This window comes from Lynx rufus, unplaced genomic scaffold (genome assembly GCF_022079265.1).
Source record: "Lynx rufus isolate CCGP_SWC_20201006 ecotype Redwood Valley unplaced genomic scaffold, mLynRuf1.p SCAF_15, whole genome shotgun sequence".
Lineage (NCBI taxonomy): Eukaryota > Metazoa > Chordata > Mammalia > Carnivora > Felidae > Lynx > Lynx rufus.
In genome coordinates, this window is record NW_025814829.1 from 32,139,944 (window position 1) to 32,284,122 (window position 144,179).

Genomic DNA, 144,179 nt, shown 5'->3' on the forward strand with positions numbered 1-144,179 from the left:
TTTCCTCTATCTCTGTCCCTCCCCTGCTTGTGCTCTCTCTCTCTCTGTCTGTCTCTGTCTCTCTGTCAAAAACAAACATTAAAAGAAAAAAACAAGACATGCAAAATCTTAAAATTGAAAAAAAAAAAAAGAAAAAAACGCCTGGCCACAGGGCACTTCTGTTACAGTATGAGGCCAGGGCACTAATCACACAACACTGAAGTCAGTGTCAATGATGTGATGTGCTAGGTGCTACGTGACAGAAACGAAGTGTCTGAGAGTGGTCAGCTGGGGGTCCTGACTCCTGACCCCGTCTGCTTCCATGTGGGGGCAAAGATGGCTGAGATATGTATGAATAGACTTGTCATGCTGGTAAGTGTTTTGCTGGCCACAAGAAGTTGTGCATCTTGAGCACAGAGGGGGACCTTAGTTTGTGCCTGCCCCCTCTGCAGTCCCATTTTTGGGGACCGAGGGACTGTCTGGCCCCGGTGGCATGGACATGTGACATCTGCAGGGTCTGGTTATTTTCTAGATAAATACCACCAGGTGACAACACCAGAGGATTGTGAGAGACTCAGTTGGTCTCTGCAGGGAGTTGGGGGGGGGGTCACAAGGGTAGCACAGAGCAGTGCAACTGAAGAGGTGCCTCCTGGGATCACCAGGGGCACCTGGGACCTTTTGAGAGATGCAAATTCAGGCTCCACTGCAGATCTACAGAATCAGGAACTCTGGGGTGGGGTTCCCCGGCAGGTGCTGACGCTCCCGCAAGTTGAGAAACACTGGTATTGAGTACAAGCGTGGCTCTGGGGACAGATATGGTCCAGTTTGAGAACCGGCCTTCTGCTTACTGAGGTTGTGTTCTCTTATGTTTAATAAGGGCATTAAAAAAAGCACCTAACTTCTATCACCAACTTCTAAAGTTGTCAATAGTATGTTAGATAATGCATGTAAGTGCCTGGGATTCACTACAAATACAGTAAACGCTAGCTAGTTACTCTTTTGTTCTAATTATTATTCTCCTATCTGCTTATGGAGAACAGGCCTTCCTACCCAACACTTCAGAGCATTAGGAGATTGTTTGAAAACTTCAGTGTGACCCAAGCTCCCTTGCAAAATGGCAGCCTGGCTGGCTGGGTGCTCTCTGCTGCCCAGCAGAACCGGTGAGGCTGCCTCGCTCAGGGCCTTATAGCTCTGGGGGTTAATAGGCCAAGAGTTTTCAGGAATCTGGGCCTCAACTTGCTTCAGGAAGTATGGCTAAAGATAAGGTTACACATGCACACCATCATTGCACCACTAGACAATGTAAATCGGGTGCCCCTGCAAGATCTAAGGGAGGAAGACTGGTGGCATTTTGGGTAGGAGAAGGTGCTGAGAGGGGGAGCAGGGTGATAAATAGGTCTTGTGTGAGGGGATGGGGCTGGAAAGATATCCTAGGAGCCCGGGCACTCCAGGGCCACAGGGACCAGGGAAGGCGGGAGAATGGTCTCAGTGTTCCGGTTGCCTCATTGACTTCTGGATTAGGTCATCCCTTTGAGCACCTGTATTTGGGACACAGAGAGTAGGAGGTTGTTCAAAATTGTAACAAGTCTCAGTGCTTGAAACAGCTTCAACACGGCTGGGGACCACTGCCCTAAGCAGTTCAGAACGGCCAAGGGAAACTTGCACACGCGCTGAGCTCAGGCCCAGAAAGTGCATTTCCTGTCCCGCCCCTCTCCTCCACCAGGAAGTTTTAACTGAGTGATGCTGGTGGGGGTGGGGGGTGGGGGGGAACATGGCATTAAGACCCCCAGGCCTGATCACATGGTACAACCAGGCTGGAGACAGGCCAGCCTCTTCTTGCCCAGGAACCGAGGTAGGGCCCACACACTTCATCAGAGGACTGCTGCTTTTCCTCAGCTCTTTCCAAAGATTCCCTGGGAGGTAATTCAGTTGTGGGGCCAACATGTCAGGGTCATCCTGTCCCAGAAGAAGAACCATACATAGCCCAGCTTGAAGCCTATGGCTGCTAGGATGAGACCCTGTAGAGGCTGGGAGGTAGTGGTTTCCCCTGAGGTCAGAGGGCCTTGGTCGTGTCTGCACAAGTGACAGCTTCCTGTGCTGCTCTTGACTTAGATTTTCCTCTGCGATGGCTTCTGTGATCCACCCCAACCCCTGCATAGATAACCAGCAATCTTCCCCTGGGTGGCTCTCCTGGCTTCCCCTCTGGAGCTCCCAAGGTGGGGTGAGAGCACTAACACTCCAGGAAGAGCTATGCCTGGGCAGGGACAAATCAGAGAGAGAAAATAAAAGGTTATATATTCCTGCCAACCTTACATTCAGATATGAATTTTCCTCTGATCATCCTTATTTTTATCGTTTATATGTCTCTTTTATTATCCAGATTCTTAAAAACCATCTAAAATTATTTGTGAAAAAGACATTTCACATCTTCTTTGTGAAAAAGACATTTAAAGTGTTCTCCCACCCGTGCTCCTGAAGTCTGCCAATTATGTAGACTCTGATTATTTTGAATTTGTGGTCATTTATATACAGCAGGCTAGAATTTCTGAGTCTTTCTCCCTTCTTACCTCTAAGAGGGATGAAATGTAGGGAAGAAAATTAACCCCCCAAGTCAGGACACAGTCATGGCTAAGACACATGAAAAGGGATGGGGGGGTCTGTGCTGAGTTGACCATTGTGCCCACTCAGTCTCTTGATCCTCTCCCTTCCCTGTCCCTGCCCACGATTCCTGTTCCCTTCCCAAGAAAGAAGATCAGAGGCCACTTGAGGGGGAACCTTTCTCTCCCCCTTCTTCTTTGCTCCTCAGAGGTAAAGGAAGAGGCAAGGGAAGACGGTGCCCTTCCTTCTGTGAGTCCCACCCAGGCCCGTCACTGAATGTGGCTTCTTGGCACATCCACCTTCACGCACCCTTCTGACACCCTGTCTCCCCAGCCTGTCCCAGTCTCAGGTCATTCTGTGGCCCCTAAGCCTTCAGTTGTGGGCCTATAAATCCCCCCCAAACACTGGGACTCTGGTCTTCTGTATTATGTCTTCTGTCTGACCCCATCGCTCCAGCATCTAACTCTGTCTCCCCCTCTGAGCCCTGTGCGGACTGCCCATTGCTGCTGGTGATAAACCCTGAACCTGAATCTATAGCGGTGCATGCATCTTGTGTTGTCCTAGAAAGACTCGGGGCCTCAGGCTTTGTCTGTGTGATTTCTCTTCTGAGAGAAAGTATACAGCAGGTTGTAAAAGATCATGGACGCAGGAGCTCGCCCACCTGGGTTTGGACTGCCACTTACTGTGTGCCTTGGGCAAATCTCACCTGTCTTTGTCGTCGTTTTCATTGTGGTAAAACACACATTTATCATTTTAACCATATAATTTTTTTAATATTAATTTTTTAATGTTTATTTTTATTTTTGAGAGAAAGTAAGAGACAGAGCATGAGCGGGGGAGGGGCAGAGAGCGAGGGAGACAGAATCCGAAGTGGGCTCCCGGCTCTGAGCTGTCGGCACAGATCCCGACCCAGGGGGCTCGAACTCCTGAACCGCGAGATCATGAGCGGAGCCGAAGTTGGACCTTAACCAACTGAGCCACCCAGGCGTCCCTCATTTTAACCATTTTAAAGCATACAGTTCAGTGGCCTTAAATACATTCATATTGTGCAAATCACCACCACCCAGCCCCAGGACTAATCTTGCAAAACTGAAAGGAAATGAAAATTCTGATAACCTGGTATAACACGGATGACACTTGAAGACATTATACTAAGTGAAAGAAGTCTGTCACGGAAGGACAAATGCTCCCTCACTCCACTTACACGAAGTACCCGGAGTCGTCAAATTCATGGAGGCAGAAAGTGGAATGCTAGTTGCCTGGGGCTGGGCAGAGGGGGAAGTGAGCTATTGTCTAATGGAGACAGAGTTTCAGTTTTGCAAGATGAAGAGAGTTTTGGAGGTTGGACGCAGAGGCTTTATTGGACACTAATGAACTGTACACTTAAAAATGGCTAAGAAGGTAAATTTCGTGTTATATATGATTTACCACAATTTAAAATTTTTTAAAATAAAAGACCTGGAAACTCTGTACCCTCACCTGTCTTTGCCTCAGTTTACTTATTTGTAAAACAGGAATAATCATGCTACCCATCTCAGAGGTTGTTGTAAGGATTAGCTGGATGATGTGTGCAAAGGGTTCGCATCGGTGACTGGCCACCTGAGTGCCCCGTGTCAACTATTACTAGTGTTTCATGTTGAGCAGGGTGGGGAGGTGTAGATCATAGATCTATTTTTCAGAGAAAGGGGACAGGGGTGACAGGCAAGGGTGGGGGGGAGTGGGGGTAGGGGAGTCTATTCCGGGACCTTGGGAATCTGCCCTCCGAGCTGGAAGAATTCCTTGAGGCTTGCTGACCCGAACACCTGGGTCCCAACCATGCTCCTGAAGTCTGCCAATTATGCAGACTGACCACTTTGAGTTTGTGGTCATTTATATACAGCAGGCTAGAATTTCTGAGTCTTTGACTTCGCAAAAGGGTGAGCTGAACTCAGTTTTGGCATAAACCAGATTGGTTGAGGGCAGGGGAGATTTCTGAAAGCCTTAACAGAAGAAACCACCTCCCAGCCCTTCAGCAGGATTTCTGGGAATATGGTTGCAAACTCTCTTACCTTCCAGTTGAGTAGACCCTCAGAGCAATTTTATAAAACGTAGTCATGGAAAAAAAAATGTAGTTACATGTAAAAGGCAACTGTATTTAAAGGAAAAAATCACACCCTTGAAAATCTGGGAAGAATTGTCCTCTGTAATTGGGGTGTCACCACAGTGAAGCCTGGGTCCTGGACTCTCTCTTCCTCATGGAACTCCCTCCACGACTGCAGACAGCAATTGAGCAGAGCCCCTCCCTACCCCCACCCCAGTTCCTGTGGAAAGATCCAGCTGCAGATGGGAAGCAGACTAATGAAGCAAAAAAAGGAGATTACTCCAAGGGCTTTTACAGCATCTGTTGGACCAAATGTTTTCTGATGTTTGTACTCACTCTCTAGGGATCTCGCTCCAAGAACTCTAAATGACCTCATTCTCCCCCTAACTTTACCCTCAGGCCAGACCTCAGGCCTGCACGGACAGTTGCCTGATGGAGGGGCTGAGAAGTCAGGACAGGCAGCCTCCGGGTCATTGCATCCTGTCCTTGGGGTGTGTGTGTGTGTGTGTGTGTGTGGATGGGGGTGAGCTAGCATGGCCCCTGGGAGTGAGGCCTCAGCCTCCCCTTCCCTCCGCCCTCCATCACTGGCAGTGGCTGCAGCACTAATGCTGGGAATGCTGGAGATACTGGTTTTTCTTCGTTTCTGTTCTCTAGCTTTACTGAGGTTTAACTGACATACAACGCCCCACACATATTTCAGTTGTGCACTTTGAGACGTTTTGCCATATGCAAACACCCATGAAACCATTACTGGGAGATACATATCCATCCTCCCTCCCCTCCGCACCCCTGTACCCCTCCCAGGCAACCACTGGTCTGCTTTTTGTCACTACGCATTCATTTCATTTTATAGAATTTTATACAAACGGAAGGGTTCACTTTGTCTTCTTTGGTCCAGATTCTTTCCCTCGGCACAATTATTTTGAGATTCATCCGTTGTCCCATGTATCACCTGTTCATTTCTTTTTAATTCTGTAATTTGATTATCCATTCAAGTGTGGGTGGGCGTTTGTGTACAAGTCTTTGTGTGGACATATGCCTTCAGTTCTTCTGGGTAAATAGCTAGCTGTGGACTATCTGAGTCATATGATCAATGCATGTTTATTTAAGAAATTGCCTCACTGTTTGCCAGAGTGGTGGTTCCATTTGATGTTCCCACCGGCAGTGCAGGGGGGTTCCAGTGGCTCTGCGTTCTTGCCAGCGTTTGATATGGAAGGCCTTTCGTTTCAGCCATTCTTACACATGTTTAGTAGTATCTTGTGGTTTTGATCTGCATTTCCCTAACTAATGATGTGGAGCGTCTCTTCATGTGCCTGTTCGCCATCTGTGTACCTTCTCTGGTGGCATGTCTATTTGAATCTTTGCTGATTTTTAAAATTGGGTTGTTTTCGAATTATCGAGTTTTGAGAGTTTTAAAAAATATATAACTACGCACGAGTCCTTTATTAGGTGTATGCACCCTGGTCTGTGACTTGCCTTTTCATTCTCGGAACAGGGTCTTACGAAGAGCACGAGATTTCTACAAAGTCTAATTTATCAGTTTTTGTGGGTCATGTGTTGGCATCATGTCTAAGAAATCTTTGCTTAGGGTCGCCTGGGTGGCTCAGTCGGTTGAGCGTCGGACTTTGACTCAGGTCATGATCTCGCGGTTGGTGGGTTCAAGCCCTGTGTCGGGCTCTGTGCTGACAGCTAGGAGCCTGGAGCCTGCTTCGGATTCTGTGTCTCCCTCTCTCTCGACCCCTCCCCTGCTTGCGCCCTCTCTCTCTCTCAAAAATAAATAAACATTAAAAAAAAAAAAAAGAAATATTTGCTCAACAGAAGGTCACAAAGGTTTTGTCTTATGAGTTCTTCCAGTTTACAGATTTGGTTTTACATTTAGGTTTATGATCCATTTTGAGTTAATTTTCATATATGCTGAAAGGCATGAATCCAAGTTTATTTATTTGCATATGTATATCCAACTGTTCCAGCACCCTTTGTTGAAAAGACTAATTTTTTTCCACTGAATTACCTTTGCACTTTTGTAGAAAAAAAGTTATACATTTGTTTCCTTGGACTGCCTAACAAAATACCACAAACTTCGTGGCTTAAAACAACAGAAATTTATTCTCTCGCAGTTCTGGAGGCCCAAAGTCTGAAATCAAAGGGTTGGCAGGCAGCACTCCCTCCAGAGGCTGTAGTCGAGAATTCTCTCTTATCTCTTCCAACTTCTGGTGGCTCACACATTTCTTGGTTTGTGGCCGCATTACTCCAATCTCTGCCTCTGTCTTTACCCGGGCTTCACCTGGGGATCTCTCAGGATCTTCCCCTCTTTTCTTTTGTTTTTTTGAAGTAGGTCTCACACTCAGTTCATAGCTCAATGCAAGGCTCAAACTCACGACTGTGAGATCAAGACCTAAGCTGAGATCAAGAGTCAGACGCTTAACCGACTGAGCCACCCAGGCAACCCAGGGTCTTCCCCTCTTCTTATAAGGATACCTGTCATTGGATTTAGGACCTATCCCAAGTCCAGAATGTTCTCATCTTAAGATCTTTAACTTAATTACATCTTCCCAGACTCTTTTTCCAAATAAAATCACAACATAGGTTCCAGGTGGACATACACTTTGAGGGAGTGGGATACAAGTCAGCCTACTACATGCATCTACGAGTGGGTCTATTGGTCACTACAGCTTTACAGTAAGTCGTGAAATCAAGTAGTGTTAGTCCTCCAAATATGATCTTTTTCAAAGTTGTTTTGGCTATTCTAGTTTCTTTGTATTTCCACATGAATTTTAGAATCAGCATTCTACCAAAATGACTATTGGGATTTTTTTGAGATGTATTGAATCTATCTGAGGAGAATTAACATCTTAACAAATATTGTGTCTTCCAACCTCTAAATAAGTTTCTTCATTTATTTAGACCTTGTTTAATTTCTCTCATCAGTGTTTTGTAGTTTTCCATGCACATATCTTTCATATCGATTGCCATGTTTATCCTTTCTTCATATTTTTGATTCTATTAAAATGGGTATCGGTATTTTAATTTCAACTTTGATAGTACATTGCTAGAATATAGAAAAACAATTGATTTGAGGATATTTACCTGTATTTTGCGATGTTACTAACTCACATATTAGTTTCATGGCTTTTTTGTAGAGTCAATCAGATTTTCTTCATATTATCTGGAAACAAAGACAGTTTTACTTTTCCTTTCCAGTAGGGATTTCTTTTCTTTGCCTTATGTGGTGGCTGGAATCTCCAGCACAATAAACATGTTAAAAGTGGACATTCTGATGTGCACCTGACCTTAGGGAGAAGACATTCAGTCGTTTACTATTATATATGATGTTAATTGGGTGTAGAGTGACCAATCGTCCCAGTTTTCCTGAGACTGAGGAGTTTCCTGGACTGCACCACTTTCAGTGCTAAAACTAGGATAGTCCCAGGCAAACCAGGACACTTGTCACCCTAATTGTAGGTTCTGGGCCAGTTTCAGTGATTATTTTTTCTCCTCGTTATGGGCTGTATTTTCCTGTTTCTTTGCATGCCTAGTAATTTTTTATTGAATGCTAGACATTGTAAATTTTACTTTTCTGGGTACTAAATACTTTCATATTCTGATAAATATTGTTGAATTTGTTCCAGGATGCAGCAATTTTATCCTTTCATGGCTTTAAGATTTGTTAGGCAGGATGGGAGCAGTATTTAGTCTAAGGCTAATTATTTTCCACTACTGAAGTAAGATCCTTCTGAGTACTCTATCCATAAGTTATTAGTTTTTCTAGTCTTACTGGTGGGATTAGGGAGTGTTCCCAGCTCTGTGTGAGTTTTGAGTACTCTTCCCTACATCTGTTGGGTGATTCTTTCCCCCAGTTGGAAAGTTGGGGCTAGTTTCCCCACACACATATGTGAGTCAGTGCTCTGCTTAAAACTTGGAGATTCCTAGGGTCCTCTCTCCACGCAGCTCTCTCCTCATGGGTACTCTCTTGTGCGTACTGTAGCTGCCTGGGCCTCCCCAGACTTGCGGCTCCTTCTCCTCACTCACAAAATCTGCTGGGGTCCACCTCGGCTTCCCTTCCCTGCGTCATGGCTTAGAAATCCTCTCAAGGCAGTACACGGAGGCAATTGTAGGGCTTTCTTTGTTTGTTTCCACCTCTCAGGTGTCAGTGACCCTTGCTGCCTGATGTCCAGTGTCTTGGGAACCATCATTTCCTGCATCCCTCCATCAGGCTAGGAGTTCCCAGAAGGCAGGTTCTATGCTTGCTCCATCAGGCTGGGTGTGACTTGTGAGGAGGTGAGACCTGGGCCTCTCCCTTCCTCCTTATCCCTTCCTCAAAGCATGTTCTAACAGATACTTAAGTCCATAGCATTTCACTGCATGGATATTCCCCCCCGAGTATGTTTGTTTCCATATGACAGGGGTTAAACTGTGGTCCCTTGAGATTGCCCTTTCTTCTCTCAATGGTCCCTGAGACCACACATCCTCTAGGAAGTCTTCCTGGTTGGAGTAAGATGGATGACACATGTCCTGGCCACACTATTTGCCCAAGAGTTCATGAATCCCTTTCCCCTGGTTTGCCATTATCCCAAGGACTCCTAGAGTTACTGTTCCCAATCTTGGGTTTCCCCAGGAAGGTTTTAATCAACCTTACCAGTTCTGTGGGAACATATGGGGTTTACAGTTTGAATAACGTTGGGAAGTTTTGCTGGGCCTATCCCACTCATGGAGATTTGCAGAGCATAAGATTTTACAAGCCCTGATAAATATTATAGTAGAGAGACTTGTTTGCTTTGTTTACACATATTTTCTAAATGTGTTTGATTCCAGTAACTCTTATTTGAGCTCAGAATCTCTCTGGATTATTTATTGTTCTTAGGAAAACGCTTAAAGAAACACTAACCTAAATCATCATGAACAAATAAGGAGACTTCTCTTCTGTGCCTATCTCCTCCCAGAGACCACATCAGATGAATGTTTGTTGAACAAATGATTCAGAGAAAGACTTTGCAATCACTCTCAACAGCCCATTCTGACTTTATCTTTACAGATTGGGCTGGCTTTCCATGGGACTCTCATGAGCCTCGCTCACAACATCGTCAGTGGCCCCCCTCCTACCCCGTGTTCTTTTAACCTCACCTTAGTCATTTGCTCCTATTTGGAATTGGTTAGATGTAACATGAGCAAAGCCTGGGGACACAGACTTATAAGAATGCAGAGAAGAAGGGCAGGACCAGATTTTAGGGGGCACCCTTCACACTGAATTCTATGTGACAGGCACTCCCCAGAGTCATGCATCGTGCTAGCCCTGCAGAAGGGTTTGAAAGTAGACATTCTGTGGGCCTTCTCACTTCCAGATCTCTGATCATACCGTTGTTCTGCATGCAATGCTCTTCTGTACATTCTCTTGTCAAAATTCTACTCCAGTCCTAGCTAAGTGCCACCTCATTGAAACCATCCCAGGTTCCTCAGGGATGTTAGTGTCTTCTTTTTCTGTAGTCCCATGGTCTTATCAGAGTCTGCCTTTGAACATAATTAGTTGTGTCCAGGCCTTCCTCCCTGACAAGAATGTGCATGTCATGAAAACAGCGACTCTGTCTTACTCATTTCTGTATCCCTGGCTCTTAACACAGGGTCTGGTCTGGCAGAAGCTCATGGATCGTTTGAGGGGCAAGTGGATAAATGATCGGAGAGTTAGTGGAAGCTCCAAAGATCAGCCATCCTCTACCCTTCTGGGTAAGTCTTGGGTGTAACATACAAGAGTTCTTCAGGGACTCAGGGCGAGCTGAGAAGGAAAAAGGAGTTTGAGACGTTAAGTTACATGTATCAGTTCTGGACAAAGCCAGGGAAATGGTGAGACTCAGCTCAATGTCCAGCCTGCTGTATTGATGTTATCATGTTGCTGGACATTAAAACCTAGCAGATGAATGCTTGGTGTCTGCAATGAGGATCCCCCGCCCCAGCACACACAACTGGACACATTCATGTGTACACAGGGGCAACTTAGGCAAATACGGGAATTATCACATGTGGTCACATCTACATGCAGATATGCAGGTGTGCACTTGGAAGGCCGGGCATAGAGATGCATGAGGTATACAAGAACACACACACACACACACACACACACACACACAGGCTCAGCCATCTTTGAGAGCCCAGAAACACAGCAAGTGTGATAACAGGTATTCAAGGGTAGGGAAGTGAGAGCCCTGAGCAAACAGATGGGCTGTCTGCTGATAACCAAAGCCAAGGAAAACTTGGAAAGACTGAACATTGATCTCTTCCCCACCTTCCCTTCTTCTCTTCCAGAGAGTAGTCTGGGACTTAAGGCAACAAGCCAGCAAGATCCTTCCAGCATTGCCCCCCTGTGAACAACCACAGTGTCTGATACTCAGCAGCCGGAACCAGCAAGCATCCAACTAGCTTGGACCCTGCCTGGCACAGCTCTGCACCAGATGGCAGGGGGTGGCCTCTGGGAAGGGGGCAACTCCAGATAATCCCCTCCTCTGGGCTACCCGTCTGCAGTGATCTGGCTAGTTCCAGCCTCCAGCACAGTGCTTACACCCTGTCTGTATCTTGTTCCAGTTGCTGTCATTACAGTCACAGTGTGTGTGTGTGTGTGTGTGTGTGTGTGTGTGTGTGTGAGCACACACTGCTGGTGACCTCTGTCTGGTCAAGAACTCCCAAGGGCAGGGATCATGCCTTCCACAGTGAGGCTGAGCCTCTCTCTCTTGAGCAAAGACCATGGCTCCCTGGGCTCCTCCAGGGGGAACAGGGACTGCTTTCTCCTCACCTGCATATCCCCCCCCAAAGGCCCCAAATGAATGTAGTTTCTCAGTTGGGTTTCTATCTGTGGGCTGTTGCAGTCTCTCCCCTCCAGATCATTTGGGAAATCCTGGCTGCTGGAGGGCCCTAATGAGCCTCCAGACTTCAAGTTTCAATCTCTGGCAGGCTCAGAGGCCACAGGCCGGGGAAGTGATCACCTGCACAATCCCAGCTGTGAACACCCCAAGGGCAGAGTCCTCTTCGGTTTCTTGGCATATTTGACTCACTAGGGAGTTGTTGAGAACCTAAGATTTCCTCAATAATTTACATCCATGCTCCTCCCTTGACAGGATCACATGGCCTCGGACAAAGTCAGTGAACACTATCCTGGGAATCTGATCTCCTGGGTCCAATAACAACAACAAAAGGAGCAATGGCGAGGATTACTCTGAACTCTGGCCAGCACCTGGGAGGTCTGGACCCAGCTGGAGGCCAGTGACCTGATAGCGCCACTCAAGCTCAGCAATGGCCTTCTACTTGCTGGGAGGTGGAGGGTAATTGAGAGAAAGGCAGCCGAATGCTCTGGGAGTCTTAGGAAAAAGTGTTCGGCCCAACCTCACTAGCCTGTGGGGCTCCTGAATGTAAACTGAGTGTCTGCTGGGCATTCTTGTTCTTTGTCCTTCTACCTGTGCTCACGCCCATCCTCTACCCTGGTTCCATGTCTTGGTTCCCCTGCATCCTCACCCCTGTCTTCCCTGGCCTCACTCCCTCAACATATAAACACACTTAGAACTTTGGAATCTTCAAATAAATCTCCCCTTGTCCTTTCCAATCACCCTATTACCCTTCTTCCCTCTTTGGAAAAGCCACTGGAGACAGACCAAGGGCGTTCCTCACTGTTCACTGCCCACAACCCACTGGCCTCCTACACCTGTTCCACAGAAGCACCCCCTCTCCCCATGACTAACATACCCAAAGCCCCCACCCCCTGGCACCTGAATGTTCCACAGACAAGTTCTGAACTTGTTATTTGCTCATCAAAAGTTTTTTTTTAATACCTTCTCTGTGCCAGGAACTGAGGTATGATATGAATACGATTAGGGCCAAGAAGCTTACGATTTGACAGTAAGCAGAAATATGAACCAAGGATAACATATCTAATTGCTAAGGGATACTACTGAAATATGCCCAGAATGTTATGGGAACCCAAGGGAAGTGCATTGAACCAGGAGGGGAGGAGCAACTGGTCAGGGGAGACTTTCTGGGGGAATTGGGTTGGAACTGAGTTTTGAAGGATGTGTGGGAAGTGGGTAGCAGAAATTGGGATTTGGGCTATAGGAGTCTTTCACTTTTAAGTGACAGGACAGATTTAAGCAAACCAGGGACACCTGAGTGAAGCTGGCCTCAGAACTCACACAGCATTCAGACTTGCTGCTGTCCTTGCATCGGGTCTGTTGTTTCTTCCTCTGAGTTGAACTCATTCTCTCCTAATCAGTTCAGCTTCTTTCATGTTTCAGGGGTCAGTTGGCCACAGGAAGTTCCAGGCTTTTATCAACTCAGTTGGTTAGCCCCAGCATATATATATATATATATATATATATATATATATATATGTGTGTGTGTGTGTGTATGTATGTGTGTATATATATATATATATATATATATATATATTTTTTTTTTTATATTATATATATAAAATCCCAGAGGAGGGCTCTGATTGGCCCAGCTTGGGTCACGTGCCAATCCTAGGCCAATCACAGAGGTGTGGGATACTCTGCTTGACCAGACCCGGCTTCCCTACCCACTCTTGCCACCAGGGGGCGGGATGCTGTGATTGGCAGCTCCAACAGGGCCACATGGAATGAGTCAGGAGAGGTAACCCAAAGGAGAGGGTACTGAGAACACAAACAACAGATGTTCATGACAGAGTACTTTCTAGCCAGAGAGAATCACATGTACAAAACTATACAACAGCCATGGAATGTGTCTTGGAATAACTAAGAGTTTTATATAGCTTTGTCTAAGGAAGGACTTAAGGGAGTGACAAGAAATAAGCCTAGAGAAGAAAGAATTGGGAGGGCCATATGTGCTAAACAACAGAGTTTAAATATTATCCTAAAAGCTAGGGAGACTCTTCGGAAAATGTCATGTCAGATATTTGTATGATCAGATTTTTTATTTGAGAAGAAAAAACTCTTTTGTCCATAGACCTGTTCTTTTCCCTTCTTCTCTATTTCAGTCAATGACACCCCCATTCCGCTAGTTTCATGAGCCAGAAATCTGGGGCAACTTGGGGTCATCTTCCTCAACCAAGTGCTTCCTGGACCCTCTCCCCATTCGCCAATCCTTTCCTTTCTGTGACACTGCCTTAGTTCAGTCCTGGGTCTGTTCTTGCCAAGAATGCTCTGGGGGGTGGGGCGGGTTCCTGCTAATATAGACCAAGGAAGGAGGCTTCTAAGCCCCTGCCCAGGCTCGGCTAGACCTGGTTCTCTCTGCTTCCATGGCACTCATGCCTCTCCTTACCATTATCCCACTGCATTATAACTGTGTGCCGTCCTGCTCTGACCCTCGGCCGTGCACATATGCTCTGTGGATGCCTCAGAGCATGAGTCCTGTGTTTCATTTCTAACCCCGGCTGCATGGATAGTGTCCAATACACTTAGACACGGGGTAAATGTTTGTTGATTAATGAAAACACAAAGAAATAAATGAAGCTCACCTCCTGCCATCAACATAGGCAACTATAAACACATGGACAACTGAAAAAAGAAAAAGTTCTAATGCCTTGGTGAAGCCCTCTGAAACAAGGGTGTTTTCCTCATCAACTTTCAATGTTCACATGCTTTTCCTCTATCCTTGTAACCCCTCTTTTCAGTTTCCCTATGTCTAGGTCTCTACCTTATCTGGTCATCTATGATATGGAACTGAAATCTACACTGTGTGTGTGTGTGTGTGTGTGTGTGTGTGTGTGTGTATAAAATGCTTTTTGTTACCTATTTTGATTTTTTTAAAGTAAATAATGTCCATACTTGGGTACTTTGTGATAAGTATCACTTCTTGCAACACATTTCACATTTGATCATGTGAAGAGTCTGAGTTTACCCCTGGGATCTCTTTATTGAGGGTTAAATGACAAGGAAGGGGTCCTCTGTGTACCCCCCAGCTAAGGGCCCACAGCCAGTTCACACCAGTGTCAGGAAAGCATACAGAGCAGCCCTTCCCAGCCCTCCCAGAGCCTCTTTGACTCCTATTCATTTATTTATTTATTTATTTTGAGAGAGAGAAAGAGAGACAGAGAGATAGAGAGAGAAAGAGAAAGAGAGAGAAGCGGGGCTTGTGCTCACCTGAAGCAGGGCTCAAGCTCACCGGATGTGGGGCTCGAACTCACCAACTGTGAGGTGATGACTTGAGCCGAAGTCAGAAACACCCAGGTGCCCTCTTTGGCCCCTTTCTCTGTGCAGAACTCACCTTCTCCGGAAAGCTTCTCAGACGGAGCCTGCCCTGCTCCCGACACTCCTCTCTCTGGCCCAATCCCCATGACCCGTCTCTTCCGGGCTAGATCCACACGTGCCTGCCCGCTTGGGAAGCCAGTTGGCCTCGTGCTTCGGGAAGACTGCCAATCCTTGCTTTACACTTTGTCATCTTTCCTTCCTTCCATCCAGGAGCTTCCTGGGGGTGGAGAAACAGGCTGCTCCCATGTGCCCACCTCCCCCTCTCCTGGACTGTCTGGTTCCACCCTGGGCTCAGTCCCCCAACCTAATGGCTCACAGACAGTTGATGATCAGGCTCCCTCTTATTCTCCCCCAAGATTCTTCAGGAAGGTGACAGTAAGGCTGCAGTCTGACCTTTCATCTTAGCCCCGGGGACATCTGTATGTCCCTGTGTTTAGCTTCAGTTTTGGTCTCTTCCGGGCGGAGCGGAAAGGGTCCTGGGGCAGGAGTCAGCAGCTCTGACTTATGCTATCAGGCCTACCAGCAATTAGCTCTGTGACCTTGGGGGTCATTTATGCCCCCTTGCCAAAGCTTCCTCATTTATTGTTCACTTACCCTCTTGTCTTTTGTGAAGATCGAGTAACATCCGTGCATATAAAGTGCTGCATGAACTGTAATGTTCCTTTCAATGGCACGTATTACCAGTGTTATTTTAACCCTGGTTCCCTTGCCAGTGGAGCAGTAGATTATAAAGTGGCTTCAACTGTGAAGATATGCCTTGTCTCCCATGTCAAGCAGCCTGGAGGGAATCCCAAGATGCAGCAGCTCCATGGCTCTTGGGTTTCTTCTCACTGGGAGCTGCAGGTGCTGTAGACCTCAGCCTCTCACGCCAACAGCTGGGGCAGGAAGGTGTGGGCCATGGGGGGAGCTGGTGAGAAATGGGAACTGGCTATTATCCAGCTCAGGTACTGCCAGGTGGGACAGGACAGGCTCTGGAGGGGCCTCGTAGATGGGGAAGAGGGAACAGCCTCCCTTGTCTCTCTCTCTGTTTTTATCAAGAAGGACAATCTTTCCCAGAAGCCCCCAGTGGACTCCCCCTCAGATTCTATCGGCCAGCACTGGGTCATACTAATAAGCAGACCAGTGGTATAGATTAAGATTCTAAACCAATCATGGTTCGTCCATGGGGTCGGGAGAAGGGCCTCTCTGACACACAAGAAAAATTGGGGTTTAGCCAGCGTGCAGGTCGGGGACCCCCTCCTGCAGCCTCTGCCCCATCTCTCACTGCCTCATTCTAGGCTCTGCATATTAGACCTTGCCTTACTCTTTCTAGTTCCTGCTGTCCCTCCAAAGACATCTTGACATTTTTGTCCTCCTTTTCTGGGACTCAAAGTCCACTCCCTTCCCTCCTGACCCACAATATTTTCATACAACCCCATCCCCATAATGGTGACAATTACCTGTACTTCTAGCTACTAAGAAAGCTGAGTCTTTCTCTTCCTGCACCAACTTTCTTGGATGATCTGGAAAACATTTCAGGATCTTGACTGTGCCTCTAAGTTCACACTAGGCCTGATGGGTGGATGCGTGTTGTGGAATCAAGTCAGAAAGCCCTTTTTCCAGGAACAATCCCCAGCATTTACACAGCACAGGAGCATTTCGCACACCCTTGCCTAGACCCCTGTAATCCATCTTGACCCTCTTGAGAGACCAGGAGGCAGACAGGCCAGACCGGGGCAATAACTCCCTTTGTCAGATGAATCACACAGGGCTCTAGGAAATCAAGGCGCTTGCCTAAGGCCATGGAGCTCCTAGCAGTTGGGTCTGGAGGGGGAATTCCTGGCTCTGGCCCCTGACCGAGTGGCTCTTCCAGGGCACAACAACCCCAAGACAACTCACAACTGGCCTGTTTGGATTCCAGACAAGCAGGAATTTGCCAACCTCCCAAGTTCCAAATAACAAAGGCCCCTGTGTGTGCCAGGAAGAGAGCAGAGGAATTCGGTCTAATGGGATGTCAGGCACAGGGCAGCAAACAATGGTTATTACAAGTTACATTTACATAAGACTCTGTTGGTTTGAAAATTTTGCTCACAGACATTCCATCTGGTATCTCAGCGACCCTGTGAGGTGGATGTGGCAAGGCTGATTAGTGTTGTACATGTGGAAACTGAGGAAATGTGACCTCGCTGGCTAGAAAGAAGCTGAGCTGTGACCTTCCCCTGAGATTTCTATTTCCCAGGCCTGGATTCTGTCCCCTTGCAGACTAACATCGTAAACCTGCCCCTCAGCTCCCAGGTTCTGGGCTGGTCAAAATGTCAACTAGTTTCTCAGAACAATGCAGAAAGCAGCTAGGGCTTAGAAAGTGGTGTCAAAGCAAATGCGCCCAAGTGAAGAGGGTCTTAGGGTAGGAAGGGAGGGGGTGGCAAGAGGCTCAGAGCAGGCTGGCTGAGCCCAGGCCAGCCTCAGACCAGCAGCCAGGTGGAGCCCCAGAGAGCCTATATGCAGGAGTGGATTGAGAGCAGGGTGGCGAAATCTCCAGAGTTCTCAGGCCAGCAGGGAAGCTTTATTGGAGTCCTTCCCTGGGCTTTGTGGCTCCTGTCCCAACACCTGTAGGGATTAGCCACTCCCCTGGAGCCCTGCATCGTAGCCACAGTCAATCTCTATGATGCCCTCCAGGGAGTGTCAACATGCTGCTGTAGGGTGACAGAGCCTGGGTCCTTCCCTGTCCCTCAGCCCTTTGGCAGCCCATTTAGTAAGCACACTCAGTAAACAACAGCTGACTGGCCCTAGCCTGCTATCCCATCTCCTGTGCTCTGGAGCTGAGGAAGCAGGTTGCTCAAAGAACGAACAACAGCAGCCAGTGAGCAGACATAGAGATCCACAGGAGAACAATGGAAATGACATTTTGCCCACATATATTCTTGCCACCCCCTGCTCCCATTCTCCATTGAGAGCCGGCGGCTAGTGAAATCTGGTGGTTCCTGGACAGACGTGTTGGGTGTTCCTCCCTACATTCCCTTGGCCCACTGTCTTCAGCTGCCCTTGTGATGGGACTCACACTCACCTTGGGCACGTCCCAGCTCAAGCACACTCCCTGAATCTTTTTGCTTTTGGCCTTGGGGCTTCTCCAGGGCCAAGAAAGCCTCTCCCACCCACTTCAGGGACAGCCCAGAAATTTGGGGAAGTTAATGGCCACAGGGGCAGCCCCTAATCAAAGGGGGACAGGAGGTGGTGGGTGAATGCCCGGCTTCCTGCAGAACTGAGCTCTGGTTGCCTACAATGGCAGCAGCAACAATGCTCCCATATTCACATTTCCTTGTTCCTTTTTCTTTCCTCTAAATGCTGTCTGATCCCCGACTTATTCTGGGAATCATCTCCCAAATAAATCATCTGCACCCAAGTCCTTACCTCAGGCTTTGCTTTAGAGTGAACCAAACTAAGACACCTGTCACTTGGACAAGGTACATGATCATTTCTGCCTACCCGGCCTGTTGTATCTCCCAGCAGCCTTGCCCCCTCATAGGTGGGTTGGTGTGGTCTTACTAAGGGCAATAAAGAAGAGGCTACCACCTGGAGATCCATTTACATTCTGGTACCTGTTCCCTCTGCCACTGTTCCCTTCTCTGAGCAATTAAACAGAAGCCCCTGGAAAAAGAGTAAATCAGGGGCTCCTGGATGGCTCAGTTGGTTAAGCATCCAACTCTTGACTTGGGCTCAGGTCATGATCTCACGGTTCATGAGTTTAAGCCCCACATCAGGCTCTGTGTTGACAGCGTGGAGCCTGCTTGGGATTCTCTCTCTCCCCCTCTCTGCCTCTCCCCTGCTGGCTCTCTTTCTCTCTCTCTCTGTCTCACAAAATAAATAAACTTTTGAAAAAAAGAAAAGAAAAAGAAAAAGAGTAAATCACAGTGGCTAAGAGGACAAGACTCTGAGGCCAGACACCCTGCATCTGAATCCTGGCTCTGCCACCTTCAGCAATGTGATCTTGGGCAAGTCACCTAAACTCTATGTGTCATTTCATTTACATATCTGTAAAAGAAACCTCATAAGGTTGTTGTGAAAGTTAGCTACACGAGGTGTGTATAAAGTACTTAGAGTATTGCCTGGCACACTAGAAATGGTATTTGTGTTTGCTGCTCTTATCTCCTCTTCCATAAAAGTCCCTTGTGCAGTGGCTTGGGAGGAGGAACAGAGCTGGGACACTGAGGACCCTCAGGGGCCTGGCTCCTCCCCATTCCTCATTTCCTCCTTGGTGGTCCTCTTGGCGGGGCTGACTTCATAAACGTGTGACCTGCCCCTGTTTTAATGCTCTGCAGTTGCCATCTTGAAACTCTTAAACTTTTTGAACCAGGGGCTCTACATTTTCATTTTGCCCTGGAGTCCTACAAACTATGTAGCTGGTCCCGCCTTGTGGCTCAGATCTTGGAGAGAGGTCTCTGTGAGTGATGAGAGCAAAATAAACCCTGTCCTCTGGCCAAACTGAGTTCATGGCTTCTTGTCTCCTCTGAAGGCAGCGGAAGATGCAGGCACAGTGGAACTTTTATCAGAGTCCTTGTGACTGACAATGGCTCATGGTGGGGAAGGCCACAGGGACCAGCTGGTCCAACCCTCACCCAGAGTTGGGTTCCTCCACTCACCCTGGCACAGGCTCACCCAGCTTCTTTGTGAATTCTTTCAGCAACAAGAAAGGATCCGTTTCATTGTTGAATCTAATTGTAACTGCTTCTCATTCTGTGGAGTGTTTAAAGTTCTCTGAACCCTTTCACAAGGACTATCTCACTGGGTTGTCACCAACCCTCTGTGTGACAGGCGTTTTCTAAGGAAGAGAAATTGGGGAAATGATAATTTCCAGATTAGCAGCCCTGGCTGCCCCCATTCAGCCTCCCGCCTTCCTTCTATCAGTGATTGAAATCTCACTTCATCTAGGAAGTCTTTCAGCCTATCGAAAGAGAAAGAAGAACACCTTAATTATTTTTGTACTAAAATTATTTTTCACCTGAGCCATAGGTAATATATTGTAATATCTTTTTTTCACATGTGCTGTGCTTTGAATAACAGTCATGAGAATGGCATGAGTTAAGCAGCCTTTTGAGGAACTGAATCTTGTTTTAAATGTATTCGACTTTTGTTTAAAGATGGACAAAACAGGATCACAGAATCTCCCTCCCTTATTGCCCAAAAAAATAACGCAGAAATTGAAACACAAAACAAAAACACAACGACCTCAAACAGCCAAAGAGTCAATCACACAAGGTAGAACACACACTTTAAAAAGTGCCAGGCAAGGAATGAGATGGAAGCTTCTAGACCCATGTGGTTTTGTCCCGCCGCTGATTGTGGAAATATGTTGAATGAAGAGATCCAGAGCACTTCACCAGTGCCTTCCCATTTGGAGGGCAGCCACTAGAGGGGATGGGTAGGGCAAGGAATTGTCTGAGAGTGGAGGTCCCCAGTACCTGAGGCCTGAGTGGGCAGGAAGGGGTGTCCTCGGCTTGCTGTCTTCCCGGTAAGGTACAAGTGTTGACCAGACCCCACAGGAGGAGCAACTCAGGTAGAGAAAGCCTCACCATGAGGACCTGGCAGTTAGCACACACCTGTCCTACCAGATGTCTGTGACAGGGTGCTACAGGGGCTCCTGGAAGGATACACTTGTTGCTTCTCACTTGCTCAGTAGATTTACCACTTTCCTATTTCCCAAGCTTCTGGAAAAAAAAAAAAGAAAAAGAAAAAGAAAAAGAAAGTCTTGTCTGTTCATTTCCTTCTTGTCTGTAGTTTTCAGACTCTTTGTACCTATGTTCTACAGCCAACACTCCCACTCCTCACCACCCCAACCCAACCATGAATGCCTTCCAAATGGGAAACCCATGGGGCATTCTGCCTGGACTGGTTTCTCTGTGTTAGAATCTACTCCCATGGTTAGGTCACTACCAGTGGGGCTGGTAAGGTAGTCCTCTTGTCATTCCTTTCCTTCCTCTTTCAATAATGAGTAAGTCAGTCTGAGTCAGTGCTCATCCTGACACACCAGGTTTTCCCATCATTCAGACATAACTCCAGTTTATTCCAATTACTATGCCTGATCTTACATGGAACAGTGTCTGAAGGCTGAGCAACCAACTATTCCATTTCTCTGCCCTCAAGGAGACACTGACTCATAAATTCTACATTTATTAACTCATTCAATCCGTTGCCTTTTTAAGTAACCCTTTAGGAAACCAAAGCCAGCTTGCCTTCAGTATAGGTCAGCCTAGGACTGCTCTGAGCCCTGTCATGCCTGGGCAGGCACAGGTGCATCTCTATGAGTCATTGTTCATGCCAAGCTTCTCACCAGACAATGGCTTCTAAGTATTTCCAAATCTCCTCCAGGAGATCTGTTCTGTAATCGCACCTTTGCCCATCATCCTCTCTCTCTCTCTCATGGAATGACTGCTTCCTGGGGTTGATACCCTGAAGAAGTTCTTGGATGGTGGGCTGGACAGCCTGATGGGCATCAGGCTGGGGCTCTTAGAGAAAGATCAGGCTTTGAAACATCACCTTCTTATCACCTCCCACCCCCACCCCCAGTGGAGCTAGCCCTCAGACCCATGCCTGCCATCCCAGTTCCACATAGAGGATCCTCTGTTGTGTATCTGTCCCAGTTCCACGTAGAGGAAACTCTGTCGTCTACCATAATGCCTCAATAACCAAAAACAGCACTGATTCTAATATGCCCACTGTCTGCTGGTACCCAAATCCCTAAGGATTGAGTACATGGCACTTAGGACTGGAGGATAAAATGTCAATTATCAAGATATAAACTTCAGAGTCTTCTGCAACTAGAAAGGAAAACATTTTCAAAATTACTGTGGTTTCCTGAATCATCAGAATGCCTTCAGCACAGGCCTTTCTATTTTAGGATCATATGAAATATACATAGACAACTATGGGCTGGTGGATAGCTTCCAACTACTAGAAATTATATTTTCTTCCCTTTAGATAATTAGTTCAAGGTCTTCACCACAAGTGACATCATGTCTCAGAAGCAAAAAATAGGTCTCTACGAAGACTATGTAATGTCTTCTGTCGAGCAGATCGTATTTCCTCTTTATGCCCTACTCTCCTTACCTTCCTAATTTGCTCTCCGACCTCAAAGCTCTTTGTTGCTGTCGGGAGCCTTAAATAATGAGGTATATAGTCTGACTAGGTGAGGTTAGGAGCTTGGCCATGTTGACTGCGTTTCAGTTTATCGTGGAAACCCAAATGACCTAGGGCTCAGAAAACGGGATGGCGGGCATTACAGCCTATGTGATAGTGATAAAATTCTTAGGAGCCAAAACAGGTCATGTGGCCCACAGGCATAATTTCCATACTTTGTTAAACCCAATTGGGGTGAGATAAAACAGCTTCCATTACTGAGCATTTGATACAATGTGCTTCACGGAAAAGATCTCATGTAATACTGAAAAGAACTCTTTGAAAGTTTCCCATTTAACACGCGAGGAGAGTGAGGTTTAGAGGATAAGAAACATATCAAAGGGGTTACGATTTAAGCTCATGGGCTGAGTCCTGGGTGTTGCTGCCCTTCTGTGGGCTCTTCTTGGACAGGCCCTGGAACCCAGCAGCTGCCATGATGGAGGGACATTTGGGCACTAGAGGCAGTGGTGGCCCTGAGTGTATTACCTGCTGCTGGTGTCATACCCAGATTTCAGAAATGAAAGAAACTGTTATGAGATTGAAATCTGTCCCTACTTCAGTCTCAAGTCAGCCATTCTCTTTATCTTCTACTGTACAGGGCAGAGATAAAAACAAAATACATTTCATTTCCACCTCCAAAAAGTAAGAAGCATGGATTTCAGACTTTTTTAGTGGCTAATTGTATCTCTGCAACAGCTGAGGGAACAGTTATAAAAAATAATCTAGGACTTGGGAACTATTATGTTTAAAATCGAGGAAAAGGAAATTACAGAAGCTTTTGAATCTATTACCCCTTTAAGAAGTGTACTTAATCCTTTAGATTTAACTCTTATTTACTCAAAACAAAAACCCAAACAGAGGCAATCTGCTGTTTGGGGGAAATATTTGAATGGAAACCTGGTTTTAGTCCCTGTGATTCTGTTAAGTAGCCATTTGATGCAAGGGGCCCAATTGCACCAGAATGAAATCCACTGGCTCAAAAAAACAAGGTGATGTCTAAAGTTCCTGCTAGCTCTGAAATGCTAAGGGCCAATGAGTTATGCATCAATCAACGCTGAAAATAATATAAAGGTTACTCCCCAACGAAACCTCCATTCTTTGGATATGTGTCCTTTTGATTAATGTGATTTACATGAATGAGTGATGGACCAACGTATCTAATCCTCTTAAAGTACTCAGAAATTCAAAAAACTTCCGACTATTGAAATTATGGGCAAACTTGTTAAAGTGTGAGAATTCTAGACCCAGCTAGTGGTCTTTATTCCAATAGCTGAGGAATTGTTTACTGTGATAGCTGGACTTCAAAGATGGCTCCCAATGAACCATGACTCCTGGTATTTAGACCCTTTTGTAGACTCTCTCACATTGAATCTGGGTTGGCCCTGCGACTCACTTTGGGGTGCCTGGGTGGCTCAGTTGGTTAGGCACCCGACTTCGGCTCAGGTAATGATCTCGCAATCTGTGGGTTTGAGCCCCGCGTCGGGCTCTGTGCTGACAGCTCAGAGCCTGGAGCCTGCTTCAGATTCTGTGTCTCCCTCTCTCTCTGCCCCTCCCCCACTTGCACTTTGTCTCTCTCTCTCTCTTTCAAATATAAATAAACATTAAAAAAATAATTAATGTTTATTAACATTGGCCCTGTGACTCACTTTAACCAAAGTGACATTTTGCCAGTACTGGATCTAAGCCAAAGGAAGTCTTGGTTGGCTTCTACTTCTTGTGCTTTTTGGAGCCCCAAGGTACCATTGCTCCCACTGTCCCACACTAAACATGTCAGAGTTCAATATATCCAACACAGACAGGCCCAGATGCCTCATTTCCAATGCCATCCTTTGTCCTAACTGAAATGTGTACATTCGAAGGAAAGATAAAAGCCCTATTGTGGGCTCTAGATGCCTTGATTAAAAGAGGCTCCTTGTCACCAATATTTTGAATTGTCTCTTTGTTTAGCATCCTGGAGATGCCTAATGGCTCAGAGGCAGGCTTTTCTTCTGCCAAGAGGGCAGAGTATCTGAAATGGCAAGTGGGACCCTTCACAGGTGAACCCTGAGGACGCAGTCTTAGGACAGAGACCTTACAGGAGTGGATTTCCCGAACACTGCCGTGTTGGAGTACCCCCTGGGGTCCTCGTGGGTCAGTGGTGTGTGTACCTTGTTTAGAGAGCAGCCTTTGCACTCCCTGTCTTCTATCACTCCTGAGTTCCTCTTCCTAGTACTCTAACTCTTCTGATTTCTCCACTTCTAGGTGCCCTGATCCGGATACAGTGTTAACTGGTAAAAAACGGAAGACAAGACCCTTGTCAGGCAGTTTTGCATGAAAAATGAAACACAGGCCTGAAGATGCCACAATCGATAATCTGGGGAGGCCTCTCAGCCCCATGACACCACGAAGACGACAGCTATAATTGTGAGGATGGCCCAGGGTTCTCTCTTGGGCCCGGTAAATAAATGGTGAGAGCTTTACCACCATCTCTAGAGCGAATCTCACCCCTGAAAGTCAGAAAGTACTCCGAGGGGAGGCACCAGAAACCTTCCAGGGGAAAACTCGGAAATGACCTTTGTGATACGCTCATGTTGCCTAGCAAAAAACATTGTTCCAATCTCTTCCTTTGCAAAATGGGTTTGATCATACCTAATTAAGAGTATTTTTCTGATTATTAAAAGAACCTGTCTCACTTCTAGTGGCTAGCCAACCCTCCTCCCTTCGTGTGTGTTGCTTACATGTGATCTGGATTATTGACACTTCATGTTTCTCATGCCTCTAGGAGTTAATAAGAAGGTTATACAAGTCCTGAGAGGTAAAAATTTATTGATTTATATATCAGCATGTTATGATACGGTCACACCTGCTCATACAGCTGACTTTTTCTTATAGCCAAAAGAGGATGTTTTTCCTTTTAAAAATACATTTTTTCCAGCAGGAAGAAACATTTTAAAAACAAACATTTTCATATTAAGTGGAAATTTAAAACAATGGCTTCTTCCCCTCTGCCGCCCCCCCCCCCCCAAAACTCATGAGAAATAGGGCTGGTCAGCAATCTCTGAGTGCTTCAAATCTGCTTTCAGTCTTCTGCCCCCAATTTGTTCTTCATCTTGGACAGAAGCAACTTCTAGGGGGAAAAAATGCAACCTCAACTCAAAACAGCAGCCTGAATCCAAACAGAAGAGGTAGACTGAACTGCAACATTTTAACTTATTTGGTAGATTGTATATTTTTCATACATTTAAATTGTTTTCAGTGGGATCAAACATATTCTACAAACAAACACCTGAACAATAAAGGTTTTGAAGGTTAAAAACAAAATCTAAGAGACACTTCTATCGGTCTACTTAGCTTTGAGACTGGAAAGCATAGAACCAGCTTTAGAAAAATGCAAGCTTCCCATGCACTTCAGGAAAAAGTTTGCATTTGTCAAATTCTTCCAATCAAAAGCATGCTCTGTAGGACTGATGTTAATGCTTCACCTTTTAAAGCCCCTGCAAGGGTCAGTGATAGGAATTTCCTTAGAGCAGTGAGTAGCTCAACTGTGAGGAGTTTATTCAATACTAACAGTTAAACCAAAAGACAGGCCAGTGGTATGCTGGAGACAGCTCCTGCCGGCTCCTGCCGCTACAGCCGATTGTTAGATTTTAGTGTTTTGCCAGCAGTTGTTAAACAGCTGTTATTAAAATTATATAAGCCTATAATTGGTGCTGGAGCTCAAAGTGGTTCACCTAACGAGTGAAATTTGTACAAGGGTAAGAAATAGTTTCACAGATCACATATCAGATTGAGTGACAATCAATTTGAGAAGTAGGTGAATTAGGATGTTATTCCATTTTTCAAATCATAGGTAGGCTACAAGAGTTCGGCAAAATCAGTTAAAGCATCCTGGGAGAATCACTTGGCCATATGGAGCTGACAATAAAGTATATTTTATTATTTTCTGTTAATTGTGTTATATGTCCTTGCTATCAGGAAAATTTATAGCATATGTATGTATACTTTACATGCATCATTTTTTTTTTCCAGGAGAGCGGACTGGTGAACAGTTACCAAGATACCAACAATATACCAGTATCTCCACCATACCATGGGGAAAAATGGGGAAGGAGTGGAGGAAACAGGTTAAAACCAAAGAAGGAAGTACACCGTTTTTCATTTGGTTTTTCGGTTTGCCCTCAGCATCCAGCTGCCATGATGTGCTCTAAGTACATGTCCACAGATGTTAATGCCAAAGAATCTCCAGAAACACACAAACACCCCATCCCCACCACTAAGAAGTAAAAGCACTTTACTTGAAAAAAATCAACTTTATTTTTCTAGGTTAAAAAAAAATAGAACCAGCTATTCATTTTTGTTGTTGTTGTTGTCGAGAAAATGTTTCTTTTGGTGTTCACATCTAAATTTCTCAAAAGGTGATCTGGTTACTAAAATAATCCCGTATGCATTCATAACCCAGATCCACGTGTGACCAGCCCTTTACAAAAATTAATTACAGTTGCCACAGCCTTTACATTCATTCTTATAATACATTACAACATGCAGATACATGAAGAAAGAAAAACAGGTCAACAAGCAGAAGTAAACATATGGCATCAGGAAACTAAAATCCACCTGTATAAAATAAATACGACTTTGCAATAACTGTGACGAAAATGAAAGCACTTAATGTAACAATGGCAGGTCAATGTACAACTGTGTCATTACCCAGTCACCACAGAAGTTACTGTAAAATGCAGACTCCTCCCGTGGAAAGAACTTGTGCCTCAGTCATGTGTTCAACAGTTCTACACAATAAAAATAAAGCCATTTGAAATATGTGTGCACACTTTGCAACCAGAATACACTTAAAAACTTTTCACTCTTTCAACTGTTCTAAAAAGTATTAAATGTAAAAATCCTCAAATGGAAATTCTGCAGAAAAACCAATATTTTTCTTCCATATGGCTACAGTCACCCTCCCCAACAGTTCAGCACCCTCAGCTTATTCCCAGGGTCCGGTTCCTAATTGTTGAGGATCAATGCAAAATGATTGCAATAAAGCACCAACCAGTGACCGCTCCAGAGGACACCTGGCCCCTTTGTGATCTAGAAATGTCCAATTTAGGTGGTTTTGGTTCTAAACGTATTAGACTCCACCCCCTCATAAAATAAACCAGTATACCTGCTGCCCAGTGCCGCTTTTGACTTTGCCTTTCACATTAACAGACGTAAGGTTCACAGCAGTCCATGGCAAAAAATGAGACTAACCATTTTTATTCATCTTTATGGACCCAAGGGGACCTGCTCGTAATGGTAACTCTGGAGTGAAGTCCTTTGTAATGAAGAAAATGATGAACTCTTCCTAGTCAGCAGCGCAAATAAAATTTTCTTAAATATAAAAAGAATCCAATAAGACTGTCCATGATTAAAGACTACTTTCTATGATTATAACCAGGTCCTGCTAGTTCAGAAGAGTCTTTAGGGAAGTGATTGTCAAAAACATTACTAAAGACAAATCCACAAGAAGTGAATAACATGAGCAAAGAATGAAGAGGCATTCTTAACATCAATGCGAACGATATTAACACTAGGATGATGTGAGGTTTACATTGGGTGATTTAACATTTCATTTTCATAAAAGGCTTGAGTATAATCGCAATACTGCCAACTCCTGATTATTCAGGGATTCCTTTTCTAGCCCATGGATTACTTAGGCTTTTGTGTTCCCTCTTTTTGCAGCGGTCTTCCCAAATCTTTTCGCTACTCATTAACACAGTCAAAAATAAATGAGAGAAACTAATAAACAACTGAAATCTTTTTTTTTTCATTAACAAGCATCCCCAGAAGAAAAAAAAAGTTTGATGAGAAAAAAACTCAAACTCGTAAATACACACTAGATTTTTGGCTAACTATGACATATTATTGGATTAATTATCCAGTAACCTCTAGTTCCTTTATAGTGGGAAATTAACAGTTGATTGTAATATTAAAAACTACTTAATATTATGACAGATCTGAACTCAGAGCTATCTTTAAAAAATCTATTTAGATTCTCAACTTATTTGCCCACCCCAAAACATCATTTTCCATTCTATAGTTTTTCTTTACCTTCCACTGGTGCATAGCTTTCTCCATCGTATCTGTACATTTCAACACCAATAATGGTTTCTGAAGTTAAGAGTGAACTGCCAGTGTGGTCACTTCTGTATTCACTGCACCTGCTCTTGGCCCATGGCCAAGCAGGTGCTCCACTGCTGTGACTTGTTGAGACCAGGATCCAGTAGGGAGTTCTCAACCCTCTCTGCCACAGGAATCTAGGCAGATCAACTGAGATCAAGAAGTGCTGAGATTCTACAAGCTACTGGTATAAAACTGGCACAGTTTAATTTTTTCCCCCTTAACAAGACATACAGTCTCTAAACCTTTCACCTCACTTTGCGCAGAAAGTACAAACTGGGAATTTTTATTCAGTTCTGTACAGTGGCGTATTGCCGCTTCCCTGATTTGCCATATAAGAACACTGATTCTCTCTTCGCATTCCCTAGTGCGAGCAGGAGAACTCCAGTTACTGGTAAGGAGAGCACTATCGATGCTCTCAAATGAACGTATTTTGCAAACAGAAGAAAGAGAACACATTGATAAGCAATCAAAGAGGGATACACAGATCAACTACGGATCTATTTACAACCCACAGGTCTATTTTCAAAATGAACTCACGTATCTATTGGTATTTGTCACTCTAGAGTCTGTTGAAATGACTCTGCGCTTGAAAAGTAAAGCATCTTATAGAATAGTTGGTTTAATGTGTACAGTATATTAACAGTATCACGTTCCTTTGGAGCACAGTGATGGCGATAGTGGCTCTAAATTGCATCTATGTATGCACATATGCATTTCTCTCTCTCTCTCTCTCTTTTTTTTTTTTTTTTTTTTTTTTGGTAGAAGAACTGGCCACTCCTCCCTGTGGCTTGCTTTAGCAATGAGGAAAAGGTCTGTTTAGCTAGGACTGTGCATGCCATCCCTGACAGTGAGCAACTTATCCCCCAGATGGCTGACTAATCTCTCAAATGAACAATTTCAATTCATCCTGTAATCTAGCAGTGTTTGCTGGGCCTCAAACAGAAGCATCATTAAGCTTCTCTTTGGCTTCCTATTGTCATCCATGCCTCTTAATTGAGATTGATTTCACCTACTCACTGTCACTGTAAAGCACACAATAAAATGCCTGGATTTCAAAAAAAAAAAAAAATCGCATCTGATCACAAGCACTACCAAAGCAAACACATTAACACCGTCTTCCACATTTTACCAGCAGTGGCATAATATGCAATGAGGTATTTCATTAACACATTATTCTCTTTCATATATGCACAGAATTAACCTAAAGATGAAGCTGCTGTGGACTTTTATTTGGTGTTGCTTTACCTTCCCACATAACTGGGAGAAAATTCACATCTTTTCAGTTTCCTTTTTTGGTTTATTTAAAAATAGAAAACATTAGCCTTTATTTTTATTTTCTGGCCTACTTCTCAAAATTGCCATTTGAATGATTAGCGACAACACGGGAATCTACAATGCTCGTATCACAGAAAACTACCACTGACTTACTCAGATCTTAATAGTCCTACAGTCCCAAACTAAAACACACGCTCTGTCTCAACACTGGGAATGCACGGGAAGAGTCGATGCAGTCCCAGCACTTTGTGGGAAGAGTCTGGTTCTACTATGAGGTATAAATCACATGAACATAGTAGGAAAAAAATCTTCTCTAGAAATAGACACTTGACTTTATTCTCCTTAAAAGCAACTGGAAGAGACAGGGGAAGCCTTTTGTGCTGGTCTGAATCCTGGTCACACCACCCTGACATGGGCAGCAACGTGACGTGATGACAGAGTATAGGTTCAGGGGTGCCGTGTGACAGCTTGTCACCATTTTGAGCCCGTGTCTGGCTCTAGCTCCTATTTTTCTGATCGAACCCCTTTTTCACCTCAAATGGATCATTTAAATGCTTTACAACGTTGGTTTCAGCTGCCCCCGAGCAAACTTGGTGCTAATACCCCAAAACGGGAGACAAAAGCCTCGGAGCTGGACGGAAGCCTCTCCAGAGCGTCAGGGTCCAGGTACACGTGCAGAGACAACACAGCCTCTCGAGAATTCCACTCACGGATTAGGCTTACGTTTGTTTTCAGGCTATATTACTAATCCTCTGCTATATATGCATCTGATAAAAGTGCATTTTGTAAAAGACAATTATCAATCTATGATATGCCTTCTGTACAAAAAGAGAAATCAAGTGACCCCCTCATACAAGGGAAAGCACTGGCGCCTGTAAACACGATATTGGACTGAGCTAGCCTTTTTTAGAAACACATTCTAGTACCAGAATGTGTCCAGTGGACCCTGCTTTCCCCCCATGCGAATGCCTGACACTGGAGTGCCACTGCAAACCCCTGGGGAACAGCTCTTCAGAGGGTGCCAATGGCTCCCCTGCCTCGACGCTCCTGGGGACACGGCTAGGGTCGGTGGAAATGACGGTGCTCTGCAGCACTGCCCTAACAGACACTACGAGCTAAGAGGAACGGACACAACTTTCTGAGCTTGAACTAGATTACCAAGTACATCTAGTGGCAACAGCATTTCTCTCAGATAGTCTTCTAGGATGGTTTTATGATTTCCTCTTCTCCGAGTGGGATGTTCGTTTAAGTGTGTGGTAGAGTGTATCTTTTGAAAACGTGAAAAGTCCTTAAAACATATTAGCAGGTCATTATATTACTGATCCTCATTTTAGTAGAGTTTTAAAATATCCCGAAGGGGGATAAATATTAATCCATCCATTGAATTTCCTTTGCTTTTTTTTTTTTTTATATTCTGATTTGCACATGTAAAATAATGCACACTTATGAAAGTCTGAACTCCTCTGGTGACCTTGACAAGTCCCAGTCAATTCCTAAAACAGGCAATGGTAAAAATACTGAATGATCTTATACCACATATAGCCTGACAAAAATGCAAAGGACTGTATGAGAAATATCCACATATTGCTGAGGGTCATCTCCCTGGAAACAGCTTCCTTATGGCCCTTGGGAGGTGGAAAAGCCCCTAAAAGACAAGATAGAAATATTAATTTGTTTTACTGTGGTGGTAGGTCTCCCGAACAAAAGCTGAATATTAGTTTAACTAGAATTTCTGTTGTTGGTTTTTTAAAGCATTCTGCGACTTCCCTTTTTCCTGAAGAGAGATCTCATTTGAAATAACAATTTTCAAACTGCTGACCCCTTTCCTGCCTCTGAACATTTGCATTTATTTTCCCCACCTGATATGCTTCTCCTCATCTCAGTGAATAGCAGGTTTAACTGCATTCTTCCAATATCAGAAAAAACACCATCCATCTCCCTCCCCCGCCCCAAGGACATCACGCTCATCACTATGTTTATTTCCTTCTCGGCACTCTCCATGATCTGTAATGATCCAGATCTATCTTTTCTTTTTGCTACAGACTTGTTTATTGTCTGTCTCCTTCTGGAATATAAACTGCATGAGAGCAGGCACTCTGGCTGCCTTGTTTCCACTGGAACCCTACAGATCTCCATGGCAGCCAGAACACAGGATGTATCAAGTTGATATTAAATATTTTCTGAAATAACATAACTTACACTAATTCCTCTATTTACAAGTTAAATGTTTTTGCAAAAAGCGGTGGTAAATCACATATTATTTTCAAAAGGCAATATTATTTATGAAATATATGTTAATAATATAAAAAGAAACACAAAGTAAACAGATGTCTTTAAATTCTTTTCTGGAAGGGAAGGCTAGACTACTTCGGAGCAATAGTACCTAAGGTCATCTTGATAACACTTCAGCATTTCAAATAGTCTTTGTCCTTGCTGATAATCCCTTTGGGTAAGCTGATTCATGTGGGGATTTGCTTCTCACAAGCAATTTACAGAGAACACTTCCAAGTTGCAAGGTCTATTATACAAATAGCTTTCTTAAAAAAAAAGACTTCCATTATTGTTGCTGTAATTTTGCCTAAATATCATAAAGCAAGACATAAAGATTGAAAAAGAAGAGATACTCTCTTCTCTTAATCACCTTGTGCCTTCTTACACATCTATCCTGTTTTATCTCTAAAGAAATTTTGAGAGTAAGACCAAAGATTGTACGTGGTGCAGAAGGATGTCTTGTTCAATGGGTCTTACTAAGAATTCTAAAGACATGCACAGCGTCCAACCCCTGTCATAGAATATGTACTAGTCCACAGCCCCAGAGTCGGAATGTTAGGATCAGGAAGGAATCCTGTTGTGGGTAAAGTGAAAAAAAAAAAAACCCTAAACACAAAAACAAAGGCATTAACGGTAATTAACAGTATCAGCTTTTGCCCACCATCAGGCCTTTGACAGTCTGATTTAAGAGGAACATTAATTCTGAACCAAAAAAAACCTAAGTGGGAAGAATATAGCACTTTCTGTTCATCTAAAATCTCATAGCCATCATCAAACTTAAAACAACCTTCTCTTCCTTTTTATTCCCCTTCTTATTGTAAGTTCTAGAAATTAAGTGTACAATATACTTAGTTATTTGTGAAAGCACTTTGGTAATGTCTAGCATTCTACCAATTTTCTTCTTTCCTAAGTTCCTTTCTTTCTCCCTCTCTCCTCCTCCCTTCCCCTCCCTTCCTTTTACCGCATTGTAGTTTTCACAGAAGGTAGAGAATATTAAGTACAGATAAGGGACCTTACGATAAATTGACGTTTTTCTCCCAAGGAGAAAAGTGTAAGGTTGAGTATAAGAAAAGTATAAGTATAAAACTTAAAAAGTAAGATTTATCTAATATTTATTATCTAATACATATCTAATATGTAAAGAAAAGAATAACCACGCATAAAAATGCAGTTCAAAACGATCTCAAACGACTGCAAGATGATGGCATTATTTAAACAATCAAGTAAGTACAATTCCAAACCATAAATGTTATTTACTATTTCATAAAACAGCCGTGTAACTGTATATGTATATAGTCTTTTGTATACTGGTACCCTCCTGCATTAGTTCCATTTATATAGTTTACTCATCATTTGATCTGCATATTGCCTGATGAAGTAAAAGCCTGAATACATTTAACACTAACATTGTTCTTATGAATATTCTAAGCTGAAATTCTTAACTGTAGAAATCCTTTGATTCCTTTAGGGTATCTGAAGAATGGAAAAAATGGTTATCTCCCCCAAAGTACATCTTTGGAACTACCACTAACTTCAGAAACCTATGTAATAGGATACTCTGTACCTGTTTCATAAAAATGTGATAAGAGTTCCTCTTTTTCAATAAAACGTTGATAGAGCCAGTCAGAGAGGCCATCAGTCTCCAGGGGTACATCTTTAATTGGAAAGATCCTATGAAGAGTTAGAAAAAAAGCAAAAACTACTTTAATTCAGGAATCGAAATCATTCAGAAACACAACTTAGCTTTGGTCACTGAAATGCTGAAGAAAGTTATGGAATGGCCTTTGTTTTTGCCGCTTCTCAGATCATCTTGGTTTTTAAAATTTTGTTGATTACACAACAGATGTTCACTCATTCATTCATTCATTCATTCACTAGCCTATCATATGTTAGGTCCAGCACCAGAAGATGAAAAAATATTAGTAAGTTATCCAGTATCTATAAATAATTATTGAGAAATGCCTGTCTTCCTCTGTGGGTTTAAGAAGAAACGGTATTCAGAACAGATGAAGTTTTCAAGTGTAGCTATTTTAGGACACATTTAGAGCAGTCGGATGCTAGGCCGAATGCCGAATAATGCATCTTGGCCATGTTCTTTGGGAGGAGATGTCTGTGAACCAGACAGAATCTGCCTAAATTGGTGCCTTTTCACTAATTAGAGCACAGATACTGGTGTCCTGAGAAGGGCCACCTCTTACTGGAGCACAAATGTGAAGATTCTGTGAACGCGTCCCACCTCAACAGGAAACAGACTGGGATGACTAGTGACCTATAGCTGCTGGATGGGGGATCGAAAAGGGTAGCTGGGTAAATACTATACATTTGCTGACTCTGAAAAGTTTTTTTTTGTTTTGTTTTGTTTTGCTATTTCTTGGTAGGGGGTTCTTCTTTTAAATTTCTTCAAATTTTATTTATTGAGAGAGAGCGTGCATGTGTACACATGCAAGTGGGGTGGGGGAGGGAGGGAGGGAGGAAGGGAGGGAGGGAGAGAGAGAGAGAGAGAGAGAGAGAGAGAGAGAGAGAGAGAATCTCAAGCAGGCTCCAGGCTCAGCACAGAGCCCACGCAGGGCTGGATTCCATGACCCTGGATGATGACCTGAGCTGAGACCAAGAGTCAGACAGTGAACCAACGAGCCACACAGGGGCCCCTCTTTATTTTATTTTATTTTATTTTTTTAAATCAAAAGCATAAAGGTACCCAGTCTTAAAAGTCTGCAAAAAGTTTGTTTGTATGAAAAATAGCAGTCCCTGTCCCTCTGCCCTTTGTTTCTCTCTCCCCAGAGGAATCGATTTTTACCTCTTTTAACCAATTATCTTGATATTTATCACCATGTTTCTTCAGTTTGAGGGCCTATCTACTGACCTCCCCTATGGAAGATGAAGATCAAGCTCCTTTCTTTTCCCACCACACATTCATGTCCTTCCCATCTTCCCAGTGCAGTGTGAGTAATTTTAATTAGCACAGTATTAGAAGTTTACATTGTTATAATCAGGTACATATATTCAAAGCTAAACCATGTAGTAAATCAAGGCTACTATTCCTTTCCTGCTCAATTTTTGTTCTCCCTGAATTGAGCAATCATATTGTTTTCTCTGAATATGTAACTAATTCAGCCATCAGCTCTTGTCTGTCAATTCTCTAGGTCAGGTCTGCAAACTTTTTCTTTTTTTTTTTAAGTTTATTTATTTTGACAGAGAAAGAGAGCATGCGCATGCGTGCACAAGTGAAGGAGGGGCAGAGAGAGAAGGAGAAAGAGAGAATCCCAAGCAGGCTCTGCACTGTCAGCACAGAGCCCAATGCAGGGCTTGAACTCAAACCATGAGATCATGACCTGAGCTGAAACCAAGAGTCAGGCTCTTAAACTGACTGAACCATCCAGGTGCCCCTGCAAACTTTTCCTTAAACAGCCAGATAGAAAATATTTGGACTTTGCAGGCTATATGGTACCTGTTGCAACTATTCAACTCTGCTTTGTAGTGTGAACGTTGCCTTAGGCAATACAGAAACAAATGGGTATAGGGGTATAGTTATGATCAAATAAAATTTTATTTAAAAAACAGGCAGTGCAGGGTGCCTGGGTGGCTCAGTCAGTTAAGCGTCTGACTCTTGCTTTTGGCTCATGATCTCTCAGCTCATGGGTTCAAGCCCCGAGTCAGGCTCTGTGCTGTCTCTGTGCTTGGGATTCTCTCTCTCTCCTTCTCTCTGCCCCTCCCTGACTCATGCTGTCTCTGTCTCTCTCAAAATAAATAAACTTAAAAAAAAAATCAGTTTCAGGAAATCACAGTCTTGATTAAAAATTTTACTTTCAAAGCCAAAATATAGTTTTATTTACACAGAAAATAACTTTCCCAACCTTAGTCACCTTTCTGTTCCTCCAAGGATAGTACTATGTTGCTCTAAAGCAGTCATATAGAAGGGTTTTGGTCTATTAAATATTTTAATGGGGTAGGAGATTCTGAGGTCCAGAAACTTCAAGTTTCAGCTTGCTACTATAAAATCCCCTACCAGAATTAGATTTTCTTTTGCTTTGAAAGAACATTTCAGAGCATTTATTTTGCTTTGAACAAAAAGATGCATTAAAGAACGTTATAACTTTTAAAGAGGAAAAAATACTTGAAATACTTATGCCACATAAAATCATCCCATAGGCTTGTATTTCTTAGCCCTTTCAGTGCTTATACTGCTGAGTAATTGAAAGATCTCTTTCCAATTAAAATTTTTACTTCTGCACTCTCATGTTCTCATATGCCTCACTAAAGTAAGAGACTGAGACTTCAGGGCCGAGATCCCCTTCCACAAACGGTACAGCTTTTTTGTTTTGTTTTGTTTGTTTTTAATATATGGAGAATCTTTGTTCTTTGGGCCCAATTAAAATAATCCCAGAAGGTAGTGTGGCATAGTGACTAAGGGTATAGACTCTGGGATAGATGGCCGGGGGCTGAATTCTGGCTCAACAGCACTTGCCAGCTATGTGACCTAGGGAAAATTGCCTAACCTCTGTACGATCTGGTCCCTCCATCTGTAAAATGGGGTTAACAGTATTATTTACCTTACAAAGTTGTTACACATGCGCACTACTGGGCACAGGGGAGTGGCATAACTTGGTATTGGTACTGATGGTGGTGGGGTCATTAAAGGCCAGACCACTCATGGCAAGTAGCTGTGTTTTCCAGCTCTCTGGCTTCAGCAATAGTTGTAGTGATTAAACTGGACCCAAAGTTGCTATAAGAGTTTGACAGTTCGTGGCTATTTTCTTTTCTTTTCTTTTCTTTTTTAAAGTTTATTTGTTTTGAGGGAGATAGAAATAGCGCGAGTAGGGCAGGGGCAGAGAGAGGGGGGGAGAGAGAGAGAATCCTAAGCAGGCTCCATGCTGCCAGTGCAGAGCCCAATGCAGGGCCCAATCCCACGAACAGGAAAATCATGACCTGAGCTGAAACCAAGAGTTGGACACTTAACCAACCAAGCTACCCAGGCACCCCTCCATGACTATTTTTATACGCGTAATACTCTACACATTTTTCACACAGCGTAATACTCTATACATACAGTGTATGCGTGTGTGTTTCTATACCAGTGAGGCAATATGAAGTCAGCCTCAAGCCAGTCATGTAAAAACATAAATGTTGTTACCAAGTATTACAGAGGTGAATTCCTGACAGAGATTCTAAAGATTCTTTTAATATCAATAATGAAATAAATACTCAGAGGAGCAGAGACATGGAGATAAAATTTCAAATGAGGGGTCAGTTCCTTGGCTATTTAAACAAGTTTGTCTTTCCATTTCTTTAAAGGGTAACTCTCTACTCTTTGAATTATAAGAAATTCTCAAAGTAGAAATAATATTCCAAGAATTTTAATGTCTCCTCTTTTCCTCTCCCCATTAAAAAAAAAACTTTCTCTAAGATTTATTTATTTTTGAGAGAGACAGACAGACAGAGAACGAGCAGGGGAGAGGCAGAGAGAGACATACACACAGAATCTGAAGCAGGCTCCCCGCTCTGAGCTGTCAGCACAGAGCTCGACGCAGGGCTTGAACACACAAACTGCGAGATCGTGACCTGAGCCGAAGTCAGAAGCCTAACCGACTGAGCCACCCAGGCGTCCCTTCTTCTCCCCATTTTAACTAAGAATGCAGATCCCTATGGGGGAAAGTTACATAGGCTGTACAAGCTCCTCAGGCTGTTCTGATAGACTGACCCACCTGCAGTGGACATGGAATCCTACAGAATTTAGCCACTAGGCAAACATATTTCTATGGAAAAATGTTGGCAGTGTTCACCATACAATGCTAAACTCACATTGTCTCATCTGCTACATCTTTGTCCTTGGCTGCAAAAGGCCAAACTCCCCTGTCTCAAGCCACTATCTCTACTTAAAGTGGGTTTGAAAGGGAGATTTTTTTTTTTTTAAGTCAGTTTGTGAAGTAGCTTTTCCTAGCCTCTTGCCTTGTCTGAGAAGTCTCTTTAGGTACCTATTGTATGAAACAGCCATTTATATTATGAGGACTGAAGGTCTACATCCACCAAGCAAACTTACAACCTTAATTTGCAGGTAGGAAGAGGAATTAACACAAATAATGACTTTTTTTTTTTTTTTACCTTTTCTATATTTACACTGTTGATTCCTTTTTCTTGTCACTAGAGCTGGTAATACGCTAGTCAATACTGACAACACTGACTGGAGCTGGTAATAACGAGTTCCCTTGTCATTCATTTCTCCTCTTTCTTTAAAAAAAAAACTTTTTTAATGTTTATTTTTTGAGAGACTGAGACAGAGCATGAGTGGGGAGGGAACAGAGAAAGAGTCACAGATTCCGAGCTGTCAGCACAGAGCCTGATGTGGGTCTCAAACTCACAAACGGTAAGATCATGACCTGAGCTGAAGTCAGACGCTTACTCGAATGAGCCACCCAGGCACCTCTCATTTCTCATCTTTCATGGGGGAAACATTCAATAGTTTACCATTAAGTGTGACATTTACTGAAGATTTTTTTGTAGATACCATTAGTAAGATTAAAGAAATCCCCTTCTATTTCCAGTTTGCTAAAAGTGTTTTCTTTGTTATCATGAATGACAGTTAACACTTCATCAATTGTTTCCATCTATTGACATGTTTTTATAATTTCTTCCTTTATTCTGTTAATGTGATGAATTAAATTGTTTTTTGAATGGTTTTTTTTTTGACCAGTTTTGAATGTTAAACAAAACTTTCATTTGTGGAATATATGTTCTTGGTATGCAATCTGATATGTTTTTTATATATTGCTGGGTTAGTCTTAGATTTATAATCATGGAAGAAATTTGCCTGTAAATTTTCCTTTCTTATAATATCCTTGGTTCAGGTTTTGATATCAGAGTTATATTGGTTTCATAAAACAAGCCCAGAAGTATCCCCTTTTCTATGCTCTGGAAGAATTATATTAATGTCCTTTTTTGTCCTTTTAGTGACTATAGAATCTGTAGTAATGTCCACTTTTTCATTCCTGATATTGGCAATATGGGCCTTCTTTTTTTCTTGATCAGCCTTGCCAGGAGTCAATTTTATAGTGCTTAAAAAAAATTTTTTTAGTGTTATTCTTTCTACTGTATGTTTTCGATTTCAAGAAATTCTCCTATATTATTATTCCCTGCTTTCCACTATCGTTGTATTTAATTTGCTTTTCTCTTTCTAACTTTCCAAGATAGACATTTAAATCGCTGATTTTCATGTTTTTTTCTTTTCTAACAGAAGGTTTTTAAGGCTATAAATTTTCCTCTTGACACAGATTATGCTATATCCCATAAATTTTTATATTTTCCTTATCATTTCTGTTAAAAATATTTTGTTGTTGTTAAAATTATTTTCTCATTTAACTGTAGTCTCTTAATACACAGTAAACATTAATTATTTCCTAATAATAGACAGAGTCTCATCTTTTGTTATTCTTATTTTTTAACATTTATTTATTTTTGAGAGAGAGACACACACGGTTGCCTGAGCACAAGTTGGGGAGAGACAGGTAGAGCGGGAAACAGAGGGCTCCAATCTAACAGCAGAGAGCCCCATACAGGGCTCAACTCAGAACCATGAGATCATGACCTGAGCTAAATTCACACCCTTAACCGACTGAGCCACCCAGGCACCCCATCATCTTTTGTTATTCTAAACAATGTGGCAATGAAGAACATTATGCAAATGTCCATTCTTACGTGTACAAGTGCATCTACAGGGTAAAATTCCAAAATGAAATTGCTAAGTCATGGCTAAATGTATTAGTAATTTTGAAAAATGTGGCCAAATTGTCTTCATAAAGATTATATCAATTTATATTCCCACCAGCAATTTATGAGAATGCCTCTCATGGAAGGATTTTTAAACTGGAGAATAGCAAAAGTCAGAGGCTCTGCTTTGGAGGATAGCCAGCAATGTTTCACAACCGGGATATGCAAATTTGGGGACATATTCTTGGGGATCCATCTAGGAGTTCTCTTTAAGTATACAGAGCTCCTGTGTTTTCATTTCAATATTAATCTTAATAAAAATATTCTGAATTATACAGATAATCATCTTTTTACTAAGTACTGCCATTTGACTTCAGTGCCAATGTTTATAGTAACTTTGGCACAACACGGTACTACTTAAAAGGCCAAAAAAGTGAACGCGGGCATACTCAAGAGCAAAATCTATACTTTCACCTCTTAAAATCTGAGAGTTAGCTCTAACTCTCCCTGTGACTCGTAATATCCACTAAAATGAGACAAGAGATGAGTTCTGCCTCTTATAATGGCCGAGGAGTTCACAGGTACCAGTTATACATTCTGGACAGAACACCAAAAGTAATTAGTAGAGCGCACTGGAGAGTGACTAAAGACAGGCAGATATTGGAGGAGAGTCAACACGGGCAAGGCAGGAACGGTACTGGGCGAGTTTTCCATTTCTTCCAGCTTTTTACCTGAGGGAAATTCCCAGTTAGTGCCACACGGGGAGGCTTAAAATTTAGAGCGGGGAGTCACAACTTCAAGTCTCTGGATTAGCCCTGAGCTATGTATGTATGGGGCAGAGTCCAGGCAGAAGAAAGCCTCACAACTCCAGCCAGCACAGTTCCAGGTACAAGGAAGGTGTGCCCAGGGCCACGCGGGGAATTTAACCGTTCAGGAAAATGTAATCATTTGTTTCCTCCAAATTAGATACCCTTGAATATTTGGAATTTTAGGAAAGTTGGTTAACTTCATCCAGAAACTCCAGGAAGGTTTTAAAATTAAAAACTTAAATTTAAAAACTGGGTTTTATTTTTTAACTAAATGGCATTACAAATTACTGACTTTTTACTTTTAGATAATTTAATACTATCTTAACACAGTTTTGCAATATAAGGAACACTCTTTAAACTACTCACTTCTACCACACTGAATAGCAGCCAAATGGTTTGGGGAATTATTTGCATTACTTTTTGACTTATAAAAATATACTATTTCTGTAAATATAAAATCAGGCCTAATCAACCTAAGGAAAACATACCAAGAGCCATAGGGCTAAAGAACATCTTGAAATAGTATTTAAAACATCTTTAGGGGAACCTGGGTGGCTCAGTTGGTTAAGCATCCCACTTCAGCGCAGGTCATGATCTCACAGTTTGTGAGTTCAAGCTCCACATCGGGCTCTCTGCTATCAGTGTGGAGCCTGCTTCGGATCCTCTGTCTCCCTGTCTCTGCTCTTCCCCCGCTCATGTGCCCTTTCTGTCTCTCTCTCAAAAAATAAACATTTAAAAAAATTTTAAAAACCCCACCTTATAAGGAGAAAAGTGACTAAAAATATGGCTGAATTAAACAGAGGAGTTTGGATTTACCAACTGGACTCTTGAAAGAACTTGGTGACGCTGGGGAAGTATATATTGCTTTAAGTGGGGGTGAGTGTGGAAATGGGGCTGTGTTTTAACAGAAAACCTTCCCTACCATCTGCCTAGAACAGCTTGGACATTCTCTAGGCCTGAGGAGACAGCCAGAAGGGCAGACCAAATGCTCCCTCAAGAGCAATCTACTTTTATTACTCTGTTTGATCACCATGGGATTAAAATATTAAAACAACTAATCCCCTAATATGGCAAAGTATCAAATGCACTCAATACCAGTCCTCTTGGAATCAAATAAAAGGAGTTCTTGTGGGAAATAAATAAAGAAATAAATAACAGAAATAAATCTTTCCAATACCAGTAGCTATCCAAATTAGAAACTAGCTTCTAATTTTCAAGAAACAAAAATTCTAATCATCAGTAATCCAGAATGTGCTCTTAAAAAAAAAAGTTTATTTATTTATTTTGAGGGAAAGAATGAGCACACAATTGGGGCAGAGGGCAGAGGGGGAGAAATAGAATCCCAAGCAGGCTCCATGCCCAGTGCTGAGCCCAATGTGGGGCTCGAACTCACAAACCCATGAGATCATGACCTGAGCTGAAACCAAGAGTGCGATGCTTGACCAACCAAGCCACCCAAGCGCCCCCAGAACGTGCTCTTAAATAGAGTATTCTACCAAAATCCATTGAATCAGATTTAAGAGCACTAGATAAATTACACTTGCAAAAAAAGATATAAATAATGCTTAGCAGCTGGCACCTCTATATATTTGTTAGAACATTTGAATTTTCATGGTACCAAGAACCCAAAGTGGGAGCTAGCTAACAAACAACATGGCTAAATCCTCGATTCAGTTATGCCAACTCCAAGTAAGGGAGCTAATAAACACTGAGGAAGATTTTGAGATGCACAGTTCCTGCTTTCAAAAACCTAATAATCTAGCAGAGGGAAAAGTAAACAAATACTCTACTGCCAGAATATGGTCAATGTTGTATAAGGAATTTAAAGAACTTCTGTGTGACTTTAAAGGAAGGGGGTGTGTTGTCTACTTATAGCATAGGATACGTGGAAATGGCCTCACTTCAGTTGGCCTAAAAAAGTAATTAGGATTTAAAAAAATTTTTTAGTTGTTAACAAAGTAACAATATGCATATAGTTTTCAAGAGTCAGAGTACTACAAGGTTCACATGAAAAATAATAGGCCTATTTTTTCCCTACTGAGATGCCTGTTTCTCAGATACAGCCCTTTTCACTTTTCTTTTGCCATTTATCTCCATCTTGCTTATAAACATGCTGCTACCACTATTTCTAGATTATCCAACTTCAAATTTATTCACTGACTTCCTACCACTATTTCTAGATTATCCAACTTCAAATTTATTCACTGACTTCCTACTATGGAAGAAGGATTTGGCTCTCTTCCCCTTTGTCCTCTTCCCCTTCAGCTTCTTCCTCCTCTTCTCCTACACAGTTAATAATTCCTTCTCAGTGCCAACTCCGTCCCTTGTAACTATGCTTATTAGTTTACGTTCTATGTATTTTCTCATGTGTCTATGGCCTCTATTAGACTGTGCTGTCCTCATCGTTGCATACCTGGTGCGTAAATCAGTGCCCGATCCTTTGTGGGAACTCGAGCTTGCTGAACTGACTTAAAATGAAAGTAATCTGCCACTATAAAACTTATGAGGTGCCATGTGTAGACAGTCATCAGTACCACGGGTGTAGTTAAGTGACACCCACCAGGACGGGTGTGATAAGAATAACTCAGAAATGCAGAAACTGCTTGTCACCAAAAGCAGATTTATGGACAAGAACAGGCAACTGCCAAATTGAACATATCAGAGTATCTCCCAGCATTCAAGTTCCAGAAGTTTTGCTTTGAGCCACTGTCCTGAGGTAAGCTGCTCAAGCCTTCACCCTCAACATGCTAAAATGTAATATTTATAGCTTCCCCCTGAATCCACTAGCAACGTTAAAAAAAAAACCCTCAGTTATCTGAAAACAGAATTTAGTAACTCAGATATAAACTTGTACCCACTTTAATACATGGATAAACCAAGGCTCTAAGGCAGCAAATGTAGGGTCATATAGGAGAGAATTTCAAGTGACTTTAACTTTACGTAGAAGGAGAGAAGGCAAATAGCACATGGGCCACTGCTTCCTTTCATAGTCAGGAAAAATTCAGCCTGGGACCCCTTCTCCTTGAGCCCTGCTCCTTGTAATAATCAAAACTATAGCAAACCAATATGCCACGTGAGGGTATAAACAATGAAGTGGCATTGTTTAGAACTCAAATTTATTTATATCTTTATTCACGTTGTATCTTTTGAGACACAGTAAGATGCTTAATAAATGCTTGCTGAGTGAACTGAACTATCAAGTAAGCAAAACATGACACTGGTATATTTGCTTAAGAGGATCACACTATTACACTTTCCATGAGTCTAATAACTTAAAAATTTACTGTTAAGGCTATTTTTTTTAAGAGCAGTTTAAGGTTCACAGAAAAATTGAGGGGAAGGCACAGAGAATTCTCCCTGTCTCTCTAATGACTTTTTAAAACTTTTTTTTAAGCTTATTTATTTTGAAATAAAGAGGGGAGGGAGGGGCAGAGAGAGAGAGAGAGAGAGAGAGAGAGAGAGAGAGAGAATCCCACGCAGGCTCCACGCTGTCAACACAGAGCCCAATGCAGGGCTTAATCTCATAAACTGTGAGATCATGACCTGAGCCGAAACCAAGAGTTGGATGCTTAACCGACTGAGCCACCCAGGTGCCCTGACTTTTTAAAACTTTTAATCTTGAAATAATTTCACAAAAAAATTTGTAAAAATAGTACAAAGAATTCACATATATGCTTCATTCAGATTCCCCAAATATCAGTATTTCCCACATTTGCTTTATGTTAACATTCTTTCTCTCTATATATAGCTTTCTGACACATATACATATGAGTTTTCAACTTTAGAGAGTAAATTAGTGTCCCCTAAATACTTCCATCTGTATTTTCTAAATAAAAGGGCAGTCTCTTACGTAACCATAATGGAATGATCAAAATCAGGAGATTAACACTGATACAATATTATTATCTAATCTAAAATCTACAAACTTCATTCAAATCATGCCAATTATCCCACTAATGTTTATAACAAAACACAAATAAAAAGGAAAAAGGAAAAAGAAGGTATCATGCTGTAGGAAGAGGAACATAGCAGTAAAATAAGTAAAACAGACTTAAGATGGAACCAATATCAATAAAGGGAATATTTAATAAGAAAATACACTCCAAGTAAAAGGTAATGAGGCTTGAACTAGTCTGTGGTATTTAGATTAAAAAAAAAAATAGAAACATCGCAGAGGTTTCCTTCATAGGAATTGGTAGCTGAATTTGAGATGCAGAATTAAAAACTAGAAGGGTCAAAGAAATTCGAAATTTTCATTCTGGGTGAGGGCAGAATGATATCAGCATAAATCCCACTTAGACATCCAGGAGAAACAAGTTTGTGTGAAGGAAAGTGAGTTCAGTGTTAGAAATACCAGGCTTGCAGAAACAACAACTTGTTATCCCAGTAGGGAGAGTGAAATGAGGGTCTGGAACTTGGTAGAAGGGCTGAGAACTAGCAGTAAGACTCTAGAGGGGCTGTTTCTATTTACTCTACTATGAACTCAACCTCCACAGACAAAAGAGAGCTAAAAACAGGATCCTGGAGAAGTCTATATTTAAGCAATTTGTCACTGTGTGTGTGTGTGTGTGTGTGTGTGTGTGTGTGTGTGTGATCCTGCATTAAATGAGTGGTTAGACAAAAAGACCTAGCTAGCCCTGCCATTTCTCAGATTCAACTGACTTCAAGTAACTAAAAGATAGTGATCTTCAGTGAGAGTTATGCTTAACCATTATTCAATCAAAAATTAAATGCTAAGAATTTTTTTTTATTTTGGGAATATAATATTTCTAACAACACTAAATTAACTGTTAGAAAACAAAAATAGTTTCTGAATACCAGTGGCAGTCACTGTGCTTGATCCTGAAGAGACCAAAAAGTGACAAGGAGAGGGCGAACTCCACTGGGCCAGGGAGGTGGGGAGAGGGCTCTTCATTTCCAAAGCTCATCCTAGTTCTCCAAATCACATTATGTCCAGATTCACGTACTGAAAATAACTTAGTAAATTAGATTTATAGGTTTTGGTTTTTTATCTCGACTATGTCAACAGTACAAAATTTCTTCCGTGTATAACTTTTTATAAATATTTGCGAAGAAATTAAGTCTATCTTCTAAGTAGAGGATGAAGATTTTATCTCACTTGAAATGATGGTTCACCTCTTTCAAATTTCAACTTCATTACAGAAATACAGAATTCAACCCACAATTCAGTCAAAATTCAATTAAGACCAATGCCTCCGGCATCCTAAATGCTGCCAAAGTGTTTTCTTTTCTTAAAGGAAAGGGGGGAGGGGAAACCTGTGGGTACAGAAAAGAATGAACTTGTGGGTGGTGAACATTAATAAAAACAGCCAAGCAGAACTAAAAACTTGAAGATTGAATTTAATGTGTAACTTTCCATTTTCCAACTAGAAGTTCTGAACAGTGACTGAAGACAAAAATGTCCGTGCTTTTCCAGGGAGAGGCTAGGATACAGAGACAAAGCAACAGAAAACAAGAGGTGAGAAGAAAAGCAGACAGGAAGAAGAAGAGAATTATTAGACACAGCAGAAGTAGGGTGAAATGAACAATAATTCTAAGCAAGGATAGAGAAAACCCTAGCATAAAAAAAAAGTAGAGACAGGGGTGCCTGGGTGGCTCAGTTGGTTAAGCGTCTGACTTCATCTCAGGTTATGATCTCACAGTTTGTGAGTTGGAGCCCCGCGTCAGGCTCTCTGAAGCCTGAAGCCTAGAGCCTGCTTCAGATTCTGTGTCTCCCCCTCTTTTTGCCCCTCCCCAGATCACACTCTGTCTCTCTGTCAAATATAAATAAACATTAAGAAAAAATGTAAAAAAAAAAAAAAAAAAGAAAAAGAAAAACTAAAGACAAGACACTATTTCCTTCTGCTAGGAATAAAGAAAGCCTAATTTTAGCTCAAGAGGCACTCTTATCACCTCACTCCCAGATGGGTAATTTGGGGACTGGGGCAGAGGGTGGTAAACCTCTAAGGGTGCATCACTAGTACCTAAGTGTGTACCACTTAGGTGTGAACTACTTTAGACTTACAGTTACTGGGAAAAGGTGACCTGGAATTTGGTCCCCATTTTGTTAAATGACTGATTTTCACCATATTAATTTTATCCTACTTTCTTCCAACTTTTACACCAAAAATATATTATAGAAATTTAAGCCTCTTAAAGTTCACTTTTAAATTACGGATAAAGCACTAGAATATGAAAATCTAGACTATACAATTTGAGTATTTCAATATGACGGATTTAAAGGGGTAAAATCTATTTAGCATCTATTAAATTATATATATATGTTTTAACTTACTTAAATGTTTATTTATTTTTGAGAGAGAGAGGGAGAGACAGAGTGTGAGCGGGGGAAACACAGAAAAAGAGACACAAAAGCCAAAGCAGGGCTCAAACTCACAAACTGTGAGATCATGACCTGAGCCGAAGTCCGATGCTTAACTGACTGAGCCACCCAAGTGCCCCAAATGATATTTATTTTACATGTGAAATTATTAAATACTTATAACTACCTGATGAAAATGCATTTGTTGAAATTATGCAAAGGACTATTAGACCAAAATCCTAAATTCTACAGGCAATTTCTTTTTTTGATTAGGTTTTAAATTGAAGAATTAATACATTCACATTGTAAAAAAAAACTTCAAATACTATAATGAGAAGAAAGATCCCTCCCCACCAGAGGCGTTGTCTGTCCACAGTTGAATAGCAACTCTATGGTAGGTCACTATATGTGATATAAAACCAATGGTCTCAAACCACTTCATTTGTTGAATAGTCTGTTCATGTTCCTCTGATAAGTGATACTTACTAAATCATATAGAAGTTCCAAAATAAGTCTGGATTTTTAAATCTTTCCATTGATCTGGCCCTGCCCTCATAATTACATTAAACCCTGACATCTGGTAGGAAGTATTCCTCTGTTTCTTTCGTCTTTGAACTACCTTAGCTATGTTCCGTTATCTCTGCTCTCTCAAATGAACTTTAGAACAATCTTGTCAAGTTTCCAGAAAAACCCTCTTTTAACTGTAATTATGTTATATTTATTGATTAATTTGGGAGAACTGACATCTTTGTAATTTTGAGTCTTCCCCTCTATGAGCACAGTCTCTCTTTCCATTTATTCAGGTCTTTTATGTTCTTCAATGAAGTTTTATATTTTTTCTTCATGAAAAATAAACATTATATATTTTTTCATTAAGTTTTATTGCTAGGTACTTTATAGTTTTGCCTCTGGGAAGAGTATGTTTTTAAAAAATTGTATTTCCTATTTATTGCCAAGATAAGGGATACCAATGATTTTTCTGTAGTGATTTTATATGAAGATTACTGAACTCTATAAATAGATGGTCAACTCAGTCTCTTAGGTTTTCTATGTAGACTTTTGTGATGGTTAACTTTACATGTCAACTTGACCAGGATAAGGAATGCCCAGATAGCTGGTAAACATTATTTCTGGGTGTGTCTAGAAGAGATTAACATTTGAATCAGTAGATTTAGTAAAGAAGATTTGATTGATGCCCCCATCAATGCAGATGGGCATCACACAATCCGTTGAAGGTCTGAATAGAACAAAGTGGAAGAAGGGTGAGTCTGCTCTCTCTGCTTGAGCTTAGCTGTCTTTTCCCGACCTAGAGACATTAGTGGTCCTGCTTTTTGGGCTTTCAGACTCAGATAGGTACTTACACCATCAGCCTCTCCTGCCCTCCCTTTCGCAGACCTCGGGACTCAGACAGAATTTTCCACTTGCTTTGGTGGTTCTTCAGCTTGCAGACAACAGATTATGGGACTGCTCTGCCTCCACAATCATGAAAGCCAATTCCTAAATTGAACCTCATCTTACAGATCACTCTGTATATCCTCTTGGTTCTATTTCCCTGAAGAAACCCTGACTAAAACAACTACCAGTCATCCCAGTGGATGATATATAGTTCATTGCTCAATTAAGTTTAGAACATTTCCAACACCTTTATAGTTTGGGACACAGGGAAAAACGCTTTTTAATGGTTCACGAAATAATATAAGGCTATGAACCTTCATATAAGATCACTAGGAGGGTATTTTAGGCAAAATTGATACTTGTTATGTGTTACATGCCAGAAGAGGCCCCAATTCTAAAATGAAGTTCCTAACATCATGGGGTTAAAGGGATGGAATGAGGAAGTATCATTTTTTCCTGAAAGCATTGGATGTATTTGTTTTGAAGTTTTTTAGCTAATAAAAGCATTCAAAAATCATTTCTGACAACCAGACATTTTATGCATCCTGATGGAAGTAAGTATCACTATTTATGAAGCATTTCTTATCAAGCAAATTCAAACTTCAATCTGATGAAGTTTTAGTCCCTACCCCCCAATTAACAGGAAACAGAAGGGACAGAGAAATACACAGGATACAATCAGCAAAATAAAAATTGTAGCCAGCCTGCAGGGCAAATAATCTGGTACCCTCAAAAATAAACTACAAGGACAAGAAAAAAGAAAGAGAGGGGGAATCAGTAAATAAAAAGAAACATAAGAGATATATTGACCAATTATAATCTAATTGAATCCAAACTGTTTTTAAAAAATCACTTATGAGGGGCGCCTGGGTGGCTCAGTCGGTTGAGCATCCGACTTCGGCTCGGGTCATGATCTCACAGTCTGTGAGTTCGAGCCCCGTGTCGGGCTCTGTGCTGACAGCTCAGAGCCCGGAGCCTGTTTCAAATTCTGTGTCTCCCTCTCTCTCTGACCCTCCCCTGTTCATGCTCTGTCTCTCTCTGTCTCAAAAATAAATAAACGTTAAAATAAATATATATATAATCACTTATGAGATAATTCAGAAAAATTGACAATTGTCTAGATATCTGATGGTATTAAGGAACTGTTATTAACACTTTTAGGTATGATACTATGTAATGTTTTTTTACAAAAGAACTCTTATATTTTAGAGAATATGTAATGAAATATTTACAAATGAAATGATAGGATATTTGAGACTTGCTTCAAAATATTCCAGCGGGTTCTGGGAAATAGCATAGGGAAAACAACATTCCCCATAAGAGTAGGATAGGTACCTGGGCTGAATTTTTGGTTTGATATTTTCCATAAGAAAAGTTTTAGAGAGAAAAACTATTTCTGAAATTATAGCCTCTAAAACTTATAAAAACTTGTGATTTTTAAATTTTGTTGTTTTAGGAAGTAAGGAAAAAAACAGAAAGGAAAACCAGAATCACAAATATATTAGGTTTATGCATAAAATTACCAAAATAATATACTGTTTTTATATGTCGGTAATTTTTCTCATACACTTTTCCCTCATCTCTCTGACAATCACTTTCCCCATTCAGATGTAACTTTAATAATACTCTCCAAGCTAACATCAGAAATAACAGGTTAAAAATATCTACTATAAAAGGAATCTAAAACATGGGGTGGAGGGAGCTATATGTAAGTACTAATATATTCAGCATGGCATTATTAAAAGTCAAGAATAAAATCTGACAAGTCTATGACTAATAGGGAAATGGGTCATTAAATGTATATACTATGTAGGATTTTGGAAAGGCACTAAAAATGTAAAGACTTTATAACAATATTTTAAAATACTTACAAAATTTATAATCTTAACACCTAGTACATAGGAAGTATGGGTACAATGTTCATTAAAATGCTCTGTGGGAAAAAGTAGCATACAAATAACTTTTATGCCTATTACAGCCACAGCTACATTAAAAACATACATAAAAACAAATATTAAAGGGAAATATAAAAAGGGAATTTTATGGGAGCATGCTGGAACAGCATCTTCCCTCTGTGAAATATTTCCCATAGTTGCAAACTTTTATTTCTGAAAATAATTTTAATGTTTTACAAAGTACATAACAGAAGGCATCTAACAGCATTAGAGAAATGTACTCCTTTAACCCTCCCAATCTAAAATATTATCATTTCAACATGTCATCAACAAAAATCATTAATGAGATATTTCAGATTCCTTTTTCCTCCTAGTTGTTGAAATTCAGTGTGTATTTTACACTTAAAAAACATCTCAAATCAGACTAGCCACATTTTAGGGGCTCAACAGTCACACGTGGCTAGTGGCTGCTATAACTGGACAGTGCATGTCTAGACAGCATAAACTTTAGCCTTCGTACATTCATAAGTATTGCATTTCTACTGTATGCCAGCATTGCTCTGAGAATTGTGAAACAAGACAGATGAAGTATCTGCTCTCACGGGCGTTCAGTTCTAGACGTGAAAGACAGACAGCCATGAACAAACCAGTAAGATTTCTAACAGCGATTGAATGCTTAGATAAAGATGCTAGCTTCACCCTAATCTTTGTTTCATGGCAGTGGATTGTACTATCAGATTGCAGGATTATAACACTTACCTCATACGTATGAAACCTGAGGGCTAAATAATATATAACATTTCAAGTGTATCACATTTGAAAAAGTTAAAGGTGATGACTTTGACATATATACTGGAAGAGGTGATCTCTATACTGCTAATGAGATTGTAATCTGATGTCACCACTTTAAGAGCTATTTGGCTCTACCCAATAAAGGTAAAAATGTGCATACCCTACGATCTGGCACTTCTACCGCTGGGTGGAGACACACCCTACTTTAACTCTCACAAGTACATGCTTAGTGAAAGAGGTATAAAAATGTTCATTCAACATTGTTTATTATAGTAGCAAAAATACTGAAGAAACAAGTATCCAACAGTAGGAGAATGAATAGATGATGTGTGACAATCATATCATGGGAACAGAATAGCGTGTTAACAGTTCAAATAAATGAAAGGGAACCATAAGTGTAAAAACAAAAAGATCTAGGAAATAATACAGAGTGGAAAAAATACATGTTGTAAAATGATAAACTACATATGATTGTATACATTTTTAATAACATACAGAACATTATATGTTATAAATGTCTCTGTGTAATAACATTAGGACAGGAAGGTTACACACAAATTACGGTAGTGGCTTTGATAGTGGGAAAGAAGGGGTATGGAACTGGAAAGGGAAATAATGGCAAGATTTTGTTTTTAAGTAATCTTTACACACAGTGTGGAGCTTGAACTCACAGCCCTGAGATCAAGAGTTGCAGGCTCTACTGACTGAACCAGCCAGGCACCCCTAGTGAACATATTTTGTTAAAAAATATTAATTAGTCAAATAATCATTTTCTGAATGAATTCCCTCCCTCCAAAACCGAAAGTAAGTTCCTGCTCAAAGTCCTTAAATGGATGTCTTCTCCAAAGTAACCAAAATTCCAATCAAATAAGACGTGAAAGCAACACCTTTTAAAATTTTTAAAATAAAAATATAAACTACTTCTGCACAAGAGGATCATTTTCTCTAACTCAATGTCTTATTTTTGGAGTGAAGACATTTATATTAAGGATATAGATTACTTTTGCTTTTATCCTTATAACATTCTATCCCTGTAGTTAAAATCTAATCATGTTTAATTTTCCTATTAAGTTCTTAACGGCAGCACACTGTGCCAATTACTTCTTTAATAGGAATAAGCTGTCTTCCAGTGTGACAGTAATAACATAAAAGGGAAAGTGGGAGGAGAAAATGTTCCCTCAAATGTTTCTCATAATTAAGCCTTAGTTCCTTTTTTAAAACAAGCATTACTTTTGAAAAAGATCAATAATGTGGTTGTATGCATACTAATAAAAAATATTCCCCTGGTTAAATAATACATAATATTGGAAAGTAAAGAATAAGAAAGGACCTCTTTTCTCTTAAAATAATAAGTGGCTTAGATGGGGAAGGAACACTAATTTACTAACACTGGATTTGACAATAATCCATACACGTTATATACCTTAATAATGGCACTTTGCATTTGTAAGGTGCTTTACGGTTTTTAAAAAACTTTTTAATCAGTATATCATTTGGTGCTTAAACAATGCAGTCACTGAAGCTGGGGCAACCTCTAGCCAGTAAGGTCCTACGATGGTTTGCCTGAGGAGCTACGTGTGCATTGGGTTTAATTAGCAAAATGGTCTGGGTAATTAGTTACCACTTACTGCAAATTTTCTAAGGAATTAGCTCCAAACATTTGCCTTAAAAGTTTGACTTTTGACAGATAACAACACTATTTGTAAGATGGGATCTAACATATAACCATGTCACAAATTTTTACTTTCTCATTTATGTGGTATTTTAGGAAAGTATTTTATAACATATAGTAACATACATGTTTAGGGTTTGTCTCTTCCAGAAATCCTAAAAGTTTACATATAAACCCAAGAAGAAGTGAATGGACAATGTAGAAAACTGCTCTTGGGAAAAAAATAGTTTATTTCAGAACATTTAAAATAAGCTATTGCACTCTTATGCTTTTTCCTAAGCATCAATACAGAAACTTAAAACCTAGAAGAACGTTCTGCCGTACATTCTGGTAATCTAGATAGTCTTTTCTTATTTAAATAAAGACTAAATGTTTTCTAAGTATTTGGTTTTACTAATACATTATGACTGGAATCACTCTGAAGGAGAAAATGCCTTTTTTAAAAAAAGTTTTGGGGTGCCTGGGTGGCTCAGTTCGTTAAGCGGCCGACTTCGGCTCAGGTCATGATCTCGCGGTCAGTGAGTTCAAGCCCCGCGTCGGGCTCTGTGCTGACCGCTCAGAGCCTGGAGCCTGTTTCAGATTCTGTGTCTCCCTCTCTCTCTGCTCCTCCCCTGCTCATGCTCTGTCTCTCTCTGTCTCAAAAATAAATAAACGTTAAAAAAAAAAGTTTTATTTACTTAAGTAATCTCTAAATCAACATGGGGCTCAAACTCATGACCCTGAGATGCAGTCAAGTGCCCCTCTGACTGAACCAGCCATGCGACCCCCAAAATGCCTTTTTTTGCTCAGAAATCTCCCTACACCTGTATATTCCAATGAGGTATAGAAAAGGCAACAGAATTTACCTGGCAGCCTTGATAATAATTTCCAAGAAAAGAAATGTATCAAAGAAATAAAAAGTGGCCCAACTACTGATTAATGTTAAATAAATGATGACAATCAATGATGACAAGTAAATTCTGATGGTCAGGAATGTTACAGTGTTCTAAGACTACCCCAGTCACCCAGAGGCACAGATGTATCACACGGGAAAGGACAGTTGCTGTCCTCCATGAAATATACCTAAAATGTGGTAAAAGTACTTCATAAATACAGAAACTTATTACAGACTTAGTGGTTACTGATGGTTAAAGTTTTCCTTAACCTATTTATATTTTCAACTGGTAGTTTCTCTTGGAATTATGTTTCATTTAATTACTACCAACTCCAAATTTGCTTTGATTTGATCTAAAATGGTCTTTTAAGTGGTAGTCGTGTTGTAGGATTTATACATACAGTATTAGGTATTTTCATAACTTTCTACCAGCCGTATTATTTCTTTTAAAATAGAGCAATTAAAATACACTCAATACTCTAAGTGGCATCTGATAAATGCTGAGCAGAATGGAATAATTATTTTTGACTCTCACATGTATACCCTAGATCACACTGAAAAAAACTAGCAACGGTACCAACTTGCCCAGCTACACCATAATCTCAAGTAATCATTTCAATTAAATTCTCTAAGACTGATGTGGTGCTTTATTAAAAGAAAAAGTCAGGGGCGCCTGGGTGGCGCAGTCGGTTAAGCGTCCGACTTCAGCCAGGTCACGATCTCGCGGTCCGTGAGTTCGAGCCCCGCGTCGGGCTCTGGGCTGATGGCTCAGAGCCTGGAGCCTGTTTCCGATTCTGTGTCTCCCTCTCTCTCTGCCCCTCCCCCGTTCATGCTCTGTCTCTCTCTGTCCCAAAAATAAATAAACGTTGAAAAAAAAATAAATAAAAGAAAAAGTCAGCTGGAGCTAGGAAGAAAATAAATACTTTCTAAATGATACGAAACAAAATTGGCTTGTACATATGGCTTAATAGAAAAGTTCTGGAAAAATTATGCTAAATTTCAGGGAAAAAGTACATTCACTAATAATTTTAAAATCTGCCTATACAGTTTCCTGAGCACCTTTTCCATCTCTCAAGGCACCTGTTCCCTGCTTTAAGCAGTCAGCGCTGGTTAGTTTTTCTTGCCAACCACCCCACAGTAAAAGAGAAAGATTTAACCTCAGTTACTTACATTATTCACATTTGTATATACGTGATTTCCAATGTCGCATTTTAAGTCTCTTATTCTAACTGGAAACATCTCATCCTTGTTTAAAACTTTAAAAATATAACCAAACAACTGGAGTGTTGGAACAAAAACCAATCTTTCTGAGAACAGGAAAAAAAATGAGTAAGGAGTACCATGTTTGTTTAAATTTATTTTAATTTCTATGGTGTTATTCCCGCCAGGAAAATTCCATGATAAACAATAAACAGTTTATTTTAGAATTGAGAAAACTGGAGGCGGGGGGGACAACTCCCCCCCAAAACCCCAACCAAAACAAAAACCCAATCTTCCTTTCCCTATCTCCCAGGGTGTCCAGATGGCCTCGAACAATACAGGCGGAGACCTAGTCAACCCGTGGGTGATAGAGATTTGTCCCTGGCAGCTGCCACAGACATGGCCCACATCCCTTCTCACAAGCTTCTTGCAAATCTCAAAACTATCCTGATGCCAAGACACCTCACTCTTTCTTGCCCCTTTCACTTCCCCTCTCTTTCCCATCTGAACTTAAGTCCTTCCCTTTTCCTAACACTGGTTAGACAATAAATTTTTTTTATTAAATTTCTGTAAAGAACAGTGTATCTCTCAGGGTGTCTGGGTGGCTCAGTTGGTTAAGCATCTGACTTTGGCTCAGGTCATGATCTCACAGTTCGTGAGTTTTAGCCCCATGTCTGGCTCTGTGCTGACAGTGTGGTCATGTGCAGATAGCTCAAAGCCTGCTCCAGATTTTGTCTCCATTTCTCTCTGCCCCTCCCCAGCTCGCATACTGTCTCTCTCTGTCTCAAATATAAATAAACATAAAAAAAAAAAACAACCCAACAGTATATCTCTTTACCTGTCACGAGACTCCTAGGGTGTGTGTGTGTGTGTGTGTGTGTGTGTGTGTGTATAAATAAATAACTGGGCATGATGTGTATTGTAATTACTATTTCAGGATATGGTTCTGTATCATGATTTCATCTCTGCTAATCTAATATTTTAGAATTTTCTTTATTATTTCTATGTCGGTAATAAAATTTCTATAGTCAAATATACTTCTGAGAAGCTTCACTTTTATCAACAGAAGTATTTTTCTGTATCAAACTAACCATCCCACCTCTTCTATTTACTATTTGGTTTTGATCTCTAAATCAGGGGTCATTAATCTTTTTTTAAACCCTTAATCTAAATTAAATTTTTTTTTTCAACGTTTATTTATTTTTGGGACAGAGAGAGACAGAGCATGAACGGGCGAGGGGCAGAGAGAGAGGGAGACACAGAATCGGAAACAGGCTCCAGGCTCTGAGCCATCAGCCCAGAGCCCGACGCGGGGCTCGAACTCAAGGACCGCGAGATCATGACCTGGCTGAAGTCAGATGCTTAACCGACTGCGCCACCCAGGCGCCCCTTAAACCCTTAATCTATATTGAGACTAGATTGAAATCTGTGAAGCTTCTCTGCAGAAAACTGCATACATCTAGAACATTTTGTATAGAGAAGGAGTTGAAAAATTCAAAATTCTCTGAGGTCAGATGGTAGCTGCACTTGTGGTGAGGATAATGTAGAAAGAAGCTGGATCACCATGGTATATACTGGAAGCTAATGTAACACTGTATGTCTGTCAAGTATACTCAAAAAAATTTTTTTAATTAAAACAACATCTAGGGCGCCCGGGTGACTCAATTGGTTGGGTGTCCGAATTTTGGTTTCAGCTTAGGTCATGAACTCACAGTTCGAGTTTGAGCCCTGCGTCAGGCTCTGTGCTGACAGTGTGGAGCCTGCTTGGAATTCTCTCTCTCCCCCTCTCTCTGCCCCTCCCCCCTCACCTGATCTAACTGTCTCTCTCTCTCAAAATAAATAAATACAAAAAATTAAAACAACATCTGATTTTGAAGGCAAAAAAGAAAAATTCTCAGGTTCATCCATGAGAACCACAGTTAAGAACTCCTGCTTCAAGTGAATTTAAGGACCTTGCACTTACTTCTGGTAAAATAATTTTGCTAAATATTGACATTTCTTGAATTTCTAAGATCCCTTATTATTCCATTCATTTTTTAATCCATAAAATAAAATTGTTTTCTACTTATTGGTTAAAAAAGAAAGCAGGGTGAACTATAATAGAATGCCTCTGTAATTAATATTTTCTTCCTTGTCTCAGTTCCTTTTGGGTATGATGTGCTAGGAAGATCTACATATATCTGACTCAAATACAATCTACACATGTCCAGAACATACACCCAACAGTCATGTATTTTTGCTTGGGCATCAGAATTGAGCTTCATTTATAGATTACAATTTAAAAGTTTAGTGAAGGCTAGATAAGCCTCTTCTATATGAAAATAAAACCGTTCCTGGAGAAATTCTTTCAGGGCCTGGCACACTGCCTTATATATAGTAAGTGCTCCATAAGTAAAGTGGACAACACATGTGAAATGTAGTCAGTACAGTTCTCAAGAATTACTTCTTATCTTACACATGAACTTCATAATTTGGCAACGTAAGTCACACAGTGGACTCAACTATAATTTTATAGTCCTCTCTTACACACCAAAAACGCAAATTGTAACATTTAATTTTAAGTTTTAAAATTTTAGTTTCAAATTATTCCAAATTTGTACTTCTATGTGTAAAACTATGATGGTTTATATATATGAAAACATGTACCTATCTACTTGCAGTGAGTATGTAATTTGAGTAGTTTTCCGCTTGAATTGAGGGCTTTTGTGGCAATTGTGATCTTTCAGTGGACCAACTGCTCAGTTTGTAACTTAGCTGCCATGGGTTGAGTGAGATCTTTGGCCAGGAAATACAGTAAAGATAAATGGCTTATAAAGCGGTCAAATCTATCCAAGCCTCATCAGCATCATGCTTTGATATAAATACCTACACACATTTACATGATACTCTTTTTTAAAAAGCAATCTACTTTTAAAATCTCAAGAAGCTGCAATATTCAATAAATGTTTTTGCTGTTGTTTATGCAAATGAACATGTTAAAATGTTAAATATTAAAATACTAAAAATTTTAAAGTATAAGTTTCAGCTAAATTCTCAATTTAATCATTTGGAAAATCTTATGTGATTTAATGACTTAAAAACAAATTTCATTTCTATTCATACAAATCTACTTTGCCCAAATGAGTATATATTTATGTTTGATGTTTGCCCTTAATCACCCTTGCTCAGAGTGTCAGGCCATCAAGTAATCATAGTGCCTCTAGAATACCATTTTGAGAGACTTTTATCACTCAGTGAAAATAACTACTTCAAATGATATTTTCATATTAAAAATTCAGCATAAGAATGATTTTGAGCCAACTATTTTCACTATTGATTAAAAATTTAATTTTAAAACACTGCTTGAGATAATACTTTAAGTTGGATATATGCTGAGTACTAACACAAAACTCTTACCTGTAATGTACATGTGTGACTGTTGGTTTCCTGTATCCAAGGATCCAGGTTTGAATATCTATGGGTTCAGCTTTGGGATAAGCTATAGTTGTATCTATTATCCACTGGAGGCCTTTTGACTTGCTCTCTGAGGACAAAGCAAAAAAAAAAAACAAAAAAACAAAAAAACAAAAAAAAAACCACTTAAAATTGGATCAATTTTTACATTATTTACAGCAAATAATATAGTATAAATAAAGCATATTGATGTATCTTTTGCTTTAAGAAAACAGATGAACTTTGGTTGTTACTGTTTTATATGATATAAGGATGTATCATTTAGTGTATCATCTTCATTTAGGATGAAACCAAGCATTTCCTAATATATTATAAAATGGCTGAATCTCAAACAAATTAACAAATAACAGAGCACTATTATTTATTGGACATGCACCATTCAAGCATTCAATACAATTACTATCAAAGTCTAATTTATACTTTATCAGTCATAAGAACTGGCCTATCAAAAAGTCAGAAGCTAAGGTATCACACCACAAAAGTAAAAAAAAAAAAAAAAAAGTAAAAAAAAAATTAATAAATACTGGAATAAGGTCCCAAATTAAGCATTTTAGTGTCACACGATTGTCAGTTGCTGCTTTTATTTAACACAAACTCCTCCCATTTTAGCAGGAGTTCTATACAAATAAAGCAATAAAACTGTCCACCCTTTGGTAGGTACAACAGGTAACTGCTACTGTGAGAGGCAGTAAGAAAGTTCTGTTCACTTTGGTCCTCTGCATGCTGCTTTTATTCCCAGCATGGAGTTAGAGCAAGAATTGAGAGATGAATCTTCCCAGAGAGTACAGATAGCCAGACTTGTGTGATAGTCTGTCCTTTGTTTGAAGTATTTAAGAGATCTCTAAAAAAATAAAACTTAAACATAAGACTAAATGTGCAGTAAGAATTAATGATATTTTACTTGTGTATATCAAATAGCTAAAAGCTGACCTTTGAGTTAAAAAAATTTTTTTGATAATATTCTGAAGGGGAAAAATTCCCATAAAAATAGGTTTAAAAAAAAGAAAAGAAAGAAAAGAAAGGGCGCCTGGGTGGCTCTGTTGGTTGAGAATCCAATTCTTGATTTCAGGTCAGGTTATAATCTCATGGTCATGAGATCAAGGCCCATGTTGGGCTCCACTCTGAGCATGGGGCCTGATTGGGATTCTCTCTCCCCCTCTCTTTTCTGCCCCTTCTGTGCTCATGCTCTCCCTCCCTCTTTTTCAAAAAATAAACTATCAAAAAAAGGGTTTAAACAAAAATTAGGTAAAATAATAATAATGTTTAAGTAACCTATTGGTAAAGGAACAGAGTATTTATGTAAGGAAACACATTTTAACAAGTTACCAATGATTGTACATGCTGAAATGATTAGGAGTAAAGTATATACTGATGTCTGTAACTTACTTTGAGTGCATTAAAAAAAAGAAGATGGACTAATGGATGGATAGAAAGGTAGAAAAAGACAGGATAAAGTAAATATAGCAAAATGTTAATTATAGAATCTATTTGGCCAGCTAGTGGTATACGTGCTGCCGAAGCAAGCACTCAGCTAGTGGATATTAACTACAACATTCAGCTTTTATGGATGCTTAAAAAGTTTTATAACAAAATGGTTGGGAAAATCATCAGAGTTCAGTTTAATATATATTAAATCACACAAGAAACAAAAAAATACTAACCCTTAATCAGACACAACTTAATTTTGATATGTGTATGGATCACATATTAAAACAGATACAAAGGCCTGTTTTGTGTTTATATGGAACAAAACACTAAAGAGTGAATATGAATACTAAAGAAAATAAGACACAAAATACCAAAACATAGAGAAGAAAATGGTAAAATACAAGTAAAACTAGTTTTAGGGTATATAACTTTCTAGAATTTCTTATTTTTCCTAAACATCTAGAATAAAAATTTTAACTAAGGTAAGATAAATTATAAACTACTTTGCTTTGGTTATAAAAAGAAATTGTTTCTCTCCAAAAGAAAGAAAAATGTCTTCACTATTGTGTGATCAATATGACAATTGCCCCTACCTTTGAGATCTAGACACCACAGGGTATTATTGACTGGAGAAAACTACTGCAAAACAGCAGTCTTTACTAGTGCAACTAATTCTATTTGGAAGACCTTTGCCTTCAAGCCTTGGCTTGGCTGACATTGCCACAGTGGCTGTCTGAAGCTATTCTGAACTTTCCTTTTCTATTAAAAGATTATTTCAATTTGTCTTTTTAATAGATGATGAAAGATTAAGAGAGCTGACTGCCAAGCAGCTGCTTAAAAAAACACATGAATGGAAAACTCAGTGCAATCTTACAGGCATTATCTCTATGTCTGGTCCTAACCCTCATTTAAAAACACATATTTCTGAGGGTCAATCATTTCTATTTTTATTTTATCTGAAGAATATATTTTTTAAACAGTAAAACACTACTGAGGAAACAGGCCCGGTGAGTTTCTTTCAGTTTTTTAATTTATCATTTGTCACCAAATTTCACAGTATCTCAGATAAACTTGTTCAAAACAGTCTTCGTGTTACTGGCACAAATACCTTCTGCAAACCTTCACAATGCACCAGGCTATCTCCAAGACAGTTGCATCTTTGAGTGTGGTTTGCATTTTCCTGGCCATAAAAGTAATACATACTCATTATAAAAAAAATTCAGGGGGTGCCTGGGTGGCTCAGTCGGGTGAGCGTCAGACTTCGGCTCAGATCATGATCTCAGGGTTCCTGAGTTGGACTCTCCACCATCAGCACGGAACCAGCTTCAGATCCTCTGTCCCACTCTCTCTCTGCCCCTCCCCTGCTCTCTCTGTCTCTCTCTCAAAAATAAATAAACCTTAAAATTTTAATTTCAGAAAAGTATTAAGAAATGGGGGAAAATCATCCATAAAGTTATAGCTCTGAGAAGCAATCACTGATAACATCTGGAATCTCTCCTTGAGCTCATCTCCTACATTTGACACATTTGAGCTCATAACAGTTCCACTAGAGTTGTATGTCGCTCGCACTCCATTAACATGATACAGCATGAGCCTTTTCCAAAGCCATAAAACCCCTCTGTATACATCATTTGTAATGGCCGTGTGGTTATATTGTGTTGGTTGGATATTTGATATTACTTCTCTGTTCTCCCCTCTATTTCCAATTTTTTGCTATTAAAAATAATGCTGAGAAAAAATTAAAAATTAAAAATAAATATATAAAAATAATGCTGGGATAAACCCTTTTGCCGGTATTTCAGATTATTTCCTTTTGATAAGTATTATTTGTAGTGGAATGATGGGAGTCATTTGAAGGCTCTTCATAAACATTGTGAAACTGCATTAAGTTCATACTCTTAAAAACAAACCCTCAAAACTTTCTACATTTGATAAATGAACGAAATATACATTATTACTATTTCCATTTGTGTATCTATCATTAGGTTTTCAAATCAGTCATTTCTATTCCTGTACCTTTGCCCTAGCAATTCCATTCTAGGAATCTATACTACAGACTTCCACAAATATGTAAAGATATTTATATGAATGTTTACTGCAGAAGTGGGAATGACTAGAAGCATGGGTAAGCAGTGTAAGGAAAGACACCTTTGACTTTATGCATTTCTGGGTTATGTGAATAAATGATTATAAGCATGAACTCTGTAAATAGAAACATTAAAACATTAAATTTTCATCTTCTCCTTGAGTATTATTTCTATTTGATAAAAATTATAAAAAAGAACAATAATGTTATCTTCTGGAACTCCAGATAATCCCTGAGTTCCAACAAAAGAAAAAAAATGCTAAAAACCATCATACCTAATTCTTTAGCATCTCCTTCTGATGGACTTCCATTTTCCTGTCGTGCTACAAGTGCACTCAAAATAATGTTTGTTGCCCCGATCCTTGGCAGAGTGACATGTGTAAGAAATGGCAAGTTATTTTTCTTGGCAAATGCTTGACTTGTTTCTCGCCTCTTCCTGAGGAAGCCCCCTTCTGGAAACAAAACAATCCATTTTCGATCTCTGCTCCTATAGTTATTTTCTAGGTGCTTTTTGAGAAGAAGAAGCTGCTGGTCACGATGTGATTTTCCCTATGAAGGCAGATACATATAGAATAAGTAGATACACACTGGAAATTAAGATGCCATAAAATTAAATAGAAACAACAGTTTCTAAAGTATGGTGATGTCCCCCTCCTTCCCTCCCCTTCTGAGCACAGTGGTAAAATCAAGTGATTAGCGCTTATATTACGTTAGCACTCCAAAAGAAAAACACTGCTCTACTTGCTCCTGAGAGTTCACTCATTCATCAGATCAGTGACTATTTACAGAGCCCCTACTGCTCAGCAGGCACTGTACTGTCCCACACACTGGAGATAGAGAGGTAATGAGAGACCCTCACGGAACTGACTCAAATGGAAACGACAGAGAACTGCAAAGTGTAAACTCAGTTGGTGATGTGTTAGGAATAAAAAGAGTAAGAGGATAGAGAAGGTCGACAAGGTCAGGGTCAGCAGCCCCAAGGAGGCGAAACTGGAGCAAGGAGCTAGAGATGTGAGGGTCCCAGTCAAGTGGAGAGGAGAGGCAGAGTCTTCTAGGTGACAAGAGCAAACAGGACAAAGGCCCTGAGATGGGAAGGAGCTCTGCATGTTCAAAGAACAGTTCCAAGGCCAGTGTGGCTGATGGGTGAAGAGTGAGGAAGACAGAGGTAGGAGGGGAAATTGCGGAAAGGCTCCAGCGTGTGCTTTTATTCATCTCTCTGCTCAGAAGCACCAAGAGTGTTTCCAAAAGAAACCAGATAATTGCACAGCATATGAAAAACAAAAATGTTCTGCACATAAAATTGTCTGGAGTAAAGTATATGTGTTTTCTCACACCTACATTCATTCACAGAGCTTAGAAGTTTTTCTACATACTTCCAGCTTTGTGGTTTCCAGAAGGTTTCCAGAATTTGTGGTTCTCATATGAGGCTTAATCAGATTCATCAGTTATTCATTAAGTAATTATTATGTGCAAGGCTGAAGCTGCTAAATATATAAATACCAGAACAGTGAAGCATTACCATACATAAAAACTCCTGCATATCGTATTTCAGTTTTTGAGAAAATAAAGCGTGTGATCCTTAGCACACAGGGAGATACTATCATGTAGTGCTGACTGGATAAGAAGGTAGGATTCTTTCTCATACAGTGAACTATCCCTAATACTTCAGACCCACTCTCAATCTACCTTTCTCTAACAAACCCATATACATTCTTTACATTTGTGCCAAATATCATCTTCTACTCTACAGTTTTTCTGGATTCAAAAACATAAATAAATAAATAAATATTTTCCGTATTCATAAAAAGCTGATGGATTCACTTTTCCTACTACGAGTCACCAAAATATATCTATCTATCTATCTATCTATCTATCTATCTATCTATCTATCTATCTACCTGTCTACCTGTCTACCTACCTACCTACCTACCCTATCTATCTATCTATCTATCTATCTATCTACCTGTCTACCTGTCTACCTGTCTACCTACCTACCTACCTACCCTACCTACCTACTGGTAATTTAGATACCTTCTATATCATAGAACAATGACTTGTAAATAAAAGTAATAGTGAAAATACAGATGACGATAGGGGTAATTGTGATGAAAATGACAACGAAGGGGGCAGGCACTGTTCTGAGTGTATACTTAATTTAACCCCCACACCCACCCAGTGAGGGGAGTACCTATTATTCTCATCTGAAAAATGAGGAAACTGGAAATTTAAATAAGTTGCCTGATTCACATGGCTAAGAAGCAGAAGAGCTGGGAATGTGGCAGGTGCTTGATGAATCGTTACTAAGCATTGCACTGTTTAGATAGGAGGAGGAGGATAGAGATTAAAGTATTTGCAATGTCACCATTTCACTGCTTGAGCATACTCAAATTCAGATTGAAATAAATGTTTCAGAGAACAAAGATTCGGAGGAAGAGCTCCCTAAGATAGTGTAACTGGCTCTATCTATTATAATTGGTCTTGTTATGCCCATGTTTATAATAAATTGTCAGTTTAATCAGGCTATCACTGTTAAAAAAGAATACTCATTACTTACCTGTCTTATAAAGAAGTCTCCATGAATCAGAGAAACAATTCCAAAGTTTGTATACTTAAAAATATGGTCCATCAACCACATCATTTGAGCAACAACCTAAAATATATAAAAGCAAGAAATAATTATACGTTAAACAGAAGCAACCTGCTATAGTCTAGCCAGGTCTCTAATTTTTAAATATAATTATCCAACCACACTCTTAATTAACCTAAATATCTTAAATCTAGCGTTTATTTCTACAATTAAAGCACAAAGTCTCTATGAACAATTACTGGTATTGATTCCAAGTCCTGAAATCCCAAGTATGTTATTGTGCAACAAATAAATTTTTTTTTCTTTTCTATTATTATTATTATTATTATTATTATTATTAACGTTTATTTTTGATAGAACACAAGCAGGGGAGGAGAAGAGAGAGAGGGAGACACAGAATCTGAAGCAGGCTTTAGGCTCTGAGCTGTCAGCACAGAGCCCAACACGGAGCTCAAACCCACAGACCATGAGATCATGACCAAAGCTGAAGACAGTCGTCCAACTGACTGAGCCACCCAGGTGCCCCTTTTCTTTTCTTTTAGAGAGAGAGAGAGTGAGTGGGGAAGGGGGCAGAGGGAGAGAGAGAATCTTAAGCAGGCTCCACACTCAGTGTGGAGCAGGACACACAGGGCTCCCATGACCCTGGGATCATGACCTGAGCTGAAATCAAGAGTCGGACACTCAACTGAGCCACCCAGGAATTCCTGAATTAACTTCTTAAATTTGGACTTAACCATTCCAAATTTGCTCTCCCTAAGCAAAGTCTCTGGTAATTCTTACAGAACTTGTAAAATTATTTGGAAACAATAAAATGGCTAATGTTACCAAATGGGGGCAGTAAGTTTAATAAGCACTAAAGCTTTATAAAATGGGACTTTAGTATGGAAACCAATTTTACAATAAATTTCATATTAAAAAAATAATAAAATAAAATAAAATGGGGCTTTAATAGCTAAAATATTAAAAGTTATAAATTATAAATATATAAATGTATTTTACATATAAATGTAAAATTATAAAATTTTATAAAAGTACAAAAATGTCCAAAATACACGAACATTTAAAATTTCATTTAATAGAATGATTTAACATTCTATTACATTAAGAAGAATATTTGTTACTTTATGCAAGGCTATCCTCTTCCCCAGCAAAAACATATTTACAGAACTGGGGCCCCTGGGTGGCTCAGTCATTTGAACATCCTAATCTTGTTTTCGGCACAGGTCAAGACCTTGTAGTTCGTGGGCTCAAGCCCTGTGTGGGGTTCCACACAGTGGAGCCTGCTTGGGATTCTCTCTCTCTCTGCCCCTTCCCCATGCTCACTCGCTTTCTCTCTCTCTCTCTCTCTCTCTCTCTCTCTCTCTTAAAATAAATGAATAAATTAAAAAAATTTACAGCACCTCAGTTCTTAAACACAGAAATAGTATCCCTTGCCGATAAGAATTAATATTCATATTAAGAGCGTAAGACTTTATTTCAAACAAATTTCAAAATTATAAGTAACTATAAACAGGGGTCTAATTAATAAACTGGTTAATTGTTCTTCCCTGCTGAGGAAATAGCATTCCTGGTTATAATCCTTAAAGGAATTAATTAAAAGCTACAACCTCAATCAAGAGTGCAACAGAGCTCTACTTTGGTTTCTATGGGAATAACATATGTAAACTTCACCTCTAAACACCAAATTATATGAACTTAAATATTAGGAAAAAAATAAGCATCAATACCATTGCTGCTTTTACAAAAACACTAAAAAAGCTGACAAAGAATGTAACATTAAAGCTTCCAGCATAATTTTTCAGCATCACTAAATAGGTGAGTTACACAACTCATACTTCATTCACATTACTATGTTAAATCACTTTACAAAATAAAGATACATGCCCAGTGAAGTACTGATTCCCCAAGTCAACTAATACAGAATAAAATGATCACCAACATCTCACTTTTCAGTCTTGTTTTGTAATGATGACTACTTGTTTAAATTAACTGAAATCTGAACTAAATGGAATCTGTTGAAAAGTGCCCCAAGGAACAAAACAGAAAGCAAGTGACTTCAACCTATAAAATACTTGAGCTTTATACACAGTATGAAGTTTAGTGGCAATTTATTAATTTCTGGGTTTAAAATACCAACACTGGGGCGCCTGGGTGGCGCAGTCGGTTGAGCGTCCGACTTCAGCCAGGTCACGATCTCGCCGTCCGGGAGTTCGAGCCCTGCATCGGGCTCTGGGCTGATGGCTCAGAGCCTGGAGCCTGTTTCCGATTCTGTGTCTCCCTCTCTCTCTGCCCCTCCCCCGTTCATGCTCTGTCTCTCTCTGTCCCAAAAATAAATAAACGTTGAAAAAATAAATAAATAAATACATAAAATACCAACACTAAAGGAACGAGCTTTACTTGTTCTAGCTTTAATGTATTTAATGTATTTAATGTATATAACTTAACCTTGTACTTACAGTGGATTTGCCTCTTCAGTTAGAAGGTCACCTAAAACAAATCAGTTCAATAAGATAGCCAAGCTATCTTCTAAGATTTGTATGGATAATTCTGTCCTAACTTATTTTATTTATTTTTTAAAGTTTATTTATTTGAGAGAGAGAGAGTGCATGCACACACAAGTGGGGGAGGGGCAGAGAGAGAATCCCAAGCAGGTTCCGCAGCATCAGCGCAGAGCCTGACGCAGGGCTTGAACTCACTAACCGTGAGATCATGACCTGAGCCAAAATCAAGAGTCAGACTCCCAACCAACTGAGCCACCCGGGTGCCCCAAGTCCTAACTTATTTTAGGGGAAATGTTACAAGTCAGTAAATGTTTATTACATGTCTAATAAAGTTCTTTTGATAAATAAAAAAAGTTTTTAGTTTTATCATCAATTGCCATAAAAGAACATGCCTCAAGTCACAGATACTTATTTAAAAGGTACCAGCACATTTAGAAAATACAATTAATCCTTTGTTTCATATTCCTCAAAAGAAGTTCAGTAAATACCAGCTGCCTGAAGCAACTCTTGTCAACGTTTCATAGGCCTGTCACTGAGAAATTTCTTAGGTATCTTCAAGAAACAAAATTGGGGGGCGCCTGGGTGGCGCAGTCGGTTAAGCGTCCGACTTCAGCCAGGTCACGATCTCGCGGTCCGTGAGTTCGAGCCCCGCGTCAGGCTCTGGGCTGATGGCTCAGAGCCTGGAGCCTGTTTCCGATTCTGTGTCTCCCTCTCTCTCTGCCCCTCCCCCGTTCATGCTGTGTCTCTCTCTGTCCCAAAAATAAAATAAACATTGAGAAAAAAAAAAATTTTTAAAAAAATAAAAAAAAAAATAAAAAAAAAAAGAAACAAAATTGGCCCATATCAATTATTCTTTATCTGGAAGCACAGATTTTCTACATATCAAAAGATCTAGAGAGGCTTACATGAAGGACTCCGTTCTTTATATCCTTCTGAAATTATAGTAAAGTCAATGGTTCTCCCTTTTAGAAATTTCTAAGGCCAATTTTGGCTGTCACATTGACTAGCACATGCTACCGGCACTTAGTGGGTGGTAGCCAGGTATGGAAAACATCCAGCAATAGCCAGGACAGTTCAGAACACAACACAACAGTCCTACCAAAATGCCAACAGGACTCCCGCTGAGTAACACTAATGGGTGTTACAAGAAGATTCCTGAATTCTAAAAGCTGTTTACACTCACATCACAATTAAACTAATATTTTTTAAAATTGGGCCACAATTTAGCATTAGCCTTCTTTCTTTGAATATACCCACGGAATATTCAATAAGTCAAGCAAACATTCTTACTGGTAAATGAAAATTAATATTGCCTTATACTTGATAGGCGCAGGAGGGAGAGATTATAATGCTTCCAGCTTTATATTTCTCTATTACCCTTTATGAAAGAAGATAAAAATAAATTCCTCAAGATTGTACTAATATCTACTCACTAATATCAGATCATAATCTGGACAGAAAAATGAATCTAAGACAAACTAACAGAAATCTTTTTATAAAAGGAAACAAACAAACCAAATTTTCTTTTGTTCACACAACTGGTGAATTTCAGGTTATCTAATATTCTAGTTAATACAGTTATCATCCATGCCAAACTGGGGTTAGAGCACTAAAGTTAGGCGTATTTATACTGACCACTGTAATCATTCTTTGAAATTCAAAAACCAATCAAGGACACTGTAAGCCTTCAGAATAATCACTGTGAGTGTAATGATCCTATCAATAAGATTAAAAATGTCTGTTAATTGGGGATTCTCTTTCATACAAGACCAAATAATCTAGTTTTTACAAAATTTTAATATCACAAGTAATATTATTATAAATGCAAATATATTTATACAGCGACATTCTTTTAACAGTTCAAGAAAGGATTGAATTTATTCCACATTCGAGATTATGCTTCTGCTTTTCAGATAAACAAGAAAAGATTCTGCAGTAATCAAACATATTTTCCTTTATTCTCACCTCATTTTATGACCCCTCCTTGACCTACTGAGTCAAAATCTCTAGGACCTAAACACCCCAGGCTTAGCCTTGCCTTGGTGTTCTGGCCAAGAGTATTTCACTAAGGAAGAAGGCCCCTGCTTCACCACTCTAACTAGGCCACGCTTATGTCCTTGCCCCTCTACAAAGTCTTCTATACCTATCATGGGGAGCACCCTCTCTACTGAATACTCTTCACTTCGCTACGCTTTCCTCTGCTGGACTGTTCGCTCCTTTACGAGGATAGTGTCTTACAGGATGGTGTTCTATCCTTGCAGTCACTGATTATGAATATAAAGCACTTAATAAACTTCTTTGATTTGTTTCTTTACTATTAGGATAAATATTAACTCCATTAATTTATACACTTTCCATTTATTTGGTTTTCTAGTAACACAACCTCTTCAACTTCTAAGGTGATAGATAATTCTTTTAATGCTAAAGACTGAATTTATTTTAAACCCACCCAGTTGATGGATATATTTTATCTTGACTTATTAATATAAGTCATGTAAAATCAACAGTTCACACACAGCCTAGTAACACTTAATAAAATGGGTGTAGTATCTTTCTGTTCAATTTCCTTTGTAAAGGAAATCCAAAATATTTACCTTTTTTCCTTCTGGCTAAAGATCCCCGAGATCATCTAATTCACTGACCTCTCTCTTAAACACTACTGCTTTTTGTGTATTTCTCAAACCAGTGATCCACCACTTCACCTCAAGACAGTCCCCGATTTGAACCATATTAACTCTGCTTTTACTTCAATTATTTTTTTAAAAAACAGCTCATTCACATTATTTTCCAGCTACTTTTTTGAAAGTCTCCAAATTCCTGTCCTGGAGTTCGAATAATATTTTGAATTATAGATTAGAATTCTAATTATAGTCAGAATTACTTAGAATTGTATATATTTTTCTTTTTAAAATTTTCTCAATTTTCAGAAAAAGTATACATATTAAAGTTTATGTTCCAAACCCCAGTAAGATACTTGAATTGATTCTTTGTTAACCTCCCCCTTCTCCCGTCCACCTCTGCGTTCAGGATGGCTTACCAGTCCTTTGTCTTGGAGGCACATCATCAGAGTGCATACATCTCCTGTTGCCTGATGATTCACCAACATTACTGCTTCATCTTTGGAAACCGCTTTAATATCATCCCCCCATTCCATCACTGTAAGAATAAAAAAGCTGTCACTTTAAAGGTTTTACATTACTAGAAACCTTATATTAGAACAACTGGTATACATCAATGATGACACATCACCTCGCTAAAACTTCTTAAAGTCTGAACTAAGTTTATTTCCTATAAATATCAGGATGTTGATATATTGATGTAACATTTTATAGAGCACCAAAATACCCATTAAGATGTAAAATGGTCATCCTTTGATATGTAAGTTCTACTTCTTAGAATTTATCCTGCAGAAACATTTGTCCAAATAGGTAAAGATACATGCATAAGGGATAATTATTGGAACTCCAATGTTTACCAACAGGGGAACAGATAACAAAATTATGATATAATAGAAGAGTATAAGTCCACTTAAAGACCAGAATGTATCTCTATGCACTAACCCAGAAAGGACCTGTTATCAAGTAAAGCAAATCACAAAACAGTATATATAGCATGATTCCACCTTTTTAAAGAAGGAATAAAATTTAAATATTATTTTATACGTTGAAAAAAGTCTGAGGGAATGAATTCCAAACCACTGATGTTGATCATGATTGGGAGAAGGTCTCCAGAACCCTTCAAATATACTGCATAATAAAGTGTATTTCTACTTTATAATAAAATGTGAAAACATCACAAATATATGCAAATAGTTTCATTTGAATATAAGAAAACTAATGTTTAAAATCTCCAGATGAAAAGTCATTGTACTAAAACCTATACATACACTCTGAGGAAAACAGTGGTATCTCCATGCAGGAAACTCCTTTAATATGCCTCATTTTACAGTAAATTTACTTCAGAGAAATAATATAATTGAGCATCAGTTTCACACATCAGGATTCTACGAGACAAAGCTTCTAGGGCTCCTCAAACGTCTGACATGAATTATGAGAGGCTGGTTACACATTAGTACTCACTAACCTCACACACTGCTAAAAGTAAAGAACTCAAGCCACCCGTGTGTAATAATTCTGGATGAACTAGGCTTGAGGAGATGTGGAGCCCGCTGGCTCTGCCTCCCCCAGCCTTCTTCCTTCTCCAGTCACCCTTCATTGTCACCCCAACATAGTAGAGCTCCTCGTAAGAGTTCGTCTGAGGGGCACATGGGTGGCTTGGTTGGCTAAGTGGCCAACTCTTGATTTTGGCTCAGATCCTAGGATCGTGGGATCGAGGCCTGCATCGACAGCACAGCACACAGCCTGCTTGGGATTCTCTGTCTCTCTCTGTCTCTCTCTGACTCTTGTCTCTCTGCCCCTCTGCCGCTCATTCTCTCTCTCACACAAAATAAAAAAATTTTTTAAAAAGAATGCATTTCAGAAAAGCAGTCTGTTGATTTTCCTTTCTGTTAAAACCCATCTATTCATTGATTTTAAAGACCTTCGAATTTTGTATTAAGGAAATTTTCAGCCGAGCTAAACATATAGTATTAAGTTGTAGGACCTCCTTGCAAAGTGAGGTATTCTAATCATTCTATCAGATTCAAATCTATTTTATTACCAACACTCAAATAGCCTATATACTATGTGGGAAAATTTTTTATTTAAAATTTTTTAAGTGAATGCAGGATAAAACTACACTAAAGTACATCAAATAATCCTTAAAGAATAGAGACAGAATACTGGGAGAGAGCCCAGCCCCTTGAAAAATGCAGTAGCACCAACTTTCTTACCGAGCGGCCTTTCCTTTCCCAAGTTCCCAATTCAGCTCAGCTGACATGCTAACTACTGAAACACATTTAAACAGCTGCTCTATCGTACATTGCTGTGGGGAGTCTGAATTGGTACAACAGTTTGGGAAGTCAATTTGGCAATATATATCAAAACTGAGAAATGCAAAAATCTTTTTACCCAGAAATTCTACTTCTAGGAATTCATCTTGCAGATATACTTATTTATGTGCAGAATGACACATATGCAAAGCTAGTTACTGCAGCCTTGTTTGTAAGAGCAAAGAGGATAACGATTCAAAAGAGAGACTAACTCAAATTCATAGAAATTGAAAAAAATGATGGTTTCCAGGAGGGGGAAATGGAATGGTGTTGTTCAATAGTAGAGTTTCAGTTTTGCAAGATAAAAAAGTTCTGGAGATTGACTACACAATAATGTGAATATACTTAACAATGCCAAAGTATATACTTAAAAATGGTTAAGATGGTAAATTTCATGTTCTGTATCTTTCACAATTAAAATTAAAAAGGGAGCGTAAATTATTATATATCTATGCAAAGGAATATTATGAATCATAGCATCTGTATACCAATATGAAATGATATACTAAAAGTAATAACAACGAAATTCAGACCAGTATGTCAAGGATGCCACCAGTTGGGTTTTAAAAAGGATAGAGGGAAATATGTTTGCTAAATAAAAATTCATTCTGTCATGCCTTTGCTGACAACCCTTCAACATAGACAGAGACAGACAGAGAGACAGACAGGCACACACACACAAACACACCCCCCATTCTTTCATTAATGCATTATTCATTCAATAAATCAGCACCAGGAGCTGTTAGATGTCGTGGGTATAAAAATAAAAAGAATAAAAGTATTATTCTTTTTTTAAATTTTTTAAAATGTTTTTTAATTTATTTTTGAGATAGAGACAGAGACAGAGACAGAGAGAGAGAGAGACCATGAGCAGGGGAGGGGCAGAGAGAGAGGGAGACACAGAATCTGAAGCAGGCTTTAGGCTCTAAGCTGTCAGCACAGAGCCTGATGCAGGGCTCGAACTCCTGGACTGTGAGATCATGACCCTCTGAGCTGACAAACTCATGTACTGTGAGATCATGACCTCCTGAGCTGAAGTCAGATGCCTCACTGACTGAGCCGCCCAGGCACCCCCAAATTATTATTCTAATAGCAGTTAAAGCGTTCAAAAAAAAAGTCTAGCTTGGTTCTATAAATATTGAGCTATTAAGAGGTAATGTGGAAAGTCTTCTGGCTCCACATCTATATAAACAGAGGTTTCATAACAAAATATTCCTTTAATGTAATTTCTATCACATGAAGGGAAAATGCTAGATACCTAGGCGTGGGCCTACACAATGGGAAAGCATGTAAGTGAATATAATTGCAAATAAAAAATTTTTACGTAAAATGTATCTTACCTGTTTGCTTTGTATAAGGCAGATAAATCTAGTGTGTTGGCTTATCTCAAAATTTAAATTGAATTTAGAACCCTTTGAACTGGGTTGAATAGCGTCCCCTCCCCCCCAGTTTATATCCATCCTATATCTGTAAATGGGCCCTCAACCTAAATCCAATATGACGGGTGTCCTTTAAGAAGAAGGAAATGTGGACAGAGATATACACAGGGAGAATGCCACGTGACAACAGAGGTTGAGACTGGAGTGACAGATCTACAACATAAGGACTGAGGACAATTACTAGAAGCAGCAAGAAGCAAGGAAGGATCCTCACCTAGAGCCTTCAGAGAGAGCACAACCATGCCGACATTTTGATTTTAGAACTTCAAACCAACAAGAACCATGAGAGAATCAATTTCTTTTGTTTGAAGCCATCCAGCTTGTACTACTTTGTTATATGATAGCAGCCCCTTGAAACTAATATACCTCAGCCGCCTCAGCTCTCCCCATCCCTTTTCTCTTTTCCATTCTATTCCCCCCAAGTTATAGCTTTTTTTTTCTTATCATATATAGGGAAAAAATGGCGCTGTACTTTAAACATCTAGAACATTTCAACAGACATCTAATGTTATGCATCTTATGTTATGCATTATAAATGGCTCTCAATGTTAGTTTCTACAATCCTTTCAGGGTATAATCATTAAGAGTTAATCTAATATATGTTTTATCTTACAGCCACAACTTGGCCAAAATTTCTTTTCAAACTAAATGTCAACTTATTAAGACCCACATGGGATATTAAATCAAATAAGTAAAGGTAGCTCAAACAACTTTTTTATTAAAAAATGATCCTGATATAGTAACAAAGTCATCCTGAATTTTATAAAATCTAAATTTCATTCAATAAATTTAATTTCTGGGGCACCTGGGTGAGTGCCCCAGTTGGTTGAGGGTCCCACTCTTTTTCTTTTAATGTTTACTTATTTTGAGAGAGAGAGAGAGACAGAGAGAGAGAGAGAGCGTGAGCAGGGGAGGGACAGAAAGAGAGGGAGACACAGAATCCACAACAAGCTCCAGGCTCTGAGCTGTCAGCACAGAGCCCGATATGGGCACTAACTGTAAGATCATGACCTGAGCTGAAGTCAGATGCCCAACTGACTGAGACACCCAGGTGCCCCTACCGTCCTACTCTTGATTTTAGTTTGGGTCATGATCCCAGGGTCGTGGGATTGAGTCCTGCATTGGGTTCTGTGATAAGTGTGGGGCCTGCTTAAGATTCTCTTTCCCCCCTGCCCACTCACGCTCTCTTTCTCTAAAATAAAAAACTCCAAAAAACCCAAACATATTTAATTTCCAATATTTATGGTATTCTTGTACCATACTTTTACCATACCACTATATACTTCAAAGACCACTGTTAGAAAGTCATGTGACTAACAAAATCAAGGTAAAAATGTTTGTAGAGACAAATAATTTATTATGTATGAAGTAGCTATGTTCCTCAGTTCAAACCTTGCTATACCAGAAAAAGTAAGTATAATAATGGAGTCAATATCTTAACCAAGGAATAGAATTATGTGCATGTTAAAGAATAGAAGTTATGGATGCCTGCCAGTTCTTACACTGTACTTGATTGAAAGAACAAAAATATTTTAACACACTGTTCTATGAAATGTATTCTCAAAAAAGAACTGGGTCAGGTCCACTATTTCCAAAGGGAATGAAGGACAACTGAATAAAATCTGGAAGAAACTTCTCTAGTTGTAACTGAATTTTTAAAATTCTTGTTAAAAATGAAAGTCAAAGATCGTCACCTACCGCCCACCACATACACACACTTGCTCTCTCTCTCTCTTTCTCTTTCTAACTTAACAATAAACCTCCCCTAAAAGTTATAGACTAGTATTGATCAGGATAGTTCACATCTCAAAAAGAAAATAAAAACAATAAGAATCCACCACAAATTCCTTAAAAACAGTGATGCTAAAGCCATTATACTGACTCATAAAACAGAATTAATCTGAGGAAGGAAGGTTACTTAACATTTAAAAAAAACCTCACAGACTATAAACTACAAAAGGTAAATTTTACTGTAATTTATTTACTGCAAATTATACTGCGATAAGCCAGACTAAAAAACACATGCACAAATTTAGAAGACATGACTTTTTAATATGTTCTTTGAGTCAGTCAGTGAATAAACTCATACAGAAATCGAAAATCTTTTTTGGATATAAATAAGTCCTAAGTGGATAACAGAGTACCAAAGAATCAAAAGAGCAGAAACCAATGAAATCAATAAAATAGAAAACAAAAAAAATAGAGAAAATCAATAAAATCAAATGGAGCTCTTTAAGAAAGTCAACACAGTTTTATAAACCTCTAGCAAAACTAACCAAAAACTCCCCAAATTATCAACGTCAGGAATGATAGGGCATCATTACACATACCACAAAGACTTTAAAAAATTAAGGGTATATTATGAGCAACTTTGCAAACACAAATTTGACATTTTTGAGTGAAATGAACCAATTCCTTGAAAACCACAAACTGACAAATTCATTGAAGATTAAGTAAATAATCTGAAAGTCTATCTCTATGAAAGAAATTGATTTACACAGGCAAGAACCTTCCAAAAAATAATTCTTCTGGCTCAAATGGTTATCACTGGCATATTCTACTAAACATTTAAGAACACCAATTCTAAAAAATCTCTTCCAGAAAACAGAACACATTCAAGTTTATTTTATGAGACCACCATTACCCTGATACCAAAACCAGAAAAATACAAGACTATAGACTAATATACATTAAAATCCTCAACAAATATTAGTAAGTGGAATCCAACAGTATACACCACAACCAAGTAAGATTTATCACAGGAATGCAAGGTTGGTTCAGTATCAGAAATCAATGAATGCAATCCACCATGTTAACAGTCTAAATAAGAAAAAACTTCTGACCATATTGCTCTGGTCTGAATGGTCTGAATGGTTGTGTCTCCCTAAAATTCTTTTGTTGAAATCCTAACCCCCAAAGGTGATGCTAATAGTGGGGTCTTTGGGAGGTAATTAGGTCACAAGGGTGTGGCCTTCATGAATGGGATTAGTGTCCTTATAAAAGAGATCCCACAGAGTTCTCCAGCCCATTCCACCATGTGAGGGCACAGTGAGAAGGACACAGAGAGAGCTCTCACCAGAAAATGATGGCACCTTGATCCTGGACTTGCCACTCTCTAGAACTGTGAGCAATAAATGTCTGTTGTTTATAAACCACCCAGACTATGATATTTTGTATAGCAGCCTGAATGGACTAAGACACATATGAACTGATGCACAAAAAGCATTTAACAAATTTCACTATCCATTCATAATAAAAATGCTTAGTAAATTAAGAATAGAAAGGAATGGCACAAAAACAGACACACAGACCAATGGAATAGAATAGAAACCCCAGAACTAGACCCACAAACATATGGCCAACTCATCTTTGACAAAGCAGGAAAGAACATCCAATGGAAAAAAGACAGCCTCTTTAACAAATGGTGCTGGGAGACCTGGACAGCAACATGCAGAAGGTTGAAACTAGACCACTTTCTCACACCATTTACAAAAATAAACTCAAAATGGATAAAGGACCTAAATGTGAGACAGGAAACCATCAGAACCTTAGAGGAGAAAGCAGGAAAAGACCTCTCTGACCTCAGCCGTAGCAATCTCTTACTCGACACATCCCCAAAGGCAAGGGAATTAAAAGCAAAAGTGAATTACTGGGACCTTATGAAGATAAAAAGCTTCTGCACAGCAAAGGAAACAACCAACAAAACTAAAAGGCAACCAACGGAATGGGAAAAGATATTTGCAAATGACATATCGGACAAAGGGCTAGTATCTAAAATCTATAAAGAGCTCACCAAACTCCACACCCGAAAAACAAATAACCCAGTGAAGAAATGGGCAGAAAACATGAATAGACACTTCTCTAAAGAAGACATCCGGATGGCCAACAGGCACATGAAAAGATGTTCAGCGTCGCTCCTTATCAGGGAAATACAAATCAAAACCACACTCAGGTATCACCTCACGCCAGTCAGAGTGGCCAAAATGAACAAATCAGGAGACTATAGATGCTGGAGAGGATGTGGAGAAACGGGAACCCTCTTGCACTGTTGGTGGGAATGCAAATTGGTGCAGCCGCTCTGGAAAGCAGTGTGGAGGTTCCTCAGAAAATTAAAAATAGACCTACCCTATGACCCAGCAATAGCACTGCTAGGAATCTACCCAAGGGATACAGGAGTACTGATGCATAGGGGCACTTGTACCCCAATGTTCATAGCAGCACTCTCAACAATAGCCAAATTATGGAAAGAGCCTAAATGTCCATCAACTGATGAATGGATAAAGAAATTGTGGTTTATATACACAATGGAATACTACGTGGCAATGAGAAAAAATGAAATATGGCCTTTTGTAGCAACGTGGATGGAACTGGAGAGTGTGATGCTAAGTGAAATAAGCCATACAGAGAAAGACAGATACCATATGGTTTCACTCTTATGTGGATCCTGAGAAACTTAACAGGAACACATGGGGGAGGGGAAGGAAAAAAAAAAAAAAAGGGCGTTAGAGTGGGAGAGAGCCAAAGCATAAGAGACTGTTAAAAACTGAGAACAAACTGAGGGTTGATGGGGGGTGGGAGGGAGGGGCGGGTGGGTGATGGGTATTGAGGAGGGCACCTTTTGGGATGAGCACTGGGTGTTGTATGGAAACCAATTTGTCAATAAACTTCATAAAAAAAAAAAAAAAAAAAAAAAAAAAAGAATAGAAAGGAATTTCCTCAATGTAATAAAGTGTTTCTACCCAAAACCCAAGGCTAACATAATATTTAGTAGTAATTATATACTAATGTTTTATCCATAAGATTCAGAGCAGGGCAAGGATATCAAACTCCTTTTTCTTACTTCACAGTATTCCAGAAGGCCTAGCCAATTCAATAATGCAAGAAAAAAAAAGTCCTACAGGTTGGAAAGGGAGATAAAACTGTTCATATTCACAATGGCATGACTCTATGTAGAATATCCCAACTAATCTAAAAAAAGCTTTCATTATTAATTACAGTTTAATAAAGTTGCACGATGGGGCTCCTGAGTGGCTCAGTTGATTAAGTGATCTTGGCTCAGGTCATAGTTTGTGAGATCAAGCCCCGTATTGGGCTCCACACTGACAACGTGGAACAGGTATGGAATTCTCTCCTTCTCTGCCCCCACCCCATTTGTGCTCTCTCTCAATCTCTCTCAAAATAAATAAACTTAAAAAAAATAAAGTTCCAGGATACAAAGTCAACACACAAAATATCAATCTTTTTTATACTTAAAATGAACAAGAGGAAATAAAAAAATATTTAAATCCCATTTTAATAGTTCAAAAATATACTTAGATATAAATTAAAACATATAAATGGATATATATGCTAAAAACTATAAAACATTGATGAAAGAAATCAAAGAAGACCAAAATGAAATGAATATCACGTTTGTGGACTGAAAGATTCAACACAGTAAAAAGCCAATTCTCCCACAAATTAATCTACAAATACAATGTAATTCTAATCAAAGTCCCAGTAAGAATTTTTTCAGATACAATTAGATTTACTGATTTATAAATTTTATTATAAATAAGGGCCAACAAACTAGAATAGCCAAAATAAATTTGAAAAAGAAGAATAAACTTGGAGGAATCATACTACCCAATTTTAAAACTCACTATTAAGCTGCAGTAATCAAGATGGTGTGGTACTGGTGAAGGGACAGACACATAGATCAACAGAACAGAAAAGAGAATCTAGAAATAGAACACACAAATATGGCTAAGTGATTTTTGACAATGGTGTAATGTTGATCCCATGGAGAAACAAATAGTCTTATCAACAAACAAAATTACAAAAGTATGAAACCTCAACCCATACCTTATACAACAAATAATTCAAAACAGATCAGAGAACTAAATGTAAAACTCAGAACTACAAAACCTCTAGAAGAACACTTAGGAGAATATCCATCATCCAGGTCTAGGCAAAGTGTTCTTGGACATAACATGAAAAGCACAATTCATAAAAGAAAAAAACCAGTAAATTGGACTTCATCAAAACTTAAACCTTTTGCTAGGCAAAAGATACTGGTAAGGGGATGAAAAGACGGGGAGAAAATATAGACAATCATATAGCCAACAAAGGATTGGCATCTTTGTATCCAGAATATATAAATAACTTTGAAAACTCAACAGTAAGATAACGAACCACCCAATTAAAAACCAGCCAAAAAAGTCAGATGCTTCACCAAAGAGGATATAAGATTGGCAAACAACCATATGAAAAGATGTTTAACACCGTTAATCATTAGGGAAATACAAATTAAAACCATGATGAGCAACCTTAAACATTGATTAGAATGATCACAATTAAAAATACTGTTAATACTGAGTTTTGGCAAGGATAAAGAAAACAAACAAACCCTGGAACTTACAGATACTGCTGTTGGGAATACAGAATGGTATAGCCATTCTGGAAACAGTCTGGCAGTTTCTCATAAAGTTCAAAAGACACTTACCACACGACCCAGGAATATGGGTATTTACCCCAGAGCGGGGGCCAGCAAACTTCTTCTGTAAAGGGCCAGCCATTAAGTGTTTTAAGCTTTGTAGGCCACATAGGGTCTCTGTTTTATATTCTTCTTTTGTTGTTGGTTTGTACAAACCTTCACAAATGTAAAAGCCATTCTTAGCTCATAGGGCCATGTAAAAACAAGCAACAGGAAATTTTGGCACATGGGGCATAGTTTGTTTACTCCTACCCTAGAGAAAGGCAACTTATGTAATACAGAAACTTGAACATGAACATTAATACTGCCATTTTTCATAATTGTTAAAAACTGGAAACAGCCCAAATGTCCTTGATAGCTGAATGGATATAAGCTGTGGTACATCCATTCAATGGAATAGTACTCAGCAACAAACAAGAACATTCTAATGATACATGCAACAATTTGGATGGCTTTCACAAGCATGCTGAGAGAAGAGGCCCATCTCAAAATGTTCCATTTATATGACACTCTCAAAAAGACAAAATTAGAGTGAAGGAGAACATATCTGAGTTTGTCGGGGGTCTAGAGGTAGGGGGAGACTGTGATTACCAAGGATAGTGATTACTGCAGCATGGCAGACTTACGAATGAGTTTTGTTCTGTTTTTATTTCCTTTATTTTTTATATTGTTTTGTTTCTCCAAATTTTCAGCATTTGACTTATTACTTTTGTAATTAAGAGAGTTCCCCTGCTCCCCAAGAACAAAGTAATAATGAAAGCTTTTACTAATACACTGCACTCTTATTTGTTTCTTTAATGTTCATTATGTCACATACACTAACAACCTCTCCCCCAAAGCAGCCTGGTCCAAATTTATTTTGTTAAATCACTGAGAGTCAAAGTAGCAAGACTTACATCTTAAGTTGTTTTTTTTTTTCTAGTATGTTCTAATAAAAGTACTTCACTCTATGCAGAATCCTCAGTTTGCTCAGCTTTATTTTCTCAACCTTTTAGAATTTTTGACATTTTTAAGATTTTATTTATTGTTGAGAGAGAGAGAGGGAGGGAGGGGAAGAGAAAGGGAGGGGAAGAGGGAGAAAGAGAACCCCAAGATGGCTCCATGTTGTCAGCACAGAGCCCCATGTGGGTCTCTAACTCATGAACTGTGAGACCACAACCTGAGGTGAAATCAAGAGTTGGATGCTTAACTGAATGAGCCACCCAGGCGCCCCTATTTTCTCAACCTTTTAAATAGCTTCTTTCATTTACCTATACTATACAATTAACACTATACTAAATCAGAGATCAGAACTTAAATCAAAGTTACTTTAATTTGATTCCCCTGGGACAGTTTAAGCAACAGAATTCAGTAATATCTGCCTCAGATTCCTGAAATGAGTAATTAGAAGAAGGGAAATTCTAACTTCTAAAGATTATACCAAATTGCCAGGAAATAAGTGTGCAGTATAGGTACTTTTTTGCTTTGCTACTAGAGCTTTAGTTTCAGAATCAGACCATTAAAAATGGTGGGGGTCTTAGGGGCACTGGGTGGCTCAGTTGGTTAAGTGTTCAACTTCAGCTTCGGATCTGTGTCTCCCTCTCTCTCTGCCCCTCCCCCACTCATGTTCTTTCCCTCTGTCTCTCTCAAAAATAAATAAACATTAAATTTTTTTTTTCAAAAATGGTAGGGGGGTGATTTTAGAAAGCTTAGAACTAGGAAGGAATTTAGAGATAGCTGGACCCAAATCTCTCCCCTCACAGGTATTTTAAATCGAGTATAAGAAACAGAACTCTTAGGCTGCTTCTTGCCTGACCAAATTAGTTGCAAAGAAAAACATACAGATGGTAAGTATAATTAATTTACATCACCTCCTGCTCACTATCCCCCAAAGCACTGTTTCCTGTATTCATTCATTCAACTAGTTTTATTCTTTTCATAGAGAAACAGGGTTCTACCACTGTGGGAGACATAAAGGTAAACTGGGGTTCCATCATGAAGAAATTAACTCATGAATACAGTGGGAGGAATCATACTACCCAACTATCTGAGCTTAGCAAAAATAAAAGAGAGACAGAGAGAGAGAAGAAGTACAAGGTGAGGGAAAAGAGAAGTGAGAAAGACCGAAACAGAGAACATACTAAATGGTATAGGCAATTCTGCCTGCCTTTCCAGTCCACAGAAGAAAGCCCTTGTGTAAGCTTGCGACCAGAGCCATGAATCTGCTATTCCTGGTCATTTCACCTCTCATGTGCCCTCGTGTCATACCATCATCCCACTCACCAGCATCTCAATAAGCTGTATTTTAGTTTTTTAAAAGATACGTTTTCTTCAATATAAAACATAAGCAAACTTTCCAATTGATGTAACATGATCCCCGCCCTCAAGAAGTTTGCTCACTTATTGAGAATAAAAGACACACTGGGGAATAATGCATTATCTATGAAAATATGTACCACAGGTGGCAGGAGGAGGAGAAATCACTGTGAGCTAACACACAAAGGGAAGAGATACCAAAGACACATGGGAACACAACCTAGGTAGACGCCTTCTGGGACAGATAGCTGGTACTTTAAAGAATGAAAAATAAGGTTATATCTGTAAATCTGAGGTCAGATAACAGATACACTTTTTTAAAAAAAATTTTTAATGTTAATTTTTATTATTTTTGAGAGAGAGATAAAGACAGAGACAGAGCACGAGGTGGGGAGGAACAAAGAGAGAGGGAGACACAGAATTCAAAGCAGGCTCCAGGCTCTGAGCTGTCAGCACAAAGCCTGACATGGGGCTCGAGCCTAGGAACCTCACAATCATGACTTGAGCCGAAGACAGAGGAAGTCAGACGTTTAACTGACTGAGCCACCCTGGTGCCCCTAAGCAATGGGACTGTGTTAAAATAGACAGCACATGCCCCACTCCCATCTCTGGGAATGTGAACCCAGATTACCATATTCTACAACTTTTTAAGTATAATTGGAAATTTGAGAGTTTTTGTGAAAGGTGAAGAAAGAGGACCTTAACACTAAAGGAAGTTTCCTGAGCAAGCGAGAAGGAATGGAATCCAAACAAAGGGACAGGCTCTTGATAGAAAAAGGACATTCTGCACTGTAACTGGAAGAATAAAAAAAAGGCTCACCAAAAGATAAGGCTGAGCAGCAGGCCTGAGCCAGGTTATTAAAGCACCAAGTTTTTTAATATTATCTTATAAACCACAGAAAGCCAGCAGGGAAAAGAAACTGGCCATATGTGGGATGGAGGAAAGGAATGAAGTTGTTTGTTAAATGGGGGTATTTTTTTAGGATGGAATGTCTGTAGTATCTTTATATCTTGGAAGACAAGGGCAAAGATAGAAGGAGCCTATAATTAGTGAGAAGTAAGAGAGACGGGATTTTTGCTTTGGATAAGAAACTATCTCCGGATGAATGAAGGTGTCAAGAAATTGGGGGGGGGGGTAGAGAAAAGGGAAGAGTCTCCAGAGCATAGTCCCAGGCCACCACCCAAACCCATGGCAAAGAGGCAATGAGAGGAGTTAAAAACTAACCTAGGAGAGAGAACTGCTCAGAAACTTATCACACATGTAGATATCCTAAGTGCAGCTGAACTAGACAAAAGTGGGGATTCCCCTAAAAATGAAAGAGAAGAAAGCAAATGTAAGCACTCATACCAGCCAAGCGCCCAAGAGGTCTTAAGCAAACAAATTCAGCCTTGGAACTAATGTAGCCTCTGGTTGGAGGCTTGACCATATTCCCAAACTTTGAAATCTAGGATAGTAAAAGAAGAAACTACTAAAAGTATAATCAAATGAGAAACGAATTAATTATACTGCATATTAGTAAGATTTTTTGATTTTGAGGAACTTTCATTCATAGTCTGTCAGTTGTTAGAGCAGCCCCATAAGGCACACAAGCCAGGTATCGGTCTTACTTAAAGCTAGGGATCAGAGAAGATATTGTACAAGGTAATACGATAAGTAAGCACTGTAAACCTGACTGAAATCCAGGTCTGCTGGTTCCTGACACCAAAGCATAGATAGGCCCTGTCTACGCAGATTACTAAGCATTCAACTAAAAGGGAGGTATGCTATGTTTTCATGGTATAATGAAAGCAGCATGGGCAGAAGACCTTCATTCACAGACCAACTCTGTCCCTTGCTAGCTCCGTCACCCACACTGAACGAGTTACTTAACTTCCACCAGTCTTTATTTCCTCACTTATTTAGTAGGACTGATATGACCTCCCTCTGAGGAAGGGTTTCAGTATTTAATTAAGCCACGTGAGAGCACTTGCTAGAAGGCCTGGCACATCGTACTCCAGGTAAGTTTCTCTTCTCACTGGAGGCATAATCAGTTATACATGGTTTGCACAGAAGTTAGCCTCCTTGATACAGAATTCAGTAGAAAGGCTTGGGAAAAACTTGGCTTTTCTTTTAAAATAGTAAGTCTTATCAGAAGATAAAGAGTTCCTAAAGGAAGCAGAGAAACCAGCTCAAAAAGCAAACCCTAAAGAATCTGAGGTCATGAGAAGAAAACAACACCATTTCAAGATTCAGTGGTAATAGCATGATGAATATAAGAACATGACATAAGAGGAGAGGGGCGCCTGGGTGGCTCAGTTGGTTAAGTGTCTGACTCTTGATTTTGGCTCAGGTCATGATCTCACGGTTTGTGAGTTCAAGCTCCACGTTGGGCTCCACGCTGGCAGCGTGGAGCCTGCTTGGGCTTCTCTCTCTCTTCTCCTCTGTCTCTGCCCCTCCTCTACTCATGCTGTCTCTGTATCTCAAAATAAATAAATAAACTTAAATTAAAAAAAAAGAATATGACATAAGAGGAGAGAATAGGGACTAATAACTAGAATACACTGTAGGTGTAAGGTGCTTCTCACTGAGCAAAGAGTTTAAACCTGGAGTCCATGGAGTCCATACATGGACCTCAGAGTTGTGAACCCTTTGAAACTGTAAAACTGTGAGCATGTGCAAAGGTGCTATGGTAAATCCAAAAATGCCCACCCTCCACCCCACAAGACATCCACATCAAATCCCTGGAACCTGTGAATAAAGGATCTTGAGAGGAACTTATTCTGGGTTATCCAGATAGCCCTAAATCAATGATAAGTGTCCTTATTACAGACACACACAGAACACAGAAGAGGCAGCAATGTGACCCCAGAGGCAGAGGCTGGAGTGATGCAGCCCTAAGTCCAGAAATGCCTACAGCTACCAGAAGCTGGAAGAGGCAAGGAATGTCACCTGGAGTCTCTGCCCTGTTGGCACATTGACGTGAACTTCTGGTCTCCAGAAATATGCATGAATAAATTTCTGTTGTTTTACACGTTTCTGGAGTAACCTGCCATGGCAGTCATAGGAAATTAATACAGGTGCACTGTTCTAGGGGGTGGGCCCATAACTTTTATCAGACTCTAAAAGCAATTCTTATGAATCCCAATGGGTAAAACAACTACTACTGTAGAGGACAGAGCAAAACTGTCTATAAACAGATGAACTGGAAATTTTTTAAAAACCTACAAAACAAGTCACTACTTGGATACGGTCCCATAGTTGGTACATGTTGAAGTAAGAAAATAAGAAGCTGTCCTCTGGCATCTAATCCAATATCCATTTCATTAGCTCTTGGAGTTTAACCCTACAAAATGCATGAAAGAACAGTGACTCCCAAACAACTAAACAGCTTATTAATGTACTGAATCAGAATCTCCAGGATGGAGGAAAACACACATACATAAAGCTCCTCTAATAATTCAGATGTGCAGACAAATTTGGGAACTACTGCTATAGGGCAGGGGTCAGTAAACCTTTTCTGTAAAGGGTCAGATAGTAAAGATTTTAGGCTATTAAGGCCAAGAGGCAATATTGAGTATATTACATAGGTATTTCCATAACAAATTTGTTTGCCAACATATTTCTACAAATTTTTGGTGGACAAAATTAAAAATATAAAATTGAATACAACTTTTGCAATACAAGTCTACAAATAAGAACCACGGAATTCTCTCTTGGGAGGAGGTAACATTTCACTTAATTGGGGTTCAAAGTGTTTCCTATCAGACTGACTGCAAATGGTGGTGTGTAAAAACCAGGATATGGAGATTTACAAAAGGAACAAGTCATGGGCTGGATTTGGCCCAAGAGCTGCAGCCTGGCCCAAGAAAGGTAAAAGGAAGAAGAACTACAACCCCTGCCCTTAAGAAACTGACAAATTAAAGAGACAGGAACAGCAAAAGTAAAGCACAGTGAAAAACCTGAAGCGGAATTCGGCATGTTTTATTTGTGGGGCAGTATATCCTAACTGTTTCAAACACAAACGGTCTTTATTAATGTCAGAAAATATGGCAGGCATCTATACAGTAGTTCGTCTACCACTGAGTGAAAATCTCCATAACAAAAAGCAACAACAAAATGTCTATGATGCTTTTAAGGGATTTATTAATTAAAACAGCAGCTACATATGTTTGGAAAATATTAACACATATGTACAAGACACATCATTTATTCGTCCACAGACAGCGCTTAACACGCATGTGGATTCTTGACCCTGAGAGAACTCTGAAGCAGTGCAGCCCAACAGGTAGGAACACAATTACAGAGTAGATGGCAAAGTGGTTCAGAAAGAAAGTTAACAGTGGAGGCTATAGTGGGTGGAGGAGGGGGACTGTAGCCGGCGCGCCAAGGGCACAAGGGGTGAAAGCGCCTGGTGTGGGGATCCCAAACAGACCAGGTCCGTTAACTGGCAGTGACAAAACACAAAGGCAGAGAGACGAGTGGTGGTGAAGCAAGAAAGGAATTTATATCAGGGAGGCCAACACCAGGAAAACAGCGGACAGTCTCAAAGACTGTCTCCAAAATGTCGAAAAGATTTCCAGGATTACGTAAGGCAAATGTGGGGCAAAGAAGGGTAGGTACGTGCAGGTAGGCAGTGAAGGTTAAATTGATCATCCTCTTGGGGTCAATCGTGGATGGGGGTCTTGCTGGCTCAGGGCAGTCCTTGTTGCTTGAGGGCGTAATTTTGGTTCCCCTCGGGGGATGCTTTGCCCTCAGGGTCTTCTGCCTGAGCCAAGAGATAAGCTAGAAAGAAAAACCCAACTAAAAAGTTTGAGGTCAAAAGGGAGGAAGCCAAAGTCCTCTTTCGGGATGTCAGGGGTTTACGTAAGTAGGTAGAAATTTTCAAGAAAACTGAAGAACAGATTTGAGGGTGTTCAAACACACACACATACAACCACAGACCCAAAATGATTGTCACTTAGACCTAGTTCTCAAACTGGTGCCTAATATGTAATCTAACTGCAGTTCCAACCTCCCCCAGAAATGTAGTCTTAACCTGGTCAGCCACGAATTTTTCAGTCTGCACCAATGAGCCTGTCATGCACTCTGGGTTCTCTCTATCCCCTAAGGAAAGATGAGGTAATGTGCATAAGACACCTTGCCTTAAAAAAAAAAAAAAAAAGAGCTTGCTAGGAACTTTCTTGCCCCGCCCTTCCCCCCCAACTACAAAATCGTCCCATTTTTGTACAAATCCTGGGAACACCTCCCTACCTGCCAGATGGGCTGCTGCTGACTCACAAATTATTTAATAAGGCCAATTAGATCTTCAAATGTACTTGAACTTTGTTATTTAACAGGGGAGAGGAAGAACATCAATGAGAGAATGAAGAAGGGTTGAGGGAGAGCAGCCTGAGTAATAAGAGCTCAGAACGGACCAAATTATGGAGACGCCGCATCACCATCTGTCTCTGCCACCAGAGCCAACGGTTAAGTGCTTTCCATGAATTGTATTGAACCCTGGTAAGTATGCCCTCATTCAATCTCCTCTAAGAATGGTTTCCTAAACATCTGAGTTGTGTAAGTAAATGACCATGGTTTCATCATGAACTACTCTAAGTGGTTCAAAATCTAGACTTTTCCATCTTAAAAAATTTAAAAAAAAATTGAAAAGCCTTCTCTTGACCCAATTTCTCTCCTGCAAATATGCAACTATTGCCCTCTATTCTTTGACAGCCAGACTTTTGGTAAGTCACACGTTCATGTTTCCATTAGACCTCCTCCCATTTGTCATCACCTCCAATGCACTACAATCTAGTTTCCACTCCTACCACCTCGAAGAAGCTGCTCCTGCCAAATGCAGTAAAAGAATAAATCAGCTCTGATCTTACAAAACAGACTGTCAGCAGCATTCACCCAGCCCTTCCCTTGAAACGCTGCTGACTTCTGCCACCACATTCCTAGGGCAGGCACACCTTTGGCTTCTCTAGCCTTTCCTTCTGAGGCTCAAGCATCCCGCTCTCCCCAACCTCCAAAATGTCAGCATTTCCTCAGTCTGGTCCTGGGCCTCTCATCACTCAGTACTTACAATCTCTCTAGGTGACCTCCTTCAGCCTCTGGCTTTAAATACTATTGCTAATTTCCCAATTCTTCCTTCTAGCTCAGGTTTCTCCTGTGTGTTTTGGACTGTATATCCATTTACAGTGCAGAGCTCCACTAAGGTGCTTCTCATCCTACCCCATGCCAAATTTTTATCTTTCCTCTCAACGTTGCCTCTTCTGAGATTCCGCATCTACCCAGCAGCTCACACTGGAAACCCCGTCATCCCTGTCACCTGCCCTTCTACTACATCCTCTATGTCCTATCGCTCAGAAACTCCTGACCATCTTCCTCCTATAAAACTCTCCAATTGGTTCACTTCTTTCCATCTCTACTGCCATCACCTAGACCAGGCTACTGTCACCTCACCCGGATAAAGTGAGAATCTTCCCAAGGGCATCCCCTGCACACCCTCACTTTCTCTAATCCATTTCCACAAAGCAGGCAGAGTACAGAATTACAAATGTGAATCTGATTCCGTCATTCCCTTACTTAAAATCCTTGAATAGTTTCCTCTTAGGATAAATTTCAAAATCCACAACACGCGCTACACGACCTCAATGGACTTGGCTTCCTCAGCTTCCCTTCATCCCCCAACCCTGCTCCTCTCTGCCACATTCACTCCATGCTGCAGCAACCTGGCCCTCCTTACTCCCACAGCCCCTACACTTGTTCTCTGCAGCCCTTTTCACAGTTGTGATCACATGGTTACCATGTGACTCCTGTTGTCTCCCACAGAAAAAGTCAACTGCAGAAGAACAGGGGCAGTGCTGTTTTATTTGCCACCATTCCCCCACCACCAGCACAGTGCCTGCAGAGGAGGCAGTCAGAACACTATTAAACATAAATTGCTTTGAAGATTTCATAACTTATAAACATCAACACTAGTTAATATTTCAGCTGGACTATGGCTTAAATTACTAAAGATAAATTATTTTTATTTCTTGATTAGAGAACTTTATTGAGCTATACTATTAACTACACTTGAGTGTTGTCAAATGTATTTCTCAAACTATCCTATGTTAGCTTTTATTCATTTAGACATGCTTTTCCCCAGAGATTAACACAGCTGTTTTCCTAGGCATTAATATAATAATAATATTATTATTACTGTTATTATTTATAGAATAACAAATACCATGCTATTCACGTTACACTTAAGCTTCATATGAGATAAATATAACCTCCATTTTTACAGGTGGTAAAACTAAGGCTCAGATAAGTAAGTAGCTTGAAATTACACAACTAGCAAGTGGTGGTGACAGGAACTAAATTCCTACTAACTCAAAAGTCAAGGACTTTTTCTAATATATCATGCTATCTCTAACATCACACTTCCTTAGCAATATCTATTATTTGTTAAAAATACATTTGTATATAAGTATCTGAGGCTTAAAATTTCTTTAAATGATTCAGTTTTGAAATTACTGCCCTGGGGGGATGGGTAAAATAGATAAAGTGGACCAAGAGAATACTTATCATGATGAGTATTGAGTAATGTATAGAATTTGTTGAATCATTGTATTGTACACCTGAAACTAATACAACACTGTATATTAAGTATACTTCAATTAAAAAAAGTAAAATAAAAATAAAATGACTGCCCAACTCTGTCTCTCATATACAAAAAGCAATTTTATTCCACCCATAAAAAACAGCCTGCAATTCTTATTGAAAATGACACCCTTGTTCTTTATCTATGTAATCCATACTTTATTCTACAAAATAAATTTAGCTTCCAGTTAATTTTCTTCTCTGCAAGGAACTAACTTAACTTTAAAAAATGGAACCATCACCTTAAGGGAAAATGCGCATTCTGATCTCTTTTTCAGAAAACTTTGCACCTGGTACATTTTGGACACACAGTTCATAGCAAACTCAAGTATTCCCAAAGGCATCTATAAAAAATAAAAACTATGTCCAAAATCCTTTTGGTTGGAATTAATCTAGATCATACTCTCTAGCACAGTATCTTACAAATTAATAACTTTACTAACTGGCAGCAGGCAGTCAATAAATATTTGATTGATCGATCACACAAGATACAACTGAAGTTCTGTTTTCTTGAGAGAGCAAACTGGAAATAGTTATTCCCTATAACCATATTTCTAAGACAACTACTAGCAAAACACATAACTAGGAAGCATCTCCTCAATAAAGAGGTAGGAAGGGGTCACTTAATAACCCAGATCTGAATACTAATTCATACTGATTCCAATCAATTCCAGTTCATTTTCAACAAGGGTGCCAAGATCGTTCAATGTGAAAGGAACAGTGTTCTCAACAAACACTAGGACAACTGGATATCCACAAACAAAAAAATGAAGTTTGGACCCTTATCTTACATCATATAGAAAAATTAACTCAAAATAGATCAAAGACCTAAATATAAAAGCTAAACTCAAAAGGTAGCCTAAGTGTAAATCTTCATGATCTTGAATTGGGCAATGGTTTCTTAGATACGACACCAAAAGTATAATCAACCAATGAAAAAACAGATGGTGTAGTATACAGAATATAGAAAGAAACTTAACAATAAGTTTCGATAAAAAGACAGTAAGAGATAAATAACCCAACATAAAAATGGGCAAGGGATTTGAATAGACATTTCTCCAAATATACACAAATGGCTAATGAACAAATGAAAAAATGCTCAACATCATTAGTCATCGGAGAAATGGAAATCTAAATTATAATTACATACACTAGGATGGCCAAATTAAAAGGACAACAAAAGCCCAGAAAATAATAAATATTAGTGAAAATGTGAAGAAATTGGAACTCTTCTACATTGCTGGTGGAAATGTACAAGGGGACAGCTGCTATGGAAAATAATTTGGCAGTTCCTCAAAAAGTTAAACATAGAATTATCATATGACACAGCAATTTGACTTCTAGGTCCAAAAGAATTGAAAACATATGTTCACACAAAAATTTGTACATGAATGTTCATCGCATTATCCACAATAGCTAAAATGTGGAAACCCAAATATGCACCAACTGATGAATGTATAAACAAAATGTAGTCTATCCATACAATGGAGTATTATTCAGCCATACAAAGGAATGAAGTACTGACATGTTACAATATGGATGAACCTTGAAAACATTATGCTAAGTGAAAGAAGCCAGGCACAAAAGACCACATATTATACAATTCCATTTATATGAAACATCCAGAATAGGCAAATCCATAAAGACAGAACACAGATTAATGGTTGCCAGGGCTTGAAGGGAACAGGAAATGGGGAGTGATTGCTAATTGGCTTGGGTTTCTTTTGGGGGTGATGAAATGTTCTGGAATTAGTCAGTGCTGATGGTTGTACAATCTTGTGACTATACTAAAAAGCACTGAATTGTACATTTTAATACAGTGAATTTTATGCTATGTGAATTATACTTCAATTTAAATATATATATTATATACTCTTAACACTAAATCCATACTGATCATAGTTTAGTCCTCTGATGATTCAGAAACATCTTGATGTATTTAACTCTACAGATGTTTTTTCCCTTAAAGTGCCAAATAATGCAAGCTTCGAATTAACAGCATATGCAAAACATGTCTTATGTACATGATTCACAATGGTTTCTTAAAGTTTAATGAGTAGAAAAAAAGTTTACAGAAGGTGCTATGCTAGCAAACTTTATCAGATCTATTAAACCCTAAGAAAAAGTATAACTTCATAACTAAAATTTATGCATGCTTTTTACAATACTAGTTTTTAACTATCTTACTATAATTTAGAGATACAGAAATCAACTGGGCTTGCCTTGTTCTTCATATTTCAAAATATGAAAAGCAAAGGGAAGGAATTTTAATAATCTAGATTTTATACGATTATATTCAGAAGATGAAATGAAGGTTCTATTAATTAATGAGTGTACAAATAGAAGGAAACACTTCACTAGCTTAGAAATATAGTACATGAATTGAAAAACCTTGTGGCCACAGTTCTTATTAATGGCACTTCATTTTTTAGTTCCCATCACATGCCTCTGCTACATGAAATCCACAGCCGAGGTCTCTAACAAACTTTCAGTTTTCAATGATAGAACTCATGAGTTTATAGGCACTTGTAAGGCATATACATGCAAAACTATCAAATGCCTACCAGAAAGAGACTAGTAATTGTTATTTGAGGTTCCATTTTGTTTTGTTTTAAATGAACATCATCTATGCCTCTGGGATGCAGGCAGGTAATGTAAATGAGCAAAGCAGGCCCAGAGGAAGACAAGGAAGGAGTGGGATATCTCAGGTGAACTAGAGATCCCAGGCCCCATCTAAAGGAGGTGGCCATCACTTAGCTCCAGCAAACTGCTGCCAGACAGGAATGAGGACCCAGCACAGCTGGAATTCCAATTTCCCAAGGAAGTCTTGGTTTTATTTTTTATGTTCTGTGAAATCTCCCTAATTTCAAAATGTTGAGAACTAATTTAAAAAAAGTTGAAATAGTGCAAAGGGCCAATAAAGAACATCAGCTATAGAATATGGCCACGAGTTTGTAAACTCTGAAAAGAAACTCTTGAAACTAGTTTATAACAAACTACAAATACACTATAACAGATTTAATATATAATATAATTTATATAACTAATATATATTACACATATGCTCAATATATATAATGCATGTAATATATTCTAAATATACTTACTGAGGTTTGAGGAGCATGAATACAAAAGTTTGTCCATCCTTAAAGTTTTCCAGGTGATCCACAGACCAGACCCTAAAGACTAGTATTAATATTACATTTCATTCATATTCCTTACTGAATTCTTACCAAAGGTAACTCACTCCTTCCATTCATTTTGGTGACTTTTTTTTACTGCAGCCAAGTAGAAACAGAGTGGATGTCTTACCTACACTGACAAGTAGTCCAAGAATCAAAACAGTTTGGGAACCACTAGGAGGGGAAAAATTAGGGAAGCTATTTCTTGATTTTAGACAGACCTTAAAGAAAATTAATTAGGGGAGCACCTAGCTAGCTCGGTCAGAGGGGCATGCAACTCTTGATCTCAGGGTTATAAGTTCGAGCCCCACTTTGGGTGTAGAGATAACTAAAAGAAATAAAAATTTTTTAGAAAAAGAAAATTAAGTGGTAAAACTTGTCTCCAGTTTCTAATAATCAACTAGTAGTACAACAGAATGGTGACAGAGCTATCTGAATTACACATAGTTGAATAAAAATCTTGTGTTGTATTTTCTGATACGAACATGGGGAGTTATAGACAAGAGTCTGAAAAATACACATAGCAACAAGGAAAAAGAGAAAAAAAAACTTTACAAAACTTCTCTTTTAGCAAACCTAGGAGAAAAACAAATATGTAAAAACTCCAAAAATCATGAGATCAGGACTGAGATCAAACAAGACTGATATCAGACAGAATCTGTGATGGGAGTGAAAAGCAGAGACAGAGACAGAGACAGAATATGGCATGTGATGAGGATTGTGGCAGATCTCCAAAAACAACAGCAAAAACGCACTTCCCTAAAGAGAAGGGTTTACATTGGCACACTCAGGCTGTGTCCCTCCATTCACAGCCGCAAAGGAAGGAGTGGGAAGTCCAGAATTGGTGGCAAAAAGCCACCTAAATTCAGTCTGGTTTGGAGAAAAGCAGAGGACCTGTGGCAACATAGAGAAGCACACCCAGGTGCCATATGTAAAAAAGACTTTCTCTGAGGCAGAAATCTGGAATCTACCTTGGCCCTCCTACCCGTACCTCCTGCAAATAGCTGACTGTGAAGAATCCAACGCATTAAGGTACAAGGAATAAAAAGGTAACTGTCACAGCATTCACTTAGAGATACCGTAAGAAAAATGGTAGAAATGAGCAGCACAATGTACCAAATGTCAAAGAATGCTCACTAGAAAAATATTACACTATATAAGATAAAAATTATAACTAAATATTCTCGTATGAATTTAAGAAAATCAGTGAAGTCACTACCACTATGAAGAAAATCACAAAGCATAAATATAAGAACTCAAGGAAGAAATGTCTAGGCAACAGGGATAGTGAAAGCATGAACTGATAGAACTCAAGAAAGAAACAGAAGAATACATAAAACCGTCACAGAAATGAAGAAGAAACTGAAATGAGAACAAAGAGAGACAGTGCAGAAGACATGGTAAGAGACATTAAAGATAGAAACACACATATGAGGGGCACCTGGGTGGCTCAGTCGCTTAAGCATCCAACTTTGGCTCAGGTCATGATCTCAAGGTCTGTGAGTTCGAGCCCTGCATCGGGCTCTGTGCTGACAGCTCAGAGCCTGGAGCCTGCTTCGGACTCTGTGTCTCCCTCTCTCTCTGCACCTCCCCTGCTCACACTCTGTCTCTCTCTCTCTCAAAAAATAGACATTAAAAAAAATTCTTAAAAACTCACACATATTAGAAAGTGTTTAAAACAATTAATGAGAAAGTGACAGATTAAAAAGGGAGAGCCAACAAATATAAAATTAGGTCGCCAAAAAAGAAAATCAAAACAAGCAAACTAAATAAATATTTAAAGATATAATTAAAGAAAACTTCCCTAAATAAAAGAGACTTAAAGCCACATATTAAAAGGGCACAGATGAGCCAGCATATACTATACCAGCATATCTTAGTACAATTACTAAATATTAGACAGAAAGAATCCTTTCAGCAGATAGGCAACAAAGATAAAATCATTAATAATGGAAAAAAACAAGCTGGCTTCACACACCTCCACAGCAACAGTGAATGCCAGAAGACATTTGTATAACACTATATTACTCTAGGAAAGGGTGAGCCAAGGATTTTATTACCTGCCAAGCTGTCCTTCAAGTATAAAGCAACAAAAAAATGAAGTTCTAAACATGTTGCAAGAATAATTCCCATATTGTTCCCATGATCCTTATTGGGAAACCAGTAGTGAATGAACTTCAGCCAACCAAAGAATGACTGGGAAAAATTTCTGCAAAAGTCCTTGGGTTAGCATTATATATGTATTTAACTGAAGAATTAAGACTAAAACAGAGGGAGATAAGGGTGATAAATTTAACATAAATATTATAGGCTTTGACCATGTATAAATGCAAATAACAAAAATTGGGAGCAGGAAGTATAATAAGCTTGCTGATTACCTTAACATAATAGCTGGGAGTCAACAGATAGTCATCTTAAAGCTCAAAAATCAAGTACTAGAGGTATACATAATATTATAAATGCAAATGCTATTGTGAATAAATGCTACTGAGTATTGACTAAGATTGGGTGATGGAGAAGAGAAAGGGGAAGAGAGAAGATTTAAACAGAATTTTACCTTTGTTCCTAGAAGAGAACTAAGAGTTACTATCAACAGAGAACTAAGAACATCATATAAAGCAACTAACAAGAGAAAAATACAAACCTTCCTAAATACCACAATAACAAAAGAGCAACAAACAGTGAAAGACCTAAAATTTATATAAAACAGGAAATGGGGCACGTGGGTGGCTCAGTCAGTTGAGGATCCAACTCTTGATTTCAGCTCAGGTCATGACCCCAGGGCCATGGGATTGAGCCTGCTTAAGACTCTCTCTTCCTCTGCTCCTCTCTCTCTCTCTCTCTCTCTCTCTCTCTCTCTCACACACACACACACTCTCTCTCTCTCTCTGTCTCAAATAAAAAAAAAAAACCAACAGAAAACATAAAATAAAATGCCAGAGTCCAAACAAAGCATATCTGATATACAAATATAAATAGATTCAACTCATATTAAAACAAAGAGGTTTACAAATTTACTCATAAAGTGAAAACCTAACTCCATGTTGATTACTAGACTACTTATAAATCAAAGTAATTTTAAAAGTTTGAAAACAAAGAATGGGCAAAGAAATACCAGCCAAACAAAAAGAAAGCAGGAATTGTTTTATCCAGCTCTTTTTGACCCAAGAATCTGTGGTCTGAACCACTACAAACTGCAAATACTGCTTCGTGTGTTCCTGGGTATGTGTGCATGAATGAGTATACTTTTAAAGAGAACTATCTAAATAAATTACTCAATTGTATATGATCTTTGAAATAAGACTAGATTCCAAACTTAAAGTACTGCCAGACTGCTGAGTTCAAGGCATTTAATACTACTTTTTCATATAAAAATCAAAACATTGTACTGAAAATTCCTTGCCTGGATTTCTGCCCATGATGTTATGGACCTAATATCATGCAGTAACCCTTCACTCTGTTGACAATCTATTGTCAAGCACTCAAAAACAAAAATCCTAATTGAACTGTCATTCTCTGTAAGGGTAGAGATTTAAGAAAGTGCCATTTCATTAAATTTATAGTATACTACAAATATTTCTATTGAAGCAACAGGTTTTTTTTTAACCTCCTGCAGAAATCCATAGCAATGACATTGCTTTCGGGTGTTAAAAGCTGTAGTTTAGTAAAGAGATTTCAAGCCTCAGAAACAAAAGGACATACAGGTAGTAAAGATTAAAAGACTCTAGGAATATTATATAAAGATCAATAATGACTCTACCCATAGTGACATCAACTCAGTTAGTGCTTAAAGGGAAATAACTGTGACCCTCTGTGTTTGAATTTCCACAACAATAACAAAAGGAAGGTATTATCATTATACCACCCTGCTAAGTACCGACCTGGTAAGACTGTTGTAGGCATTAAATGGCCGAGACGCTCAGGACACCGCTTGGTTTAATGTGTCAATAAATGCTAGCTAGCTAATATTATCATCACAAAGATACAAATTTCAAACTGACACATTCTGCAAGTCTTTTAAATCTGATATAATTACTGATTATCCAGTTAACCCCACAGACAAGTACTTCCCTAGTGGAAAAAAAAAAAGGCATTTAAAGCAGCTCCGTCCCTAAGTTCCCTATTCCCTCTCTGCTACCACCTACCACCTGCATGAGATCAGGAGCCCTTCCTCTTTAATCCCATGGTAAATCTCCACTAGAGCATTATACCAGGATGTTTTCTTTGTTGGTGCACTGTCTTCCCCACCAAGGCTTCTGTGAACTCCTTACAGTCAGCAACTATGTCTTTTGCATCTCAGCATCTCCAGGGCACCTGTTCCCACATATAATAGAAGCTCAGTAAAGGTGTGTTAAATTAACAAATGTGACAGTGTAAGAGATGGATATATATATGCATTTATGTACATGTGTGAAAAACATGATCCAGCTCAGGGTTTACATTTCGTGGACTGCAATGTGTTTGCTATCAGAGGTTTCAGGAAGTTAGGGGAAGGAGGTGCAAGAAAAAAGGAATCATTCAAGAAATACTTAAGGGGAACTCTGTGAGCTTCTGGCAAGAAACTTTACTCTAGGGTTATAAAGACCACAGCTCTACCTGAGTTCACAGCGCTGTGGGCACTGAGCAGGTAAGGATCTCACCCCCACCAGTGAGCAGAGATGTTAAAGTTAAAGCCAGATTAAGCCATGTGACTCCCAACTCTAAACTGCAGGGCTCTTTCCACTAGAACAGTGCCTTTCAAATGTTGAGTGGGCTTATAGTAAAAAATACATCCTGTAGCACTCCCCAGTACAGATACACATTTCTGATCTTTTTATCTTCATTCTATTCTATTTCACTGTTTTTCAATGTTCAGCCTGACACACTAAATTGGCTTATGACTCAAAGGTGGAAAAATACTGCTCTAGGAGATATATTTTTAATCTCTAGAGTTTTGATGTCAGATAGAATTCCTAATAGTTTTTCTCACACAATAAATGTGTATCCCAGCAAAAAAGGTGAAACACTATCAAATAATCAAATAACCCACAAGGACTAATGGAGTCATGCCAGCTGTCACTTGGGGAATGGGGGGAAGCTAAACCTAATCTCCATCCGCTTTCCCTAAAGCCACAAATACCCAATCTGAGGGAAAGAGTGTTTTCTGGGCAGAAACAAACTGGTGGCAAGCCTCCTGACACCCCAGCTCCCTTCCGCCAGACTATGGCCCAAAGACAATTATTCTATATAGAAATTCTGGGGGCACCTGGGTGGCTCAGTCGGTTAAGCGGCCGACTTTGGCTCAGGTCATGATCTCATGGTCTGTGAGTTCCAGCCCCGCGTCAGGCTCTGTGCTGACAGGTCAGAGCCTGAAGCCTGTTTCAGATTCTGTGTCTCCCTCTCTCTGACCCTCCCCCGTTCATGCTCTGTCTCTCCCTGTCTAAAAAATAAATAAACGTTAAAAAAAAAATTTAGAAATTCTGGAGCTTCCACTTACAATGAATATTTTTTAAATGATTTTGTATAAGAGACTTTAACTAAAGGTGTTTGGATGGGGAACAATAAATTTATTAAAATAAGTGAATGGGGCCTGTTTCCGATTCTGTGTCTCCCTCTCTCTCTGCCCCTCCCCCGTTCATGCTCTGTCTCTCTCTGTCCCAAAAATAAATAAACGTTGGAAAAAAAAAATTTTTTTAAAAATAAAAAAAAAATAAGTGAATGGGGAGTGCCTGTGTGGCTCAGGTGGGCTCTTGACCTTGGCTCAGTTCATGATCTCATAGTTCATGAGATCGAGCCCTTTGGGCTCTGCACTGACAGTGTGGAGCCTGCTTGGGATTCTTTCTCTCTTTCTCTGTCCCTCCCCCACTCTCTCTCTCTTAAAAATAAATAAATAAACATTTAAAATAAATAAAGTGAACAAAAATTGAACTATTTTAAACACATTTTATGTAAAAAAAAACTCTCTGAAATTTGCCATGCTTCACTTAAATTGGGAGGAGGGAAGTGATTTATCCCAGATATGAATAAAATATACAGAAGATCATTAGTTAAGCTAGTACCTCTTCTTGTTTGCTCTCAAAATATTAGGTCAAAGACAGTATACAACTTTTCCTCAACATGAGATGTTTGTACAGCATTTCCCATGAAAGGAAATGTGGTAACAACTACATCACTACCTAGTAGCAAGCTAGGGATGAACAAACTCCAATGTCCTCAGAGTTCTTTCAACAAATGTGTTCTCCTGGGGGTGCCTAGATGGCTGTCGGTTGAGCACCTGACTCTTGATTTCTGCTCAGGTCATGATCTCACAGTTCATGAGTTCGAGCCCTACATCAGGCTTCCCACTGACAGCGCAGAGCCTGCTTGGGATTCTCTCTCTCCATCTCTCTCTGTCCCTCCTCCATTCTCTATCTCTCTCAAAAATAAATAAATAAACTTAAAAAAAAAAAAAGAAATGTGTTCCCCTGGAAAGTCACAAACAGGCAGAAAGACCAGAAAATCTCTTTCTCCATGTTCTGGGTCCACAGGCAGTACTCCAGCTCTAAAAACACAAACTAAGTATAAGAATGTTCATTCAAGTTCTTTGACTGGCCTTGCCATTCACCATCCAAGAAGCAAGTCTGAGTTTAAAGCAGTAGTTTTTGTGACATTTGCCTCAAATTAAAAGACAATTTTAGGGCACTTGGGTGGCTCAGTCAATTGAGCCTCTGAATCTTGGTTTTGGCTCAGGTCATAGTCTCAGCATCGTGAGATCAAGCCCAAGCCCCACATCAGCCTCCACTCTGGGTGTTGAGCCTGCTTGAGGTTCTCTCTCAAAAAAATAAAATAAATTAAAAAAAAATTAAAACACAATTTTATAAGACTTTAACAAATCCTCCTATCATCCCCAAAGAAATCTGTTTAGAACTATGTTCAGAAAAATATTCTTTTTATAAAGACAAAATGCATTTTTCCTAAGAAAAAGGAAAAAGCCATACTTACTATTTATCAGATCTATCCAATGGAACTTTCTCTGGGGATGGAAGTGTTCTGTGTCTGTGCTCTCCAATACAGTAGCCACCACCCACCTAATACAGAGCACTTGAAAGGTGATTGATGTGACTGGGAAAGTGTATTTTAAGGTTTTTTTTCATTTTAATTAATTTAAATTTAAATAGTTGCATTCGCCCAAGTACCTACCTTTGGGATAGCGTAGGTTAGATAATCAACAAAGCAGCAGAGCTGGCTAACTCACTTGTCTTAGACTCAATGTCACAATTTGAAAAAATGATATTATACACAAATATTCAATCTCCAACTTCCCAATTAACATTTCATTACTTAATATTTAAGTTGTCCTTAGAAGTGTCTTTCAACAAAGTTTGGCGATTTCTATTCTGAAATATGAACATTTTAGATCTGCCGAGCAGAATCCCTTTGGCAGTGTTCAATTTTCTGTCTGTGAAACTTAAGCACAGGGAAAGGAAAAAACTGAATCCCACTTTCCTCTTGATACAAAGGGAAGAAATGGAATACATAATCCAGACAAAGGCTAATGTAACCTCCTAGGCTCCTTCATGGGTACATCTGCTCACCAATCCCCTGCTTATGTTGCTTTAGACCCAGCTGTGGCTTTCCACAAAAGTCATTTCTACATTTGTTTGACCTCTTGATTGTGTTTCCTTATGATCAAACCCTCTCAAAGCATTCTACCTATTGGAAAACCATTTAAAATATAAACACTAAAATATTCTATATTTAAATGGTTAGAATGCAGTAGCCTGAAGAGAACAGATGCTTCAGAGAGACTAAAATATGCAGATCATGCCAGGACCACTTTCCAAGCAGGTGGCAAAAGAAACTGCGCAGTTCCACAGTCAGCAAGGGAAAGACACCACAAGAAAATATCCTCAGAGATGCCTTGCAGCCATGCTGTGGCCAAAGGTTAACTCACTTTAACTTCAAGCAGCATCACTGCACTCACTACAATCTCAAGGTCAATGCCAATTTTTTTTCAGCTTCTCATCATGCTAACACTTATACACAAACAAACCACACACACGGGCACAAACATTTCACTAATTTCATTGTGTTTAAGTAGAATGAACTTCTAGAACTCTAATCTATGAGTTGACTTAAAACTGGCCAACAAGTATACAATACAAAAAGCAAAGTCACGAGTACCACATATCATATTTGCGGAAGCTTAAAATTACACAGAACAAAGCGATTCTAAGACAGCAGTACTTCAGGTAAGAATTCAGCACCATAGTTGAGAACTTCATTTTTTCCCCCTCTACCACTACTACTGCTACCACAAGGTCCTAAAAGAGGACTAGAAGCTCACCTACTGTACCCAAGGGCATGGGATCTCAACAAGACCCGTGACAGGGAGGCAATGCACACACTATCCCAGGAGCTTTGGGTCTTGCAGAATAATAAATAGCATTGCCAAAAGGAAAAAAGACTTCATCTGGGGCAACTGAGAGCACTCTGACCTAGCAAGAGTCCGTTGGACTCCATAAAAGCTATGTGTTGTCAGTCCTTTTTTTATGTATATGGATAAAATCTACAGATGCAGCCTGGGCAGGAAAGAAGGAGACAGAGAATTTAAAACGGGGAACTGCCATGCTGTGTGACCCCGAGAGCACCCTCATACCCTCCTCACTTTTCCAAGCTGTGAACTACAGACTCCACTGACCACAGCATCTGCAGCATGATCTCTAAGGAAACTATCAATTATAAAATCCTATGATAACAGCCTCAATGTCTAAGACAAGTGCTAGAAACCTCAATGCTTTTTTTTTCATCTTCGTAATTCTTAAGGGAAAAAAGTCAAATGAATATAATAAACAAAGAATTTTCACATCAGAGGCCCAAGTTCTCAAAGCACATAAGGCTTATAAAGAGAAAATAAAAATAAACGCTACTTCTCATTTAGTTCTTTAAAAGTCCACTTCAGAACAGCATTAATCTGGCTCCCCAAAATGCAATTTAAAGGCAGAAATATAAATCTACTTAAAGACACTCAGAACATAAATGAGTTTGGCACAGATAAAACTTAATTCTTATATTTAATATTCTAATACACATGTATGAGATTAAAATATAGATTCTAGTAAACAAAAGAAACATACATCACAGAAAGAAAGCCATGTTTTGCTTGACTCAAAATGTTAACACAATACTACATTAAATGAAAAAACTTATTAAACTATCTTAGCACAAATATGGCCCAGTCCTTTTTCTAAATTCCTAATGTGTTTATGGGCTAAATATGTCATCTCATTTTATAAGCCCTCAAGTCCTATATAACCCACTCCTATTCCTCTAGGTGAGCCTTGGCAGACCGGTTTGAATCAATGTCAATCACATTAAAAACATACTATTTAAGGAATTTATCAGGATGTAACTATGAAATTATACATCTGAAAATATCATCGTTCCTAAATTGGGATTCTGAAAAAAAAAAAAAAACTCAATAGAATTGTTTTCTATTTATTTTTTTAATAGCCAAAGCATCAAGGCGTCTTCAACCCCAAATGTAATATATATTTAATCATGGCTCCTGACTTAGGCATAACATTATAAATTGTTTCATACGCGTTAAACAAAAGTGCTCACACTCTTACCTGTATATCCAGCATACCATCCCCAAGAAGCCACCATTCCTAAAAGCCATTTATACATGAATCCTTCAATATACCAGAACCGCTTACTGTCCAGCAGTCGAAGGGGCTGAAGTACAATTACATAGCAGAGGTAGGATAAAAGAGCAACCAGGTTGTTGGCGACCATGAAGGCAAACCTCAACAGGGCTTTCACCAAGATCCAGCCCAGCCACGGAGCTTCTTCCAAAGTCACAGCCATTCTCACATGGGCGTCCGTCCTGTCTTTCTGAGGTGAAAGAAAAATTCATTTAAAAAGGAAAATGGATCATCCACATCCAAATAGTCACTAACATAGAAATCGCCTCTAGCACAAAAACACGAGAAAAATCGAGGGTCTAAGCTTTCGCGGTGTAGTACCTCGGTGATCTCTCCGGGAAATTCCAGAGGGGGACAGAGAGCGAGGGAGGAGGAGCCGCACAAGGTCAAGGGAGCTGTTCACGGAGGCACAGGGTATGTCATAATATATTTAGCAAACGATAATACTATCCCCACTAACTAATCAGTGGCCGTCCCCGCACCGCGCCTCACTGCAGTCTGCTGTCTGGACTTTGGGGAAGAAAAACAGACCCACTTGCTTCAGACCCCCCTCAGTATTTCCAAACTGACGACACGAGTGAAAGGAGGCTGTTGCAGGGACCCGATCCCCTTTCCCAGCTAGGAGAACCTGGGTACCCGAACCACTACCATTCCTGCACATCGATCGTGCCTTAGAACGGTCTCTCGCCTTAGCAAAACGAGTTACGCTAACAATGTTCATTTGCGGCAAAGGGGTTTTTGTTTAACCTTTGACTCAGGGTGAAAAAAAGGAGAAGGGCCTAGAAAAGAGGGCAGGAAGGTGAGAGGAAGAAAGTGGGGGCTAAGACAGCGAAAGGAGGAAGGACGGGAGTAGGGGGAGGGGAGCAAAAACCAGAAGGAGGTGAAGGCACGGGGGGCACAGATGAGAATGAAGTCCCGGACCGGAGGGCAGGCAAGCCAGGGATGATGTTAGAAGCGCGGAGGAAGAGGCGACGGCAGCGCTCGGGAGGGGGTTGGGGGGGTGCGGGGGGCGCCCGCAGCGGTTTCCGCGGCTGGGGTTGGGGTCGCGGCGGCGAGGGCGGCTCGCGCGCCGGGCTCACCTCGGCTGGCGCGGACGGCGGGCGGTGGAGCGCGGGGGCGAGCGGGGCCGGGGGCCGGCGGCCCGGGGCGCGGTGCTGCGCGGCGGCGGCGGCGGCGGCGGCGGCGGCGGGTGTCCCCGGCCGAGGGGTCGCGGTCATGGACGCGGCGGCGGCTGAGGCGCGGCGCGAGCGGGCGCGCGGGCACCCTACAACCCTCGCGGCTGCCTGCGGACAGAGGGACGGCGGGGACTCAGGGGCCGGACCTGTCACCGGGGCGGGTCCGGGGAGGCGGGCGGATGCCCCGCGCCCCCGCCTCCTCCTCGGGGCCTACCGCGCCCTCGTCCCTCATGCCGCCGCCGCCGCCTCCTCCCCGGACCACACGACGACGACACCCCTTCCCCGCCCCCCCCCCCCGCGCCGTTCCGGGCCCGGCGCCGCCGCAGCCCCGGGCCTGCGCCCGCCGAGCCGGAGGTTACCTCGGGCGGGCCGGGCCCCGGCCCGGGCTGCGGGAGCCAGAGGAGCCGGAAGAATGCATGGCCGGCGGCGGGGCCGGCGGAAGGAGGCGGCGGCGGGGCCCGGCCCCGCTCCGGCTGCGGCGCGGCCCGCGCCCGGTCCCCGCGGCGCTGAGACTCGCTCCCCGGGGCCCGGCCGCGTTCGCCGGGGTGGCGGGGAGGGGCGGCGGGGAGGAAGCGGCGGGAGCCGAGACTTCGGCGGAGCCGCCCCCAGAGCGCCCTCTAATGAAGGCTCGGCAGCCGCCGCCCGCGTCCCCGATCCCGCTGGTCCTCGGGTCCCGGCCCTTGGGGCTGCCTGGTCCCTAGGCCGGCGGGACCTCGCCGAGCCCCGTTCCCAGGAGGAGGGCGGCTGAGAACGGTCTGGTAAGGAGCAGCTGTCCTTACACCACACGAGGAGTGCCGCGGTCCGATCGAGAGCCGCCTTTCAGACCACACGGCCGGTTCTCATTGTTAGCGCTCTCCCGCGTCGGACCAACCCATTACTGCCCAAACTGGGAAGCTGTCTCCTGGGAGGCTGGATGCCCTCTTTCCTTTCCTAATAAAACCCAGTTGCTCTCACGGCTTCTCTTCTGAACCTCCCCAGAGTATAAAGGTCTAGAGTTTAAAATCAATTCATCTTAAGGGTCAGAATTCCTGTTTCTGGAGAACACCCAGAACAGTAATGACAGTTCCAATCGCCCATCCACGTCCCCACCCCCATCCCCCTAAAGAAAAAAAAAATAGGAATCCAGTGGGAATGAGTGAGTGGTCTACCCAGAGACACTGAAATTTAGTTAGTCAAGGAGGGAAAAGCACTTAGGCAGAGCCTGCCACTGAATAAGTGCTCAAAAAATAGTGGCCATAGGTACCCCTGGGCAGACCAGGTCACTCCTGGGACACTGGAGCTGCATTCTGTTTCAAATTCTGGACGGCCATAAGGAGAATAGACAAAATGACCCAATGACCTGCCCACTTGAACATTCTCAAATGGCCTACCTAAATTTCAGCTTAAAAAAAAAAAGGGGGATGATATCCCTTAATCAAATTTGTTAATGGGTGGGGAGCAGTTTTTACATGTCCCTAAGCGAACTGCCACGTTTAAATCAGAATGCCACCTATTCTGTTTTGATGATATTTGTTACTGTGTTTGCTTGGGACTCTCAGCTATTTCTAATTCCCTCCTTGGTCCACAAATGAAAGAAAGAACATTCACTTTTATGCCATATGAACGAATACCTTCTATTCCCATTCCCTCCATTCTATTCCCTCTATTCCCATGCATGAAAGCACAGAGCCTGGCTGAAAGAATTGATTAGAATTCCTTTCCACCTATTATTAATTTGTTTTATTTATAGATGTTATTTATCTCTTTCACTAATATATACAGTTGTGTGGGGCATAAAAAGGGGTAGACCCTATCAGAGAACTTTCCGTATAATTTCAACTAATGTGTAGCAATAGAAAAGTTAGATATGCCCTTTCTATTCCTTTGTATTTTCTCTGAGAATATAGGTACCAACATAGTAACATCTTTAAATAAATCTCGTGAGAGAAAAAATATTCATACTGTAGATTATTGTTGTTCAAAAGATACCATTATATTCTTTTTTATTCAAGTATAGTTAACATACAGTGTTATATTAGTTACAGGTGCACAATATAATGATTCAACAATTCTATACATTACTCATCCCAGTAAGTGTATTCTTAATCCCCTTCACCTATTTCACCCATCTCCCCACCCACCTCCCCTCAGCAACCACCAGTTTCTTCTCTGTAGTTAAGAATCTGGGTTTTGTTTGTTTGTTTGTTCCTCTGTTTTGTTCCTTAAATTCCACATATGAGTGAAGTCATATGGTATTTGTCTTTCTCTGACTGATTTATTTTACTTAGCATTATATCCTCTAGATCATTCATGTTTTCGCAAATGGCAAGAGTTCACTTTTTTATGGCTGAGTAATATTCCACTATAATATATATCTTCTTCATCCATTCATCTATGGATGGACCTATGGTTGCTTGCTTCCATGTCATGGCTATTGTAAACAATGCTGCAATAAACATGGGGGTGCATAGATCTTTTTGAATTAGTGTCTTTGTTTTCTTTGGGTAAATAAATACCCAGTAGTGGAATTGCTGGATCATATATGGTAGTTCTATTTTTAGTTTTTCTAGAAACTTCCATACTGTTTTCCACAGTGGCTGCACCAGCTTGCATTCCTACCAACAATGCATGAGGGCTCCTTTTTCTCCACAGCCTTGCCCGCGCTCATTATTTCCTATGTTTTTTAGTTTAGCTATTCTGACAGGTAGGAGGTGATATCTTACTGTTTTGATTTGCATTTCTCTGTTGATTAGTGATGTTGAGCATCCTATCATGTGTCTGTTGGTCATCCATATGGCTTCTTTGGAAAAATGTCTACTCATGTGCTCTGCCCATTTTTTAATTGGACTGTTGGTTTTCTTGGTGTTGGGTTGTATAAGTTCTTTTTTATATATCATTATATTCTTAAGTGAATAAGATAGGTAAGGCATGGATTCTATTTGATCTATCCCATTCAGGATTCCTCATATGCTGGTAAACACTCGCTGACACTTAGTATGTACAATGGGATTTATACTTGGTTCCTGGATCACTGAGAATCTGCCAGAGCACAGATACACCAGCACTTGCTACTATGTAATTAGTACTAGCCAGCCAGGCCCAGAAAAGGTCCAGAGGTTGAGCAGGACCTTGAATAGTGGGTCTCAAACTTTAGTATGCAAAACACCTTGGGATGTCTATTGAAAGGATAGATTCTTGGACCTCACCCCAGAACATGTTAGTACTTCCAGAGGGGTCTGGAGCCTGCATTTTGAAAAGTATCATGGGTAATTCTGATGTGGGTAATATGCAGACCTTACTTTAAGAAAACCTGACCTAGAGGTATCCTGAGATAATTACATTCTTTTCTAGACCCTTCATAATTCTACATTATTTGATCGTATCTGTTCTGATCTGTATTAGTCAGCTTTGGCTGCTATAACAACGTACCACAGACTGCGGAGCTTAGACAACAGAAATCTATTTTCTCACAATTCCCGAGGCTAGGAGGTTAAGATCAAGGTATTGGCAGGGCCGCACTCTCTCTGGGAAGGAAGTTCCTTCCCAACAGGGTTGCTTTCTCCTGAGGCCCTTCTCTCTGGTTTGTAGATAGCTGCCTACTTCCTATGTCTTAACACGGTTGTTGCTGTTTGTGCACATGTGTCTGATGTCGGTCTATTTCTGTGTATCTCAATCTCTTCTTATAAGGACACCAGTCACATTGGATTAGGGCCCACCCTAATGACTCCCATTTTAACTTAATTACCTCTTTAAAGGCCCTCTCTCCAAATGCAGTCACATTCTGAGGTCCTGAGGGCTAGGGCTTCGATATATGAGCTTTAGGGGACACAGTTCAGTCATAACTGTGTCAGTTCAGTCATAACATCATCCTTCTACTGTTTACACTGCAGAATTTTGCTGTTTAAGTAGCTCCTTATGGAAGGGATGTAGAAGCCCTAATTCTGATTAACTGTTCTCCTCTTGACTGGCTCCTGCCTCATTAGACTTTTCTTGAAGTTAAGCAAACAAAGCAATACACCATATTCCAAGTGTAGATATACCCTGGTCTTTTGTTGTCCAGGGTGAATAAAAGGGCTTATTTTTCTAATCGCAGCACATTCAGTTTCAAGCCAATTCAGTACCTACAATGGTTAGGAATCTGCATTTGAGCTGACTTCAGGGAACAATATCAGATGATGCTTTATTTATTGTATTTCAGAGTTCATTCTAGATATAAAATACCTACCTACGTAAACCTTTTCTTTCCCCTGTTGCCTTTCAACCCACTTAGGTACCCTCCTGAGATGTTTTTTGTTTTTTGTTTTTTTTTTTTTGGTAGCTTATTTCCAAAACAGCACAGGCAGCCAGATGTATAAATGCTTTGAATGACTGTAACAAGAAGTTTGAGAAAGCCAGTTTTTCTAGAGAGATCTGTAGAAAGCAAGAACCTTCCTCAATAGCTCCCTGCTACCTTAGAGCTATGTTTATCAAAACACAAACATTAAGTCAAGAATTTGAGAGCCTTCATATATCCTCCAATAGGGGAAAGGGGAGAACAGACGCCACCCTATATGTGGCTATAGCCACAGGCCTTATAGTTTCGGTTTCAAAAGCCCACATTTGGACCACAAGAAGATGGTCCGTTGGAGGAGAAATATGGCTTCTTACATTTCCAGGAGTCTCCAGACACTTTAAAACAATCTAACCACAACATCTCAGAAGGTTTGATTCCACCCGTCTGGTCCACATACACCTAACAAACTAGGTTATAACCAGGAAGGGACTCCCTTGGGCAGAAGAATCCCCCCGGGCTCTCTCTTTTCCTAGTAGCAATTACAAAAACATTTTACCTTCCCCGGGCTGCTCTCTGCACTGGAGCCCCTGTGACTATTTCCTGTCTAAGGGGAAGCCCCGTCGGCAGTGTTATAAGTGTAGGATGACTTCGCATGGTTCCTCCCCATCACCAGAGTTGCAAACCAGGCATTAGCACCCCAACAGAATCAAATTCTGACAGCTGTCGGCTTTAACTTCAAATCAAAAGGGAAATGTATATATTATATTAATATATATATTAATATACATATAAAATATATTTTTTTCTTTTATATTAGTGTCAGTAATCATTTTATATAAAATGTATTAGGGATTATAGCCTTAATATTTTTTAGACAAGTTGGGTCAAATCATCAAGACTTGACTGCAGCTTGATGTAAGTCATTTCAGCAACTTTTTATTAACAAGGTTGGCCCTAAACAATATTGTGAAGTAAACAATTCTCTCTTCTTGTCTGCACCCCTCTCCTTTTCAACTTCCTTCCCTTTTCCCCTCTTAATACTAAAATGGTCCCTAGTTTCCAGAAGGCACTGAAGACCCTGCCTAAGAACCCCCATACACCCACACCAGACAACCCTCCAAGCTGGAACTTTCTTTCTTACCTGTCCAACATTGCATTTCCTTGTTTCAGCCCTGTCTTTCCTACCTCGTGTGGTAAACTAATCCCTGCTGAGCTGCTCGTGGCTACGTGTTCCCTCTTCCTAAAGTCTGAACACTTTATAAAGGCCCTCCTAAAATCCCCTGAGCCTTAATTCATGTGCAGTGGTAGATTCTCAGGTACTGTAGTAGATGAGTATTCTTGTAAGATATTTTGGAGAAGGCTATTTCAGCAAGTTCTTCTCCTGACAAAACCTAGGAAGTCATGTAGTACATCTATGAATAAGACAGATTCAGATTTAAAATCGTATTTTCCTGGGGCGCCTGGGTGGCTCAGTCAGTTAAGTGTCTGACTCTTGATTTCAGCTCAGCCCCGCCTCCTGCTCAGCACTGGGTGTGGAGTCTGCTTAAGATTCTCTCTCTCCCTCTGCCCCTCCTCTGCTCACATGCTTTCTCTCTCTCTCTCTCTCTCTCTCTCTTAAATAAATAATTTATAAAATTGTATTTTCCTAACATAAGAGCCTAAATAATGATGTTATTGCTGATTATGTTAGAATGGTAATAATAGCTGATGTATCGATCACTTTCTACATTCCAGGCCCCATTCTCAATGGCATACCTGAATTAATTCATTCAGTCTTCACAAAGACCTTATAAGGACCGTATTGTTAGACATATTTTATGGATGGAGAGATCAGATGGTCTGCCTGGCAGGTGGCAGGGCTGAGACTTGATTTCCAGTTCTCTTGATGGGTTCTCAGGCTCCAGAGCCCATGCTTCTGACCACACACTATACTGCCTCTCTGAGAGAGATTGGTGGAAAATCTCTTCTCCACTGAGAGAGAGAGAGGAAGTTTCAGAGATGCTACTCTTTTCCAGTCTCACCTCTTATCACTCCCTTCTGAGCCCTCCCCTGTTTTGTGTCCCCCCCCACCGCCCACTGTACTCTATTATTCTAGCCATGCTAAGGTTCTCACCCTCTTGAAAGGATGCGCAGTGCAACTTCGCACATACAAGTTCATGCATTTTTTTGTTCACGCTCTTCCCTTCTCTGCATCCATTTGATTATATTCATCCCTTGTGGTCCAGCTAAGATATCAAACAGTCTCCCACCACTTCAGAATTCATTGCCTCTTCCTCCATATGTATGCTTCTGCCTCAGTGCTTACTACCTTCTAAGAAGCCTGGATACTTTATATTTCAGGATCTCTGCTCAGGTTAGGAGTTCTACATCATCTTATTATTTTCCCGGTGTCTAGCTTAGTGCCTTATATATGGTAGGAAATGAATTAAAAAAAATTTTTTTTAATTGGGGAGGAGAGGGACAGAGGGAGAGAGAGAGAGAGAGAGAGAGAGAGAGAGAGAGAGAGAGAGAATCTCAAGAAGGCTCCATGCTCATTACAGAGCACAATACAGGGCTTGATCCCATAACCCTGGGATTGTGACCTGAGCTGAATTGAAATCAAGGTTGTTTGCTCAACCAACTGAGCTGCCTAGGCATCCTGGAAACAAATTTTTTAACTCAATGTTTGTTTGATTTATTCATATTAAATACTTTCTTTTAGGGGGGGTGCCTGGGTGGCTCTGTTGGTCGAGGATCTGACTCTTGATTTCAGCTCAGGTCACAATCCCAGGGTCTTTGGATCGAGCCTCTCATCAGGCTCCATGCTTAGCATGGAGCCTGCTTGAGATTCTCTCTCTCTCTCTCTCTCTCTCTCTCTCTCTCTCTCTCCTTCTGCCCCACTCCTCATCTCCCCTACTCATGCGTGCTCTAAAAAAAAAAGTTTAAATAATTTCTTTTTTTTAATCGACAAATAGGATGGTGACATCATCATTATCATCCAAACCAAGCCAGAAGAAATAAGATTGCTAATACTTCATTCCAAAATGTATTTCAATCTTTTAAACATGATTGTTTCAGTAATATTTAGTAACTACAAGTACTTCAATTGAATCACGGACTATGCAAAAGAATATTATTTCTTTTATTCTAAAATAGCATCCTTTCTCTATTCTCAAACTATCACCTATTCCCAATGCATCCTACATTATGTGGTCATAGTGTTTTCCTTAAAGTACCATATTTAACATTGCATTTTCCCTTTCAAGTTTTGACAATGTCTCCCAGCGTCATAACAAATCTAGTCTGAATGTCTCTATCTGATTTACTTCAGGGCCTTCAATACCCAGTCCCTCACTCCTTCTAGACTTTATCAGCCAACGGGTCACGCACACCAGTGGGTTTCACTTAGGTTCACGTGGCAGAGCCTGGTGCTGCGAGGGCGGCCTCCATTTACCCTACATTATTATGACCGTTTTTAATGAGTGCCATACAGTTAAAGGTTGGGAAACACTGTCAGATTCCACTTCAATTCTCATTTACTTCCACCCAGCCTGCTCTGCTTTTAAACGAGCACATCCCGTAGCTTCACTTCGTGGCTGCTCTTCATACCTAGAATACCGTCCTTCTTTCTTTCAGACCATCTTCGATCAACCACGGGGAGTTTGTCTTCTTGTCCAGGACTCCAGAGTCCCTTCTCTGATTTCCTACTGCATTCACCCAGAGCACTTCACGGTTTTGACTCAATTCTTTGCTTTCACACATTCCTTCTGCACACGTGTCGCAGTGGATAGCCATAATTAACCGCCCACTTGGGAGCCTGCACTTGAAAGAGGTCTCAGCATTCAAACCGCAGAGTCGAGAAGTTCCAGGTGCACAGTCTTGTGGTGCTCCGCCTCAGAGTGCCAACGAGTACCAGCTGCTCCAACTCATCTCTGCTTGTTCTCGTAGCTGTATCCTTTCAATCCCTCTGTCCTTCCAAGCTCCGCCTTCCCCTGTAAAGCCAGATCCACTTTCTTCAGCCTCTCTAGACCCTTCCAAAAGCTGAGTCTTCTCAATGTCCTGGGTTCCCCTTAGTTTCCGCAGAAGACTTCTTTCTCCACGGTTACCTGAATCCCAGCTTGGCAATTTCCCGGGACTCTGTGCACAGAATTTCCCAGCACTGACTTATTTCTGGAAACAGAATCCTGACTAGCTGCTCTGAACTACCTTCTTCTCCCTTCCTCTGCCCTCACCTCCATCCTCAGGAGACCCCCTTGAATCTCATCTCTAGCTTCCTTTCACAACTCCAAGACCTACCATGGACAAGAAGCTCCTAACTTGTTCTGGAATCTTTGATCCCATAAATATCCAATGTTTCTGGGATTCCCCATAAATTAAAAAAAAAAAAAAAACCCACTGGAGCATCTACATTCTGGTGTGTGTGGGGGGTAGAATTTAGTGATGTCTGATAAGGAAGAGGAATTTCCCTGTAGAAAAGGAACACAGGATAATTTCACTTATGAACAGGGGAAATAAGGTGTGGAGAAATGATGTGGCTTGTTCATCATAGAGTGTATCAGAAACAGAGCTAGGTTGTCCTTATGGGGACTAGTTTCTCCTAGTTGACCCAGGACTTTCATGATTTTAGCATTCAAAGTCCACATCCTAGGAAACTACTCAGTCCTGGCAAATGGCTGATGACCATATGTGGTCTCCTGACCCCTGGGTCCCCAAGCAGTCCCTTTAGCAGGTTACAGAGGCCCAGCTTCCCTACCCACCCTACCTTTTCTCTATTATACCTGCTCCCTGAGGAGCTGATACACCAGAGGTTAGTTAACAAACCATTCAGGGCTGATAGCATGTTTAATGTTTCCTTGAAAGCATATTACTTGTCCTTACCAGGGTTAAATTTCCCTCTCTTAGCCAAGTCTTCTGCGATGTAGCTTGGCTCTTTCTGTGGTTCTCATCAGCTTAAATCCTAAGGGGTTTGAACAAAAAATTTCACTCTGCTGATAATCCAGCTGTGTGTTTAAAGTTAATTTGTTATCTTGAGGACTAAGCCTGTTGGCTGAGACCCTGTTGTAATGAAAATTATGCCACCTTGAATTTCTCCAGTGCTTTATAGTCAACAAAGTTCTTTCTCTCTCTCCACCCCCCCCACCTCTCATTCTCTCTCTCTCTCTCTCTCTCTCTCTCTCTCACACACACACACACAGGCACACACATGCACACACATCTTATTGAATGCTAACAATAACCCCTTGAGGATAGGCAGGTACTTATTGGTTGAAAGAAGTAAGAAGGGTAAGGAAAGAATTTCCTTACAAGTAGTTTCCTCTTGAAATGTCTTTAAGAAACATTTTATAAAACACACTTTCAGATCCTTTGTTTCTTTCAAACTTCATCTTCCAAGCATAAACCAAAATGGAGATCTAAATTGTTTGCAATCATTACTTACAATAGCCAAACGATGGAAGCAGCCCAAGTGTCCAATGACAGATGAATAGATAAAGAAGATGAATGGATAAAAAAGAATGAAATCACGCCATTTGCAAAACCATGGATGGATCTAGAGGGTACAGGACATAATGCTAAATGAAATAAATCGGTCAGAGAAAGACAAATACCCTATGATTTCACTCATATGTGAAATATAAGAAACAAAACAAATGAGCAAAAGAGAAAAAGAGAGAGGCAAACCAAGAAACACACTCTTAATTGTAGAGAACAAACTGATGGTTACCAGAAGGGAAGTGGATGCAGAATGGGGGAGATAAATGATGGTGATTTAAGAGTACGCTTATCATGATAACAAACCAACAAAATTTTACAAATGAGTAGAAACACTTTTCTCTGCTCATGAACTGTTTGACTAGTTCCCCTAGAAAAAATTAAAAAATAATTTTAAAACATTGTCTGGAATCAGTTGTTGGCCACCACACAGCTTTGAGAAAGCCCAGAGTAGGGCTGGGGTGGGGGGTTGGGATCCTGGACCAGCTTCTCCCTCCCAACACAGCCACCAACAGGCCCTGGAGTTAGGGTCGCACCCTCTGTCACCAAAGCCTGGCAGGCCCTGCTTCTGTACCCCTTCCCTCCCGGAATATTGCTTCTGTGGGGAAACGCAAACTGATAACCTTCCCCTGAAATACTACCTGACTGTAAATTAGGAACTGTCAATAAAGAACATCTCATCATTTGGTTTCCTATTGTGTAATCTTGTAGACACAAGTTCCTGTTTTAAGTACCATGAATCAAACAAAGCTCTGGGCAAAAGTGATGCTAAAATGCTGCCTCTTCAAGTATGAGATTTTAAAAATTTAGTGCTGTTCAATTCATATTAATTATATAGCTTAAATTCTTACATGAGGCTTTGGTAAAGTTTCAGTAACTCTCTGTTACACTGAATTAAATGACATTCAACCACCAGCTTATTCTCCTCAGGGGATTTTGTATACAGTAAAGTCTGGAATTAAAAAGAGCCCCAGGTGATTCTTATGGTTGGGCATGTTTAAGAAACACCGAAAGAGAGTAGGTACCATTTTGGAAGAATCTCATCCTTAGACTAAAACCCTTTATAATGGCCTATGAGGCTCTGTAAGACCAGCCTCTCCAGCCTGTCCCATGCAAGGCCCCCCCTGGGACTCACCAATCCAGGTACGCTGGCTTCATCTTATTTACTGGAACCCATTATGCACATTTCCACCTCAGAGTCTTTGCTTTTCATTTCCCTGTGGGGAAAGTACTTTCTGCTTCTTTTCCCTTAGTCAAATCAGGTTCATCTTTCATATCTCAGCTTAATCCTACGTCATTACATTAGGACCCCCACCCTGACACAAGTCTCTAGACATTCTGTTCCTCTCCCTCATAGTAGTTAACCACAGTTTGTCATATAATTGCTCACTAGTAGCTTAATGTCTGATTCTCACACCAGGCTGTAAATTCTGTGAGTGCAAGAATCATGTGTGTTTTGTTTATCATTGTGGCTTTAACCCCCAGAATGTGCCTGGGACAGAAAAATGGGCTCAGTAAGTAGCCGCTTCAGTTCCATTGTTCATGCCATTGGCTAGATTTGAGATTTTTGAAGCATTTCTCTGTTTCTAGTCTATTCTTCTTCCAAGCCATGAGGTCCACTACTGCCATGCTAACCTTCTAGATGTGGATAACCTCTGAATGTCCACAGTTGTCCCCGTGTCCCATATTGGCCTGTCAAAATCCCCGGATATAATTAGACAGAGTACATTTATGAAGAATGTACTGTGCACAGTGCTAGATGCTTTATATAGTCCATCTAATTCGCTCCTCACAACCACCCTTGAGGAATGTTATCTTGATTTCACATGTGAGAAGGGAAAGGCTTAGAAAGATTAGGTAACTAATCTACTGGGGTCATAGGGCTTATAAGAAGTGAAACCAGGATGGCAACCTGATGTCTAAACTCTTGCATTCTTGACTTTCAAGTACATGTTTTAGTCATTAGAATCAGGTTTGGCTGTGCATGACAGAAAAGCCCAAAGTACAGTAATGGTAACTTAAGGAAGACATAAAATTACTTCTTTCTCGTGTTAAAGAGATCAGAAGAAAGTAGGCTGGGGTTGTCACCCTAGTAGTTACATGATCTCATTTTTCTCTAAGGCTCACATACTGGCTGCTGTATGGAAAACTAAGTGTAGGAAGATAGAAACCAGTAAGATTATTGGGGTATCCAGGTGAGAGAGGATGGTAGCTTGGGTTCAGGTGGTGGCTACGGAGTTGAGAAGAAGAGACATTTCAGAGAAGTTTAGGAGGTAAAGTTGGCAGGGCACAGTGAGAGGTTGGAAATGCTATTTCCAAGACTACATGGATTAACTCAGGTGTAAAAGTCAAATCTGAACTTTAAATTCCGCATAGGACTAGTCTAATGACACTGTTCTAAGCACTGAAACACTAAGGTAGACCCAGAGGATATCATCCCAGCCAAAGTGTAAACTATCTGGCCTGGGCCTTTGTTACAAGAATCAAAGACTATAAAGAAAAAATTATTGCTCCTTAACTTGCTGCCTTAAGCGAGAGCCTTCGATCAAGGTGTTCCACAAGGAAAACAGTCTTCTTTATAGCCTATGAACCACACCTCATCCCAAATAGACTTGCTGTCAGTGAAGCCAGGAGCTCTCGTACCTGGAGTTGCTCTAAAATGTTTTCCTCCTACTAAAAAGTGGTCTAATAGTTACCATGAACTACTTACCTAGGTTTTGTTGGTATGGAACCGTGCCTCTCGTGGTATTTCCAAATAATCATTTGCTTCTGTCTCCTTTCTTAATTCATATTTCTTTTTTTTTTAATTCCCCATGCCCCTCCCTGCTTTCTTAACTCATATTTCTAAACTGAAGATATCTAAGCAAATTATTATCAGGATTGTCATTGTGGCTTTATGATAATTTTAACATCCTTTGCAAGTTGTCCCATCTTTTTAGGAGCAAGAGGAAACAGTATATAAAACTTATTTGTTGCTGCTCTCCTTTTTGCACCAGAAAAAGAATTGATGGCTTTAGAAATAAGAGGTGAGGACTGTGAACGGAGCAAACGATGATGAAACAAGCTTGATGTCATAGAATCAAAATTTACACTTAAACACAGCTCTGCTATGTCTTTCTCTCATTTATATTTAACCTCAAGTCTCTAATAAACCTGCAGAAATTTCTTTTTATACATGTAAAGTACATAAGTGTTTTCTTTGCAAAGTAATAATTAGCATACCTTAATATTATTAAAGTATACCCTCTAGGAACCCAATTATTTTACTTGGCTATATTTAGCAGTTTTAACTTAATTTCATTACAAAAGCACTAAAAATAAGGTTAATGAAAAAATTCTGAAATCTTACAAAGGTGGCCAAGATGAGTTTAGATGGTCTAGGGGTCAATTGTGTGTGTGGAAGAGGCAGGCATGTTATTCTCTCTCTCTTTTAAAGGTAACAATGAATTCTGCCTCTATCCCCAATGTTGATTGATTCAGTCAGAAAAGCAAAGGCAGCCTTAGCATTTAGCAGCTCCAAGGATGCATACTTAGGGATTCTGTAGCACCTACCCACCACCAACGCACTCTCAGGCTCTCCTTGGGCCTTGTCAACACCCAAAACTGCTTCAGTTATGATATCTTAAGCTCCATTGTTCCAGCCTCTGATCATGACCTCCTGTCCTTCCAGCTCTGTCCATCCCTCCCAACTTGGAACCCCCCACTCTTCCCTTGTCCCCCACTCCCTCTCTCACTGAGCATCTCTCACCTCATTTATCACTCCAACTAGTACTCTCAACTTGCTCTCCTGGTCATATTCTTATTACACCTGCCCTGCAAAACCAGGGATGGGCCCTAAATCCATTTTTTGTCCAACCCATATTGACGATATTGGGCTCAGTGGGAAAAAAAGCACACAGCCCAGTACAGTATGGCATCTGGACTCAATCAGGCTCTCTGAGCCACTTGGAAATCCTTTTGTATATCCATGATCAGCTTCCGTACCATCTGTTTCATTTCTTTTTTTTTTTTAATGTTTATTTATTTTGAGGGAGAGAGAGGCTGTGGAGGAGGGGTAGAGAGACAGGGAGAGAATCCCAAACAGGCTACTTGCTGTCAGCTCAGAGCCCAATGCGGGGCTTGATCCCAAGCACTGTGAGATCAGGAGCTGAGCCAAAATCAGGAGTCCAATGCTTAACTGACTGAGCCCCCTGGGCGCCTCCATCTGTCTCATTTCAAACACAATATCCTCTTTACCTTAAACTTCTAATTGCATTCTCTCCCCTGAGTCTCAGCAGAAGGACTTGTCGTCTCTTTACACCCCAGCTGGAAACCTATCTGCAGCCACCTTCAAGCGCTTTTGATCTACAGAGCTTTTAATTCATGTTTCTCAGGCTCAATAAGTGAAAGAGTTACTAGGAATTTCCTCATTTTGTGTTACTATTTTTAAAACATTAAACTTATAAGCAGTGAAGAGTACCTACCGAGCAACTGTTCTTACTGAGAGGAAAGGAAGAAAAAACACAGACCTGAGGTCCTTATGAATGTATGGATATAAATATATGGTCATATATACAAATATATGGGTATATATAGGCACATATAGATGTTAAACAGCTTCATTGACTACAAGTCACATACCATATAATTCACCCATTTAAAGTGTTGAACAGTTTTTAGTATATTCACAGAGTTGTGCAACTATCATCAAAATCAATTTTAGAACATTGCATCACCCCAACAATAAACCCTATATCTATTAGCGGTCATTCCCTCATTTCCCTCCAAACTACCAGCCCTAGGAAATGGCTCTTCTATTTATGTCTCTATGGAGTTGCCTCTTCTAGGCATTTTATATAAATGGAATCACATAGTGCATGGCCTTTTGTGTTTGGCTTCTATCACTTAGCAGGATGTTTTAAGGTTCATCCATGTTGTAGAATGGATTGGAACTGTGTTTCTTTTTATCGCCAAGTAATATTCTATTGTCTAAGTAATACCACATTGTATTTACCAGTTCATTAGCCCGTGGATGTTTGGGTTGTTTCTGCTTTGGGGCTATTATGAATCATTGCTGCTATCACCATTCATGCACAAGTTTTTGCATGGACATGTGTTTTCTGTTCTCTTGGTTATGTTTCTGGGGGTGGAATTGCTAGGTCATATGGTAACTCTGTGTTTACCCTTTTGAGGAACTATCAGTCTGTTTTTCAAAATGGCTACACCGTTTCACATTGCCATCAGCAATGAATGTGTAAAGGTTCCAGTTTTTCCACATTCTCATCAAAACTTGCTATTTTCCCTCTTTCTGCTCCTAGGCATCCTAATGGGCGTGAGGTAATATCTCATTGTGGTTTTGATTTGCATTTTCCTGATGTTTAATGATATTGGGTATCTTTTCATACACTTATTGGCCACTAGTATCTATTCAGACACTTTACCCTTTTTACATTGGGTTGTCTTGTTATGTTCAGGTTGTAAGAGTACTTTACATATTCTAAATACAAGTCCCCTACCTGATATATGATTTGCAAGTATTCTATACCGTCCTGTGGATTTTCTTTTCGCTTGCTTGATGGCAAAGAACAAAAATGTCTAATTTTGATGATGTGACATTTATCTATTTTTTGCTGTTGTTGCTTGTTCTTTTGGTGTCATATCTATGAAACCATGGCTTAATCCAAGATCTCAAAGATTTACACCTATGTTTTCTTCTAAGAGTTTGAGCTCTAGCTTCTCCAGTTTGAGCTAACTTTTGTATGAGATGTGAGGTGGGGGGTCCAACCTCATTCTTTTGCATGTGGCTCTCCAGTTGTCCCAGACTATTCTTTCTCCAGTGGATGGCCTTGGCACCCTTGTCAGAATCAATTGATTATAAATGTGAGGGTGTACTTCTGGACCTTCAATTCTATCTATTGATCTATATGTCTCTACTTATGCTAGTACCATATTGTCTTGATGACTATAGCTTTGTAGTAGGTTTTGAAATTGGGAAGTGTGAATCTTTCATCTTCACTTGTCTGTTTCAATATTGTTTTGATTATTTTGGGTCCCTTGAATTTCCAGAAGAATTTTAGGATCAGCTTGTTGATTTCTGAAAAAACAACAACTGGGATTTTGATAAGGATTGTGTTGCATCCAAGGTGTCCTGGGGAGTGTACAATATATATTTTTTAATGTTTTATTTATTTTTGAGAGAGAGACAGAGCATGAGCAGGGGAGGAGCAGAGAAAGAGGGAGACACAGAATCTGAAGCAGGCTCCAGGCTCTGAGCTGTCAGCACAGAGCCCAACATGGGGCTCAAACTCACGAACTGCAAAATTATGACCTGAGCCGAAGTCGGACACTTAACCAACTGAGCCACCCAGGCACCCTGGGACTTGGGAGCGGGGGGGGGGGGGGGGGAGTGTCCACATTAAGTCTCTATTTGTTTAGATCTTCTTGAATTTCTTTCAACAGTATTTTGTAGTTTTCAGAGTATAGGTTTTATATGTCTTTATTAAATTTATTCCTAAGTATTTTATTTTTGATGCTATTGTAAATAGAAATGGTTTCCTAATTTCATTTTCAGATTTTTTTTTATTGTGAGTATATAGAAAACGTTTTTGTGTGTGTATTAATCTTGTATCCTGGGACCTTGATGAAATCATGTATTAGCTGTAATAGTTTCTTTGTGTGGATTCCTTAGGGTTTTCAGTAGATAAGATCATGGTCACCTGCCACCTGAAGGTTCTTAGGGATGACAACAACTGCACAACGTTAGGACTAAGCTGGAGGTGGATCTTCAATCCCTTCAAAATAGAGATGTGTTTTTTGCTGGAAGTTCTTCATTATTCCAGTTAGAAAGGAGGAGTCCTCAATTACAAAATTCACCACTAATTCTTTACACATTACATTTCAATTAAGGCAGCTGAGAAACACAGTTTTGTTTTTTGACCACAAGGGTTGCACTTATCCATCTATGAAAATACATGAGATCATGACTGCAAACAACTGTCAGTGTTTATCTTTTTCATTCAGAACGCAGCCTGATTTCATGGAAAGACCTCCTTGGATTTAGAATTGGAAGGCTGGTTTTTAGTCCAGCTCTGTCCATATAAGCAGTGCTGTTACAGGGTTATTGTTGAGAGTCCAGGGAGGGGCCAGCTGCTTCCTGGGGCTTTCTTCTGTAGGCTGGCTGTTTCCCCTATAGAGGATTGAGCCTTAGCGAGGTGGCAGTGCCCTGGACCAGAGGAGGCAGGGCCGGCTGTGCAGTTTCCTTGGGAAATACCTACCTCTTTTTAGTCACGGCATTTCCCTGGTTTCATCAGGGATAATTCCTGATGATAATTTTTCTTAGTCTAAAACTATTATTGGGACACCTGGGTGGCTCAGTCAGCTGAGCGTCCAACTTCGGCTCAGGTCATGATCTCACGGTCCATGAGTTCGGCCCCGCGTTGGGCCCTGTGCTGGCAGCTCAGAGCCTGCTTTGGATTCTGTGTCTCCCTCTATTTCTCTGCCCCTCCCCCACCCTCTCTCTCTCTCCCCCCCAAAAAAAAAATTAAAAAAAGTTTTAAACTATTATAGCCTTTCACCTCATTGAGGAAACCCTCTCAAGCTGAGAGTGGATCTGTTTTTGGTGAAGGTATTTCCAGACCTTCCCTGGCCTGGTACCTGTGGACTGAAGAAGATCTACAAAATGGATGGGAAAGTCACAATAGTGACCTGGAAGAACAAACAGGCTGTGGCCTTATCTTAATCACAGAGCCAAGGCTTGTCACCAGGATGGAGAACTGGCAGGGGAACTTCCATGCCTTATCATAAGGCTCATTGCTTTGGCTGCATCACTGTGTCCTTCCTTAATACGCAATTAAGGACTGAATTTATAGGAGACAAACAACATGTCAGTTTTATGATAGCCAAAGCCTATAATCTGAACATGTGTTTTCCCAGCTGGGCTCAATAGCGTAGTGGCAAGAACGTGGCCCTGAAGACAGTCTGTCCTTAGATTTTAAACCCTGGCTCCCTCTCTTAACAGCATGTGACCTTGGCAATTTACTTAGCCTTTCTATGCCCCTACTTCCTCATCTGTAAAGAGAGCAAATAGTAGTTCACAGAAATGATTGTGAGAATTGGAGAAAATATATACAGTCCTTACCATATGATAAGCACATAATACCTTTTAGCTATTAGGTGCAGGAAGAGGAATATTCTTCTTCAAGGCATTTTGTTGATGAAGCTAAGAAAACTGTTTCAAGTCCATTCCAGTGGTGTTCAAACTAACAGTCACCAGGAATCACTTTTTTAAATGAAAATTCCCAGGCGCTACCCCCAGACTTTCCACTTCAGAAGTCAGTGGCAGGGCCCATGTGTCTGCATCTGTAGTGACACCTGTACTCCATCCAGTATTCTGATTCAGGTGATCCGTGGGCACTTTTTAAAATTACCTTTAACTGGGGCGCCTGGGTGGCGCAGTCGGTTAAGCGTCCGACGTCAGCCAGGTCGCGATCTCGCGGTCCGTGTGTTCGGGCCCCGCATCAGGCTCTGGGCTGATGGCTCAGAGCCTGGAGCCTGTTTCCGATTCTGTGTCTCCCTCTCTCTCTGCCCCTCCCCCGTTCATGCTCTGTCTCTCTCTGTCCCAAAAATAAATAAACGTTGGAAAAAAAAATTTTTTTTAAATAAATAAATAAATAAAATTACCTTTAACTTTTAAAATATTTTTTTAAATGTTTATTCACTTTTTTGAGAGACAGAGACAGAGTGTGAGCAGAGCAGGGGCAGAGAGAGAGGGAGACACAGAATCCGAAGCAGGCTGCAGGCTCTGAACTGTCAGCACAGAGCCCAATGCGGGGCCCGAACTCACAAACCATGAGATCATGACCTGAGCCGAAGTCGGACGCTCAACCGACTTTACCTTTAATTTTGATGTAACTTTAAGTTTACAGAAAAGTTGCAAAAACAGCACAAAGAACTCATATAGGCTTTGCAAGATTCATCAATTTTTATTTTGCTACCTTTACACTATTACTCTCTTTTTTCCTCTATTTGTCTCTATCTAGAAAATTTTTCTCTAAATCATTTGATAGTAGGTTATATATCATACCTCTTTGACTCTTTAAAACTTGAGTGTGTATTTCCTAAAAATAAGAATATTCTTGGGGCACCTGAGTGGCTCAGGTGGGTAAGCAACCGACTAAAGCTCAGGCCATGATCTCATGGTTCATGAGTTTGAGCCCCACATCGGGCTCTCTGCTATTGGTACAGAGCTGGCTTGTATCCTCTGTCTCCCTCTCTCACTGCCCCTCCCCAACAGCTCTCTCAAAAATAAATAAACATAAAAAAATTTTTTTTGATATTCTCTCTACGTAAGCACTGGTCAGTTAACAAATTCAGGAAATTTAACGTTGATAAGATACTTTTATCTAATATACAATCCATATTCCAATTTTATCAATTGCCTCAATATGCCTTTTATCACAACTTTTTTTCCCCATACAGGATCCACTCCAGGGGCCACATACATATTGTATTTAGTGTGACATCTCTTTTGTCTCCTTCCATCTGGAACAGTGCCTGAGCCTATCTTTGTTTTTTTATGACATTGACATTTTTAAGCCAATTATTTTACAGAATATCCCTTATTGTGGGTTTGACTGATGTTTTCTAGTGATTAGATTTGGGTTATGTATTTTTGGCTAGAATCCTACATAGCTGATGTGTCCTTTTCAGAATATCTCCTCTAGAGGAGATACATGATACCCATTTGCTTCTTATTGGTGAGATAGACCACACTTATAGTAGCCACCTTCTGTTCCAAAGAGGCTTCAGAACCTAAAGTGGTCAGAGAAGGGATCAGGACTTTTACTGTTCTGAATTTTCTGATTGTGGGTTTGTTAAAGGGCTTATCTGTCCATTGCCTAGGAACTTCAGATGATCATATATTAAACATACTGCTGTTACATTCAAAACCAAATCCTATCTTTATGTTTAAACTTATACAGTTCCCTACCTCTTCTTTCCATTTCTTTGATTTTTTTTTTGTTTGTTTGTTTGTTTAAGTAAGCTCTATGCCCAACTTGGGGCTTGAACTCACGACCCTGAGATTAAGAGCCACATGCTCTATCAACTGAGCCAGCCAGGCACCACTGCACCCATTTAACTCTGGATCATGACTTCTGTGTTAATGCAGGTAATCTATGTGATGTATCATTTAACATAATGGGACACACCCGTGCTGGTGATGGTAGTTTGAGGCTAGTAGAGATAACTTAGTTTCTTGCATCACACGTTTTACAATGACATATCAGCTTCCCCTTCGATGGTGTGCTTGAAAGTGCTCACTTATCCTTCCATTACCTCTAAAACACACTTAGGCATGAACTCTAACTGCTGTTTTACTCTATTACTTATGTTTTCATGTAAAAATCCCTGGGCTGCTCTCTCAGTATACCTACTTCATTGTAGACAATATAATTCTCTTGGCATGCATGCATGCATGCATTCATTCATTAATTCATTCGTTCATTCTACAAGTAGTTTGAAGACTAAGAAAGACTATGCTTTAAGTCTTTAAAAAGCTGGCATTTCTTGAGACCAGCTCCACGTCAGTCACCACGAAGTGCCTCACAGCCAGAGAGGAATGTCTTTGTTGCTACCACTTTACGGACAAAGAAACAGAATTAAATAACTTACTTGACACCAAGCCACTAAAAAGTGATAGAACTAGGATTTAATCCTAGGTCTAATAAGCTCTAAACATACTGTATATGGGTACCACCAATAGAATTGCAATGGTAGGGGCGCCTGGGTGGCTCAGTCGGTTGTTTCCGACTTCAGCTCAGGTCATGATCTCACAGCTTGTGAGTTCGAGCCCTGCATCAGACTCTGTGCTGACAGCTCAGAGCCTGCAGCCTGCAGCCTGCTTCAGATTCTGTCTCTGGCTCTCTCTGCCCCTCCCCAGCTTGTGCTCTGTCTCTCTGTCTCTAAAATAAATAAACATTAAAAAATTTTTTTAAATAAAAAAAATTTTTTTAAATGATAAAATTGCAATGATAAAGATAGAATGAGCAAATTAAGTTCACAAATTTCAGAATGTCAGAATTAGGTATGCCTGTCAACATTGAAAGGGCAACTTCATGTCAAATGAGAGCATTACCTTCCAAAATGTCCAGGAAACTTAAGGAACTATTACCCCGCAGGACCCTTCAGGAGAAAACCAGAAGTATCATAAAAGATTCTTTTGAAAAATTTGAAAATAAAGTTGAAGTCCCAGTGTTCTTGCCCCGATCCCACCCACCCTCCTTCTTCCTTTCCCATAGGTTACTATTATTGTGTTTTAATACTCTGCATAAATGGTGTCATTAAAAATATAAATAAATACAAATGGATGCAAAAATAGCATACTATATACAATAATGTACCACTTGGTGTTGCCACTAACCATGTTTTCAAGACCTAGCACTTCTAGTAATCATGTAATCTAGTAATCGTGTAATCTAGTAATCATCTAACACACAATGTCTAAATATACATTTTAAATGCACTTATTTTTTTATGTTTATTTATTTTGAGAGAGAGTGAGAGAGAGAGCACGCATGTGTGCAGGGGTGGGGCAGAGAGAGAGGGAGAGGGAGAATCCCAAGTAGGCTCCATGCTGTCAGCACAGAGCCCGATGTGGGGCTCAATCTCACAATCCACGAGATCATGACCTGACCTAAAATCAAGAGTCAGATGCTTAACCAACTTAGCCACCCAGGCGCCCCAATGAATTTATTTTAATGACCATATAGTATGTGTATACCATGTGGAATGAATTCTCACATTTATTTATGTGTTCTCCTAATGAAAAATACTTGGCTTATAATGGGTTCTCAGGGAAGCTAAGATTGATTGCAAAATGCCTTTAATGTTTGAGATTAGCATTGTGAATAAAGCCCTAAAAGCCAAAGAGGATAAAAGGTGTCTGGAGTTGCATTTAGCATTAGGAAGACCGTTTGGCTTGAGCCTTAAGGTTTCAAAAAGACACACCTTATTTCAATAACTATTATGTATTAGGAAATAAGAGACAAATGTAAAGTAGATGCTATATTAAAGACTAATTCATGTTACATGTATTCTCATATGTGCACATTGTCCTTGTTTGTTTGTTTGTTTAATAAGCTTTATTTTTTAGAACAGGTTTAGGTTCACAGCAAAATTGAACCTATAACCTATAACGCCCCACCCCCTCACACATGCACAGCCTCCTACACTATTAATATCATGCACCAGAGTGGTACATTTGTTATAATCAATGAATGTATGCTGATACATCATTAATCATCCAAAGTCCATAGTTTATATTGGGGTTCACTTTTAGTGTTGTATATTCCATAGGTTTTGATAAATGTATGATGATACATATCTGCCACTGTGGTATCAGACAGAATAGTTTCACTGCCATAAAAATCCTCTGTTCTCTGCCCGTACATTCCTCCCTCTTCCCAAATCCTGGCATCCACTAATCTTTTTACTATGTCCATTGTTTTGCCTTTTCCAGAACGCCACATAATTGGAATCATACAGTATGTATGTAGCGTTTTCAGATCGGCTTCTTTCATTTAGTAATACCCATTTAAGTTTTCTCCATGTTTACATGACTTGATAGCTCATTTCTTTTTAAGTGCTGAATAATATTCCATAATTGTCTAGATGTACTACAGTTTATTGATTCACCAACTGAAGGACATCGTGTGTCTTCTAAGTGAGGGCAATTATGAATAAAGTCTCTATAAATACCTGTGTGTAGGGTTTCCTGTGTACATACGTTTGCAACTCCTTTCAGTAAACACCAAGAAGCATGATCTCTGGATTGTATGGTGAGAATGTATTTAGTTTTAAGAAACTGGCAAACTGTCTTCCAAAGTGGCTGTGCCATTTTACATTCTTACCATCAGTGGATGAGAGTTTCTGTTTATCCCCATCCTCACCAGCATTTGGTGCTGTCAGTGTTTTGGATCGTGGTACCTCTGATAGGTATTAGTGGCTGTCATTGTTTTAGTTTGCAAATCCATAATGCACATGATATTTAGTATATTTTCATATGCTTACTAATATCTGCATATCTACTTTGGTGAGATATCTGCTCAAGTCTTTTGCCCAATTTTTAATTTGGTTGTTTGTTTTCTTTTTGCTAAGTTTTAAAGTTCTTTGTATATTTTGGATAGCAATCTTTTATCAGATGTGTTGTTTATAAATATTTTCTCCCAGTCTGGCTTGTCTTCTCTTTCTCTTTACATTGTCATTCACAGAGCATGAGTTTTTAGTTTTAAACATTTAAAAAATTTTTTTTAATGTTTTTATTTTTATTTTTGAGACAGAGAGACAGAGCATGAGCAGGGGAGGGGCAGAGAGAGAGGGAGACACAGAATCCAAAGCAGGCTCCAGGCTCTGAGCTGTCAGCACAGAGCCTGAGGTGGGGCTCTAACTCACAGACTGTGAGATCATGACCTGAGCTGAAGGTGGATGCTTAACTGACTGAGCCACCCAGGTACCCTGAGTTTTTAGTTTTAATGAGGTCCAGCTTATCAATTATTTTTTCAGGGATGGTGCCTTTGTGTTGTACCTAAAACGTCATCACCAAACCCAAGGTCATCTGGATTTTTTTTCCTATGTTATCTTCTAGAAATTTTATAACTTTGTGTTATACATATAGGTCTTTGATCTATTTTGAATTAATTTTTGTGAAGGGTGTAAGGTCTGTGTCTAGATTCACTTTTCTGTACCTAGATGTTCTGTTGTTCCACATTTATGGAAGAGACTATCTTTGTTCCATTGCATTGTCTTTATTCCTTTGTCAAAGATCAATGTATGTCTACTTGTATAGGGTGTCTCACTATTCTTTTACCAATACCACATTGTCTTGATTACTATAGCTTTATCACAAGCCTTGAAGTTGAGTAGTGCCAGTCTTCTGACTTTCTTCTTCTCCTTCAATATTGGGTTGATTATTCTGGGTCTTTTGCCTCTCTACATAAACTTTAGATTCAGAGTGTTGATATTCATAAGATAACTTGCTGAGATTTTGATTGGGATTTTTTTTCTTGTCTAATTGCTTTGGCTAGGACTTCCTCTCTACTAAGCCACTTATCATCACCTATCCACTTTCCATCAACAATAAAATGTTGTTGACATCCCTCATTTGCTGTGGTCCCCATTCTTTTCTTTTTCTTTGTGGATTTGTATCTTTTTTAAATCCCCCCCTTAACATTTTAGTGATATTTTAGAAGAAACAGAAATAAATAAATATGATTAATTCGTTAGGTTACCCAGAAGTGTATTTATTTTTCATATATCATCACTTTAAAAATTATGGCTAAGGGACCAAAAAAGCTGCAAGCTGTAGGGCTTCTTTCAACTTTTAGGTAGGTCTGATAGCTACAGTCTTCATAAACGCTTCCTAGAGACAGAATCCCAAATGAATAATAGGTCTGACACAATATCCACATTTTCACATTTTTATGTACAAACACAAATTAGTGGATGATTATGTGCTTTGCAAAAGGATTCACTATGGGACATAGTTAGCTCCCCTAGGATATCTAGAGTAAAATTTTATGTGCAAAATCTCAATTTATAGCTAATGAGAATATAATCATTATATATAATATAGTGTACTTCTATCTTTCTGCTAGTGTATTTTTTAATTTAGAAGCTGGAGTTTAGTAAATGGCGCCAACATTTAAATCACATTCTTATAGACTCACAAAGAAGTGGAAACTGTAAAGAAGAGGACACACAGAGAGAAAACAGGCTTTGAGAAGGATTGGACAACAAGGTAGGATGACAGCCACAGGTGAGAGAAGGCCATCTGAGTACCTGTACCTGCGGAAAGGTACCACTAAGATAATGTAAAAACAATGCTGAGTTCTCACTCATTGTAATGGAGATGGTAATGGAGAGATTAAGGGCAGGGAGGTGGGAGGTTGGAGCAAACAACTGCTGCAGACATGAACCTAGTGTCAAGGGCATGACTGTTATGAAACCAAGAGTTTCCAAGTTATAAGATGTACTGGCTTTGAATAATGGGTTGTGTATCAAGAGTGTTCTAAATTAACACAATAATGGCCAAGAGAGGCGACCTAGAGAATTTAAAGGGAAAAAAAGTAAAGAAAAAAGACTCAGTGAGGATCAGAAGGAAGGAATCTTTCCAGGTCGATTTCAGAATGTCAAAAATATTGATATTCCAAAAGAGGGGGAGAGGGGAAGACATGTGGCCTAATTAACAAGGAAACAGTATATGTGATGACATCAGGGACAAACCAAACAAAAACATAGTGAAGAGGGCCTCATAAAGCATTAATATAATAACCAACGTATATTCAGCATTTACTACATAAGAAGCACAATGCTAAATATCATAGCATTATCACATTTAATCTTCACAGCAGCACTATGAAGTAAGAACTATTGCCTGATTGATAGATGAGGAAACTGAGGTTTTGTAACTTTAAATTCTTGCTCAAGGTCTCATGAACTCAAGTGTGCCTGGCTCAAAGTTGGAGCATGTGTTTCTAATTCATAGCATCAGTAATAATTACTATTTCATAAATAGCACTTATGTGTCAGGCACATTATATACTTATCTCCATTCCTCACTTCAGCTCTGAAGTAGATTTAAATAATCATGAAGTTTTAATAAGGTATCATGCCTTATTAAATATTAATAGTAGCCTTAAACCAGTCCTGTGAGGTAACTGTACAGATATTTATAGGATATTATCTTATCAATTATTAATAATATTTTGATGGAGATTTACATTCAAAAGTATGAAAAGCTGATATTGAATTCCCTCAAAAGCAAACCACCTTTAGCATCTGTGTCCTCCTCCTCCTCCTCCTCTTCCTCCCCATTTCCTAGCACATCTTAGCTTACTCCTGTACCCAGTTCTAGCTGCTGCTCCTCACACCCAGGCTGGAGCCCATCGTAACTGAGGCCGGGGGTCTGTCTTAGTTTATTCCAGCTGCTATAACAGAGTACCATAAATGAGACAGCTTATAAACAGCAGAAATTTATTTCTCACAATTCTATAGGCTGGGAAGTCCAAGATCAAGGTGCCGGCAGACTCAGTGTCTGGTGAGAGCCTGCTTCCTGGTTCGTTGAAAAGCCATCTTTTCCCTGTGTCCTCACAGTGATGGGCAAGGTTGCTCTCTGGGATCTCTTTTATAAGAGCACTAATCCCATTTGTGAGAGTGGAGCCTAGAACCTCCCAAAGGTTCCATCTCCTAATACCGTCACATTAGGAATTTAGGATTTCAACATGAATTTGAGGGGTGGGGGGTGGGGAAGGACACAAACATTCAGTATATAGCAGGTTTCGGCATTTACAGGCTTAGCCTGTCCCCATAACCTCATCTCATGGAGTTCAGAAGTAAGTCTAGTCTCTAACACCTGGAGTCGGACTCCCTAATTATGGCTGCTGGGTAACCATTGCCCTGTTTCTTTAGTTTCTGGGAAGACCTGGGATTCAGTGTTCCTGAGGAATGCACAGAGGGTGATCGTGTTGATCTGTGAGGCACATGTCTCACTGCTTGGCCCTCAGCACACCTAGTCCTGAATTTTGACACGTATCCCGACCAGGACCTCGGTGCTGAGGCTGCAAATCAAAGGTCAGCGGGTTGGAACTATGCATTTCATGGCCAGGGTCACTGTTCTCCAGACTTTCAGTTGTTTTTTGCTGCAATCTCAATTTCATTTAGCTGTACTCCCTGCCCGCCTCCAACCTACCTTCCAGTGCCAAGTTTTCTGAAATTGTGATTAAGGTAACTAGGCCTCATGGGCTTTGTGCCTTCTCTGCCCAGCCGGGCCCCTATCCAAAGCAGTATGCTGCAGCAAGGAAAGACCTGGAGACAGATTTTCCATAGCACTTGCTCAAGATGCTTAAACTTGAGGGTGTCTGTTAGCAGTGGGAGGTGTAGAGTATTCTAGGTGGGGAGAGAAAGCAGGTTGTCATAGAGAATTTTTTGCTGGTAACTTGTCTACTGTGATCTCAAAAGAAAGGTGTATGGGGCGGGGGGCTGGGTAGCTCAGTCGGTTAAGCATCCAACTCTTGATTTTGGCTCATGATCTCATGGTTCGTGGATTTGAGCCCTGAACTAAGTGCAGGGCCTTCTTGAGATTCTCTCTCTCCCTCTCTCTCTTCCCCTTCCCTGCTCGTGCATGCGCATGTGCGTGTACTCTTTCTCTCTCAAAATAAATAAATGAATAGACTCACATAAAAAAAAAAAGAAAGGGATATGAATCTCCAAGACACAAGTATTTTGTTGTAAATTATTTACTCATTCTAAATGAATATTCACTTCCAGATCTAATTTTTAAATTTTTATTATTTTTCTAAAAGAAGGGCCCCCAAATTTTATAAGCTTCAAGCCCACAAAACCTGGATCTGCCTTTGGGAAGACTCATACCCAAGCCTCATCTCCAGAGACTGTGATTTCATTGATCTGGGGCAGTAGATCTCAGCTGAGGTAAAATTATCCCGCCATGTGGATATCTAGCAATGTCTAGAGACATCTTTGGTTATCACAACTGAGAATGGGGGAGGTTTGCTATTGGCATTAACAGATAAATGCCAGAGATGCTGCTAAAGATCCTACAAGGACAGGACCGCTCCACAACAAAGAATTATCTGACCAAAAATGTCAATGGTGTTGCTCTGAGCATCAGCGTTCTTCAAAATCTTCCCAATTAATTTGAATATGCAAATGGAGTTGAGAACAACAGTTCTAGAGATAACAATAGCTAACCTTTATTACTGAGTACTGTGTGCCAGCCACTGTTCTAAATGAATTAACTTATTTAGTCTCTGGAGGAAGCCTATGAAATAAGTACTATTACTATTCCCATTTTACAGCTGTGGAAACTGAGGTACAAATATTAAAAACACATCCTAAGATTCAATCCCAGACAGTTGGGTTCCAAAGTCTGAGCAGTTGACTAGTATTGTACACGTGAGCCTCCTTGACTGACTTATTTCATCCAGCTAGAGATCTCTAGGGGAAAGGGAGGGAGAGTGCCTGGTGGCTCCCATAGCCATAATCCTGCCTACCCCCAACACTCAGAAATGAAAAGGAGAAAAGGTCTCAAAGTAGATACAGCTGAGGAGGCAGGGGGTGGGGGCGGTCTAGATCCACTCTGAAGTTTATGTCAACGGAGAGCAGTTGGGGGTATGGGTATTTGTTCCAGTTTCACATATGCCTGTGCCTTGTTCAATTTGATGAAATTTCTTAAAATGAACGTTTAATCTAGATATGGTAGACCCCTGCTCGGGTACGAAAAAAAAAGGTGCCTTGGCCCATTAGACGGTAAATAAGTAATAGTAATTGTTGCTCCCATCACCATCTCTTGTACAGTAATGAGCTGTGTGGCAGTGTACCTTTCACAGATGGCCATATTTAATTGAAAGCCGTGCCCAGCAGCTGTCAGAAATCCTGGCTACCAGACTGGGAAAAGGGCTGCCAAATGAGAGGACTGCAGACAAGTTCTGTGGCAAAATGGTAGAAATATATAACGTGAAATGACTCTCTTTATTCACTGTTACAAAATGCTCAAGCAGAAAAGGAAAGTACCAGCACACTTGGACATTGTTGTTGAATTCCATAACACTGGGATGATGAAGACAGCTGCTGCCTTCAGGGCAGGGGCTGTGGTGGGGATAAGGCAAAAATGCAAGTATTTCTAAAATAAAACGGGCTAAGGAAAGAGGGCTAGCCCATGCTTGGAAGAGAACCCAAAGCCCCATGTGGGAACTACAGCGATGGCCAACTCCTTGATTTCAGCCCAGTGAGACCCTGAGCAGAGGATCTAATTGTGCCATGTTTGGACTTGTGATTTATGGAAACTGTGAGATAATAAATCTGCATCGTTGTGAACTGCTAAGTTTGTGATAATTTTATACACAATAATAGGAAACAAATACAATGCATTATGATGGCTGATTTTTCAACGCCAAGCCAACTTTACATTCCTGGGATGAGCCCTATTTGGTCATGATGTGTTGTCCTTTTATATACTGTTAGATTTGATTTGCTAAAATTTTGGCCAGAATTGTTTATATCTGTTTATGAGAGACATGGCTTGAAGTGAAAGTGAGAAGAAATTTGAAAGAGGAAGAAATGGAAGTAAGCTGAGAAAGGAAGACATGACAGATGGGAGAACAATGAGCAGAGGTGGGAAAATGTCAGAATAGGTTTTGAAAACAACCCAGCAATTCATCTGGCTGGATAGCCACATACAGGAAATCAAGTGGTGGGGAATGCAGCTGGTAAACTAGGGAAGAGAATGCACACTTAATTTGGGAGATGAAGTCAAAAGCCGCTGAAAGTCATTGTTGGACATAAGGGGATGAGCGAGCCAGAAGCAGTGTGTCACTTGAAGTGTACCAAACAGAACCTAGAGAGCAGTAGGGAGGCCCTTGCAATGGTCTGGTTAGAGGTCACTAGAGCCTAAGCCGGCACGTGGTCAGGGGGAGGAGAGGAAGCAAGGGACAGAGGAGGAGATCCAGCCCAGATGTTAGATTATCTCCACCTCCTCTTTGGACACCTGAAGAACACCAGCAGGACTTATTCTATCAACTGGTGATTGGAACCAAGTGCTGAAGGCAAATCTGAAAACTACTGGTCGTCTGCAGGTTCAGCTCCCTGTGTTCCCGCTGGATCCAGGCCTGGCTGGTTGGCCCCAGACAGTACACAGCTATTAGCGGGGCACAGGAGGCCCAACCCAGAAGGACTCCAAGCATCTGGTTTGAGTCTGATGTCTACTCTGGGATGGGAGGTGGTTCAGCTTAACAGAGGAAACGTGGGAGAGGGCCAAGGGGGTTCGGGGAGCAGAACTGTGCTCACTCAGTAGGGGCTTGAGGCATCTCTTTTGGGTTTGTGGTCGCAATGCAGGATCAGAAGCAGAAGCTGACAGGAACGACCTTCCTGGAAGGAGCCATTGCCGGACCGGGAGCTTATCCCACCACAGAGGTTAGAAGGGAACGGAGAAGGCTTGGGGAAACATGGCACGTTGGACATTTATTCTTGGTCCTTTGCCTCACACCGGCTCCCCAGGTGTGTGAGAGGCCCTATATTTGTGAGTACACCGGGCAGTCGCCCACAATGTCCTCCTGGGAGTTGCCCCTCTAAATTCATTCTTCCTCCAAGAAGATAGCTTTTACTTTCACAGCAGAGGCAGGTGGCTCTAATGAGATGCTGGCATTCCCTGGGAGAGGATTAGTATGTCAGCGTACCTGACCATCTTGACAGGGGCACGGATATCTCTGGGAAGACATAACGTAGTGCATGGGACAGACTGATGGGGGGAGGAGAGACTACATCTGAGACATTGGGCCAAGGAAGTGAGGATGGGTGTCGTGAGAGCACTGGGGTGGGTGGCATTGGCAACAGAAGGAGCCCCCAGTTCACAGCTTCGCTCCAGCCTCACCCTGTAGCTTCGTACAACTCTCCTCCGCGTTCCCTTCTGTGGTGGCTTTGAATTAGGTCCACTAATTCTTTGATCAACCACCGTTCAGTCGGCGAAGGGAGTTTGATTCTCTTCCCCTTGGTTATGGGCCAAACTTAGTGACTACTAATGGACAGAGTATGGCAGAAATAACTGTGTTACTTCCAGGACTAAGTCATATGGCTTTCCTCTTGGTTGCTCTCTCTTGGATCCGTTGCTCTGGGGGAAGCCAGCTGCCATGTCACGAGGAGAGGTCCACGTGTCATAGAGCAGGGACCTCCTGCCAACAGCTCTGTGAGTTCAGCCACCATACAAGTGTATCCTGCAACCCCAGGCAAGCCTTAAAATGACTGCAGCCCCTGCTGACACCTGACTAACCCTGAGTAGAACCCTCCTGCTAAGCTGCTCTCAAATTCCTGACCTAAAGAAACTGAGATAATATGTATTTGTTATTTTAAGCCACTAAATGTTGTAGTAACTTGTTATTCAGCAAGAGATAACTTATACCTCCCAGTATACAGCCTCAATCAGCTGCTTCAGCAAATATGATTCAGTGGCCCTTAGCATGGAAAGGCCTAGCAAATAAAGATTATTGAGTAAGACCAGTCTCTGTATTTTACACAGTTAAGGAAAACGAGACCCTATCTGGAATAGGGGCTAGAGTGCTTCGCTTTGTTTAATTTTGCCTACTTGAAGTAATACTTTTGAACTGTGGCATGGAAAGTTGTATGTTGGAGTATACAGATTCATGCACAGCCCTGAGACAGAATTCATTATTCGGCTTATAAACACCAGCTTTTGGCCTTGCCTATGATGGAGAATTTAAAGGGGCATAACACCAGAATTATAAAGTGTGCCATGAGACATGCTGACTGGGGAGTAAATCCATGGAAAAGCTGTTTCCATTAGCCTGGAGGTGTCTCAACAAGAGGATAAATCTCAAAACTGGTAACAATCCCCACCGACTCGCCAGGGTGGAGCAGTGTACCCTTTCTCCATCTATTCTGATCCCGGGAAGGCGGCTCTAGGTCCACTGACCTGACCCCCCACCCCGCCTGAAGAAGGGAAGAACAGTCTGGCTTGATAGGAACGAAAACAAGTGAAAATGGAAGGCACAGTCTGAGGAAAGTGCCGTCTAGCTCAGAATTCTCGGATGACCTGGACCAAACAGGGATAGCTAGGGCAGGATAATCAAGTCCATCAGGGCAGTCCGTGGACATATCTGAGAGGTCCCTGAGGGCAGCCCTCACCAGTGCTGTCAGGGGCTTCCTAACCTGAGCCCGTTGAACGTTGGACCTAGAAGCGATTGAGAATTAGGACAGCAGCTCCGAAAGTGCTGGGGAAGGAGGCAATTGTGGACATCTCTTCTCTCACCTGCTCTCTTCTCCTTCCCCAGCAGCTGGGAGCATGCAAGTCCATCACCTCTGCTCTTCTAAGGCAAGGGTAGGAGGCTGGCACAGACCCAGAGACCTCAACTTCCTCAGGCAGCTTTCCCTTTTCCCTGTTTCAGATGTGATCCCTCCACCTTCTTTTTTTTTTTTTTTTTTTTTTTTTTAATTTTTTTTTTCAACGTTTATTTATTTTTGGGACAGAGAGAGACAGAGCATGAACGGGGGAGGCGCAGAGAGAGAGGGAGACACAGAATCGGAAGCAGGCTCCAGGCTCCGAGCCATCAGCCCAGAGCCCGACGTGGGGCTCGAACTCACGGACCGTGAGATCGTGACCTGGCTGAAGTCGGACGCTCAACCGACTGCGCCACCCAGGCGCCCCGATCCCTCCACCTTCTGAGAGCTCACTCTACTGCACCTGTACCTGCCTTCCAGCACCATGGTGTCACATCACACTTTGTATTTTTTTTTTAAGTTGTTCTTTTATTTATTTAAGTAATCTCTACACCCAACGTGGGGCTCCAACTCATGACCCTAAGATCAAGAGCCACATGCTCCTCCACCTGAGCCAGCCAGGCGCCCGTCGTATTTTGTGTTACTGTGTTATATTCCCTCATAGCGGATACTGTGGTGTGCCACCCAGATCCCCACCTCCAGGGCTGAGGAACAAATCCCCCCAACTTCTGGGGAGGTCGCCAGCTGAAAGCTCATCGCTGAGTCCCTCCCCAGGAATTTCCCTCCCCCGAAGGGAACCATCTTGCCCAAGTATTCTCCCTCCCAGGAGGGGGAGGCCCACACCCAATGACATTCTACAAAGGCACATCTCCCTCGCCTCAGTTCTGGACCTCTCTGAAGGGCCATCTCACTTCAGAGCTTCCTATGGAATCACATTCCACTTCAGCTCCCTCTTCTAAGTGATTTTTAGTGGCAGTGCCTATAGCCTTATTAGAGCTGTATTTCTGCTCTAATGGGTCCCAGTCAACTTTCCCAGCAAGAGGTTGTGAGGCAGGTCCTCCAGTGGGTTGGCATTTTACTCTTCCAACAACTTTCTGCTCTGCTTGATCAGCCTTGTAGCCACCCCTCCCCTCCCCCCACCATGTTATAGCCGCCTTCCTAACCCCCTGGGGAATACCAGAGGCCATCTGCGGCGTTGGGTTCTAGATTACGCAAATCCAGGAGGTCAAAGTTCTTAGCTGGGCTCCTTGTTAACATTTATTTTTGTATCCCCAGAATCTAGCACCAAGTCTGGCTCGAAAATGTTTGCATGAAAGAATGAACGGACGAAATGATGACTCTCACTCCCTGGGATGGTGAAAGCCCACAGGTAGGTTAATCTGGCAAGCATGGTGCCTTTGGTCATTCTCTGCAGACAAGAAGCATCAGCCTGAGATCCTTAATTCTTCACCCAGAGCACAGCGACCTTTCCAGACTTTTCTCTTCTGTACTTTTTCCCTTTCAAATGCAAACGCCAACACCATGCTTCCAGGAGCAGAGGATTCCTACCCTGAATGACTCTATTATGTTTGAGCCCCACATCGGCACTACCAAGCAGGTCACACAGAGCTCTCCCATTCTCCCAGGTGGGCCCTGCCCCCACCCCTGGGGTTTAGTTCCCATCAAAACCTCCCAGGAAAGTCCCATCTTCACCCCCAGTGCGGGCACTCTCTAAGCCAGGCTCGGCTGACAAGGGCCCCTCAGTTTTCCCTTTCCTAACCAAAGTGTCTAGGGTGACAACCCCCACTCTCCACCCCAGCCCCAGGGGAATTCATTCCGTATTCAGTTATGTTCGTATACTCATCAGATGAGACTCCTGTTCTGTAAATCCAGGAGATACTCATTTTTTTGATTGATTTAAAGTGACTGCCTATCTCTTCTCTGCTTAAATGATTTTAATTTCATTTCTTTTATTTCAGATCCATGATGCCCTCCTCATGGCTCATCTCACTGTTAACTTCTCGTTTCCTCTGGGGCCCCCAAAACGGTATGTAAGGATGGCTATCCTTTTAAATGCTCAGTACTGTTGACCGCTCACGGGGCACAGCCTAGGCTACCAGGTAGCTAGCGAGCCACTGCTTTTTTTTTGTTGGTTTCAGCTTTATTGAGATAAGGTTGAAATATAACTTTGGAAGTTTAGGGTGCACAGTGAGATGATTTGATACCTGTAAATACTGTGATGTGATTACCACGAGATTAGTTAACTCATCTATCACCGGACACTATCGCCATTTTGTTGTTATGTTTGTTTTTGTTTTTTTTTTTATATATATGAAATTTATTGACAAATTGGTTTCCATACAACACCCAGTGCTCATCCCAAAAGGTGCCCTCCTCAATACCCATCACCCACCCTCCCCTCCCTCCCACCCCCCATCAACCCTCAGTTTGTTCTCAGTTTTTAACAGTCTCTTATGCTTTGGCTCTCTCCCACTCTAACCTCTTTTTTTTTTTTTTTCTTCCCCTCCCCCATGGGTTCCTGTTAAGTTTCTCAGGATCCACATAAGAGTGAAACCGTATGGTATCTGTCTTTCTCTGTATGCCTTATTTCACTTAGCATCACACTCTCCAGTTCCATCCACGTTGCTACAAAAGGCCATATTTCATTTTTTCTCATTGCCTCGTAGTATTCCATTGTGTATATAAACCACAATTTCTTTATCCATTCATCAGTTGATGGACATTTAGGCTCTTTCCATAATTTGGCTATTGTTGAGAGTGCTGCTATGAACATTGGGGTACAAGTGCCCCTATGCATCAGTACTCCTGTATCCCTTGGGTAAATTCCTAGCAGTGCTATTGCTGGGTCATAGGGTAGGTCTATTTTTAATTTTCTGAGGAACCTCCACACTGCTTTCCAGAGCGGCTGCACCAATTTGCATTCCCACCAACAGTGCAAGAGGGTTCCCGTTTCTCCACATCCTCTCCAGCATCTATAGTCTCCTGATTTGTTCATTTCGGCCACTCTGACTGGCGTGAGGTGATACCTGAGTGTGGTTTTGATTTGTATTTCCCTGATAAGGAGCGATGCTGAACATCTTTTCATGTGCCTGTTGGCCATCTGGATGTCTTCTTTAGAGAAGTGTCTATTCATGTTTTCTGCCCATTTCTTCACTGGGTTATTTGTTTTTCAGGTGTGGAGTTTGGTGAGCTCTTTATAGATTTTAGATACTAGCCCTTTGTCCGATATGTCATTTGCAAATATCTTTTCCCATTCCGTTGGTTGCCATTTAGTTTTGTTGGTTGTTTCCTTTGCTGTGCAGAAGCTTTTTATCTTCATAAGGTCCCAGTAATTCAGTTTTGCTTTTAATTCCCTTGCCTTTGGGGATGTGTCGAGTAAGAGATTGCTACGGCTGAGGTCAGAGAGGTCTTTTCCTGCTTTCTCCTCTAAGGTTTTGATGGTTTCCTGTCTCACATTTAGGTCCTTTATCCATTTTGAGTTTATTTTTGTAAATGGTGTGAGAAAGTGGTCTAGTTTCAACCTTCTGCATGTTGCTGTCCAGTTCTCCCAGCACCATTTGTTAAAGAGGCTGTCTTTTTTCCATTGGATGTTCTTTCCTGCTTTGTCAAAGATGAGTTGGCCATACGTTTGTGGGTCTAGTTCTGGGGTTTCTATTCTATTCCATTGGTCTGTGTGTCTGTTTTTGTGCCAATACCATGCTGTCTTGATGATGACAGCTTTGTAGTAGAGGCTAAAGTCTGGGATTGTGATGCCTCCTGCTTTGGTCTTCTTCTTCAAAATTCCTTTGGCTATTCGGGGCCTTTTGTGGTTCCATATGAATTTTAGGATTGCTTGTTCTAGTTTCGAGAGGAATGCTGGTGCAATTTTGATTGGGATTGCATTGAATGTATAGATAGCTTTGGGTAGTATTGACATTTTGACAATATTTATTTTTCCAATCCATGAGCAGAGAATGTCTTTCCATTTCTTTAAATCTTCTTCAATTACCTTCATAAGCTTTCTATAGTTTTCAGCATACAGATCCTTTACATCTTTGGTTAGATTTATTCCTAGGTATTTTATGCTTCTTGGTGCAATTGTGAATGGGATCAGTTTCTTTATTTGTCTTTCTGTTGCTTCATTGTTAGTGTATAAGAATGCAACTGATTTCTGTACATTGATTTTGTATCCTGCAACTTTGCTGAATTCATGTATCACTTCTAGCAGACTTTTGGTGGAGTCTATCGGATTTTCCATGTATAATATCATGTCATCTGCAAAAAGCGAAAGCTTGACTTCATCTTTGCCAATTTTGATGCCTTTGATTTCCTTTTGTTGTCTGATTGCTGATGCTAGAACTTCCAGCACTATGTTAAACAACAGCGGTAAGAGTGGGCATCCCTGTCGTGTTCCTGATCTCAGGGAAAAAGCTCTCAGTTTTTCCCCGTTGAGGATGATGTTAGCTGTGGGCTTTTCATAAATGGCTTTTATGATCTTTAAGTATGTTCCTTCTATCCTGATTTTCTCCAGGGTTTTTATTAAGAAAGCATTCTGAATTTTGTCAAATGCTTTTTCTGCATCAATTGACAGGATCATATGGTTCTTATCTTTTCTTTTATTAATGTGATGTATCACATTGATTGATTTGCGAATGTTGAACCAGCCCTGCATCCCAGGAATGAATCCCACTTGATCATGGTGAATAATTCTTTTTATATGCTGTTGAATTCGATTTGCTAGTATCTTATTGAGAATTTTTGCATCCATATTCATCAGGGATATTGGCCTGTAGTTCTCTTTTTTTACTGGGTCTCTGTCTGGTTTAGGAATCAAAGTAATACTGGCTTCATAGAATGAGTCTGGAAGTTTTCCTTCCCTTTCTATTTCTTGGAATAGCTTGAGAAGGATAGGTATTATCTCTGCTTTAAACGTCTGGTAGAACTCCCCTGGGAAGCCATCTGGTCCTGGACTCTTATTTGTTGGGAGATTTTTGATAACCGATTCAATTTCTTCGCTGGTTATGGGTCTGTTCAAGCTTTCTATTTCCTCCTGATTGAGTTTTGGAAGAGTGTGGGTGTTCAGGAATTTGTCCATTTCTTCCAGGTTGTCCAATTTGTTGGCATATAATTTTTCATAGTATTCCCTGATAATTGTTTGTATCTCTGAGGGATTGGTTGTAATAATTCCATTTTCATTCATGATTTTATCTCTTTGGGTCATCTCCCTTTTCTTTTTGAGAAGCCTGGCTAGAGGTTTGTCAATTTTGTTTATTTTTTCAAAAAACCAACTCTTGGTTTCGTTGATCTGCTCTACAGTTTTTTTAGATTCTATATTGTTTATTTCTGCTCTGATCTTTATTATTTCTCTTCTTCTGCTGGGTTTAGGCTGCCTTTGCTGTTCTGCTTCTATTTCCTTTAGGTGTGCTATTAGATTTTGTATTTGGGATTTTTCTTGTTTCTGGAGATAGGCCTGGATTGCAATGTATTTTCCTCTCAGGACTGCCTTCGCTGCGTCCCAAAGCGTTTGGATTGTTGTATTTTCATTTTCGTTTGTTTCCATATATTGTTTGATTTCTTCTCTAATTGCCTGGTTGACCCACTCATTCGTTAGTAGGGTGTTCTTTAACCTCCATGCTTTTGGAGGTTTTCCAGACTTTTTCCTGTGGTTGATTTCAAGCTTCATAGCATTGTGGTCTGAAAGTATGCATGGTATAATTTCAATTCTTGTAAACTTATGAAGGGCTGTTTTGTGACCCAGTATATGATCTATCTTGGAGAATGTTCCATGTGCACTCGAGAAGAAAGTATATTCTGTTGCTTTGGGATGCAGAGTTCTAAATATATCTGTCAAGTCCATCTGATCCAATGTCTCATTCAGGGCCCTTGTTTCTTTATTGACCGTGTGTCTAGATGATCTATCCATTTCTGTAAGTGGGGTGTTAAAGTCCCCAGCAATTACCACATTCTTGTCAATAAGGTTGCTTATGTTTATGAGTAATTGTTTTATATATTTGGGGGCTCTGGTATTCGGCACATAGACATTTATAATTGTTAGCTCTTCCTGATGGATAGACCCTGTAACTATTATATAATGTCCTTCTTCATCTCTTGTTACAGCCTTTACTTTAAAGTCTAGTTTGTCTGATATAAGTATGGCTACTCCAGCTTTCTTCTGGCTTCCAGTAGCATGATAAATAGTTCTCCATCCCCTCACTCTGAATCTAAAGGTGTCCTCAGGTCTAAAATGAGTCTCTTATAGATAGCAAATAGATGGGTCTTGTTTTTTTATCCATTCTGATACCCTATGTCTTTTGGTTGGCTCATTTAATCCATTTACATTCAGTGTTATTATAGAAAGATACGGGTTTAGAGTCATTGTGATGTCTGTATGTTTTATGCTTGTAGTGATGTCTCTGGTACTTTGTCTCACAGGGTCCCCCTTAGGATCTCTTGTAGGGCTGGTTTAGTGGTGACAAATTCCTTCAGTTTTTGTTTGTTTGGGAAGACCTTTATCTCTCCTTCTATTCTAAATGACAGACTTGCTGGATAAAGGATTCTCGGCTGCATATTTTTTCTGTCTAGCACCCTGAAAATCTCGTGCCAATTCTTTCTGGCCTGCCAAGTTTCAAAAGAGAGATCAGTCACGAGTCTTATAGGTCTCCCTTTATATGTGAGGGCACGTTTACCCCTTGCTGCTTTCAGAATTTTCTCTTTATCCTTGTATTTTGCCAGTTTCACTATGATATGTCGTGCAGAAGATCGATTCAAGTTATGTCTGAAGGGAGTTCTCTGTGCCTCTTGGATTTCAATGCCTTTTTCCTTCCCCAGTTCAGGGAAGTTCTCAGCTATTATTTCTTCAAGTACCCCTTCAGCACCTTTCCCTCTCTCTTCCTCCTCTGGGATACCAATTATGCGTATATTATTTCTTTTTAGTGTATCACTTAGTTCTCTAATTTTCCCCTCATACTCCTGGATTTTTTTTATCTCTCTTTTTCTCAGCTTCCTCTTTTTCCATAACTTTATCTTCTAGTTCACCTATTCTCTCCTCTGCCTCTTCCATCCGAGCCGTGGTGGTTTCCATTTTGTTTTGCATTTCCTTTAAAGCGTTTTTCAGCTCCTCGTGACTGTTCCTTAGTCCCTTGATCTCTGTAGCAAGAGATTCTCTGCTGTCCTCTATACTGTTTTCAAGCCCAGCGATTAATTTTATGACTATTATTCTAAATTCACTTTCTGTTATGTTATTTAAATCCTTTTTGATCAGCTCATTAGCTGTTGTTATTTCCTGGAGATTCTTCTGAGGGGAATTCTTCCGCTTGGTCATTTTGGATAGTCCCTGGTGTGGTGAGGACCTGCAGGGCACTTCCCCTGTGCTGTGATGTATAACTGGAGTTGGTGGGCGGGGCCGCAGTCAGTCCTGATGTCTGCACCCAGCCAACCGCTGGGGCCACAGTCAGACTGGTGTGTGCCTTCTCTTCCCCTCTCCTAGGGGCGGGATTCACTGTGGGGTGGCGTGGCCCGTCTGGGCTACTTGCACACTGCCAGGCTTGTGATGCTGGGGATCTGGCGTATTAGCTGGGGTGGGTAGGCAAGGTGCACGGCAGCAGGGGGGGCAGGCTTAGCTTGCTTCTCCTTAGGTGATCCACTTCAGGAGGGGCCCTGTGGCAGCCGGAGGGAGTCAGATCTGCTGCCAGAGGTTTGGCTCCGCAGAAGCACAGAGTTGGGTGTTTGCACGGAGCGAGCAATTTCCCTGGCAGGAACCGGTTCCCTTTGGGATTTTGGCTGGGGGATGGGCAGGGGAGATGGCGCTGGCGAGCGCCTTTGTTCCCCACCAAACTGAGCTCTGTCGTCCGGGGGCTCCGCAGCTCTCCCTCCCTTTGTCCTCCAGCCTTCCCGCTTTCCGAGCAGAGCTGTTAACTTATGACCTCCCAGACGCTAAGTCGCGCTTGCTGTCGGAACACAGTCCGTCAGGCCCCTCCGCTTTTGCAAGCCAGACTCAGGGACTCTGCTTGGCCGGCGAGCCGCCCCTCCGCCCCGGCTCCCTCCCGCCAGTCCGTGGAGCACACACCGCCTCGCCGCCCTTCCTACCCTCTTCCGTGGGCCTCTCGTCTGCGCTTGGGTCTGGCGACTCCGTTCTGCTAATCCTCTGGCAGTTTTCTGGGTTATTTAGGCAGGTGTAGGTGGAATCTAAGTGATCAGCAGGATGCGTGGTGAGCCCAGCGTCCTCCTACGCCGCCATCTTCCCCTCCCCCTGTTGTTATGTTTGTAGTAAGAACATTTAAGATTTGGTCTCCTAGCAACTTTCAAATATAGAATACAGTTTTGTTAACTAGAGTCACAATGCCATACAGTAGGTTTCCAGAACTTCTTCATCTCATGGCTAAAAGTTTGTGCCCTGACCTGCATTTTCCCCATTCCCCAGCACCCCCACCATCGTACTCTGTTTCCATGAGTTTGGCTTTTTTAGATTCTACATATAAATGAAATATGCGGTATTTGTCTTTCTCTGTCTAGATTATTGCACTTAGCATAACACCCTCTAGGTTCATCCGGGTCGTAAATGGCAAGATTTCCTTCTTTTTTATAACTGAGTGATATTTCAGTGTGTGTGTGTGTGTGTGTATGTGTGTGTATGTGTGTATACAGTATTTTATTTATCCATTCATCCATAGACACTTAAAGCTGTTTTCATATCCTAGCTGTTGTTTTTTTAAGCTCTTTAAAACATTTTTTTCTGTTTATGTATTTTTGAAAGTGAGAGAGAGCATGCATGCGTCCATGAGTAGGGGAGGGGCAGAGAGTAGGCTCCAGGCTCCACGCTGTCATCACAGAGCCCAACGCAGGGCTTGAATTCACAAACTGAGAGATCACCACCTGAGCCAAAGCCGGACACTTTACCAACTGAGCCATTCAGGTGCCCCTCATATCCTGGCTATTATAAATAAAGCTACAATGAACATGAGAGAGAAGATATCTCTTCAACATAGTGATTTCATCTCCTTTGGATATATACCCAGAAGTAGGATGGCTGGATGATATGATATGGTACTTCTATTTTTAATTTCTTGAGGAGGCTTCATATTGCTTTCCATAGTGGTGGCATCAAGTAACATTCTCACCAACAGTGCTCCCTTTCCTCCAGATCCTCACCAGCACTTGCTATCCTAGTGAGCCAATTCTGATCCTTCTCTGCCCTTCCCGTTTTCCCCAGTTACTGGCTCATTCAATAATCAAGTATGGAGCACCCACCAAGGTTCAGGTTCAGAGCCATCTGCTTGGGATACAGGATACATATGTCTTGGTGGACCCTACCTTCAAGAACCCACAGTGAGGGAGGCATGGAAGTGTGATGTGGTCAGGGCAATGAGGGAACAACCCATTTAAGAGGATGGAAGAGGATAGTGACCTTGGGAGGTTTCCTAAGGGAGGAGATACCCATTTGTCATAAAAGATTAGTAGGTGATGGCCTCATGGAGAGCAGAAGATGTGAATATCCATTTATGAATCGATCACTAAGTGTGT

The 144,179-nt window shown here is 40.6% G+C and overlaps 1 protein-coding gene across 5 annotated transcripts; it reads right to left on the reverse strand.

The window, feature by feature from the left end:
* Positions 1-6,569: 6,569 nt before the first annotated feature.
* LPGAT1 (lysophosphatidylglycerol acyltransferase 1) lies at positions 6,570-102,195 on the reverse strand. 5 transcript variants are annotated; one of them, XR_006961626.1, is made up of 12 exons: positions 101,931-102,195; positions 69,448-69,566; positions 63,877-63,972; positions 61,598-61,871; positions 57,752-57,878; positions 33,260-33,366; positions 24,156-24,275; positions 20,295-20,540; positions 15,454-15,766; positions 14,876-15,076; positions 7,745-10,424; positions 6,570-7,057 (listed from the first exon to the last, which is right to left on the reverse strand). XR_006961626.1 is itself a non-coding variant. In XM_047076803.1 (7 exons), the coding sequence occupies exons 1-7, from the start codon at positions 102,166-102,168 to the stop codon at positions 30,918-30,920; spliced, it is 1,113 nt and encodes a 370-aa protein (XP_046932759.1). In that variant the 5' UTR covers positions 102,169-102,195; the 3' UTR covers positions 26,445-30,917. The 5 variants fall into 5 exon arrangements, 3 of the variants coding, with proteins under 3 accessions (XP_046932759.1, XP_046932760.1, XP_046932761.1); XR_006961627.1 differs by lacking the exon at positions 6,570-7,057 and having other exon boundaries at positions 7,078-10,424; positions 20,433-20,540; XM_047076803.1 differs by lacking the exons at positions 6,570-7,057; positions 7,745-10,424; positions 14,876-15,076; ... (1 more) ...; positions 20,295-20,540; positions 24,156-24,275 and adding an exon at positions 26,445-31,069.
* Between the last annotated feature and the right edge of the window lie 41,984 nt (positions 102,196-144,179).

Coding starts and splice junctions, on each gene's coding strand:
- LPGAT1 (XM_047076803.1), bottom strand. CDS start 102,168: ATGGCTGTGACTTTGGAAGAAGCTCCGTGGCTGGGCTGGATCTTGGTG. Junction 57,879..61,597: donor AGGAGATGCTAAAGAATTAG/GTATGATGGTTT, acceptor CTTTGTCCTCAG/AGAGCAAGTCAAAAGGCCTC. Junction 33,367..57,751: donor GTCACACATGTACATTACAG/GTAAGAGTTTTG, acceptor AACTCTTCATAG/GATCTTTCCAATTAAAGATG.